Source organism: Populus trichocarpa, chromosome 12 (genome assembly GCF_000002775.5).
Source record: "Populus trichocarpa isolate Nisqually-1 chromosome 12, P.trichocarpa_v4.1, whole genome shotgun sequence".
In the NCBI taxonomy this organism is placed as follows: Eukaryota; Viridiplantae; Streptophyta; class Magnoliopsida; order Malpighiales; family Salicaceae; genus Populus; species Populus trichocarpa.
This window is the reverse complement of record NC_037296.2, coordinates 324,952-469,130: the sequence shown is the minus strand read 5'-3', so window position 1 is coordinate 469,130 and position 144,179 is coordinate 324,952. Positions and strand designations below refer to the sequence as shown.

General features: G+C 34.7%; 8 protein-coding genes and 1 long non-coding RNA gene across 11 annotated transcripts; 4 read left to right on the top strand and 5 right to left on the bottom strand.

The window, feature by feature from the left end:
- Positions 1-36,377: 36,377 nt before the first annotated feature.
- Positions 36,378-38,539, bottom strand: LOC127903930 (receptor-like protein 9DC3). Its single transcript, XM_052446042.1, has 2 exons — positions 36,569-38,539; positions 36,378-36,434 (listed from the first exon to the last, which is right to left on the bottom strand). Exons 1-2 carry the CDS (start codon positions 38,537-38,539, stop codon positions 36,378-36,380), a joined length of 2,028 nt encoding a protein of 675 aa, XP_052302002.1.
- Positions 38,540-61,401: 22,862 nt separating this feature from the next.
- Positions 61,402-62,138, top strand: LOC127904094 (uncharacterized). Its single transcript, XM_052445978.1, is given in 2 exon segments — positions 61,402-61,685; positions 61,892-62,138. Coding segments are annotated over 2 exon segments (474 nt in total). The 3' UTR covers positions 62,082-62,138.
- Positions 62,139-62,574: 436 nt separating this feature from the next.
- On the bottom strand, positions 62,575-91,532 carry LOC18108732 (receptor-like protein 9DC3). Of its 2 annotated transcripts, XM_052445969.1 has the most exons (3): positions 90,340-91,532; positions 62,860-64,448; positions 62,575-62,751 (listed from the first exon to the last, which is right to left on the bottom strand). In XM_052445969.1, the coding sequence occupies exons 1-2, from the start codon at positions 91,515-91,517 to the stop codon at positions 62,882-62,884; spliced, it is 2,745 nt and encodes a 914-aa protein (XP_052301929.1). In that variant the 5' UTR covers positions 91,518-91,532; the 3' UTR covers positions 62,575-62,751; positions 62,860-62,881. The 2 variants fall into 2 exon arrangements, with proteins under 2 accessions (XP_052301929.1, XP_052301928.1); XM_052445968.1 differs by lacking the exon at positions 90,340-91,532 and having other exon boundaries at positions 62,860-66,014.
- LOC127904096 (uncharacterized) lies at positions 84,654-88,065 on the top strand. The gene is made up of 3 exons (XR_008056966.1): positions 84,654-86,100; positions 86,702-87,297; positions 87,686-88,065. It is a non-coding gene; the product is annotated as an uncharacterized LOC127904096 (long non-coding RNA).
- Positions 88,258-90,332, bottom strand: LOC127904090 (receptor-like protein 9DC3). The gene is made up of 2 exons (XM_052445973.1): positions 88,613-90,332; positions 88,258-88,505 (listed from the first exon to the last, which is right to left on the bottom strand). Exon 1 carries the CDS (start codon positions 89,730-89,732, stop codon positions 88,635-88,637), a length of 1,098 nt encoding a protein of 365 aa, XP_052301933.1. The 5' UTR covers positions 89,733-90,332; the 3' UTR covers positions 88,258-88,505; positions 88,613-88,634.
- Positions 91,533-103,927: 12,395 nt separating the features above from the next.
- On the top strand, positions 103,928-108,748 carry LOC127904100 (uncharacterized). The gene is given in 5 exon segments (XM_052446041.1): positions 103,928-104,122; positions 104,441-104,539; positions 107,059-107,137; positions 107,915-108,211; positions 108,418-108,748. Coding segments are annotated over 5 exon segments (861 nt in total). The 3' UTR covers positions 108,609-108,748.
- Positions 108,749-109,107: 359 nt separating this feature from the next.
- LOC127904091 (receptor-like protein 9DC3) lies at positions 109,108-110,500 on the bottom strand. Its single transcript, XM_052445974.1, has 2 exons — positions 109,395-110,500; positions 109,108-109,286 (listed from the first exon to the last, which is right to left on the bottom strand). The coding sequence occupies exon 1, from the start codon at positions 110,488-110,490 to the stop codon at positions 109,417-109,419; it is 1,074 nt and encodes a 357-aa protein (XP_052301934.1). The 5' UTR covers positions 110,491-110,500; the 3' UTR covers positions 109,108-109,286; positions 109,395-109,416.
- Positions 110,501-114,972: 4,472 nt separating this feature from the next.
- Positions 114,973-117,318, bottom strand: LOC7496450 (receptor-like protein 9DC3). Its single transcript, XM_052445967.1, has one exon. It carries the CDS (start codon positions 117,193-117,195, stop codon positions 115,195-115,197), a length of 2,001 nt encoding a protein of 666 aa, XP_052301927.1. The 5' UTR covers positions 117,196-117,318; the 3' UTR covers positions 114,973-115,194.
- A 19,984-nt stretch (positions 117,319-137,302) lies between these two features.
- Positions 137,303-140,759, top strand: LOC7496451 (WAT1-related protein At1g43650). 2 transcript variants are annotated; one of them, XM_002317793.4, is made up of 7 exons: positions 137,303-137,877; positions 137,965-138,030; positions 139,062-139,178; positions 139,289-139,520; positions 139,629-139,787; positions 140,087-140,238; positions 140,341-140,759. In XM_002317793.4, exons 1-7 carry the CDS (start codon positions 137,678-137,680, stop codon positions 140,546-140,548), a joined length of 1,134 nt encoding a protein of 377 aa, XP_002317829.1. In that variant the 5' UTR covers positions 137,303-137,677; the 3' UTR covers positions 140,549-140,759. The 2 variants fall into 2 exon arrangements, with proteins under 2 accessions (XP_002317829.1, XP_052301926.1); XM_052445966.1 differs by having other exon boundaries at positions 137,303-138,030.
- The last annotated feature ends 3,420 nt before the right edge of the window (positions 140,760-144,179 follow it).

Below are 144,179 nucleotides of genomic sequence, written 5' to 3'. Positions count from 1 at the left end.
ATTAATACCAGTTAAAAACTATTTTTTAGTGTTATCAAAATTGATTTTTAACAGTTAAAACGAGATTAATAATAATGCATAAGTTTTTATTATAGTAGTTGGTGCAGGTGAAATTTTTTCTTCAAGAAAGCGTCGTGTCTCTTGCCGTGTTTCCTGGATATAAAGCAATTTACAACCGGCTATGAAAGCAATTCAGAAGAGAGAAGAAAAAGAAGAAAAAGAAGAAGTGAATACGAATGTTAATACTATTCATGTTTTTTTTGTAGTTTTTCTTCACACGAGTAAGAAATTTATTTTTTTTAAATAATTCAAAAAATACAAAAAATATCCTAACGGTTATATATAATAGTATTTTAGTTCTGAACCCTTGATTGGATCTAATCTAATATGACTTACCACACTTGATGAAAACCCAAATTCATCTCAACCCTTAAAAAAATTTGTCCTTCGATCTTATTTTACCACTTCACCATATGTACCAAAAATCTAATGCACTGTATCACAGTAGCCTGGAATCTCGTCGAAGAATTTCACCATTCCAACAGTGGCCGCGTGTGAGCTACACGTGCCACCAGGTGTATTTTTGTAATTTCCAGTGAAGTTCATGTCTATTTCAGTCCTTTTCCTATACATTGGTACTTAGGTAATTTTGGGGACTTCTAGGGTTATTTTTATTTTTTTATATACAAGTATTTGTAAAAATTTCTTTGTATTTTGTAAAACACCTGAAATAAATATATAAAAAAATAACAACGCGAGTCCAACACCCATTTTATCATATCATTATGCACGGATCCAGAACCCAATTCTCAAATAAGGGCTATGCCTATTTTTTTAGAAATTTCAACATAATCTTTCGTTTTAGGAATGAATTTTATTAGTCAACATGTCTCTTTTTTATAAAAGAACCGATGTCGAATGTTTAAAAACAAATATGAATTATGTCCATTGTTTCTTTTTGCAACTTGGACATAATTTTTCTTTTTAGAGATAAACGTCAACATTTAGACGAGTCTCCTAATTTTAGAAACTGATGTCATTTTCTTTACATGTCTCCTATTTTTAGGGATTGACGTTAACTCTTTTAAAAAATTTACAGGTAAGCTCAAAATATTATAACATTTGAATAAAATTAAAAAAAAAAGGCACAAGTAAAGGTAACCTTTTCACTTGAAAGAATAATTTAAAGGTGATATCTACCTTTCCTTAATCATAATTAACCCAGTACCTGAATATCTGGAAGTGTGTCTAATTTGGGATTTTTAGTTCCATCAAATTACTAGATGACGACTTCAATAAAATCTTCATTTCTCCAAAGTAATTAATCTTTTGTTAAATAATAAAAAAGAGTGGAGCCACCACGCAATGTCGTGTATCGACAACAGTGCCAAACAAGCACTTCATTAACAAGAATAAGAATAGGAACATGACAATATTGATTTTCTAAATGGATTAAAAATAGTTTTAGGGGTTGCTGTTTTTTAAAAAATTTATAAATCCTTTTACTATTAAAAATAATTAAAGAGTTATTTGACAAATTTTGATCATGCTTAATTTAGTAATATTTTTTTTTAAATAATTTTATTGCTTATCAATATTTCAATTTATATACTTTGATTTTTCCTTTTTTATATTTTAAATAAAAAAATATAAACTCTAATTTCACTATGATTTCCAACTCATTTTTCATATAAACAAGATTCATTGTATAAAAGAGGGTGAATGAAGGGCTTTTAATTTGAATTTTTCAGATTTTACACTCTTTTCTTCTCTTTCTTATTTTTAGTGTTTTTCTATTCCTTTTTATGCTTTGATTTTCCTCTTAAATCTAGTATTTAGGTTCATCTTGTTGAAAGATATTTGAGTCACATGATATTTGAATTAAATATCTTGTTTAGAAGTGCATGATCTAAACAAAAATAATGTTGTTGGAAACTTGGGAGGCATATTGTAAACATACATGTTGTATAAGTAAGGAGTAATAAAACTTTAAGGACAAATAACTCATCATTGACAATAAAATAAGATTCATCAATTTTTGGTGTTTCAGCAAGTATATATTCTTTTTATTTTAATTTAAGATAATTAATTTTAATATTAGTATGCATGTTAGGTTTTTTTTATATATATTAATTACAAATTCAAATATATACTAAATTAGTATGCATGCTATTCTATTATTTTTTTATTTTTTATGTTGAAAGCAGAACTACTTAATTATGGAAAAATAGGATTGTTTGAATTGAAGTAGAGAACTACTTTAATATTTAGTTATATATATTCTCTCCATATAGATGAAATGTCAACATTTGATATTCCCAACTTACTGTTGGATCCGAAAATGGAAAAAATGAAAATGAATAAAATAAAATAAAATAAAATAATGGCGAAGTAATAATGACGCAAAGCAATGGAGCCCTAATGCCTTTTCCATGAGCCAAAAGTCTTCATTGACGAGACTAAGTATAGAAACACGACAGTATTTGATTTCCGAACTGTTTACGGGTTGCTGATTTTTCTTAAAATTAATTAATTCTTGTAGTGTTAAAAATAATTCAATAGTTATTTGACAAATCTTGATCATGTTTTTTTTAGTAATATTTTGCTTTAAGAAAAAATACTTTTCTTTCATATAATCAATCTTTCAATTTATATACTTTGATTTTTCCTTTTTTTCTATTTTAAATTAAAAAAATATAATATGAAATAGATAAAAATTATAAGTTATAAATCCAATTAAAAATATGGAGATTAAATGTTGGAGTGACAAATAGTGGATTGGTATTTTAAAAGAATTAAATGCATTAATCGAGATTAAGTCTCATCCTTGAATGATCTCTGAGGATGCAATCTTCTTCTATGACCATGATCTCGGTCTCTATTGCAACCATGATCATGATTATTATTATATCTTGTAGTAATCATTTTAGAAAATGAAATTGAATTAATTGGTCATGAATCATGATTTTTCATTAAAAACTTATTATTTTATTTAATCACAAAAAAATATGAAATCAGTTTAAAATATTTTTTAAAACCTCATTCTCTATATTGTTACTCCAGGAGCATATTTGAGCCATGAAAAATAAATAATGTTTTTTTTGTAAGATATCATCATTAGTGATATTGTCTCCATATAGTTTCAATTTAAAACTGATATTAAACATTGCAGAATTATATATATTCAATAAATGATTTAAAATCCTTCAATCGTAAATATATCCAATCACAACGAGCTTTTGGAAGAATAACTATTTTTTTATGGTCATCTCTTTTTTTTAATTTTTGTTAAAGAATAAAAGGATCTTTGATTGTGAGATATTCTATCTTCAACTCGTCATGGAGATGACAATGTAAGAAAATCATGGCTTTTACCTTATTTTGACTAGATTTTTCATTATCATCTTTAATGATATCTCCAAGATCCATGACATCCAGGTGAATTTCAGCATCAAGAATTATGATAAATAATTCTTGTCTATAATATTAAGGGCCACGAGCTCAAGTTTGGCAAGGTTTGTAACTGTTATTTAAAAAAAAAAAATCAATATTTTTGCCTTAAGTTCTGGAAAACCTTGATGGGGTGTCCATTGTCGGGCCTTTGCCTGATAGAACATGATCAACAAATACAATGATATATATGGCTTTCCTAATTAGTTGGCGTTTGCTGGCTACTTCTTTGTATTTATTTTGGAGCAGGGGCTATTTTAATTTTGCCTATGAAGCAATCATGTAGGTCAGATACATCTATTTATTGATAAATCTTTTCCAAAAGATGCAGACGCCAACAATTTTTCAGAAACTACCTAATAATGCAGAGTAAAAAAAAACTCAGGAACAAGAAAGGGATTGAAAAAATAAATATATTTTTATTAAATATTTTTCTCTAAACTTTCTTAGCTATTCTCTCTCCTTTCGTCACTACCTACAAATGCTGAATTGCAAGGTTATAGCATATTCTTCTAGATAACCCTTGTGCCATGTACCCTGCCCTCTCCTCAGCATACCATTCATTGAATACCCATCTCAGCTCCGTGGGTCCTATTTTACTAAACCTTAATCTGAGCTATAGATAAAGTTAGATGCAGGGAAGTTTAATCCTAATCACACGAAAGAAAGTGTCAGGTGTGCAGTAAGAGCGAGACACCTTTTCTACAAATTTTCTGAATTCTAATGAAATCTACGGCAATTTGGAAAAAAACCAACTCTCTGGCAAGAGGGAGAAGAAAGAAGCGTGGAAAACAGGATCGTTCTCAGGTATCATTACGAATTGTTTCTAGGAGGAAAAAGTATAAGGTTAGGTTTCTTATTGCCAGAGGCAGTTTGATAGAGATGGATAAGGAGGTTGGTGACAACTCTATGGACTCCACTATTGCCAACGTCAATGGAAGGTTGGAAAAACTGGCAGCTGATACTGAACCCACAATAGTCTATAGCTCTGAACGTGAGGTGGCAGCTACACATCACCTTGGCAAGGTTTTAGGGATTCATAGAGATACTAATGATGGAAGCAGAATGATATGAAATACATAGAAGGAATGGTTGGACTCCCTCTGAGCTCTTGCTCTGGTGCCCAGGTTATGAGTTTTATTCTAATCTTAAGCAGATGCTACCATAGAATTACAGAGATTTACGCAGTCTTTGTAGAGGGGGGGGGGGGGGGGGGGGTGCCTGCACAAAAGTATGTTAGCTCCAATGATATTGAAGTTTTTTGTTTCTTGGAAACTAAAATTTCTAAGTATTTTGGAGTGGGTCTAATGTTAATTAGAATGGTATAGTTTCTTAGCAATTTTAACTATGTTATTGTAAGTGTGTTAAGCATTATTGCCTGCATCATTCATAAAGTATTCATAAAGAAATGATTAAAAATAGAAATTAAAAAAATCAAATGACCAAAGATAAAATCCAAAATAAATCCAATTAGAAATAATCAATGTAAATAAAACAATTGCAAATAAGAGAAGAGAGACTGAATCAAAAGAAGAAATAAAATGAAGAATTGGTATGAATTTTTTCATGACCAGCATGCACTTCGAGGAAAAAAAAAGGGAAAAGAAAGAAAGAAAAGAAAAGAAATTTCAAGTCAAATCACGTCGAAACACTATACACATGTCATCCAGAGAAGAAGAGGATACCAAGATAAATCAAATGATGTAGTGGAATCACGATTACAACTGCCCAAGCCAGCTGCACGTGCTGCTAGAAGGCAATGGAGCGTCTGACGCGTGCGAGACACATGTTAGCTGCCTTTTGTTTTATAATTTTAGTGCAAAAACTGAAAATGTCCTTTGGACTAAACAATATTAACAAACAAACATGATGAACTTACAACTAAGCTTTGTTATATTCCCAGCTAATTCTTCAAGGTATTTTTATTGATTTGTAATATTTGCATAGAAATCCCATGCATGCCTGTGGGTGTCATGGAAAAGTTTTGGTAATTGTTGCCCTGTAGTGTTCTATCCAAAACCAATGACTTCCATTGAAATGGATAGAAGATAGTACGGTTCCTCATGAGAACTAGAAGAAATTAAACAAAGTGTTTTTATGGACTACAAGGAATAGCTATTGGGGTCCAAAATATTATCTGGAGGATTTTATCTTTCCATTGTCTGAGCTTGCTGTGGATTTTTTAACCCTTTTTTGAGTTTCTTCGTTGTGATTCTTTATCAGGCACCAAGGCCATTGTCCCAGTCAGACTTGCAGAGAGTTCATGGCACACTAACTAAGACTAAGGTTGCTGTAAATGGGTACAGTAAGCCAATGCTAGAATAGTCTGTTACGTGATTTACCCAACTTGATTTTGTTGGATTTATTGTTACTGATTTGTTATAACTGCCTAGCTCTAGAATCTGTTCATAGCTGGTTTGTTTCCCCTTCTTTTGTAACCGTCTTCTAAGAAACAATATATATATATATATGATTTACTCTCTGACCTTAGAGATAAGGAGAACAGAGATTCACATTCTCAAATTCTATCTTTTTGAAATGATTGTCAGAGAGGTCGAGCTTTTGAAGATGATGCAGGGAGAAAAAGGGTGCTATTGGAATGGAGGGTGCCGAAAGGAATGCTGCAAGAGAGGTCCAGTCCAGTGACATGCCCGGTTTTCATGTCACAAGTGACCCCATCCCACGAGCAGCAGTCTGTACTATCTATCCATGACTCTGTTTTTGGAAAAGGATATTGACAGTACTCCAATGAGGCATATCTATTAATGGAGAAGGATTGTTTGAATTGAAGGAGAGAAAGAGATTGGTGATGAGCACACAAATGAGAAGAAGAGGAGGAGGAGGAGGAGGAGTGATTTGAGGAGAGTGGAGATGAAATTGTTGAATGGAAATGGAAGAGAAACAGAATGAAAGAGAGAGATTGAGAGAGGCACAGTTGTGAAAACCCCATGTTGGCTGGCCTTACAGGATTCAAGTATAATTGGGAGAGATGAGAAATAAAGAAGGGCATTATTAGTAGTATTTAATTATTAGTAGTGTTATCTTCAACACTATGAATCTGCCACTTTAGTGTTGTTCCAATGTCAACTCCAATCTTCAAATCTATGAAAGGCACAGCCTTTATTGAAATAATACTGCAATAAAAACAATATATATCTGTAGTTATGATTACTTAAAAAATCTGAAAGGAAACAGCCTACAGAACGAACTTTGAAGATACTGACTGCATTGTTTAGTTTCTTCTTGCACCATTTCTACTAGCATTCTTCTTTGTTCTGCTTGCATTAAGACTCCATTGATCTTCAACCATTTTCAGAAACCATGCAGGTCTTCTTGTTTTAAACACAACATATCCCATTATGAGTCCAAACATAAACCCACATCCATACCTAATTGCCACAGGTTTCCATCCAAACCCATCTTCAAACAATGTTGAATCATCTCCTGCAATAAAGTTTGATGGCGGTAATGGTGGTGCCTCGCCATTGCTACATTCTTCTGGCATTGGAAATCCATGTAAAACAGAGTAATATTGTGAGAATAATTCGTTACTTCTCTATTCTTCTCAACGTTAGGAGGCCATATATATATACAATTATACCTTCCAAGAAAGGAAACAACCTATTCTAGGAAACTAAATATTCCTAAACTAAATATTCCTATACAAGATTGTCGATCACTACCAGATTTCTAGGAATAATTGCAGATTCTAGAATCAGTCTAATATATTACACCTCACGTACAGCTCATGCAGACAATCCACACAAACCCGAGTTTCCTTCGAATGAGCGATGATCAAACGTGTTGAACTGCTTTCCTTTGGGTATGGGTCCTTCAAGCCGGTTATGTGAAAGGTCTAAGACTTGGAGAAATGTTAGATCTACCAACTGTACAGGAATCCTTCCGGTAAACAAATTTGAAGATAGATCTAATGATTCTAGATTGGTCAAAATTCCCAATGATGATTGGATATGACCAGTAAAGTAATTGTGAGAGAGGTTAAGTTGTTGGAGTCCTTTAAGCTTTCCGATCAATTTTGGAATCTCACTGGTGAAACTATTACTTGACAAATCAAGTACTCTGAGGATATTTGAATTTTTACAAACTCAAATTCCAATCCTTTCCACGTTATTTATACGGAAGAGGCATAAATATTGGCAAAGCCATAGTAAGCAAGTACTCTGAGGGATACTGTTGGGGAGTGGGTCTTTATGGAATTCACCAAAGAAGAAGCTAGTGAAGTAGTAGGTTATGTGGATTGCTGGAAAATAATGGGGTTTTCAAGAGGTTTCTATTAACAAGACAAATGGATAAGGACGCGTCAGCTAATTGATTGATAGCGAGTAACATCAAATCAAGAGCTGCTGCTTCTTCTTCTTGGGCTCTGTAAGGGCTTCATCTTGCCTTTTAATTAACATTCTCAAGATGATGGAATATAAAGTGCATTATCTGATATAAACATGAGGGAAACAGGATCGTTCTCAGGTATCATTACGAATTGTTTCTTGGAGGAAAAGTATAAGGTTAGGTTTCTTAACGCCAGAGGGAGTTTGACAGAGATGGATTAAGGAGGTTAGTGACAACTCTATGGACTCCACTATTGCCAACGTCAATGGAAGGTTGGAAAAACTGGCAGCTGATACTGAACCCACAATAGTCTATAGCTCTGAACGTGAGGTGGCTATTAGAATGGTATAGTTTCTTAGCAATTTTAGATGTTATTGCATGCATCATTTATAAACTGATTCTTCTGACTGGTAGGATTCTGTTTTGCTTTGCGATCGAATTCGGTTGAAATATAACCAGTGGGAGGCTGCTAGCGCGTGGGAGACGCCAGTGGACTTCGTTCAGACGCCTGCAACGGGGTGCTCATTGTATTTTATGTGTTGAAGTTCTTGATGTGTTCTGACAAATGGAAAACAAACTAATAAAGTTGTTTAATATATTCAAATTTTGAGATTAATATTAAAAAATATTATTAAATTACTTTGAATACATCAAATTGATTGTAATTGGATTATTATTATGATGAAATTAGGATTCGAAAAACCAACATTTCAATTATGAAACCTTCTGATTGCAAATGCTTTGTAACAATCAAGATTATCCTCTAAACACTATCCACTATGGCCATGTTCTCATGCTGAAAATATAATTGATTGGAATAGAGGCTTTAGAATTTATGGTCGGTTTAATGGTTTATCAATATGCTGCAATTGTGTATTTTTATTTTTGAATCAATTGGAGGATTGGAATCTACCAAGCAAGCTTAGTATGAACTGGTGATTCTTCCTCTGCGGAAACCTGAGCTCTTCTCAAATGGGAAACTTCTTGATCCACAAAAGTGGGTATTGTTATATGGACCTCCAGGCAACGGGAAGACCATGCTTGCAAAAGCTGTTTTTATAATTGTGAGGATCTCTAATTTGATGAGCAAGTGGTTCGGCGATGCACAAAAGCTCGGTGAGTATAGATTGAACAATGATGATATAGAATTATTGCCTTGTTATTCTAAAACTTGTTGTAACCCGCCATTTATGTTAAGTGAAATTTAGTTTCACTCTGATAATGAAAGCAAGGTAGTACTTCGTGAACATTTTTAACTAAGATTGAACATTCCTAACTTGTTCTTATTGAAGATCTTTATTAGCAGCAAGATTTTGTTGGATCTTACTTTAAAAAACAGGGCAGTGTAGCTTGCTTATCTAATTGATCTTACTCCAATGAATGACATTGCGAAATGATCAAAATATTGGTATTTTTGTTGTTGTGTGGTATTTCTATATATCCTGCATCAGGGATATAACAAACGTATCTGAATGGCATACATTCTTGCAATTGTGAAAGTGGTTATTAATGTGCAGCAACTGCATCTTTGTGTTGAAACCATCCTGTTGGGTTGGTTGCCATTAATGTGCAGCAATCATTAATAAACGGCACCATCCATTGACAAATGCAGCAACTCTCAAATGTCAAAGGTTGGCAGCCACCATTGTTGAAGAAGAGCTAGAGCTGGTGGCACCATTCTTGCCTATAAATAGGCACTGAGAGAGAGTAGCAAAGTTTACAAGAGAGTGGCTGCAATGGCTGCTGCCATTGCAGCAGCTGCAAGTATGGGAGTTGAGTAGAGTTGTCACGACCCGAATCCCGGATCCATGACCCGCACATAGGCAAGGTTCCCCTCCAAGGTTCCATACCTATGCGAACCCAAACTTACATACAAACTTCTCCTAACTCAATCAGAGTTCAACACAACATTAATAACAAAAATTTAACTTTATAATATAATTCGATTGACTTAATTCAAGAGTTAATATAAATTTAGAGTTTTGGAGCACTAACTAGACATAAAGGAAGGTACAAATTACTACCAAAAGATCAGGTTCTGAAAGTCCAATAAAAATGACCTGCTATCAAGCTATAAGCCTGAAAAGGATAAATAATGAGATGGTGAGTTCTGAAAGTCCGTTAAATTTTGGAAAAATTCCAGAATGGTCCCTGGAGCATAATTAGAGGTTCTGGACAGAAATGAGGATGAATTATGGACATAATTCCACTATATTCATGGATTTATGACAATTTTAGTTTGGTCCTCCAAATGGACAAAGTTACAATTTGACCCTTAAAAATATGATAAATTACATATTGGTCCCTAGCTGTAATGTTAGCTTTTGCAGATTGGTTTGATGAATAATTGAGGGTTATTTAGTGAATTATTATCAAGTTTTATTATTTGCTTTATTATGGATTAGATTTCGGGAAAACCGTTAATTTTGGGTTTTTGAGAAAATAACTAGATAATTCAAAAACATATAGGGTTATGGAATACACCCTTAGATAAGTGTATTAAATAGGTTATATTCTTTTGAGTCATTCTTGAATATGTCTCCTTTATATTCAGATAATCCTGATATTCTACCGGCGGTACGTCAGTAGGATTTTCTTCGGTGTCTGCTTTTGACTTCTGTTTGCTTTCGAGTCAGGTGAGTGGATAATTTTCCATATGCATGAAAATATTATAAATATTTGATTTGTTAATATGAATCGGATCATGCTTGTCGCACCCTCCCGAGAGCTCGACGTCGCGGCGACACTTCCTTCGTAGCGAGGATTTGATGTTGGGGTCTTTCTGTTGTGAAAAAGGGAGTCGCCACCTAGTATTATGGTCACTAGGAAACCTAACTGGTCTTTCAGAGATTCTAAGGCAAGGGACTGGTTGCGTAAAGGGAAGGTTTTAGCACCCCTAGTACGCCCTACCTAAGGTAAGCTGCTTGGTGTTTGATTTGCCTTATAAATGTTATGGTGTTGATGTTCTCTAATCCCATCAGTTTCCTAGGATAAGTCTGCTCTGATGAACGAAATCTAGGGTGCTTTAAAAACCTATTTTTCGTCTCGTAAACCGTGGAGTAAAAACATTGAAATGTCCTCGATTATAATCAAGGCTTCTTTCAAGGATTTGTGCGGATTTATTATTCCTAGAAAATTATTTTGGATATTTACCACTCTGGGTTTCTTTATCCAAATATTAACAGTGAATAATAACAAATTATTCCCAGTAATATTTTGGATATTCGTCCTTTAAGGATTTCTTTATCCAAACATTAGCGGTGAATAATAGATGAATTCCCCCAAAATAAGATTTTTATATTTTTTTGGAATATTGGCCAATACCCTTTGGAGTTTTACAAACATGTTGTAAAATCCAGAAATACAAGAAAAATGATTTTTGTTGTGTTTAAGAAATCCATGCAAAAACACATTTTCAAAACTTCAAATATTTGTTTTTTTTCATACAAAAAACGTAAAAAAAATGTTAGGGTATTGGCCGTATGCAGGAAAACAAAACATTTTTCATTTTATATTTTTTTTATGTCTCGATGAAAACCGGGTATTTTCATACTGGACTTGTATCTTTATAGTACAAAAATACAACCTTGCAGAAAATCACAGATTTTTTAAATACATCTTTGAAGAAAACTTTTTGAATGGGCCAGACCCGGCCCAAAAGAAAAATGGGCCAAAATCAGCCCAAAAATAAAATGGGCCTATTTTATACAGGGCTGGACTCAGCCCAGCCCAAACCACATGACTGGTTACTGGTTACTGTTCACTGTACAGTAACCGCGTTACTATTCCTCTGCACAGTAACATGTTAATTAATTTTACAGTTACTGTACATTTTACAGTTACTGTGCACATGCACAGTAACCGGGTAATTATTGTTTTCTCACGTTAACAAAGCAAACTGCATGCAAAAGACCACGTTACTGTTCAAGTGAATTAAATTTCACTTGGACAGTGCAAACACAAAGCAAGCTCACGGTGCGGGAGGTGAAGAGAACAGACCTGGGAACGAAAGGATAACGGTGGTGAAGGCTTGCTGGCTGGTCGATAAGTGCTGCCGTCCGCTTCAGCTTTCCCCCCTTTATTCTCTGTTGGCGTTCTTCTTCTGAGTTTCCTCCTCTACAATCTTTGGTCCTCTCTCTTTCTTCTAGTTTTCTGCACTTCTTCTTCCCTATTTCTGCAGGTTTTATATGCAAGAAAATGAAAGCAAAGACCGAAAGAGATGATGAGCTGGTGCGGTTGGTGGTGTTGCTGCGGCTGCCCTTCCTCCTCGTTTGTGCAGCTGCTGGTGCGGTTGGTGGTGTTGCTGCGGCTGCTCTGCGGAATGGATGTTCTTCCCTCTGTATTCTCTTGCTCTTTCTTCGTTTTCCTGTTGGCTGCTGCTTTGCCTAATACCTGCTCCTGGTCTGCTGGCGAAACCGGTTTTCTTCAGTCCTCACTGTCTGCGCTCGCCTTCTGCTCTCTTGCGTCTTTGTTTTGCTTCCGTTTCTCTTTTCTCCCTCTCCTCCATTCTGTTTTCCTTTCTCACAGTAACGAAAGGATGAAGGAGAAAAACTCACTATGTTCTCGTGTTGCTGGAAGGGAAGGAGGGCTTCTGCTGATTCTGCTACTGCGGTTGAGGCAAGGTGCAGCTTCGGCTGGTTCTGCTACTGCAGCTGAGGAGGGATATGGCTGCGGAGGAGGTTACAGCTGGGCGAGTGGCTTGGCTCGTTCCAAGTTGCTGTTGGTGCTGGCCATGGTTCAGCACAGGTGGTGCTGCTAGCTGCTCTTCCTCCTGGCGTTGCTGCGGCTGCTCTTCCTCCTGGTATGGCTGCTGGGCTGCAGGAGATGATGAGCTGACGATGGCGCTGCGGCTGCTGGCTGGTCCTTCTGTGATTTCTTCTGTTTATCTTCTCTCCTTCTGCTCGTCCCTGTTGTGTTCTTCCTCATCCATTTGGTCTCTGGTCTTCTTCCCCGTGCTTCCCGTCTTGGCTCTGCTGAGAAGAAAATGGTTGCTGCTGCTGTGGAGTTCGGGGAAGGCTGGTCTTAAGAGAAGCTGCTGGATCGTGGGGGAGAATCTGGTGGTGTTGGGAGGAAGCCGACGATGCCTCACGGTGGTCAGGAAGGTGGCGGTGTGCTTCCAAACGGTGGAGGGAGAGAGCAGAGAGAGAGGTTACAGTCCTTCTCTTCCCCTCTGTTTTCCTCCTGCCTTTTCTTTCGTTCAAAACTTTCCCCCTCCTTTTGTTTTCCAGCCCCCTCTCCCCTTTTCAAAAAACTCTTCCCCCTCTTTTCAAAAACTCTCCCTCCCCCTTTTGCAGCTGCGTCAAAGGGGAGCGGGGCAACAACATGCGCATGGGAGCAGGGGACACCAAGCCAGGGTAGCCTGCGCTGCTCCCATGCCTGCGCTGCTCCCCACTCCTGAGGGTCTCGGGCAGCGGCATGCACATGGGAGGAACGGTGTCTACACTATTTTGGTTTTTTTTCTTTTTTTCTTTTTATTTTTTTATTTTTGTGGGGATCCAAAAATGGGTTACAACAATGCTTCTTGATAATATATATGCTGATTATTATCCTTGTTATGATAAAGCATGATCAATTGTTGAATCTGAATTCTTGATATGAACCCGTATATATTTTGAATTGATAGCTCTTCATTTGATTGATGTCATGAGTTGAGCCTTGAGATATGAATATGTCTATTTGATTATGATTATGAACCTATGGTATACCAGTCAAAATACCTATGCTAACAGGGTAGTGTTAGTCTTTGTGTACATCGTATCTAAACCCTAGTTGGTCGGGGGAGTCACCAACCTGTGTGGACTGATCATCCCACAGTACGGAGCCTCATGCTCATTGCATTTTGATTTTCTGACGAGTTTTACCATATGATATCCTTGTTATGGCCTATTTGAGAAACCTTCCTATAAGAACCTAGAGCCATACTTGTATATATATTTTTCATTGTTGTATTACCTCGTGTGTGTATATTGAACGTTATCTACTCACTGAGTTGTTGAACTCACCATCTCATTATTTATCATTTTCAGGCTTATAGCTTAATAGCAGGTCATTTTGTTGGACCTTCAGAACCTTTCTACAACAACCTAAATCTTACCTTTAAACTTATTCCCTTCAACTCCTTTCTATTTCCCTTCTAATTTCCCTCTTTTTTCTTTTTCTTATTCTTTCTCCCTTCTCTCTCACGGTTTGCTACTCAAGAACTCAGCTCTCTCTTTTGTTTTTTTTTCCTTCTATTTATATTTATCATCTCTTTATACAATTACTACAATACCCCTCATTTAATTATACCCACTCTTTAAGCCTCCAAGGGCTCTATAGCCTTTTCCTATCTCTTTATATTCAAAACATTACAATCTCCCCACCTTATAAAAGTTTCGTCCTTGAAACTTATTAGAAAAGATTGAATACTTACCGAGATTATCGAAAAGATGAGGATACTCCTCACGCATCTTATCCTCGAGCTCCCAGGTCGCTTCCTCACATGAATGACCTTTCCATTTCACTTTCATTGAAGCTATATCCTTCGACCTAAGCTTCCTTACTTGTCAGTCGACTATAGCTTCCGGTTGCACCTCATAAACCATATCATCCCTCAATTCAACAGGATGAACTTCTAACACATGCGATGGATCTGTCATATACTTCCTTAGCATGGAAACATGAAATACCGGATGGATAGTAGACAAGTTTGGTGGTAATGCTAACCTATAAGCAACTGCCCCAACTCTCTCCAGAATCTCATACTGTCCAATGAATCGAGGACTCAACTTGCCTTTCTTCCCAAACCTGAATACTCCTTTTGTCGGTGATACTTTTAAGAACACACAATCACCCACTAAAAACTCTAAGTCACGCCTCCTTTTATTTGCGTAACTCTTTTGTCTACTCTGAGCTGTTTGAAGCTTCTTTCTAATTACCTCTATCTTCTCTGAGGTAATCTGAATCAACTCCGGTCCCATTAGCCTCTTCTCACCAACCTCAAACCAACAAACCGGTGATCTACACTTCCGACCATACAAAGCCTCATAAGGTGCCATCTCTATGCTAGCCTGATAACTGTTGTTGTAAGCAAATTCCACTAATGGTAGGAACTTACTCCAACCAACTCCAAAATCCATGACACAAGCCCTCAACATATCCTCCAAGATCTGAATAGTCCTCTCAGACTGACCATCAGTCTGAGGGTGAAAAGTTATACTCAACTGAACTTTAGTACCCATAGCTTCTTGGAATTTCACCCAAAACCGCAATGTAAACTGTGGACCTCTATCTGACACTATCAAGATTGGCACTCCATGTAACCATACAATCTCACTAATAAACAATTCCGCCAACTTTGCATATCCATAAGTAATCTTAACTGGCAGAAAATGGGCTGATTTTGTCAACCTATCAACAATCACCCATATTGAATCGTAACCCTCCTGACTCCTAGGCAATCCTGTCACAAAGTCCATTGTGATCCTTTCCCACTTCCATTTTGGAAGCAACAATGGTTGCAACAATCCAGGAGGTTTCTGGTGTTCACCCTTTACCCTCTGACAGGTCAAACACCTAGAAACAAAATCTGCTACATCAGCCTTCATCCTATTCCACCAATAACACACCTTAAGGTCTTTATACATCTTGGTGGAACTTGGATGCATTGTGTAAATTGTCTGATGTGCCTCTACCATCAATTCTCTCCTCATATCATCTACATCAGGTACACAGCCTATCCCTATATCTCAGCACATCATCATCACCTATCACAAAACCTGCAGCCTTACCCTGCTCAACCTCATTTCTGATCCTGAGTAGTGAATCATCTTTCTTCTGAGCTGCTTTTATCTTATCAAACAAATCTGACTTAACCTGAAAATGAGCAATCATTGCTCCAGCTTTACTAAGGTCAAATCTGACTCCTTCATCCACCAACTCATGCAGCTCCCTAATCAGAGGTCTTCGTACCTCCTGAATATGAGCTAAGCTCCCTGATGATTTTCTACTCAAAGCATCGGCAACTACATTTGCCTTACCCGGGTGGTACTGTATGGTACAATCATAATCCTTCAGCAGTTCCATCCATCTCCTCTGCCTCATGTTTAGATCCCTCTGCTGAAAGATATATTTCAAACTCTTGTGATATGTGAAGATCTCACAAGTTTCACCATACAAGTAGTGCCTCCAAATCTTCAAGGAAAAAATTACAGCCGCCATCTCTAAATCATGTGTAGGATAGTTCTGTTCATGCTTCTTCTGTTGTCGTGAAGCATAGGCAATAACCTTGCCATGCTGCATTAGAACACATCCTAACCCCACTCTCGAAGCATCACAATACACTGTGTAACCACCAGAACCTGATGGTACTGCTAGAATAGGCGTTGTAGTCAATCTCTCCTTCAACTCTAAGAAACTTTTCTCACAAGCTTCAAACCACTGAAACTTAACATTTTTCTGCGTTAACTTAGTCAATGGTGCAGAAATCCGAGAAAAGTTCTCCACAAACCTCCGATAATAGTCGGCCAAACCTAAGAAACTTCTAATCTCTGTCGCCGAAGTAGGCCTAAGCCACTGCTTAACTGCTTCAATCTTTTGAGGATCAACCTCAATCCCATTCCTTCACACTACATGCCCAAGAAATGCTACACTCTCCAACCAAAACTCACTTTTTGAGAACTTGCCATACAACTGATGATCTCGCAGAGTTTGAAGCACCATTCTCATGTGCTGCTCATGCTCCTCCCTTGACCTCGAATACACTAAAATATCATCAATAAAAACTATCACAAATCGATCAATAAACTAGCCAAACACTCTATTCATCAAGTCCATAAAAGCTGCTGGTGCATTTGTCAACCCAAAAGACATCACTAAGAACTCATAATGACCATACCGAGTTCTAAAAGCTGTCTTTGAAATGTCTGCCTCCCTAATCCTCAACTGATGATACCCAGATCGAAGATCGATCTTAGAAAAGAATTGAGCTCCCTGCAACTGGTCAAACAAATCATCTATGCGAGGGAGTGGGTATCTATTTCGAACAGTCACCCGATTCAGTTGCCTATAATCTATACACAACCTCAATGACCCATCTTTCTTCTTCACAAATAACACTGGGGCTCCCCAAGGGGACACACTCGGTCGAATAAACTTTTTATCCAACAAATCCTGCAGTTGCTCTTTTAGCTCCCTCAATTCTACTGGCGCCATTCTATATGGTGCCATTAATATTAGTTCGGTACCCGGAACCAAATTAATACAAAACTCAATCTCCCTATACGGAGGCAATCCAGGTAAGTCATCAGGAAAGACATCGATAAACTACCTAACTGTAGGGACTTGGTCTAATTGAGGAACTTCTTTCTCTACATCCACTATATATGCTAGGTAGCACTGTACTCCTTTTCGGGCCATTTTCCTCGAGATAGCCGACAACATAATTGATGGAGACCCAATCTTATCTCCTTAAAATACCAACCCAACTTCCTCATCTAGATCAAACATTATTTTCTTACCCGAATAATTTACCGAAGCCCTATGCTTTGCCAACCAATCTATTCCCAAAATCACATCAAAATCAACCATATCTAAAACATTTAAGTCTCCCCTAAAGATCTTATCTCCAATCTCTATTTCATAATCCAGATACACATACTTCACTAATATTAATTCATCTAAGGGAGTGGAGACTAAAATAAGGGATTTTAACAAAGTTGGTTGTCTATCTAACCTCATGGAAAAATATGGGGACACAAATGAATGAGTTGCACCCGTATCAAACAAAACTTTTGCTTTAAAAGATCAAACAATAAGAATATGTTGAGGTGCGGATGTGCTACCCCGCCTCCTATACCTTGCATTTCTAAACTGTACAATATGGACATCTTTATTGCCATTTACTCTAATAGTACCAAAGAAATATGTCAATTTGACGAGTTGTTTTCTAATAATTAATAACAAAAATTTATAAAAGAGATTAGCCTATTCCTCGAATTCACAATTCAATTAGACGCGAAATCTAACTTCCTCCCCTCGTACTTGTAGAATAATAGTTTTTTTTTGTTGAAATCCTTTTTTTTATATGTCTATTCCTCAGCATTTCCTATAAAAATAAGAGCACTTAAGTCATGTTAGAACAAATAGCATGATAATAATCACAGAATTATAGGAAAGCATATCTATCACAAGGAAAAAGACATGCTTGATGAGAATTCAGAATTTCAAAGACGACAAACAAGACAACACAAATCCTAAAGCTCCACTTATTACGAATTTAATTATATTATAGTTTCTTTAACCTAAAGCTCTGATACCAAGTTTGTCACGACCCGAATCCCGGATCCATGACCGACACATAGGCAAGGTTCCCCTCCAAGGTTCCATACCTATGCGAACCCAAACTTACATACAAACTTCTCCTAACTCAATCAGAGTTCAACGCAACATTAATAACAAAAATTTAACTTTATAATATAATTCGATTGACTTAATACAAGATGTTGCTACCCAATTTCTGACCCATGTTTTGATAAATTTTCAGAAAAATCCAAAAATAGCGAAAAACATTGAAATCCAAAAAATACATTTTTAATACATTTGCATCGTTTTTAGCATTTTTAGCATCGTCTCAAAAGAATTTAAATTTTCAAAGACATTTGGAACGCGTTCAACTTTTAACGCGTTATTTTTAAAAATCATTGATTTTCTTCATTGAGTCGATGTTGATATTTGCTCGCTTTCAAAAATACAAAAAAATAAGAAAAATCAAAATTTACAAAAAAAAAAGGGAAAGAGAAGGAAAGGAAAAGTTGAGGGACTAGTTTGAAAACCTAGCAAAACTTTTCCTATAAATACCAAGCTACACTGATTTTTTAAAGAGGGGGGGCATTTTACAATTTGGGGGGAGGCAATACAAAAGGGGGAAAACCCTAAAAAACTTAACTCTCATCTCCCTCACCCAAAACAGCAGCCGCCAGCCCCCCTACCCCTTTTTGCTGATTTTTCTCTTCTCCCTCAACCAGTGACAGCCGGCCATAGTCCAGCCCCCTCCCCCTTGATCACCGTTCCTTCCCCTCAGCCACAGCCCCCACACACCCAGACCAGCCTCCCCTTCACAGACAACACCCACCGTTTCCACATCTCCCAAGACCAGCACTCATTTTCCTTCCTTCTCCCACAGCCCGGTCATCAACAGACAGCCCTCATTTCCAGCTTCTTTTCCCAAACCAGAGCAGCCTCCTCTGCATTCCCCCATCTCCCTTTCACTCGCCCCTCTCTTTGACAGAACAGGATCCCCTCACTCTCTCATTTCCATCGCCAGGTCTCTCCTCCATTCGGCCCCAGCAGCGGCTGAACAGCAGCAGTGACGTCCCTCTCCATCCCAGCTGTTCCCTTCCATCGGCCTCCCACCCCGGCCAAATCACAGCAGCCCCATTTCCCTTCCAGCCGCCAGCCACACCTGGAGAACCCCATAACAGCAGCCGAGTTCCTCCACCACAGAGCCGTCCCCATCATCTCCTCAGCAGCGACAGCCTCCACAGAAGCAAGCCTCCGCCTTCCAGCTTCTTCACCGGCCAACAGCAGTCCTTCTTCCTCCAGCGGCGCCCACAGAAGCGGCCCCATTTCCAACCGAGAATCGACGGCCGGAGCTGCAACCAGCAGAGAACAACGAAGCAGAGAAGAAGGCGAAACCAAGAACAAAGCAGATCCAAAACAGAGAAAAAAAAAGTAGATCCGTGACCAAGAAGAAAAGCTAAAACCAACTGGATTGCATCTTTTTCTTCTTTGCAGGTGATGTTGCTCCTCACTGCCAGTGTAGGAGGGAAGAGGAGATGAAGTCGAGTCGGATCCACTAGTTTGTTCTGGTTTGACCCACGCGCCGTAAGTGGCCACACGAACCACTGTTTCCGCGCCCATAAACCCTGCTGAACACTGTTCCGGTTGGCAGATGGCAATCCCTGTAATCTCAGATTATTTTGAGGCTAATTTTTGTAATTTTAAATTGTTTAATGTTTTTTTGTTTAGTTTTGAATTTTTATAATTTGTAATATGGAGATAAAAAAGAAAAGAAAAAGAAAAAAGAGAAAGAAAAGAAAATATAGTGAAAGTGAATGTGTGTGTTTGTATTTGTTTTATGGATGTTTTATTTTTATTCAAGATAAAATTGCAAAGATTAAAGAAGAATTTAATATTTTGATTGGATCACGGTTAAGAATTATTAACTTACATGTAAGTTGTATTTCTAATATCCGATGAAAAGACAATTATTAAAACTTCTTTAACACATCAAAGTCACGAAGCAGCTTACCTCAGGTAGGGTGTGTTAGGGGTGCTAATACCTTTCCTAACCACAACCAGTCCCTTACCCGCGAATCTCTAACAAGACCAGTATATCCAGGTTTTCTAGGAACCTTTAATTAAATACTAGGTGGCGACTCCAACGAACCAATCAAATCAACGCATAACAGAAAAATTGCCAAGCCGACGCCGCGCGGATTTTTAGACGTGCGACAGAATGGCGACTCCACTGGGGAAGGTACTGTTTCTAACAATATTGGACTAAGCTTTGTGTATTTGATGTATTAGTTTTTGCAGTTTTATATTGTTTTATTTTTATTTTATCCATGCATTTTTAGAATCGTTTCATGCATCACCTGTATTTATTTTTGAAAGCACACACAAGCTTCTAAGCTAGGTGGTGAATTAGCGATCTGCCTTATGACTATTGGTCAGGGTTCAGATGCGTGAAAAACCAAACTCATATCTGAGTGCCTGCTTGGTAATGGTGGGTATACGTACCTTAACCATTTCCTGCAACGCCCCTATACTGTCTTTACGAAGAACATCACTGGGCAGATATGAGACCCGTTTGAGACCAGGTAGAAAACCTACCCATGTTCACATAATGAATAGAACATGTCCTTAGGTTGTATGTGCTATCGTTATTTGCATCAGAGCAAACCCTTCTTGAAGCATCTTGAACTCAAGACTTGTGGGTGACACAATGGCCGTCACTCAGAAAATTTTCATTGTAGAGTTTGGGCAAGAATCAAGATTCTTGTTTCATCATACAAGAGTTACGACCATATGTCACCCCTCGAAGGGCGAGTTCATCATATAGTTTACATGTTCATACATTTATCATGCATGTACCGGGAGGAAAAATAGGTTCCCCCATCCGAGCTTTGCTACACCTGATTGAACAAAGATGATGGGAAATGAAGAAAGGGGTCAAAGAGAAGCTCATTGTCAAAGGAAAGTTGAGAGCATCAAAGGTGAAGTAGCTAGACTCAGATCTCCCTGAACAAGTGTTGAACATCAAATGGAAAGAGAATGTCTGCATGATCTTCTGTGGGAACACTGTTTGTCCACGTCTGATGGAAGTTGCACCTCTTCTTTTCAGTCATGAATAACCGCAGCAATGCCTTCAGTCATCAACTAATGACAACTTTTGTTCTTGGTCAGTTGCCCTGTTAATTGTTCATCACCTCCATATCTTCTAAATGGCACCAAATAACTGCTAGCCTTCTGTGCATGGTGCATTAGCCTTATCTGAAGTTACCCCCACTGTGAGCTCAATTCCAGTTTAACATGATTAGACACTGAACTTTGACGTGGCAGAGCTCTCTCTGTAGAGATTTGTTTGTGGATCTGCAAGTGGGGAATGCAAGAGGGGATGCAGTACTTTCATACGCTACAAAAATTTGTCTCATCAGTTTCAGCACTGAAACACTGGAGTAGGCCGAAGAGTCAGACCTAGTCTGAAAACATGAACAGTCATCGAACTTTGACGAGGCAGAGCTCTCTCTATAAAAACTCGTTTGTGGCTCTGCAAGTGGGGAATGCAAGAGGGGATGTAAATGTTTCAGATGATATGAAAATTTACCCCACCAGTTTCAGCACCGAAACACTGTAGTAGGCAGAAAAGCCAGACCTGAGCTAGAAAACAGGAGCAGATATAGAACTTCATCGTGCAAAGAGCTCTCTCCACAGAAATCTGTTTGTTGCTCTGCAAGTGGAGAATCCAAGAAGGAATGAAGTAGTTTCAGATCACCTACAAGTTTCTCCTACCAGTGTCAGCATTAAAACGCGGAAGTAGGGAAAAGAGACAGACCTCGGCTGAAAAATAGGAAGAAGTTTGAAACTTCAACAGAGCAGAGCTCCCTCTATAGGTGTTTGTTTGCTGCACTGTCAGTGAGGGATCGAAGAGGAGACAAAGGAGTTTAATATTCAGCAGTTTCTCCTCCAATAAAAACAATGCATCATTTCACACATTGACAGTGACAATGCTACAAGTTTCTAGGCGCTGCCAAGATTACCTAGCTGGTGGAAGTTTTCCAACAACCCTCAACCAACCACAACAACATTGGAAGAATGACATGATGTTGTGAAGATCATCGAAAGAATTGAGCGAGCTATGAAGAAGTGAAGGATTGAAGGTTTTGCCACGGATTCCAAAACTGTGAAGAGAGTTGAATCAGAAGATGACTCTCAATTGAGAAACCTCAGTTATTTTGCCTAGTCAAGTCTCGCTCAAGCATCAACTACTCCAATGTCTTTGCCAAAGATAGACATTCCTTTGCCATGTGGGTTTATTTACCAGCATCTGCCAGATTCCAGACTTTTGCCTGACTCTGACAGATCCCATGCAACCACCGTTTTCTAGGTGGTATGATCCAGACAAGAGATGTGATGTCATGGTGGGGTCCTCAGCTATTTCAATTGAACAATTGCAAGAATCGAGTCCGGAAGTTGGTGAGCAAAAGACGAGAGGAATCTATGAAGGAGCTTGTCATCGATCATTTTGTCGCCAGAACATCCTCAGAATGACGAGTGATCGGAATTGCTTGGCAAAATAGAGATATTGCCAAAGAGGCTGATCTAAGAAGGGGTTAAACTGTCAATCATTTTTGTTATGGATTTTGCCATCTTGCATTTTGTTTTGGGGTCACATCTCATCCTTGAACGAAACATGGCTTTCCTTTGTCTTCCTGTTGTTTTGAAATCAAGAGATGCTTCTTTCAAAGGGTATTTTTACAAAATATTTTGATCAAACTCCAACATACAAAACTAAAGCTAATTAATCCTGAAGATTAAAAGTATTTTGATTGCAGAAATGACTCGATGCTTGAAAATGACATGAGGTGACCAAACACTTTTTGAACTCATACCTCCTGAAACTGAACCACACATCATGTAGCTAAATTTTAACAGTATGCATAATGACATGTAGTGGATTCAGTAGTTATGGACTCATGAATCATTGACTCTTACAAGTCCCAATCATTACACTGGATGAGGTCAAAATTTATCGGTTCTAACCGACCTTGCTTGAAATGAGAAAAGGCCATCTTTGTTATCCTTTCACATTTCTTGAAATATTATCCCTTGCAGTCCCATTTTGAGCCTGGTAAAGTATTTTCTTTCAAAAAGAAACCCTGACTAGGATCACACCCTACATTGGGGGAAAATGATAGATATTTTGAAGACACTGATTGGACTAATGGATAAAAAAAAGGCTTAGAACAAAAGTCAAATGATTGAGAAAGGGCTAGAAGAATAAAAGCCATAGATTGAGGGCCATCCAAGAAAACTTTGAGGAAGGCTGTGAGAAAGCAAAAAAAAAAAAGATTGAAAAAAGAAGATGATGAAATTGCCTTCACTTAAAGGCAAGTCAAAGATAGAGGAAGGAGAATGCCTATCAATTCTAAGAGTGGCAAAAGAGGTTTCAATTGAAGAAAGACACAACAAATGCCAAAAGTCAACACTAAAAAAATCAAGTTTCATGTCTTTTGGTGTGTCTAGGATAAAGCCTTTAGTGTCTTAAAAATTTTTTAGATTGATTATTCATCATAGAAAAAGTTGGATTTACATTATGACCTATGTTAAGAGAATTCTGATCTTTGAGATTAACAAGGTTATATGTCACTTTCTCCACAATGACAACAAGAAAGAGAGTTGATGAATAGTTAATGTTGATCCTAGGTCTTTGAAACCCTCAAACACCTTTTGAACTTGTGAAATCCTTTCTTTCATAGCCATGAACCATAGCCTGCATTACGTGCTTTTAAAAGCCCTTTTTGATCAAGTAAGCAATTTGAACCGATAAATGGCGCTCTCAAAACTTGAAGAGCTTTTCCATAAGGGTTGTGACTTCATGAATCAAGCTACGAGTTATTATGCATGCTGATAGAAGTGATGCTAAAAAAAAAGAAAACAATCTTTCTTGATGAATCCTCAAGTTTTGACTAGGGCCTTTTGTTTTCTGAAATTCACAGAAGGTCACCTCATCATAGACCATCAAAAGATATACCCGAAATCAGAGTCTAAAATGGATACAAAGAACCATGAAAAAAAAAACCATTTTAGTCTTACAACGGGTTAATTTCTGTTTTCAAAATACATGACAATCAAAGGACTGTATATTTCGAATAACGTGTTGGATCTTTGAAAAAAAGCTTGATTTTCAAAAGGTCTTTTCAAAAAAAGACATCTCTGATTTCATTTCAACAAACTAGACTTTGAATAGACATGATCTTTGAAATATGAGAGTTGATTCCAGAATAAGAAAGATTGTTAAACAGAAGAATATCGACCGAGTTTGCAAAATCCTTGACAAGAATGACATCAACACTTCTTGACACTCCTTGAAAAGTTGACCACCTAGGGGCAATACAGTGGACCTTGAGAAGGAAAACAAAAGGCATTCAGATCAGCTGGGGGCAAAGAAAGATGATCAAATGATGAATCAATGCACTAAGGACAATGGTGTTTAAAGAAAGCTAATCAGCAGAACAAGCATTCAGATCATTATTGGGGGCAATGTTGTTCAAAAACATTCCATGATCTAGTGAACTCTAGCAGCAATTGAAAACAACGCTGCAATTGAGGGACAACCTCGTATCTTCATATGACAAATGTTATCGCATCGTTGCATTGGAAAGAATGTCAGAAAGATGCACACCACCAAGATTGACTGTGGGACCATCTATTCTGAAGCTCAAATGCGCACTTCACCGTATGAATATGGGTGATAACATGAACATCATTGATGATGTCGAGACATTTCTTTCCACTATCTGATTTGACAAGCTGAGAGGAATCCATGAGAAAGAACATTGAGCATACAACGATGAGTCTTTCACTGCAAGCTATGAGATGCATGTCTGGATGATTGGATAGTTTCAATGAAGACTGATGATAACATATACTTGAAGAGTATTGTTTCAACTAGGGGCAAGTTCATGACTGATTGACAATCTAAAAGGAGGTTAAACACCAGAAAACCTCTTGAGGGGTGTTGGCAAAACACACGCACCAAATCAAAGGACAATTCTTGAGAGAATCTAGGAGATGGATGATTTGTTCAACTCCTTCACGATGAATCGAGCAACACCACACTTGGAAGCATGGTCAAGCTTGAGAACAACTGAGAGCAGTAATCGTCGTGGACAGCCCAGGATGGGCACTACACTTACAACTGAGTGGATGGCTAGCACATGAATGAGCCAATGCATCGAAAGAACCAATAAAGCTTTGGAATGCAAACAAAGGCACCCTATGACGATGGATCATCAAAGGGGGGGACCTATATTTCGAATCAGGTAAGGATGCATGCATGTCATCTAACGTTAAAACATTACACATATTTTTTATTTTGTTTTGTTGCAAGAAAAATCCTCAATGTAGTTCAACAAGATTGGGGACCAAAAAAAGAAAAAAAAGAGAAAAAAGAAGGGAGAATCATTGAGCTGATAATAACAGAGAATCATGGTTGTGACCTTGAAACGGGAAGAAGATGAGATAAACCTTACTGTTAGGAAAATCTCAAAGAAATGAAAAGATCAACCTTGCAATCAAGAAGCATCGAGTTTTCAAACCCTGCGATCAAGAATTATCAAGAAGCACCAAGTTTTCCGGCCCTTCTTCTATCATCCCTTCAAGACTTCGCCAGGTAAGTCCCATTTTTCACTTGTCACATCACATCCTCCATCTGGGTAGGTCACCCATAACAATGAGACCACTTCATATTTTTTCTATCCTCCATCTGGGTAGGTCACCCATTACAATGAGACCACTTTACATTTTTTCTATCTTCCACCTGGGTAGGTCACCCATAACAACGCGACCACTTCACATTTTTTCTATCTTCCACCTGGGTAGGTCACCCATTATAACGCGACCACTTCACATTTTTTCTATCTTCCACCTGGGTAGGTCACCCATTATAACGCGACCACTTCACATTTTTTGCTATCTTCCACCTGGGTAGGTCACCCATAACAATGAGACCACTTCACATTTTTCTCATCTTCCATCTGGGTAGGTCACCCATTATAATGAGACTGCACTTCACATTCTTTCCATTTGGGTTGGTCACCCATCATAATGAGACCGTTTTTCATATTCTTTCCACCTGGGTAGGTCACCCATTACAATGAGACCATTTTGTTACACATATTCTTTATTTTGGTTTAATGAGGTCGCCAGATGGGATCTCATGTAGCTTTGGTTAAAGGAAATCGCCAGATGGGATTTCAGGTTGACCGAGTTACGTAACATCTTTTAGTTTTGGTTTAATGAGGTCGCCAGATGGGATCTCATGTAGCTTTGGTTAAAGGGAATCGCCAGATGGGATTTCAGGTTGACCGAGCTACCACATATTTTTTTAAGTTCCAGTTGAATGAGGTCGCCATATGGGATCTCATGTAGCTTTGGTTAAAGGGAATCGCCAGATGGGATTTCAGGTTGACCGAGCTACCACACATTTTTTAGTTCCAGTTGAATGAGGTTGCCAGATGGAATCTCATGTAGCTTTGGTTAAAGGGAATCGCCAGATGGGATTTCAGGTTGACCGAGCTACACACATTTTTTAGTTCCACTTTAATGAGGTCGCCAGATGGGATCTCATGTAGCTTTGGTTAAAGGGAATCGCCAGATGGGATTTCAGGTTGACCGAGCTACACACATTTTTTAGTTCCACTTTAATGAGGTCGCCAGATGGGATCTCATGTTGGTTCTGGTTAAAGGGGATCGCCGGATGGGATCTCAGGTTAGCCCAACCACACAGATGTTGGTTCTGGTTAAAGGGGATCGCCGGACGGGATCTCAGGTTAGCCCAACCACACACAGGATATTGGTTCTGGTTAAAGGGGATCGCCGGACGGGATCTCAGGTTAGCCCAACCACACACAGGATATTGGTTCTGGTTAAAGGGGATCGCCGGACGAGATCTCAGGTTAGCCCAACCACGCAGATTTTGGTTTTGGTTTAAGAAGATCGCCTGATGGGATCTCAGGTAAAAAAAAAAAAAGGAAAGAAAAAAGAAAAGGAGAGAAAGAAAGAAGAAGAGAGAAAGAAGGAAAGAAGGAAAAAAAGAAAGAAACATTTAGAGTTTTTCTTTACAAAGCTTACTATGCGAAACATTGAGGAGTTTTGCTTCGTAAGCATTGTAAAGAGGGGGCATCTGTTGCTACCCAATTTCTGACCCATGTTTTGATAAATTTTCAGAAAAATCCAAAAATAGCGAAAAACATTGAAATCCAAAAAATACATTTTTAATACATTTGCATCGTTTTTAGCATCGTCTCAAAAGAATTTAAAGTTTCAAAGACATTTGGAACGCGTTCAACTTTTAACGCGTTATTTTTAAAAATCATTGATTTTCTTCATTGAGTCGATGTTGATATTTGCTCGCTTTCAAAAATACAAAAAAATAAGAAAACTCAAAATTTACAAAAAAAAAGAGGAAAAGAGAAGGAAAGGAAAAGTTGAGGGACTAGTTTGAAAACCTAGCAAAACTTTTCCTATAAATACCAAGCTACACTGATTTTTTAAAGAGGGGGGGCATTTTACAATTTGGGGGGAGGCAACACAAAAGGGGAAAACCCTAAAAAACTTAACTCTCATCTCCCTCACCCAAAACAGCCGCCGCCAGCCTCCCTACCCCTTTTTGCTGATTTTTCTCTTCTCCCTCAACCAGTGACAGCCGGCCATAGTCCAGCCCCCTCCCCCTTGATCACCGTTCCTTCCCCTCAGCCACAGCCCCCACACACCCAGACCAGCCTCCCCTTCACAGACAACACCCACCGTTTCCACATCTCCCAAGACCAGCACTCATTTTCCTTCCTTCTCCCACAGCCCGGTCATCAACAGACAGCCCTCATTTCCAGCTTCTTTTCCCAAACCAGAGCAGCCTCCTCTGCATTCCCCCATCTCCCTTTCACTCGCCCCTCTCTTTGACAGAACAGGATCCCCTCACTCTCTCATTTCCATCGCCAGGTCTCTCCTCCATTCGGCCCCAGCAGCGGCTGAACAGCAGCAGTGACGTCCCTCTCCATCCCAGCTGTTCCCTTCCATCGGCCTCCCACCCCGGCCAAATCACAGCAGCCCCATTTCCCTTCCAGCCGCCAGCCACACCTGGAGAACCCCATAACAGCAGCCGAGTTCCTCCACCACAGAGCCGTCCCCATCATCTCCTCAGCAGCGACAGCCTCCACAGAAGCAAGCCTCCGCCTTCCAGCTTCTTCACCGGCCAACAGCAGTCCTTCTTCCTCCAGCGGCGCCCACAGAAGCGGCCCCATTTCCAACCGAGAATCGACGGCCGGAGCTGCAACCAGCAGAGAACAACGAAGCAGAGAAGAAGGCGAAACCAAGAACAAAGCAGATCCAAAACAGAGAAAAAAAAAAGTAGATCCGTGACCAAGAAGAAAAGCTAAAACCAACTGGATTGCATCTTTTTCTTCTTTGCAGGTGATGTTGCTCCTCACTGCCAGTGTAGGAGGGAAGAGGAGATGAAGTCGAGTCGGATCCACTAGTTTGTTCTGGTTTGACCCACGCGCCGTAAGTGGCCACACGAACCACTGTTTCCGCGCCCATAAACCCTGCTGAACACTGTTCCGGTTGGCAGATGGCAATCCCTGTAATCTCAGATTATTTTGAGGCTAATTTTTGTAATTTTAAATTGTTTAATGTTTTTTTGTTTAGTTTTGAATTTTTATAATTTGTAATATGGAGATAAAAAAGAAAAGAAAAAGAAAAAAGAGAAAGAAAAGAAAATATAGTGAAAGTGAATGTGTGTGTTTGTATTTGTTTTATGGATGTTTTATTTTTATTTAAGATAAAATTGCAAAGATTAAAGAAGAATTTAATATTTTGATTGGATCACGGTTAAGAATTATTAACTTACATGTAAGTTGTATTTCTAATATCCGATGAAAAGACAATTATTAAAACTTCTTTAACACATCAAAGTCACGAAGCAGCTTACCTCAGGTAGGGTGTGTTAGGGGTGCTAATACCTTTCCTAACCACAACCAGTCCCTTACCCGCGAATCTCTAACAAGACCAGTATATCCAGGTTTCCTAGGAACCTTTAATTAAATACTAGGTGGCGACTCCAACGAACCAATCAAATCAACGCATAACAGAAAAATTGCCAAGCCGACGCCGCGCGGATTTTTAGACGTGCGACAGAATGGCGACTCCACTGGGGAAGGTACTGTTTCTAACAATATTGGACTAAGCTTTGTGTATTTGATGTATTTAAGTTTTTGCAGTTTTATATTGTTTTATTTTTATTTTATCCATGCATTTTTAGAATCGTTTCATGCATCACCTGTATTTATTTTTGAAAGCACACACAAGCTTCTAAGCTAGGTGGTGAATTAGCGATCTGCCTTATGACTATTGGTCAGGGTTCAGATGCGTGAAAAACCAAACTCATATCTGAGTGCCTGCTTGGTAATGGTGGGTATACGTACCTTAACCATTTCCTGCAACGCCCCTATACTGTCTTTACGAAGAACGTCACTGGGCAGATATGAGACCCGTTTGAGACCAGGTAGAAAACCTACCCATGTTCACATAATGAATAGAACATGTCCTTAGGTTGTATGTGCTATCGTTATTTGCATCAGAGCAAACCCTTCTTGAAGCATCTTGAACTCAAGACTTGTGGGTGACACAATGGCCGTCACTCAGAAAATTTTCATTGTAGAGTTTGGGCAAGAATCAAGATTCTTGTTTCATCATACAAGAGTTACGACCATATGTCACCCCTCGAAGGGCGAGTTCATCATATAGTTTACATGTTCATACATTTATCATGCATGTACCGGGAGGAAAAATAGGTTCCCCCATCCGAGCTTTGCTACACCTGATTGAACAAAGATGATGGGAAATGAAGAAAGGGGTCAAAGAGAAGCTCATTGTCAAAGGAAAGTTGAGAGCATCAAAGGTGAAGTAGCTAGACTCAGATCTCCCTGAACAAGTGTTGAGCATCAAATGGAAAGAGAATGTCTGCATGATCTTCTGTGGGAACATTGTTTGTCCACGTCTGATGGAAGTTGCACCTCTTCTTTTCAGTCATGAATAACCGCAGCAATGCCTTCAGTCATCAACTAATGACAACTTTTGTTCTTGGTCAGTTGCCCTGTTAATTGTTCATCACCTCCATATCTTCTAAATGGCACCAAATAACTGCTAGCCTTCTGTGCATGGTGCATTAGCCTTATCTGAAGTTACCCCCACTGTGAGCTCAATTCCAGTTTAACATGATTAGACACTGAACTTTGACGTGGCAGAGCTCTCTCTGTAGAGATTTGTTTGTGGATCTGCAAGTGGGGAATGCAAGAGGGGATGCAGTACTTTCATACGCTACAAAAATTTGTCTCATCAGTTTCAGCACTGAAACACTGGAGTAGGCCGAAGAGTCAGACCTAGTCTGAAAACATGAACAGTCATCGAACTTTGACGAGGCAGAGCTCTCTCTATAAAAACTCGTTTGTGGCTCTGCAAGTGGGGAATGCAAGAGGGGATGTAAATGTTTCAGATGATATGAAAATTTACCCCACCAGTTTCAGCACCGAAACACTGTAGTAGGCAGAAAAGCCAGACCTGAGCTAGAAAACAGGAGCAGATATAGAACTTCATCGTGCAAAGATTAAAGAAAAATTTAATATTTTGATTGGATCACGGTTAAGAATTATTAACTTACATGTAAGTTGTATTTCTAATATCCAATGAAAAGACAATTATTAAAACTTCTTTAACACATCAAAGTCACGAAGCAGCTTACCTCAGGTAGGGTGTGTTAGGGGTGCTAATACCTTTCATAACCACAACCAGTCCCTTACCCGCGAATCTCTAACAAGACCAGTATATCCAGGTTTCCTAGTAACCTTTAATTAAATACTAGGTGGCGACTCCAACGAACCAATCAAATTAACGCATAACAGAAAAATTGTCAAGCCGACGCCGCGCGGATTTTTAGACGTGCGACACAAGAGTTAATATAAATTCAGAGTTTTGGAGCACTAACTAGACATAAAGGAAGGTACAAATTACTACCAAAAGATCAGGTTCTGAAGGTCCAATAAAAGTGACCTGCTATCAAGCTATAAGCCTGAAAAGGATAAATAATGAGATGGTGAGTTCAACAACTCAGTGAGTAGATAACGTTCAATACACACACACGAGGTAATACAACAATGAGAAATATATATACAAGTATGGCTCTAGGTTCTTATAGGAAGGTTTCTCAAATAGGCCATAACAAGGATATCATATGGTAAAACTCGTCAGAAAATCAAAATGCAATGAGCATGAGGCTCCGTACTGTGGGATGATCAGTCCACACAGGTTGGTGACTCCCCCGACCAACTAGGGTTCAGATACGATGTGCACAAAGACTAACACTACCCTGTTAGCATGGGTATTTTGATTGGTATACCATAGGTTCATAATCATAATCAAATAGACATATTCATATCTCAAGGCTCAACTCATGACATCAATCAAATGAAGAGCTATCAATTCAGAAGTCAATTCAGAATATATATACTGGTGCATATCAATAATTTAGATTCAACAATTGATTATGCTTTATCAAAACAAGGATAATAATCAATATATATATTATCAAGAAGCATGATCCAATTCATATTAACAAATCAAATATTTATAATATTTCTCATGCATATGGAAAATTATCCACTCACCTGACTCGAAAGCAAACAGAAGTCAAAAGCAGACACCGAAGAAAATCCTACTGACGTCCCGCCGGTAGAATATCAGGATTATCTGAATATAAAGGAGACATATTCAAGAATGACTCAAAAGAATATATAACCTATTTAATACACTTATCTAAGGGTGTATTCCATAACCCTATATGTTTTTGAACTAACTAGTTATTTTTTCCCTAAAAACTCAACATTTAACGGTTTTCCCGAAATCTAATCCCTAATAAAACAAATAATAAAATTGGTAATAATTCACTAAATAACCCTCAATTATTCATCAAACCAATCTGAAAAAGTTAATATTACAGCTAGGGACCAATCTGTAATTTATCATATTTTTAAGGGTCAAATTGCAACTTTTGTCAAATTGAAGGACCAAACTGAAATTGTCATAAATCCATTACTATACTGAAATTCTGACCATAATTAATCCTCAATTCTGTCCAGAATATCTCACTATACTCCAGGGACCATTCTGGAAGTTTTCCAAAATTTTAGGGTCAAATTGTAATTTTTGTCAAATTGAGGACCAAACTAAAATTTGTCATAAATCCATGAATATACTGAAATTCTGACCATAATTAATCCTCAATTCTGTCCAGAATATCTCATTATGCTCCAGGGACCATTCTTGTGATGTTTTGAATAAATGAGTAGGAAAATACAATAAAGCCCTTGGAGGCTTAAAAGTTGGAATAAATGAATGAGGGGTAGTGTGGTAATTAGATAAACATAATAAATATAAATAGAAGAAAAAAAAAAGAGAGAAGAGGGATCTGAAAATTGAAGTAGCAAACCGTGAGAGAGAAGGGAGAAAGAAGAAGAAGAAGAGAAAAGAGGGAAATTAGAAGGGAAATAGAAAGGAGTTGGAGGAAATAAGTAAAAATTTGGTAAAATTCCAGAATGGTCCCTGGAGCATAATTAGAGGTTCTGGACAGAAATGAGGATGAATTATGGACATAATTCCACTATATTCATGGATTTATGACAATTTTAGTTTGGTCCTCCAAATGGACAAAGTTACAATATGACCCTTAAAAATATGATAAATTACATATTGGTCCCTAGCTGTAATATTAGCTTTTGCAGATTGGTTTGATGAATAATTGAGGGTTATTTAGTGAATTATTATCAAGTTTTATTATTTGCTTTATTATGGATTAGATTTCGGGAAAACCGTTAATTTTGGGTTTTTGAGAAAATAACTAGATAATTCAAAAACATATAGGGTTATGGAATACACCCTTAGATAAGTGTATTAAGTAGGTTATATTCTTTTGAGTCATTCTTGAATATGCCTCCTTTATATTCAGATAATCCTGATATTCTACCGGCAGGACATCAGTAGGATTTTCTTCGGTGTCTGCTTTTGACTTCTGTTTGCTTTCGAGTCAGGTGAGTGGATAATTTTCCATATGCATGAGAAATATTATAAATATTTGATTTGTTAATATGAATTGGATCATGCTTCTTGATAATATATATGCTGATTATTATCCTTGTTATGATAAAGCATGATCAATTGTTGAATCTGAATTCTTGATATGAACCCGTATATATTTTGAATTGATAGCTCCTCATTTGATTGATGTCATGAGTTGAGCATTGAGATATGAATATGTATGTTTGATTATGATTATGAACCTATGGTATGCCAGTCAGAATACCTATGCTAACAGGGTAGTGTTAGTCTTTGTGCACATCGTATCTGAACCCTAGTTGGTCGGGGGAGTCACCAACCTGTGTGGACTGATCATCCCACAGTACGGAGCCTCATGCTCATTGCATTTTGATTTTCTGACGAGTTTTACCATATGATATTCTTGTTATGGCCTATTTGAGAAACCTTTCTACAAGAACCTAGAGCCATACTTGTATATATATTTCTCATTGCTGTATTACCTCGTGTGTGTATATTGAACGTTATCTACTCACTGAGTTGTTGAACTCACCATCTCATTATTTATCATTTTCAGGCTTATAGCTTAATAACAGATCATTTTGTTGGACCTTCAGAACCTGCTCTTTGGTTGTACTTTGTACCTTTCCTTTATGTCTAGTTAGTGCTCCAAAACTCTGAATTTATATGAACTCTTGTATTAAGATAATCGAATTATATTATGAAGTTGATTTTGTTATTAATGCTGCGTTGAACTCTGATTGAGTTAGGATAAGTTTGTGTGTAAGTTTGGGTTCGCATAGGTATGGAACCTTGGAGGGGAACCTTGCCTATGTGCCGGTCATGGATCCGGGATTCGGGTCATGACAATTCTGGAATTTTACCAAATTTTTAGGGTCAAATTGTAATTTTTGTCAAATTGGAGGACTAAATTGAAAGTGTTAAATTTTCATATCTATACAGTAATTCTGCCCATAATTCATATGTTATTCTGTTCAGAATCTCGGAATATGCTCCAGGGACCAATCTGTAAATTTTCCAAAGTTTAGGGACTAAACTGTAATTTCCACAAATTGAGGGACCAAATTGAATTTTCATCATCTTCAACCTCCAACCCAGAATTTCAACAGAAAACCCACTGTTCTTTCCTAATTTCTAACACAAATTCATCATTCAAACAAAATCATAACTCAAAATCATCATCTTTCAATTCAATCTCTCAAAATCATCCAAATAATCAAATACCCACAACAATTAACTCTATAACATTCAAATTAAATCATCAATCAAACCCAAAACACAAACTTCATAACCCTAACATTTATCAAAACCAAAATTAAAAGCTCAATAATACACATTTATACATTTAACAACCTAAATCTTACCTTTAAACTTATTCCCTTCAACTCCTTTCTATTTCCCTTCTAATTTCCCTCTTTTCTCTTCTTCTTCTTCTTTCTCCCTTCTCTCTCACGGTTTGCTACTCAAGAACTCAGCTCCCTCTTTTGTTTTTTTTTTCCTTCTACTTATATTTATCATCTCTTTATACAATTACTACAATAAGAATAACAGAGATGGATTTAAGTGATCAAGAATAACAAAATGGACACATAAAAAAGGACCCAAAACATAAATGATTTTATAGTTAAAGAAAGACTTTGGTGAAGAGCACATAAATGAGATGAAGAAATTGCTGAATGGAAATGGAAGAGAAACAGAAAGAAAGAGAGAGATTGTGATTCTTTCTCAGGCACCAAGGCCATTGTCCCAGTCAGACATGCAGAGAGTTTCTTGGCACATCAACTAAGACTAGGGTTACTGTAAATGGGTACAGTAGGTCAAGCTCATATTCACCTGGGTGGCCAAGGCAGTCAGATGACTATCAGGTTCAAGCCACAACTAATGAGCTCTCTAAACTATTAGTATCTCAAATCTTAAATCTTCGGTTGGATAATCAGGACCCTTGAAATATTCATCTTTTTTTTTTCTTAATATAAGGCCAAGAGAAATTGTATTTTAAATTATTTTCCCTATTTTGAAATGTTCTAAGTAGAATATGTTATTTTTAAGCGACTCAGAATTGCAGACTTGTTGTAGCATAGAGCTCTTAACATGGTATTAATACACATCTTTTCTTTTGCTTTAGATATAAACTTACCAATCATCAATGTTGACTGATTTTGGCTCTGTGTAAGAGTTGCGGAACATTGTTTGTACCTGTTGAGATGGGTTTGTTACTCTTTTTAATAGTTATTTATGACTTCCAAGTTATCAGAATTACTCTATTTTGCTTGCAAATATTGCTGTTGTTATGAGAACTGAATCTATCAGTCAAGTGTTGTTCTTTTAAATTTATAAGAATTGTTTTAATTTGCTTGCACACTTGTAGGTTTGTAGAGCAATTTGTTCATAACTCTATAAATCTCAAAATACTCCCAGAAAGGGAGATTGATTTAAGTGATCAAGAATAAGGAAATGTTCATAACTCTATAAAACATAAATGATTTTATAGTTAACACAAACTATTGCTTGCTTGACCTATTACATACATAGAATCTTCTTCGTAGAAGTAACACCTAATTAACCTTGAAATGAAAAAAAAAGAGAGAAGAAAAAGTAAAATCCACTTGATACCTTGGATCCAATATCATGATCTGCCACTCTAGTGTTGTTTCAATGTCATATCCACTTGATATCCTAAAATACTTCAAATAAATTATATTAGGATATCATAACATAACATAAACTGTGAACATAAAATTTGAAAATTCAAATGCTCGCAAAACTTACTTGAAAATATCAATTGCATTATTTAGTTTCTTCTAGCACCATATCTGCCAACATTCTTCTTTGTTTTTTTGCTATTGAGATTCCATTTATCTTCAACCATCCTAAGAAACCATGAAGGTTTTTTTGTTCTAAACACAACGTATCCCGTAGCAACTCCAAACACAAACCCACATCCATACCCCATTGTCACAGCTTTCCATCCAAATCCTTCTCCAAACAATGTTGAATCATCTTCTTCATTAAAGCTTGATGGCGACAATGATAGTGCCTCATCATCGTAGCATTCTTTTAGGACTTGAAATCCACATAAACCCAAGTTTCCTTCAAATAAGTTTGCATTAAAGGTGTTGAATTGCTCTCCACTTGGTATGGGCCCCTCGAGTTGATTATGTGAAAGGTTTAGGATTGCAAGAAATGTTAAACCCTCCAATTGCATTGGAATCCTTCCAGTAAGCAAATTTGAAGATAGATCTAATGATTCCAAATTGGTCAAATTTCCTAATGATGATTGGATATGACCTGTAAGAGAATTATGAGAAAGGTTGAGTTGTTGGAGTGCTTTAAGTTTTTCGATCACCTTTGGAATCTCTCCAGTGAAATTGTTATTTGACAAATCGAGTACTCTGATGGTACTTTGGATCTTCATAAACTTCGTTTTTACACCTTTCCATATCATTTCTATGGAATACACATAACTAGAGTAATTTATTGCCCCCATGTAAATCATGTTTTGATCCAAGGTCATCATTGCTTCAAGACTATTAAAATAACCTGTTGGCAACGACTCACTAAAATTATTGTCAGAGATATCAAAAATCTGTAATTTAGAGAAGGAATTATATGTAGTCGGACCTTTCACAAAACCTTGGAGTTTATTGGATTTTAGGACAAGAATTTGGAGCTTTGGAAGCGTTTCTAGAAAGTAGGGAAATGTATCCTCAATCTTATTGTTGCCAAGATCAAGAACTTCCAACAATGTGCAGCTGATGATAGACGGTGGTATTTTCCCTTCTAATTCATTTCCATTGAGGTTGAGATATTCCAAGCTATTATTCTTTGAAAATATTGAAGGGATGGTGCCTTGAAGATTGTTCATGCCTAGATGCAATACGGAGAGCATGTTGCTGAAGTTCCCCAAACATAGTGGCGTAGAACCACTCAAGCTGTTGTTGGACAAGTCCAGGAGCCGAAGGAATCTCAGCTTGCAAATAGAAGAAGAAATCTCACCTGTCAATTTACTATTGGACGCAAGAATAAGGACTTCCAAGTTCTCTTGTTTGAAAATCGAACTTGGGATCGGACCATGCAAGTGGTTATTGCTCAAATCTAGGTATACCAATGAATCGTGTTGGAGTTCACTTATATTGCCTATGAGATTATTGTTATGAAGGTCAAGATATTGTAAAGAAGGAAGAGCAAACAAAAAGGATGGTATTGTTCCATTGAACAAGTTACCATATAAACTTAGAGTCCTTAGATTTAAAAGGCTACCCAAAGAATCTGGAATCTGACCCATAAATTTATTGGAATCGAGTTTCAGGTAACGGAGTTGTACAAGGTTTCCAAGTAATGATGGGATTTCACCTATAAAATTGTTACTTGAGAAGTCTAAAAGGATGAGCTGTGTGAGATTACCGAGCGGAGCTAAATCTGACCTTATAATGTTACTATTACGGAGATACATATATTCTAATGACTTTAGATTACTGATCAAGTCGTTTTCTAAATAAACTGAAATTCTTGTATTAGAAAGATCCAACGAAGAGAGGACATTACTCAAATTGGACGAAGGAAAAGAGCCAGTGAGGCGGTTGTTGTATGACATATCCAGTGATTCAAGCTTTGGGAGGAGAAAGATGTTACCTGGGAATTTCCCCTGCAATCCACAACCCCAAAGGGAAAGAGATGACAAAGAAGAGGACAAATTCGTCAAGGAATTGGGTGCAACCAATGACATGTTTACCCGACTCAAATCGAGTTCTCTAAGTTCGGTTAGATTTCGAACCAGCTTGGCCAAAGAAATTGGTTCTAGACTTGGATCGTAGTTTCCAGAGAGATCAAGTGAAACCAATTTGGAGAGATGAGAGATTTCCGACGGAACTTGACCTGCAAAGACTGAGGAATTTAGGTTAAGAAGTGCCAGATTGGAAAACTGGCCAAATCGAGGAGAAATATGGGAGTTATTGAAATCATTGTCAGAGAGGTCGAGCTTTTGAAGATGATGCAGGGAGAAGAGGGTGCTATTGGAATGGAGGGTGCCATAAAGCATGCTGCATGAGAGGTCCAGTGCAGTGACATGCCCTGTTTTCATGTCACAAGAGACCCCATCCCACAAGCAGCAGTCTGTACCCTCTTTCCAGGACTCTGTCTTGGGATGCTGGCAACGCCCTGAAGCAGAGCTATTAATGGAAAAGGATTCTTTGAATTGGAGCAAAGAAAGACTTTGGTCAGGAGCACAGAAATGAGATGAAGAAATTGTTGAATGGAAATGGAAGAGAAACATAATGAAAGAGAGAGATTGAGAGAGGGACAGTGGTGAAAACCCCATGTTTGGCTGGCCTTACAGGATTTAGTAGTATATTTGGGAGAGATGAGGGGTGAAGAAAGACAATGTTAGAAGTATTTATAGACAAACTAATCTTAGATTGTATACAGACAGATGTGTAAAACATGTAAAGACGAAATCAAATCTCAAGTACAAGAGTGAGTGAGTGAGTGTTGGAAACGCGGCAATATTAATAAATTTATGGAAAACATGGACACGTCGACGTCTTAACCATACTAATGCATACAATAATAAAAAGTTTGGATATCTTTCATGTAAATCACCTTCTTTTTCTCTCCGTCTCTGCCTTTCTTTTCAATTCACCTCTATTTTTTTTTTTAATTCAAATCCATCCTAACCCCGTAATTTTCCCAAAATCTAGGGGTTTTTTCTCCATCTGCTTTTCTCTCAAAGCTTGAAAATTTGCTAAGATTGTTGGAGGGCCGCTTGATCGAATAAATTTGCTAAGATTGTTGCAGTAAAACTCACTCTACTTTTGGTTTATAGTTAATTAGTAAGGATAAATAAAGGTCGTTTGTTCCTTCAACTTCTACTACTAAATCATCACATCACCATTAGCATTATGATCATCGATGTGTTGATTCGTAGAGAAGATATTAACATCAGTAGTATTTGAAGAATAAGGGGGTGTTTCATGCTCTTTCACTCCCAGAAAATTAATAAATACAAACAGAAATACTGAGGGAATATTTCCGTCGGTAAATTTCAGAGGAATTTTACCGACGGAAAAATTCCATCGGTATATACCGAGAAAATTACAGTGGGAAAAAAAATTAAAACAAAGCAAAAAAAAATGATGACGTGTCATTTTTATCGACGGAATTTATTTCGTCTATAAAATCCGTCGGTAAATTCGTTGGTAAACTGTGAACACTGTTCATCATGTCAGTTATAAAGGGAATCACCGACGGAATTGTTCGTCAGTATTTTCCAGAGAGCTCTAGAACTGTTCACTTTTCAATTGCAATGTTAATTGTTGTTCTTTACGGACAAAATCACCAGCGGATTGCAAAGTCATCGGTGTTATTTGGCGGTTTTCTGAAAAAAAATCAATTAATTTAAATTTTTCATTTAAATTTTACAAACGGAATCACCGACGGATTGAAAAATCATCGGTAATTGTTGGCGGTTTCTGAAAACTTTTTACGAAATTAAAAATTTAAATTAAATATTACTGATGGAATTACCGACGACATAATTAAAAAATATTAATATTCAATTATCCGTCGGTAAATCCGTCGCTAACGCGCCCCAATAAAAAGCCTGAATCCCCTTATTTCACAAGAGACAGACTCATTTCTTCTTCTTCTTCTTCACTATATGTAAAAAACATCAATATCTATTTCTTTCTCTTCTTTTCTCTCCTCATCTACTTCTCTTTTCCTCCATGCTCGGGTATGTCTTCTTCTTCTTTCTTCTTTTATCCTCTTAGTTTTTTTTTAATTAATATGCTTTACGAAATTTTTTTCTCTCCTTGGCTTCACTTGCAACTACATTAAGGTAAGATTTTTCTTTTTTCTTCTTTTTCATGATTTTTTTCACTATATTTATTTTTTTATTTTATTTTTAATTGTTTTTGTTCTTAATAATTGTATAAATGTTGTTGTGAGATTTTTTTTTCCATATGAGATCAATTTTTTGTTGATTTATTTATAGGATTTTTAAATTTTTAGCAATTGCAACTTTATTTTTTTCATATGAATTTTTTAGTTGAATTTATTTTTTCATTTTATTTATTTGTTGCAAATTGTTTTGAGTTGATTTTCTTATTCTTTTTTCCAAGCATTTTGAGTATATTATAGAGTGTTGATTTATGTTAATTTTATTATTTTATAATTTTATAAAATGAATTTTTTTAAAAAATGTTTTTAAATAATTACCGATGGAATTACCAATGGAAATTCCATCGGTATATCCATCGGTAAATCCGTTGGTAATAAAAAAATTATTATTATTGACGCGTCTGTTCCGTCGGTAATAATATTTTTTTTTACCGACGGAAAATTAATTACCGATGAAAGATTCACCGATAGAGCATTTTCGTCGGTGATTTCGTTGGTAAATTAATTACCGATGAAAGATTCACCGACAGAGCATTTTCGTCGGTGATTTCGTTGGTAAATTAATTACCGATGAAATATGTATCTTACGTCGATGGAAAAATTCTGTCGGTAAAACTATTAAATGTTGTAGTGTTTTAGCTTCTTTTTTTTTAAATATATTAAAATAATATATTTCTAAGATTTATTTTTAATATAAGCATGTCAAAATAAAAAAAAAAAAATTAAGTTTTAGCAAACCTCTATTCTGGTGGCAAAATTAAATGGGGGTTAAGATGGAGAATATATTATGAAGCAAAATCAATAGATTTGAGTTTTTTTTAAGGTTTCAAGAAAAACAAGAACAATTAATTTAAGTTAGTTTTCTTATTTAATGTATAAAGGTCATTTAGTCTTTTCATTATATTTGAAAATTTGTGTTGATCCAAAATGTAAATAGTAATTTTTTAAAGTATAGCGGGTAAGTGAAAAAAATGACCTAACTACATGATATTAAATATATTTTTTCTATTTTTTTATTTTCACTAAAACTAACTTGTTGTTTTATTTTTAAAATATTGGTTTCTTTTATTTACTTTGGAAAGTTATTTCTACTTTATTTTCAAAAAGATTATTTTATTATTATTTATGGTGGATTTTTTTTATCTTTTCAAAATCATTATTCTTTTTAGATAATTTTTTTATCTTTTTTTTTTAAAAAAAAAACTTATAAAAAATAATTTTTATGTAAAAAATAGAAAATTTTGAGCACATAAAATAAAAAATATCATAAAAATATATTTGAAAATCATCATGTAAAAAATTACATATTTACCGTCATCAAGGTATTTCCTCAACACAAATTTAAGTTATGGATTTTTTTGGTGATCGAAACTAGTATGCGTTAAATTTATATCAATTTGATGAATTTTGTTTTTTTTATGAGAGAAGACATTAATTTTGTGATGTGAGAATTAGGAGTATATTGTTTTGATATTGTCTACTAGTATTGTTAGTATATGTTTGATCTTTATCACTGGGAGAAGCATTAAACAAGTTTCCTTAGCTGGCTGACCGACCAAATTTCAAATACAAGACCATCAACTCATCAAGTAGCTAGGTCCCTTCGTTGACTAAAACAAGCTAGGGTGAGTCAGTGTTGGAAACGCGGCAATATTAATTAATTAATGGAAATTATATATATATAAAGAAAATGAAGTTATAGAATCAATTCTTCAGATAAAACCTTAATTAATGAAATTAAGTTACATCTTCTCCAAGGTGTAGCTACCGATTGAATTTTTTTTCGGGTGTGTTTGAAAATGCGGTGCAAACTATATTTTTTAAAATTTTATTTTTGCTTAAAATAATTTTTTTAATGTTTTTAAATCGTTTTAGCGTGTGATATTTAAAATAATTTTTCTAAAATAAAATAATTTTATTTTAATATATTTTTAAATAAAAATCACTTTGAACCATTATTATTAATAGAATTTCATAAACACCTGAATGTGCCTTTTCCTCAACTTTTGAGTCCGAGCAATGAAGGACTAATTTTTTCATGAGCACATAATTGAGAGTTGAAATTGTTAGTAGTTAGTATTAAAAATGCAACAAAAACATAATGAATAATACCTCATGTTTTATTCAAAATAAGTCCCAAATAGCATCTGTAATTTGTGAAAATATTCTAGTTTTTTAATTATTTTTTTAGCCGTGTTACTTTACCCTTTATTTTAATGTGTCAAAAAACAAAAAAGCTCCAATAATTGAACTTTAGTTTTCGTATAATGACCGGCTGTAATTTGGTCAAAAGAATATTTAAAGAAAACAGCCTTTTCCTCGACGTTTGAATTGGAGCCGAGAAGGACCGATGATTAAATTAATGTATTGAAGTGCAAGGGAAACAAAATGGAAATGAGAAATTGAGTGAGGGATAATGAATAAAAAATAAAGTAGTTTGTACAACTATTTGTTTTTGTATTTTAAAAATGTTTTTGAAAAAATTAATTTTTTTTATTTTTTTCTTTACTTCAAATTAATATTTTTTGGTATTTTTAAATTATTTTGATGAACTAATGTTAAAATTAATTTTTAAAAAATAAAAAATATTATTTTAATACATTTTTTTAGTAAAAAACACTTTAAAAAACAATCACAACTATACTCCTAAACCCACTATTAGCTTTCTTGACTCAAAATTCAGCAAGACCACAAATTTATATATATATATATATATATATATATATATATATATATAAATATAAAATAATGCAGCACTAATGACTTTGCCTATTATATCTATATTTTCATGATCCAAAAGTCTTCATTGACGAGACTAGGAATGGGAACACCACAGTATTGATTTGCATCATAGTTAATTGGTGTTTCTTATCATGAAGAAAATTAATTAATCATATAAATAATAATTATATATATAGTCATTTGACAAGTGTTGATTAATTAATCAAATGATCGAGAATATATAATTAAGTCACAAATACAATTAAAATTATAGAGATTAAATGTCATAACCATTTTACTTTTCTCATCGTGGCAGGCAAGAACAGAAAGTAGCCAAACAGCCAAGTTACAAAAAAACATCGTGGTAGGTTGCGACTGGCCAAGAGATGAGAAAACGAGAGAGGAGAGACGACATGGAATAGAACCCTAAACTCTCCATGTAGCTAATAACATGAACCAAAAGTCTTCATTGACGAGACTAAGTATAAGAACACGACAGTACTATTTGATTTCCTAACTGTTGAGTCCTAAATGGAATCAAGGGAGCATGATTGATGCATTAAACATTGAAAGGGGAATTATTCCTTTTCAGACATCAATTTTATCTTTCTCATTTTTATTACTATGGAGAATTTTGCCTGGAATTGTTTTTCATGCGATTGTTCATTCTAAAATGCAAAACTAAGAGTCTGTCGCTGAAGTTTCCTAAACATGCATGGTGGTGTAGAACCGCTCAAACTATTATTTTACAAGTTAGACTTGAAGGAATTTCAGCTTGCAAATTAAAGAAAATATTTAGTGAAAGTTCAATCTGAGGATGATCTCTGAGGATGCAAAACATTGTGATATGAGGAGTAGAGTTCATTTCATCAAATTATAAAGAATGGTGAAAATAATTGATTTAGGTTTTGTTATACATGGATTTATTTATACTCCTGTCTTGTAATTGATTCTAACGTCGCACCTGCTTCCTCTATAAAACAGCTTGATGTTAATATGGTAAAGATATTGCCTATTATTTTATTTCTATTATTATTTTCTCAAATGTTATTTTATTTCTATTATTATTTATAAAAATCCAAAAAAATTAAGAAAAAGGAAAATTCAAAAATATATTTTTCTCGAGTCAACCGCATCTTTCCATAAGAACCGATTCCACCGAGTCAATACGGGTCAAAACATGTCGACCAGGGTAAAAAATGAGTTTCAAGCCGTTTCGGGTCAAAACCGTCATTTTCGGTCAAAACCGAGTCCACCGAGTCAATACGGGTCAAAACATGTCGACCAGGGTAAAAAATGAGTTTCAAGCCGTTTCGGGTCAAAACCGTCATTTTCGGTCAAAACCGAGTCCACCGAGTCAATACGGGTCAAACCATGTCGACCAGGGTAAAAAATGAGTTTCAGGCCGTTTTCGGGTCAAAACCGAGTCCACCGAGTCAATACGGGTCCAACCATGTCGACCGGGGTAAAAAATGAGTTTCAGGTCATTTTAGGTCAAAACTATTATTTTCGGTCATTAAAATTAATTTTTAGCGGTTGAAACGAGGTTTTTCTAACACTGAATTGAGTTTTTAATTTTACCTATATAAATATATATTATTATACATAATAAAAAATAAAATAAAAAATTTTGTCAAACGGGCAGTTGCGCCGAAAGCAAACGGTGATTTAAAAATAAGATTTGTGGAAATTTAAGATTTGCATGTCCCCTGTCTATAAATAGCCAGTGATAGTTCGCCAGGAGGGGAGGGGGAAGAAGGAAAAAAAAAGAAAGAAAAGAATTGCAAACACTACTCACGTTTTTTTACTATTTCTTCATTCGGGTAAGATATTGATTTTTATTAAAAACAATATGGAAAATACAAAATATATCCTAACCATTAGATCTAATAGTGTTTAGATCTGAACCGTTGATTTAATAGGATACAATAGGGCTTACCACACCCAATTAAAACCCAAATCAATCTCAGCCCTTAAAACAATTTTCCCTTAGATCCAGTGGCGCCACGTCACCCCGTGTACCAAGCTCACGGTGTACCACGTCACACCCGATCAAACCTCCGTTCATCCGGACCGTCCGATCAACCTGCAGATCGGGCCAATCACAGCCGCATGATCTTTCCATCAGAGATCCAACGGATCACAGCCCTCAGCTGCACCGGTGTACCGTTCTAGCGTTCTCACCGTAGCGTAACCCAGAGCATCTCTCTCCTCTCGCCGGCGACTCCCTCTCTCTCTTCCGATCTCCCATCTCCGGCTATATCACGCTTCCAAACCACCACATAAAGGTCGCTATCCTCATATAAAGCGAAACCCCGGCTGGTTTCAGCTTTTTCGCCGCCCCATTTAGCCGGAAAAGGGCCGCGATCGTCGGCTGCCACCGAAGCTTCAAGTCGTCGATTCTCGCTCATCAGCCATCAACGACCGTCAAGACCACCACCATAAGAATCCTTGACATCAGATCTACCAGGATCGACCATCGGTTGGCCAGAAAGCGCGCCGGAAAATCTCCCCGCCGCCAACAGTAGCCGCGCGTGTGCCACACGCGCCGCCAGTGGCATTTTCGTAATTTTCAGAGAAATTCGAGGGTATTTCAGCATTTTACCTATACAGTGACACTCAAGTAATTTTTTGGGTTTTCTACTGGTATTTTTGATATTTGTTTTCATATATAAATGCTTGTAAATTTTCTTGCATGTTGTAAAAAAATACAAAAACCAAAGTCGACACGTCTCTTTTTTTAAAAGGACCGATGTCAAAAATGTAAATACCAAATATGGATTATGTCCATTATTTCTTTTGGTAACCCAGACGTAACTCTTCTTTTTAGGGTTAAAACGTCATATTTTAGACAAGTCTTCTAATTTTTAGGGACTGATGTCATTTTTAACGTGCCTCCTATTTTTAGGGACCGACGTTAACCATTTAAAAAAAAACAAATTACCAATAAACCCAAAATATAATGGATTATATCCATTATTTCTTTTGGTAACTCAGACGAGTCTCCTAATTTTTAGGGACTGATGTCATTTTTAACGTGTCTCCTATTTTTAGGGACCGACGTTAATCATTAAAAAAATTTACAAATAAGCCCAAAATATAATCGCATTTGAATCAAATAAAAACACACAAGTAAGGGTAACCTTTCTTTTGAAAGGAAGTTTTAAGGGTGGTGTCTACCTTCCCTTAATCATAACTAACCCCGTATCCAAATCTCTAGGACCAGTGTCTAATTTGAGATTTCTAGTTCCCTCAAATTACTAGATGGCGACTCCAATAAAATCTTTGTTTCCCCCTAATCAAAGAAAAAAACCCTTTTTGTTAAATAAACAAAAAAAGCGGGAGCCGCCGCCCGACGTCGTGTATCGACAGAATGGCGACTCCACTGGGGACTTTAGGGTTGAGCCAACTGCTTGTGTTTGCTTTTCATTTGCTCTTTCTTATTGCTATTTATTTTTGGGCATTTATTTTATTTGCATTATTTATTTTATGCAATATCTACTGTGATTCTTTTCAATTTTTCATATCGTCACATGCATACATGTTATTTATTTGTGTATTCACACACTTCACGGTGAACCCATAAAAGCTCTGGACCCGAGCTCGTCCTGTTTAAGGTTAGAAAAGAGAGATTCAAGTGGCAAGTGTGACTTATGTCCACTGATGCTCATTTGGACTTTCGCTTGGATTGTAACTCACCCTATGCAACTAGTATTGTGGAGTTTTTCTCCCCTACTCATGTTGTATAAGGTTAAGAGGCCGATTACTTCACGAGTAATTCGGGCAATCTAAGAACCAAAAAATATCTTTAAGGATAGACTAAACTGAGCCAAACCTTATGAGCTAGATCCTATCAAGTAGGATATACCCATTAGGACACGAACAAATGTCAATGCATGAACATACATGTTCATATACATTTCATATGCTCATTAAGTCTCCACCGATCCTTATAGGAAGTGTGAGATGGAAAAACCCATTACTATTGAGAATTTTTTGACCAGATCAGAATTGAGCCAACATGATGAAGGGATTTGTTTGCCATCATAATTTGAGTCTCATGAGAAATGTTTATTTTGATTCTGATTTATGGCATCAAATTTCTCCCCTAAATCGGTTCAAGTTCCTGTAGTTTGGAGTCCTCAGTGAGAACTTTCTTAAGAGAATCTGATCTGGTCTGTTCCTCGTCATAAGCTAAAGGAAAACTTGAAACAAATAACAAGCATGCATAAAACATATGACATTTTGCATCCATTTTTGCATTTACTTGAAGGGTTGAAACATAAGTTCCCCCACCTGCTGAGGTCTACTCGACTCATAAATTTATTTGAATAAGTGTTGAGCTTCAAGAATGGAAAGGGAACGTCTGCACAGTCTCTTGCGTGGAACACTACTTGTCCACGTTCCATTGAAGTTGCACCTCTCCTTTTTCATCATGAACAATGACAACAATGCCTTCAGTCACAATTAATGACGACAACCCTTGTTCTCATTCAACTGCACTGATAGTCGTTCAAAGCCTTCACATATTCCAAGAGCACATAATAGCTGCTAGCTTTCTGTTCCTGGTGCATTGGCCTTCTTTTCAGACATCTCTATTGTGAACACCATTCCGGTCCAGTAGTATCGGATGCTGCTCTGAGAAAAAACAAGAGCAGACATTGCAACTTTAACAAAGCAGAATTCCCACTATAGGTGTTTGTTTGTTGCACTGCCAGTGAGGAATCAAAGAGGAGACAAAAGGGTTTTCATATTCATCAGTTTCTCTTCCAGTTGAGACAACGCATGATTCCACACGTCGGCAGTGGTGGTGCTGCATGTTTCTATGCGCTACCAAGATTGCCTGGCTGTTGGAAAGTTTCTACCAATCCACAATTAACCACAACAACATTGGAAAGATTGATATGATGTTGTGAGGATTGTCGAAAGATTTGAACAAGCTATGAAGAGGGGAATGATTGAAGATTCTACCAATAATTCTAGAACAATAATGAGAGATGAATCAAAGGATGACTCTGACGATGGGAAGCCTTAATTATGTGGTCCAACCAGATCTCACTGTAGCATCAATTGCTCAAATGTCTTTGCCACGATTGACATACCTCAACCACTCGAGTTTGTCTACCAGCATCTGTTAGACTCTGGACTTATTGCCCTGACTCCGCCAATTTACCTCATTCTGAGTGCGCCTTTGAGCCCTCATCCCTTTGGTAGTGCGTTTTCTAACCCTACCTCCTTTTGAGTGCGCCTTTGAGCCCTCACCTCCATTTTGGGTGCGCCTTTGAGCCCTCATCCCTTTGGTAGTGCGTTTTCTAACCCTACCTCCTTTTGAGTGCGCCTTTGAGCCCTCACCTCCATTTTGGGTGCGCCTTTGAGCCCTCATCCCTTTGGTAGTGCGTTTTCTAACCCTACCTCCTTTTGAGTGCGCCTTTGAGCCCTCACCTCCATTTTGGGTGCGCCTTTGAGCCCTCATCCCTTTGGTAGTGCGTTTTCTAACTCTACCTCCTTTTGAGTGCGCCTTTGAGCCCTCACCTCCATTTTGGGTGCGCCTTTGAGCCCTCATCCCTTTGGTAGTGCGTTTTCTAACCCTACCTCCTTTTGAGTGCGCCTTTGAGCCCTCACCTCCATATTGAATGCGCCTTTGAGCCCTCATCCCTTAGGTAGTGCGTTTTCTAACCCTACCTCCTTTTAAGTGCGCCTTTGAGCCCTCAACTCCTTTTAAGTGCGCTTTTGAGCCCTCACCTCCATTTTGAGTATGCCTTTGAGCCCTCATCCCTTAGGTAGTGCGTTTTCTAACCCTACCTCCATTCTGAGTGCGCCTTTGAGCCCTCAACTCCTTTTGAGTGCGCCTTTGAGCCCTCATCCCTTAGTAAAAGATATTTGAACATCATTGGGGGATTTTGTGCCATTCAGTTGAACGGTTGCAAGAATTTCAAGAATCAAGTTGAGTTTGTGCAAAATGACGTCATCGACCATATTGTCACCTCAACATCCTCAGATTGACAAGTGATCGAAATGCTTGGCAAAACACAGATATTGCCAGAAAAGCTGATCCAAGAAGAGTGTTAAACTGTCGATCCTTTTTGTTATGAGTTTTGTCATTCTGCATTATATTTTGGGATCACATCTCATCTTTTAACGAAATGTGTCTTTTCTTTGTCCCTTTGTTGTTTTGAAAGCATGAGATGTTTCTTTCAAAGGTTATTTTGACAAAATATTTTGATCAAGCTCCAACATGCGTTTAAGATTAGTCAATCCTGAAGATCAAAATTATGTTGCTTGAATGACTCAATGCTTACTGAAATGACATGAGGTGACCAAGAAACTTTTGAGCTCACACATGAAATTGAACCACACACCATGTAGCTACGTTTTAGCAGTATGCATAATGACACGTAGTGGATTCATTAGTTATGGACTCATGAATTATGATTCGTACAAGTCTAAATCATTACATTGGATGAGGTCAAAATTTATCGGTTCTAACCGACCTTGCTTGAAATGAGAAAAGGCCATTTTTGTTTCATCCTTTCACAATTCTTGAAATATATATCCCTTGCAGTCCCATTTTGAGCTGATAGAATATTTCTTTCATAAAAAACCCTGACTAGGATCACACCCCACACTGGGGGCAATGAGAATCTTTTCCTAGAAAAGACAAAGACAATGTTAGAGTCGATGGATAAAGGGAAGGCTTAGAACAAAAGTCCAATGATTGAGAAAGGGCTAGAAGAAGAAAGCCAAAGATTGATAAAGACACAACAAATGCCAAAAGTTAACCCGAAAAATCAAGTGTGATGTCTTTTGGTGTGTCTATGATAAAGCCTTTATGATCTTCAAAAGATTAGATTGGCTATTCATCAAAGAAAAGTTGGATTTGCGTTATGACCTATGTTAAACAAATTTTGATTTTTAAGATTAACAAGGTTATATGTCACTGTCTCTACAAAGACAACGTGAGGAAAAGAGATTGATGAGTAATTGATGGTGATCCTAGGTTCTTGAAACCCTCAAACACCTTTTGAGCTTGTGAAATTCCTTTCTTTCATAGCCATGAACCATAGCTTACATTACGTGCTTTAGAAAGTCCTTTTTAATCAAGTAAGCAATCTGAACCGATAAATGGCGATCTCAAAAATTGAAGAGTTGTTCATACAGGTCGTGACTTCATGAATCAAGCTACTGATTATTATGCATGCTGATAAAATTGTTGCTAAGAAAAAGAAACAATCTTTCTTGATAAAGCCTCAAGTTTTGACTCGGGTACCTTGTTTTTCCACAAATTCATAAAAGGTCACCTCATTACAGACAATCAAAAGATATACCCAAAATTAGAGTTTAAAATGGATACAAAGAACCATGGAAAAACCATTTTAATCTTACAACGAGTCAATTTCTTTTCTCTCAAAATACAAGACAATCAAAAGACTATATTGAATAGCGTGTGTTGGATCTTTGACCAATAAAGCTTGATTTCCAAAAATACTTTCAAAAATTGACATCTCTCTGATTTCATTTCAACAATCAGACTTGAATAGACATGACCTTTGAAATGTGAGATTTGATTCCAAAATAAGAAAGATTTTCAAACAAGAAAAACATCGACCAAGTTTGCAAATTCCTGACAGAAATGACATCAATTCTCCTCGACACTCCTGGGGGCAATACAATGGACCTCTGAGAAGGAAAACAAACAGTGTTTAAATCAGCTGGGGGATAGAGATGATCAAATGATGAATCAATAAACTGAGGACAATATGGTTCAAAGAAAGATAATCAGTGAATGAGCACATTCAAATCAATTAAGGGCAATGATGTTCAAGAACAGTTTATGATCCAGTAAACCCCGACAACAATTGAGAGCAAAGATGTACCTGAAGGACATCTTCATATCTTCATCTTGGTTTATCATCTCCAATATAGCTATGACTATTGAAAGATGTTATCACAAGATTGCTTTGAATGAATGTTGGGAGGATGCACCGCACCCGCCTAGACTGACCGTGGGACCATCTGATTTGAAGCTCAAATGCGCACTGCACCACATGAGTATGGGTGATAAAAGCAACATCATTGATGAGGCCGAGACACTTCTTTTCACAATCTGGTTAGATGAGTTGAGAAGAACTTATTGAGAAAGAAACTGAGCATACAACGATGAGCTTTTTACTGCAAAGTATGAAATGCAGGTCTGAATGACATGACAGTTCCATTAAAGTGGATGACCGCATATACTTGAAGGGTATGTTTCAACTGGAGGTGAGTTCATAACTGATTGACAATCTTGATAGGTGTTGGCACGATGCGCACAATCAATCAAAGAACAATTCTTGAAAGAATCCAAGAGATGAATGATTTGTTAAACTTCTTAATGATAAATCAAGCAACATTACACCTGGAGGCATTGTCAAGCTTGATAAACAGTGAGAGCAGTAATTATCGCGGACAGCCCAAGATGGGCATTGCATTTACAGCTGAGCGGATGGCTAGCACATGAATGAGCCAATGCATCGAAAGAACAAAGAAGGCTTTGGAATGCAAACAAAGCCACCCTATGACGATGAAACATCAAAGAGGGGGGAACCTATATTTCAAAAACAGGTAAGATGCATTGCATATCATCTAACTTCACGGGCATTGCATATTTGTTTTGCAGATATTTCAAGAAACAAAATTCCCTCTAGGATCCAACGAGACTCACATGAATTGAAGTTCTTGTAAATCACATCAAATATGGCAATTCCACAAAAGCCAAATTCATAAATGAAGACAAGAAAGATAGATTTTTATTCATGGAAAAAGGGGTTTACAAATACAAATGTTAAACAGTGCGAGGACGATCAGGGATATTTTCATCTTGATGATTAATCATGCCTCGGAATTCCTCAAATTGCTTATGCATACGCTCCATCTCTTCCTCGAACTCGAGGTGTCGTGTGTTAACATAGTCCCGCCAAAAGTCCACACGTGTATTCAGCTCTTGATTTCTCCTCTCCAAGTTGTTTCTGTGACGTCTCTCATCATGGAGTCTATTCTTTAAATTCTCAATCTGATGATGGAGATCAAGAACCTGAGTATTCAACTCAAGTCTTCTAGCATGAAGACGCTCTTCAACGTTCACCAAAGACGAGGTAGCTCTGATACTGAGAGCAAGTGACTGATTCACTGCTTCAATATCGGTCCTGGCTGCCAACATTATTTCATCACGAGGAAGGATCATGTCTCTAGCCACAGCTACAACAATATCTTCATTGTCCATTACAGTATCCTCTATTGTAACTGGACGACCATTCACTTCAAAGGTAGTACGCCAAACTGCAGGCTCTACTGCAGGAACAGGGTTTGGGTTAGCATTGGAAGAAGAGGAAGACATGGTTAAAGCTTCAAAAGTTGAGAACTTTGAGAGTATTGAAAATGCAAGAAGTTGATGATGTCTTTTGCCAAATACTGCGTGATTTATAAGGAATTTACTCCTACCATCGTTTTGCTGGTATTTTTGATATTTGTTTTCATATATAAATGCTTGTAAATTTTCTTGCATGTTGTAAAAAAATACAAAAACCAAAGTCGACACGTCTCTTTTTTTAAAAGGACCGATGTCAAAAATGTAAATACCAAATATGGATTATGTCCATTATTTCTTTTGGTAACCCAGACGTAACTCTTCTTTTTAGGGTTAAAACGTCATATTTTAGACAAGTCTTCTAATTTTTAGGGACTGATGTCATTTTTAACGTGCCTCCTATTTTTAGGGACCGACGTTAACCATTTTAAAAAAAACAAATTACCAATAAACCCAAAATATAATGGATTATATCCATTATTTCTTTTGGTAACTCAGACGAGTCTCCTAATTTTTAGGGACTGATGTCATTTTTAACGTGTCTCCTATTTTTAGGGACCGACGTTAATCATTAAAAATTTTTACAAATAAGCCCAAAATATAATCGCATTTGAATCAAATAAAAACACACAAGTAAGGGTAACCTTTCTTTTGAAAGGAAGTTTTAAGGGTGGTGTCTACCTTCCCTTAATCATAACTAACCCCGTATCCAAATCTCTGGGACCAGTGTCTAATTTGGGATTTCTAGTTCCCTCAAATTACTAGATGGCGACTCCAATAAAATCTTTGTTTCCCCCTAATCAAAGAAAAAAACCCTTTTTGTTAAATAAACAAAAAAAGCGGGAGCCGCCGCCCGACGTCGTGTATCGACACGTTTATATATCTGATTTGCCTCTATGATTTCGAGATTTGTTCTATGTTTCTAGAGGCATTTCATAAAAGAAGAAATTTTACTTTCTTTTCAATTTTTTTATTTTCTAAACTTAAAAGCCTTATGTTGTGGAAAACCTTGATGGGGTGTCCATTTTCGGGCCTTTGCCTGATAGAACATGATCAACAAATACAATGATCTATTTGGCTTTCCTAATTAGTTGGCGTTTGCTGGTTGGCTACTTCTTTGTGTAAAAGTGTTTTTGGAATTGTGGTTGGAGTTATTTTTTAAAATGTGTTTTATTCGGAAATGTAATAAAATAATATTTTTTTATTTTAAAAAAATTATTTTTGATATCAGCACATAAAAATGATCTGAAAACACAAAATATTAATTTGAAATAAAAAAAAACAAAAAAAATATTTTTTTTTAAAATATTTTTAAAATACAAAAATAAACAGAATATCAAGACTATTTTTGCCTCTGGAAGCAATCATAGGTTAGATACATCCATTTATTGATAAATCTTTTCCAAAAGATGCAGACGCTAACAATCTTTCAGTACCAAATTCCAAATACAAGAGTGAGTGAGTGTTGGAAACGCGGCAATATTAATTAATTTATGGAAATTAAACATGGATATATATAGACTATGAAGTTAGAGAATCAACATAGGATCTTATAAATTATGATCTCTTATGAAAGTAAATTATCCATAGGTTCTTTTTACTGGAATAAGTGGTTATGGCATTTTAATGGCATCACTGTACTGCCTTTGACCTCACCATTCTCCACTAAGTAGAGTAGCTGATTTAGTTTTCAGTATTCTTTGTTTGACATTGTTATGGCTAAGTTGACACTGTTATCCTTTTTCTTTCTGTTTGTTTGGACTTGTGGTTTAGAACTGCATCCGACAGCGTGCTCCTCTGAAAGCTGTTAGGAAGTTAAAGATTGCTATAGCAGACACGCATTGAATTATCCTTTTTCTTTCTGCTTATTTGCTAACCTCTGTGTTCAAAATTTAATGAAGTTAGAGAATCAAAAATTTCAGATAAAGCCTTAATTAATGAAATTAAGTTAGATCTTCTCCGATGTACCTTTTAATCGGAGCAAAGAAAGACTAATTTGTTCATGAGCATGCACATAATTGTTAGTATTAAAAATGCAACAGAAACATAATATGAATAATAAAGTAAAAATAAAAAGTAAAGTAAAGTAAAATTGTGCAAAATAATGTCCCACTAAATTGTTGTTTCTACTTTCTAGACGGATGGAAACCAAGGCAAAGTAATAATTACGGCAGCACACATGTATCGTTTTTCACGACCCAAAAGTCGTTTTTAATTATCCAAAAGTTCCTATCAACTTTTCCTGTGTACTTGGTTGGTAATGTGTATGATCAGTGTATTTTTCTTAAAATATTTGTTTATTATAAATATATTAAAATGAACTGGTTTGATCTTTTGTCACTGGGAGAAGCATTAAACAGATTTCTTGGCTGGGTGCGGTGCTGACGGACCAAATCTCAAATGCAAGAGTACTGTAATTTGTGGAAAGATGGATATATATAAACAAATTAATGAATTTGTGAAAAGATTATAATTTGTATAAACAGTACGTAAAATGACAGCTTTCCAGAAATATATTCACTTGGACTTTGCTTTTAATCACCTACAAGGACATTGAGCCTGGAAACAAGTTAAATTCTGTGCTATTCCTTTGCAGCTCGTCTATAGGAACTGTATGTTCTTGGGGACTTTTACCCTTCTCTGCCTTGTTGGCTTATAATCTTAATACTAATAAGATCTTCCTTTGCATGCACTGATAAATTATGCTTGTTATTGTGAACAAGAACAAGCGGCTGCTTACTTGACGGGTTAAACAATTTATATGTTTCTAAGAAAAAAGGAGCATTTTATAGTTTAAAGGATAGTAATGCGTTGGGCACTCCGGGCCAGAATTCAGGCAGCTGCAAAAACGATTCATTGACAAATGAAACTTCCCGGGAAAACGAAGTTCTTAATTGTTAAATGCAATTCAGAATGATTTCCACTCCCTTCAAGTTACTTGTAACACCACTTCAAAAGTTTGGACAACTCACTTCATCAATGGGAGCGCATTGGTTTTATTTTATTAGATTCCAAGAAGCACAAGATCAGATGACATTTGAGTCTTAGAAGCAGCCATTCTCCGTAAACTGATGACGCCAACCTCTGGACTTGGAGGGAATGCTCTTAAAAATACTGGGAATGCTATTTGATTTGTGCTTATCCCCTGGGAACAAAGAAAGGAAAGTTCAGGGGATTCGGGAACTGAACTACCTCCCATTGTCGGAAATCAGTTTCCTGTTCTCCTTGAATGGCCATGTAGATGGATCAGACAGACTCAATATTCTTGAAACACTACCCTTTCTTGGCATTTGATCCCTGTTCCTCTATCAATAGGTATCTGCTACCAAATATTATTATTATTATATAAATCTGGTTGGCTATTCATCTTATCTTCTTGCCTGATGTTTGTTGCATTTGTGAAGGAACTGTATTTGATTCTGTCTACAATTGTTTAAGAAAGAATGATTTTGAAGAACTCTCCTCTTTCTATCTTCTTAACAATGATTAAGAATGTCTTTAATTATTTCCTCACTCTTGAGACTACGAATGGGAACACTACAGTATTGTTAGTTAATTGGTAATTTTTCTTATTATGCAAAAAAATCATTGATCTTTATATTATTAAAACTAATTAAACAGTCATTTGATAAGTGTTAATCATGTTTAATTTCATAATATTTTGTTTTGAAAATACTTTTTTCGATCCCCTATCAATCCTTCAACATATCTACTTATCTACTCTGGTGTTTTTTTTTAAATAAATTTAAAAAATGGCGAGTGTGGAGACAATAAAGGCACACATCAAGTTGTAAATTAAGCTCCAGGATTCAGCGCTACTAATTAGGCTAGAAGATTTCATAGTTGCAAAACAGGGGGGGAATTTTTTTTTTCACTCCAAATTAAGAAAGCTCGAAATGTTTATTCCTCGGGTGTTTACTTTCTTTTCTTTTTTTCTTTTAAGTTTTAATATTAACTAGAGAAACTTTAGAAAAAAAAATCATATAAAATAAAACCGTTTATCCAACACAATTGTGTCTGGATAGGTTTTTTAAGGAGAAAAATAATTTTAAAAAGCATGTTATTTCCTACTTTGTTATGAAAATAGTTGACATCCATTTATCGGATGAGCTTTCTATATTAATTAAATAAAATGACCTATCCAGACAATATATAGACTATGAAGTTAGAGAATCAAATTTTCAGATAAAGCCTTAATTAATGAAATTAAGTTTGATCTTCTCCGATGTGCCTTTTAATAGGAGCAAAGAAAGACTAATTAATTTGTTCATGAGCATGCACATAATTGTTAATTAGTATTAAAAATGCAACAGAAACATAATATGAATAATAAAAAATAAAGTAAAAATAAAATTGTGCAGAATAATGTCCCACTAATTAATTGTTGTTTCTAGACGGATGGAAACCAAGGCAAAGTAATAATTACGCCAAGCAATGGAGCAGCACTAATGACTTTGCACAATTAAATATTACGTAAGTCATGTAACCTCCATCAAAATATAGAAATTCTAAAGTTTAGTATTGATGGTTCCATCATAGTATGGTTAAATCAACTCACATGAAAGGCCCAATGATATATGGGCTCGGGGAAAAAAAAAAAAAACTATGCACACAAAAACTCAAAAGAAGTCAATCTAGGAAAGTATAGCAAAATGCTTCCCTAGCTTCGCTCTAGGTTTAAGAGTATATAAATTTAAGAAAATATCAGACCTAATTTTTTGGAAAAAAAAATCAGCGAATCTTTATTTATTAATTAGACGCAACTCAATATATACAAAGTGGAATTCTATTCATCCCTAATCTTACATCAAAATATTTTATGTCTTTTTAATACTCTATATTATCCTTTATCTTTAATATAATATGTAGTATTCTCATGAGTTCTTGAGTTTTTGCACAATCTTAAACCATGTTGTCAGCTCTGAGCTATAGATAAAGTTAGATGCAGGGTAGTTTAATCCTAATCACACGAAAGAAAGTGTCAGGTGTGCAGTAAGAGCGAGACACCTTTTCTACAAATTTTCTGAATTCTAGTGAAATCTACGGCAATTTGGAAAAAAAACCAACTCTCTGGCAGGAGGGAGAAGAAATAAGCGTGGAAAACAGGATGGTTCTCAGGTATCATTAGGAATTGTTTCTAGGAGGAAAAAGTATAAGGTTAGGTTTCTTAACGCCAGAGGGAGTTTGACAGAGATGGATTAAGGAGGTTAGTGACAACTCTATGGACTCCACTATTGCCAACGTCAATGGAAGGTTATTGCATTATACTGAACCCACAATAGTCTATAGCTCTGAACGTGAGGTGGCAGCTACACATCACCTTGGCAAGGTTTTAGGTATTCATAGAGATACTAATGATGGTTTGGATGCTGAACATATTCGGAGGCAGATTGATATGAAATATATAGAAGGAATGGTTGGACTCCCTCTGAGTTCTTGCTCTGGTGCCCCAAGGTTATGAGTTTTATTCTAATCTTAAGCAGATGCTACCATAGAATTACAGAGATTTAGGCAGTCTTTGTAGAAGGGGGGCTGCCTGCACAAAAGTATGTTAGCTCCAATGATATTGAAGTTTTTTGTTTCTTGGAAAGTAAAATTTCTAAGTATTTGGAGTGGGTGTGGGTCTAATGTTAATTAGAATGGTATAGTTTCTAAGCAATTTTAACTATGTTATTGTATGTGTGTTAAGCATTATTGCATGCATCATTTATAAGGTATTTTTATTTTTGAACAGGATGTCATAGCATGTGATGTTAGAAATCCTGATCACATAGATGTGGAATTTGAATCAATTGGAGGATTGGAATCTATCAAGCAAGCTTTGTATGAACTGGTGATTCTTCATCTGCGGAAACAATATTAGCAGCAAGATTTTGTTGGATGCTCTATTTACTTTAAAAATCAGGGCATTGTAGCTTCCTTATCTAATGGATCTCACTCCAATGAATTTGATAGAAATAGAAAGAATGAGAATAAAATTTGATAGAAAAAACCTAAAGAGGATTGTTTGAATTGGAGAGAAAGAGATTGGTGATGAGCACACAAATGAGAAGAAGAAGAGGAGGAGGAGGAGTGATTTGAGAAGAAGAAGAGAAAGAAATTGTTGAATGGAAATGGAAGAGAAACAGAATGAAAGAGAGAGATTGAGAGAGGCACAGTTGTGAAAACCCCATGTTGGCTGGCCTTACAGGATTCGAAGTATAATTGGGAGAGATTAGAAATAAAGAAAGGCATTATTAGTAGTATTTAATTATTAGTACTGTTATCTTCAACACTATGAATCTGCCACTTTAGTGTTGTTCCAATGTCAACTCCAATCTTCAACACTATGAAAGGCACAACCTTTATTGAAATAATACTGCAATAAAAACAATATATATCTGTAGTTATGATTACTTATAAAATCAGAAAGGAAACAACTTACAGAACGAACTTTGAAGATACTGACTGCATTGTTTAGTTTCTTCTTGCACCATTTCTACTAGCATTCTTCTTTGTTCTGCTTGCATTAAGACTCCATTGATCTTCAACCATTTTCAGAAACCATGCAGGTCTTCTTGTTTTAAACACAACAAATCCCATTATGACTCCAAACATAAACCCACATCCATACCCAATTGCCACAGGTTTCCATCCAAACCCATCTTCAAACAATGTTGAATCATCTCCTGCAATAAAGTTTGATGGCGGTAATGGTGGTGCCTCGCCATTGCTACATTCGTCTGGCATTGGAAATCCATGTAAAACAGAGTATTATTGTGAGAATAATTCGTTACTTCTCTATTCTTCTCAACGTTAGGAGGCCATATATATATATACAATTATACCTTCCAAGAAAGGAAACAACCTCTTCTAAGGAAAACTAAATATTCCTAAACTAAATATTCCTATACAAGATTGTCGATCACTACCAGATTTCTAGGAATAATTGCAGATTCTAGAATCAGTCTAATATATTACACCTCACGTATACAGCTCATGCAGACAATCCACACAAACCCGAGTTTCCTTCGAATGAGCGATGATCAAACGTGTTGAACTGCTTTCTTTTGGGTATGGGTCCTTCAAGCTGGTTATGTGAAAGGTCTAAGACTTGAAGAAATGTTAGATCTACCAACTGTATAGGAATCCTTCCAGTGAACAAATTGAAAGATAGATCTAATGATTCTAGACTGATCAAAATTCCTAATGATGATTGGATATGACAAGTAAGGTAATTGTGAGAGAGGTTAAGTTGTTGGAGTCCTTTAAGCTTTCCAATCAATTTTGGAATCTCACCGGTGAAACTATTACTCGACAGTTCAAGTACTGTGAGGATACCTTGAATTTTTACAAACTCAAATTCCGATCCTTTCCACGTCATAAATATTGGCAAAGCCATAGTAATCAAGTACTCTGAGGGATACTGATGGGGAGTGGGTCTTTATGGAATTCACCAAAGAAGAAGCTAGTGAAGTAGTAGGAACTGTTGATGATAATGGGACAAGTGGGTTATGAGGGATGTTTGGATTGCTGGAAACTGAAGGAAAATAATGGGGTTTTTCAAGAGGTTTCTATTAACAAGACAGATGGATAAGGACGCGTCAGCTAATTGATTGATAGCGAGTAACATCAAATCAAGAGCTGCTGCTGCTTCTTCTTGGGCTCTGTAAGGGCTTCGTCTTGCCTTTTAATTAACATTCTCAAGATGATGGAATATAAAGTGCATTATCTGATATAAACATGAGGGAAACAGGATGGTTCTCAGGTATCATTAGGAATTGTTTCTAGGAGGAAAAAGTATAAGGTTAGGTTTCTTAACGCCAGAGGGAGTTTGACAGAGATGGATTAAGGAGGTTAGTGACAACTCTATGGACTCCACTATTGCCAACGTCAATGGAAGGTTATTGCATTATACTGAACCCACAATAGTCTATAGCTCTGAACGTGAGGTGGCAGCTACACATCACCTTGGCAATGCTAATTAGAAAGGTATAGTTTCTTAGCGATTTTAGATATGTTATTGTATGCGTCATCATATATAAGAACGTGGGAGGCTGCTAGCGCGTGGGAGACGCCAGTGGACTTTGTTCAGACGCCTGCAACGGGGTTGCTCATTGTATTTTATGTGTTGAAGTTCTTGATGTGTTTTCTGACAAATGGAAAACAAACTAATAAAGTTGTTTAATATATTAAAATTTTGAGATTAATATTAAAAAATATCATTAAATTACTTTGAATACATCAAATCGATTGTAATTGGGTTTTATGATGAAATTAGGATTCGAAAACCAACTTTTCAATTATGAAACCTTAATTGCAAATGCTCTGTAACAATCAAGCCTATCCTCTAAACACTATTGAATATGGCAGTATCGTACTACAGATCATGAGGCATTAACCAATATGAAGACTGAGTTCATAGCATTATGGGATGGGTTTACTACAGATCGTGAGTTCTTACTCTTGAAACAAGTGCTGCATTTGTGTAGTCTTTTTATGCAGTGACTTGCTAGAATGTGTTTTTATGAAGGCTATGTTTGTTTCCTGAAAAATTATTTTTAAAAAATTATTTTTTAAATTTTTTTGTGTTTGTTTATTATTAGAAAAGTTGATCAATGGAAAATACTTTACAGTTAAAGGAAAATTTAACTTGGTTTTCAGGAAATTGTTTTCCTGAAAAATTTGGGCAGAAAACACTTTCCGGAAATTGTGAAAAATTTAGAAATGTCATATTATTTGCTGATTATATCAAATTTGGTCCTCAAACTTTTGATTTCTATATATATTTTGTTTTGAATATTTATTTTTCAATTTCATCTCTTAAAATTTAATTTTTATATTAACTTTGGTCCTTATTTTTATAATTGTTATTTGTTTTTCTCTTATCATTTTTTTATTGAAATTTTTTATGTATCAAATTTGATCTTCATTCTTTTGATTATTACTTATTTTATTTGAAATAATTTATGAAATATTAATTATTATTATTTTAATTTCTTCATCTTTTATTTTTTTATTTTTTAGATTTTATCTTTATTATTTTGATTATTATTTATTTTATGGTGATACTATTCTTAAGAGAACGCACAAGAGATGTTACTTGCTGCAACCAACTGACCTTAAGAACTCGATGAAGCAATCCTCTGGCGGCTTCCTCAGGCCTTTGAAATTTGGATACCTGATCAAAGAGAGAGGGCTGAGATCTTGAAGGCTGTTTTGAAGAGAACGCACAAGAGATGTTACTTGCTGCAACCAACTGACCTTAAGAACTCGATGAAGCAATCCTCCGGAGGCTTCCTCAGGCCTTTGAAATTGGGATACCTGATCAAAGAGAGAGGGCTGAGATCTTGAAGGTTGTTTTGAAAGGGGAGAAAATCAAAAGCAAAATTGACTTTGACTGTATAGCAATTTTGTGTAAGGGCTACACTGGTTCAGATCTTCTTGAACCTTGCAAGAAAGTAGCTTATTTTCCTATTAGGGACCTATTGGATGAGGAGAACAAAGGGGAAAAATCTAGTGTAAGTATATATTTATCATCGTGTTGTTCCATGCTTCCATCAGTTATTTTATAGTATATTGAACAATATAGTTCTCATTTGTGATTTGTTATATTCCCAGCTAATTTTTCAAGGTATTTTTATTGATTTGTAATATTTGCATAGAAATCCCATGCATGCCTGAGGGTGTCATGGAAAAGTTTTGGTAATTGTTGCCTGTTGTGCTCTATCCAAGGCCATTGTCCCAATCAGACTTGCAGAGAGTTCATGGCACACCAACCAAGACTAGGTCAAGCTCTCATTCACCTGGGTGGCCAAGGCAGTCAGATGACTATCAGGTTGAAGCCACAACTAATGAACTCTCTAAACTCGTAGTATCTCAAATCTTGAATCTTCAGTTGGATAATCAGGACCCTTGAAATATTCATCTGTTTTTTTCTTAATATGAGGCCAAGAGAAATTGTATTTTAAATTATTTTAATTTTTTTTTTCCAATTCTAAAATGTTCTAAGTAGAAAATGCTGTTTGTAGGCGACTCAGAATTGTAGATTTGTTGTAGCATAGAGCTCTTAACGTGGTATTAATTAATACCTATCTTGCTTTCTTTTGCTTTAGATATAAACTTGCCAATCACCAATGTTGACTGATTTGTTGTTGTCGAACATTGTTTGTACCTTTTGAGATGGGTTTGTTACACTTTTTAATAGTTATTTATGACTTACAAGTTATCAGAATTACTCTATTTTGCTTGCAAATATTGCTGCTGTTGTGATAACAGAATCTATCAGTCAAGTGTTCTTTTGAATTTACAAGAATTGCTTCTATCTGTTCATAACTCTTTAACTTTCAGAACACTCCCAGAAACAAAGATTGATTGAAGTGATAAAGAATAAGGAAATGGACACATAAAAATAGGACCCAAAACATAAATGATTTTATAGTTAACACAAACCTGTGTTACATACATGGATTCGTTTTCATAAAAGAAACACCCAATTAACCTTGAAACTAAAAAAAGAGAAAAAAGTAAAGGGAATATGCCACCCTGGTGTTGTTTCAATGCCAAATCCACTTGATATCTTGTTTGTACTGCAAAATTAGAAAGGTAAGACTGATCAAATGAAAGAGTAGAGAAAAGTTAGCCTAACATAAATTGTGAACATAAAATTTGAAAACTCAAATGCTTGCAAAACTTACTTGAAAATATCAATTGAATTATTTAGTTTCTTCTAGCACCATATCTGCGGAAATTCTTCTTCGTGTTTTTGCTGTTGAGATTCCATATATCTTCAACCATCCTAAGTAACCATGAAGGTTTATTTGTTCTAAACACAACGTATCCCGTTGCAACTCCAAACAGAAACCCGCATCCATACCCTATTGTCACAGCTTTCCATCCAAATCCTTCTCCAAACAATGTTGAATCATCTCCTTCATTAAAGCTTGATGGCGGCAATGATGGTGCCTCGTCACCGTAGCATTCTTTTAGTACTTGAAAGCCACATAAACCCGAGTTTCCTTCAAATGATCTTGCATCAAAGGTGTTGAATTGCTCTCCACTTGGTATGGGCCCCTCCAGCTGGTTATGTGAAAGGTTTAGGGTTGCAAGAAATGTTAGATGTGCCATCTGCATTGGAATCCTTCCGGTAAGCAAATTTGAAGATAGGTCTAATGATTCCAAATTGGTCAAATTTCCCAATGATGATTGGATATGACCTGTAAGGAAATTATGAGAGAGGTTGAGTTGTTGTAGTGCTTTAAGCTTTCCGATCACCTTTGGAATCTCTCCAGTAAAACTGTTATTTGACAAATCTAGTACTCTGATGGTACTTCGGATCTTCGGAAACTCAATTTCTACACCTTTCCATGTCATTTCTATGGAATGAACACAGACAATGTCATTTGTCGTGTTAAGGTAAATCATGTTTTGATCTGAGATCATCATTGCTTCAAGAGTATTAAAATACCCTGTTGGCAACGGCCCACTAAAATTATTGTCAGAGATGTCAAAAATCCATAATTTAAAGAAGGAATTATCTGCAGTCGGACCCTTCACAAAACCTTGGAGGTTATTGGATTTTAGAATTAGAATTTGCAGCTCCGGAAGCGTTTCTAGAAAATAAGGAAATGTATCCTCAATCTTATTGTTGCCAAGATCAAGAACTTCCAACATTGTGCAGTTGATGATAGATGGTGATATTTCCCCTTCTAATTCATTTCCATTGAGGTCGAGATATTCCAAGCTATTACCCTTTGAAAATGTTGAAGGGATAGTGCCTTGAAGATTGTTCATGCCTAGATGCAATACTGAGAGCTTGCTGCTGAAGTTCCCCAAACATAATGGTATAGAACCACTCAAGCTGTTGTCGGACAAGTCTAGGACCTCAAGGGATCTCAGCTTGCAAATAGAAGAAGAAATCTCACCTGTCAATTTACTATTGGACACAAGAATGAGGGCTTCCAAGTTCTCTTGTTTGAAAATTGAACTTGGGATTGTACCATGCAAGTGGTTACTGCTCAAATCAAGGTTTACCAATGAATGGTGTTGGAATTCACTTATATTGCCTATGAGATTATTGTTATGAAGGTTAAGAAATTGTAAAGAGGGAAGAGCAAACAAAAAGGATGGTATTGTTCCATTGAACAAGTTATCAAATAATAATAGATATTTTAAATTTGAAAAGGTATTGTTTCCAATTGATGATGGGATCTCACCTATAAAATTGTTACTTGAGAGATCTAAATAGGTGAGCTGTGTGAGATTACCAAGCAGAGCCAGATCTGACCTTATAATGTTACAATTACGAAGAGACATATATTCTAATGAGTTTAGATTACTGATTAAGTCGTTTTCTAAATAAACTGAAATTCTTGTATTAGAAAGACCCAACAGAAAGAGGACATTACTCAAATTGGACGAAGGAAAAGAGCCAGTGAGGCCTTTGTTTTGTGACAAATAGAGAAATTCAAGGTTTGGGAGGAGAAAGATGTTACCCGGGAATTTCCCCTGCAATCCACACTTACTGAGGGAGAGAGATGACAAAGAAGAGGACAGATTCGTCAAGGAATTAGGTGCAACCAAAGACATATTTACAGAAGCCAAATTGAGTTCTCTAAGCTTGGTTAAGTTTCGAACAAGCTTGTCAAAACAAATTGGTTCTGGACTTAGATAGAAGTTTTCAGAGAGATCAAGTGAAACCAACTCTATGAGTTGCTCAAAATCACATGGAATTGAACCAGTAAGATTGTTCCCTCGAAGACGCAAGTACTGGAGGTGCTTAAATTTCCCCATTAAGGATGGGAGTTTTCCTTGCAATCTACAGTCAATGAGTTTGAGTGACGACAGAGAAGAAGACAGATTCATCAAGGAATCGGGAACAAGTAGTGACATGTCTACCGAACTCAGATCGAGTTCTCTAAGCTTGGTTAGGTTTCGAACAAGCTTGTCAAAGGAAATTGGTTCTAGACTTAGATAGCCGTTTCCAGAGAGATCAAGTGAAACCATCTCAGTGAGTTGCTCAAAATCATATGGAATTGGACTAGTAAGATTGTTCCCTCCAAGATCCAAGTACTGAAGGTGCTTAAATTTCCCCATTGAGGATGGGAATTTTCCTCGCAATCCACAGTCATTGAGTTTGAGCGATGACAGAGAAGAAGACAGATTCATCAAGGAATCGGGAACAAGTAGTGACATGTCTACCGAACTCAAATCGAGTTCTCTAAGCTTGGTTAGGTTTCGAACAAGCTTGTCAAAAGAAATTGGTTCTAGACTTAGACCGTAGTTCAAAGAGAGATCAAGAGAAACCAATTTGGAGAGGTGAGCGACTTCTGATGGAACTTGGCCTTCAAGAATTGAACCACTGAGGTTAAGATGTGTTAGACTGGAGAACTGGCCAAATCGAGAAGAAATATGAGAGGAGTTGAAATCATTGAAAGAGAGGTCGAGGTTTTGAAGATGACGGAGAGAAAAGAGAGAATTATTGGGAAGGAGGGTGCCGTAAAGCATGCTGCAAGAGAGGTCCAGTCCAGTGACATGCCCGGTTTTCAGGTCACAAGTGACCCCATCCCACAAGCAGCAGTCTGTACCCTCTTTCCATGACTCTGTTTTTGGCAAGGGATATTGACAGTACTCTGATGAAGCAGAACTATCAATGGAGAAGGATTGTTTGAATTGAAGGAGAGAAAGAGATTGGTAATTCGAGGAGAGTGGAGATGAAATTGTTGAGTGGAAATGGAAGAGAAACAGAATGAAAAAGAGAGATTGAGAGAGGCACGGTGGCGTAAACCCCATATTGGCTGGCCTTACAGGATTCAAAGTATAACTGGGAATTAAAGATGAGAAGTAAAGAAAGGCATTATTAGTAGTATATATAGACAAACGCTACAGTCTTAGATTGTATACTGACGAAATCAAAGTCACTGGGAGAAGCATTAAAAAAAAAATTATTTCTTTCAATTGATATATACTTTGATTTTTCCTTTTTTCTATTTAAATAAAAAATAATCTAAACTATGAGATTTTTGTGTTAGAACGAAGAAAAATCTGAAGGAGTGCAGTGCTTAGCTGTTGTAGTGTACTAACCGATCATGCAGTAAAATTGGGACTCTCGTGAAGTGTCAATTTTATATCAAGGTCAGAAAGCAATAGGCAACGGTCCAGAAAAGTCTTCGGAACTTGGATATTTAGATATTGTCTGATCTTCATGTGGTGCTGAATATGGAACTGAGGGTTGAATTATTCAATTGCGAATATTTCCTTTAACATTTTGTTGAGATGAAGTCTGTGTTAATTAGAACTTTCTTTGTAGCTAGTCCAGCGTTAACTGAGCGTTATTTACTCCAATACATCAAAATAATATAAAAATATATTAAAAATATAAAAATATTAATTTTTTTCAAAAATAAATCTAAAAAACATAAAAATATTATTTTGATATATTTTCAAATAAAAAAATATTTTTAAAAGCAATCTCCACCGTACTAACATGTTTTAAGAATAGAAACACGTCGATATTGATTTCCTAAACGGATTAAATAGTGTTTTAGGGATTGCTAATTTTTATCAAATTAACCAATCCTTTTAATATTAAAAGTAATTAAATAGTTGTGACCAATTTTAACCATGCTTATTTCAATAGTACTTTTTTTAAAAAAAAAATACTTTTCTTGCTTATCAATCTTTCAATTTATATACTTTGATTTTTCATTTTTTCTTATTCTATTTTAAATAAAAAATAATTTAACTATTAGATTATGTAAACAAATAATTAAAAAATATGTATACAATAAATAATGAAGATTGTAAACCTTTTACCTTGATGATTTAATGAGTATTTATAGCTCTTGAACCTTATCATTTTGCTGGAGTGAATGGCCTGAAAAGTCATTTTCTTCTTATATCAATAATAAAAGATAAATAATTCTTACGTAACATTAAATGAGGAACAAATATCTCTTGTACGATATTAATAAGTGATAAATATCTGTTATAAAATATTAATGGTGATGGAAACATGTAAGCCTTTAGAAGACTTTTATACTCCTAGGAATATAGGAAGATGATACTTGAAACTGATGAATTAATCTCATCTATTGAACAAAATGATCATGATGTTGACATCAAAAGTTGATTTTTCAAATCTAAATTATCAATGATTTGAAATTTATCAAACATGAGATTGTGCCAAATATTTAGGAAGACTTTTATACCCTCGGGGACAAATATCACTTTTACAATACTATACCATTTTATATTAAAATTTATAAGAATAAACAAATAAAACTTTGTAGTCCAACACGAGGCCTATAATGCTAATTAGAATTTCTTTTTAGCTCGTTTAGTGGTAGCTGTAAAAGCATCAAATTGATATTTTTATATGGTTTTCAATGTTTTTAATATGTCGATGTCTTTTTTTAAAAAGACATGTTATTTTAATGTATTTTTAATTAAAGAATATTTTAAAAAGTTCTCTGCACCGTATTATCAAACACATACTTAGTGGTAGATTTTTGAACATGAAAGACTAAATTATAATCACATTCATAAATCAAGGAATAGACAATAATTTATTTATAAATCATCAAACATTACATTGGAATGAAAATTTGCTAAAAGAACAGCCATTCATATGGAGTTTAGACCCATTCAAGATTCCTTAAGCAGGAAGGAATGTTTCTTTTCAACTAGTCAATAGAATTTTTATAGTAGTGGTTTTAGCATTGGTCAACATTAGCAAATAGGACAAGGATCAAATTAAGATATAATGTATAGTGGAAGGATCAAAAAAGACAACATTAGCAAAAGACGTGTGGCCAAAACATGTCAAGATCAGTTAACCAGAGGAGAAAGGCAAGTTTTAAGGCCATTAGTATAGAAATATCATGTCAAAAAAAATGATTGATGTAAGAGAGAGAGAGAGATCATGTGGATGGTGGGGTGGGCCCAGGAAATGGTGGGGATGGTATTTGATGATTGATGATCTTATCATACTATAGGTGGGACCGCTGTTTTGGACCATTAATTTCTGGTTCATAGGATGATGCGATAAGAATCAAAATTGGTTGCTTCGTGCAAAGGGAATCCTCTCGTCATAGCACAATCGTCCTAGGAATCAAAAATGATTCCAAAACAAACACCACATATATACACCCTCCAAGAAGGAAACCATTTTGCTGAAAGGAATAGGGCAATAAATATCTCCGTTTAAATCACCTTAATTCAGTGGAAAATTATGTGCGCATTATTTGTACATTAAGCTATGAGCATGCATCAAAGTGTGGTTAATTTGATTTGATTAACTACTTGACATAAATAAAATGAAGAGAGTTCTTTTGCATTTTTTAGAGAGAAAAAAAGTTACTTTATTATGGGTAAGAAATGTTTATGATATTTGTTTTTCTCTAACCCAAGTTTTGTGGATATGAAGCAGAGAAGATGTTAAAATTACATCTAGATGGTAAAATCCAACTCTTTGATTATTAAAACTCAGATAAAAAATCTAGATCACAGGTTAAGCTCTATTAATTAAAATAATATTATTTTAATTTTTTTTAAAATTGTCTTAGATTTTGATAGTATCAACTAAATCATGATTAGGTCATTTAAATTATATTAGTTCAACTTCCACTTAATTTTTAAGAAAATCAACATGAACTAATCGAGTTTAATAGCTTGTTACAAATAAATTACATCAATTTACATTTACTTATTTTTTTGGGAGTAAGAACTCAATATTGAAAGGGACGGTGAGTTTCAATTTTGCACTTTCTTTTCGTCCAATATTGCACTTTATTTTTACCTTTTATTGGAACTCAATATTGAAAGGGACGGTGAGTTTTAGTTTTAATTCTAGGTGGGCTCGATTGGATTGCTTTGTTAAAAGAAATAATAACATGATCAATATCTTCAAATCAACATTAGTGATGTTCATATAACATTTTTTTGTACAATAGGATGTTTGGATCAATATCTTCAAAGCTGCTAAGTGCTTTTGATTGCACTAAAAAAATTACATCCATGTTCAGACTTATATATTTTTCAAGAAATTAATTATTTATATAAAAAAATGGAGGATACTTAATATTTTACAACAAAACTAAGCTTGTGAGAGTTTACTTTGCACGAATAGCTATCTATGTTGACAAATTATTTGCCTCTTGAGGTTGAAGATCATGTCGTTTAAAATGAAATTAACGCATTATAAGCTAATTATGTGGATTCCAACTCATAATTAGTTTCATGTTAAGAGCATGATTTCATGTTTTACTTAAGAAACATTGATTAGCACTTAGCAGCTTTAAAAAATATATATTATAAGCCTTTTCTTTAAATAAAAAAAAAAAAGAATGGTTGCGTCGAGTTAGAGTTGATATGAATTGACATATATGCCACTTGAAGCTGAAGGCCTTTGCATTTAAAATTAGGTTAATGCATCTGGTGAGTAAGCTATTTATTGTGGTTTCCAACTTCAAAATTGCAGAATCAATTATATTGTGGATTAGTGATAAAAATTGGTGATTTCTTTCATGTTAAAAGCATTAATTACATGCCCTGCTTTTAAAAAAATCATGATTAATTTGCTATACCATACTTGTTTTAACAAAAAAAAATAGAGTGAATCATGCATTGACTGAATAAATATAACTATACATTTCAAACCTCTATATTTCGTATCAATATGTTAAAGAGTGTGGATTATATCTCATTTGGTTTATAACTAGATATGTTGTCCGCGTGTTCTTGCAAGTCAAACAATTACTTTAATATAAAAAAATGATAAGTTAAAAAAAATCCAACAACAACAACAAATAAACTGACAAAAAAAACCCACATCTGAACCTATTTAGATTATCACACAACTCAATGTTAACCTAACTGGAAAAAAAAACAAAGAAAAAAAAAGAGTCAATCTTAAAAAAAAAAACAAATAACAAAAAATATTGGCTTAAAAAAAGGGATAAAAAAAATCAAGCAAACATATGCTAGAAATATCGCAATTATTCAAAACAAAAAAAATTTCAATTAAAAAAAATTAGTACCAAACTTGAAGATTAAAAAATCATAGGGGGTGAAATTAAAAATCATTTGTAATATGATAGAATATTTATAGATTTCAAAATGGTGGGCATGAAATATAAAAAAATTGTCGACGGCTAACCCAATATAATCAAATAAAAAATAAAATAAAAATAGAGAATTAAACAAAAAAATATAAAAAAAGTAAAAAAAAAAGGATAAAAAATAAGACAACATCAATTTAGAAAAATAAAAAAAATAGGATAAATCTCTTAAACCTGATTTAATATCTAAAAGCAGCATCTATTGAATTTTTTTACCTAGATTCAATCAAGAAGCATAATTTTCAACCAATTTAATTTTAAAGGATGAGATCGGAAAAAATTATAAAAATTAAGAAAAATCATAGGTGGTGAAATTGTAAACATCTGTAAAAACTACGTAAACCCGAATAACATCATAAACATGGTCAAATCTTAAAAAGCTTGCAACCTATAGAATCCTGAATCCGAATTCTATCAATAAGTTTATTACAAGGCAATTTAAAAATATAAATTTAAAAACCACAAAACTACGTAAACCCGAACAACATCATCAATATTTAAGGTTCCTATCAACTTGATTCCCTGTTGACTTCAAATTGTGCAAACTGAATTGTGGTTTCTTGGCACCAATGACTTCGCACTAATATATATATATATAACTTGTTTCTCATGATCCAAAGTCTTTTCATTCCTTGAATTGATATACTTTGATTTTTCCTTTTTCTATTCTAAAAAAAAATAATTTAAACTATGGAATTATGTATACATAATTGAAAAAAAATTGATAATCAAAGTCAGTGAATATTTCACGCGAGGAGAAGTCCCTTAATTCACTAGTACTAAGTTACTAGATGTTAATAAATTGAGTTGCCGGATATTCATGTTAATTAAAAAAATAAACTATTAATTAATAAAATAAAAATGGTTTGAAACTAGATAGGATGAATAAGAAAGAACTATTGATTAATAGAGAGGATAAATAGCATCATTAGACTCTTCCTCTAAGTCACCTACTACTAAGTTACTTCCACATGAAGTACTTTAAAGCTAAGTGATTAAATTGCACATTAGTGGGTTTTGTTTGTTTTTCGTTTCAAAAACGCTTTTTAAAACAATTGAATTTTTTTTTTGTTTCAAATTAATATTTCAAAAACTAAGTTATTAAGAGTCATTTCCTTCTTTTAGCAATAATAAATGAGAAACAAATATTTCTTGCAAAATATTAATGAGAGATAAATATTCGTTATAAAATATTAATAGTGATAGAAATATATTAGGTCCTTAAAAGATTTTTATACTACTAGGAATATAGAAAAATGTTACTTGAAACTAATGAATTAATCCCAATTATAGAACAAGATGATCATGATGTTGGCATCAAAAAGTTGATATTTCAAATCTAAATTATCAATGATTTGAAATTTATCAAACATGAGACTGTGTCAAATATTTAGGAAGAATTTTATACATCTAAGGATAAAATATCACTTACACAATATCATACCCTTTTATATTAAAATTCATAAGAATAAATAAATAAAAACTTGTAGCTCAACATATGGCTTATAATACTAATTAGAACTTTATTTTTAGCTTATCTAGTGGTAATCGTAAGAGTATCAAATTAATATTTTTTTATATGGTTTTCAATGTTTTTAAAAACATGTTATTTCGATATATTTGAATATTTTTTAGGATTTAATAATTAAAAAAATAAAGTAAGAATAAAAACCTTGGAAATATGTAAGGTTCCTTTCAAATTGCGCAAACTAAATTGTTGTCTATTGGCAAAGAAATAATTACGCAAAGCAATGGGGGCACTAACGACTTTGCACTTATGGATCATACTTTTTGTATGCGCTCGGTAATGTACGGCAGTTTAATTATTTTCCAAATGTATTCTTTATTTGAAAATATATTAATATGGCATTTTTAAAATTTATTTTTAATGTTTAATATAAATATATTAAAATCATAAAAAAACATAAAAAAATAAATATTGATTTCTTAAAAGGATTAGATAGTGTTTTAGAGGTTGCTAATATTTCTTAAATTAATTAATCCTTTTAGTATTAAAAATAACTAAATAGTTATTTGACAAATCTTGATTAGTAATATTTTGTTTTTTTTAAAATACTTTTCAGGCTTATCATTCCTTCAATTGATATACTTTGATTTTTCCTTTTTCTATTTTAAATAAAAAATAATTAAACTATGGGATTATGCATACGTAACTGAAATAAAAAAAAATTGATAAGCAAAGTCATGTTCACCTCCTTATGTCCAATCCAATCCAAGCAATGGAGCACTAATGACTTTGCACATATATCATTTCTCATTACCTAAAAGTCTTTCTGTGTGATTCATAATGTTGTGCAATATATTTTTTGAATGTATTTTTTAATTGAAAATATATTTAATTCTTTTTAATTTTAATATATATAAACACATCAAAAACATTAAAAAACACAAAATATTTAATTTAATGCTTTTTTAGGCAATATGTTTTTATAAAAAAAACAAAAGCTACCATAGTGTCAAAAAAACATTTCATTAATTAATGAGAATAAGAATAGGAACATGCATGACAATATTGATTTTCTGAATGGATTAAATATCTTTTCTGGGGATAGGTTGTTGGAAGAAAAAGGATAATTATTTTCCTTTCCCCTCTTTTCAGCTGAAATCAGTTGTGCTCAGAAAAAGGATAATTATTTTCAGGGATTGTTTTTCATGCGATTGTTCATTCTAAAATGCAAAACTAAGAGTCTGTCGCTGAAGTTTCCTAAATATGCATGGTGGTGTAGAACCGCTCAGACTATTATTTTACAAGTTAGACATGAAGGAATTTCAGAGCAGCGTACCGGAAATTAAAACAATATTTAGTGAAAGTTTAGGAATAACATTACTGAACCATTACCGGAAAACAGAGCAGCGTACTAAAACTGACAAAGATTGGAGTTCCAAGGTTCTTGCCCTCAAGATTACCGGAAAGATCTTCATCTGGGCTGTCCTTTTCCTCCTTGACCTCCAAGTCTTCGCAACCAGTAAGTGGTTCTGAATATGGAACTGCAGGTTGAATTATTCAATTGCAAATATTTCCATACAATCAAGACCCTTTGTTGACTATACAAGAGTGTTGGAAACGCGGCAAAATTAATTTCCAAGCTTACCAAGTGTGTGTAGGCCTAAAAGATCTTTCTATCTCAGCATCAACAAGGGAAAACCAATCTTCATTTTGGTCTGTCCTTTTCCTCCTTGACCTCCAAGTCTTCGCAGCCAGTAAGTGGTTCTGAATATGGAACTGCAGGTTGAATTAGTGATCAATTGCAAATATTTCCATTGTCGACTATGCAAGAATGTTGGAAACACGGCAATATTAATTTCCAAAATTATAAAAATTTGAAAATAATTTTTTTGTTTTAAATTAATATTTTTTAGAGTTTTTATATTATTTTAATATGCTGATATAAAAAATTATTTTAAAAAAATATAAAAAATACTATTTTAATATTTTTATAAATAAAAAAAAAATAACTACAACCACGTTACAAACAAAGACAACGATAGGAAATAGGAAAAAGAGTAATGAGTGTTGGAAATTAACATTGTTGTTAATTATAATATGAATATATAAATTTATAATTTATGTTGTTATCTATTTATTTTGGTCGTCACAAAAAAAACAATACATAAAATAAAAAAAAATTGTTGAAAAAAATTAAAATAATATATCAGTAAAAAAAAAATATAAATGCTCAAAAAATAGCAATCACTATTTACAGAAGGTAAGGTTCCTATCAACTTTCCTTGTGGACTCAAAATTGTGCAAAATCATGCCCCCACTAAGTAGTTGTTGCTAGACTAAAGGAAAGCAAGGCAAAGTAATAATTACGCCAAGCACTAATGACTTTGCACTTATATATCGTTTTTCACGACCCAAAAAAGAGTACTGAGCGTTGGAAACACGGCAATATTAATTAATTTCCGAAATTATTTAAACAAAGAAGAGAGAAAAAGACAATTCATAAAACTGAAAAAAAATTATTAGAAAAAAATCAAAAAAATATATTGGTGAAAAAAAAAATCAAAATGCCAAAAAAAATAAAATAGCCATCACTATTTACAGAAAGTGAGGTTCCTATCAACTTTCCTTGTTGACTCAAAATTACCATTTTTGTTGAGATCAAGTCTCTGTGAGTGATGTGCAGCAAGTCTGTGTGCTAATTAGAACTTCCTTTGTAGCTTGTTTTGTGGTAACTATACTTTTTATATTATCACATCAATCTTTCAATTATACTGACCGTAGTATTCCCTTAAATTACAGTGAAAAAAATAATTAAAACAAAGTGAAAAAAAACAATGACGTGTCATTTTTACAAACAAAATTACTTACGGAATGTATTCCGTCAGTAAAATCTATCGGTAAATTCGTTGGTAAACTGTAAACATTGTTCATCATGTCAATTACAAAGGGAATCACCAACGGAAAATTCTGTCATTATTTTCCACAGAGCTCTGGAACTGTTCACTTCCTAATTGCACTGTTAATTACTGTTCTTTACAGATAAAATCACCGACGGATTGAAAAGTTGTCGGTGTTATTTGGCGGTTTTCTGAAAAATTTCAATTAAATTAAAAATTTAAATTAAATATCACAGACGAAATCACTGATAGATTGAAAAGTCGTCGGTAATATTTGGCGGTTTCTGAAAATCTTTGATTAAATTGAAAATTTAAATTAAATATTACTGACGGAATCACCAATGAAATAATTAAAAATATTAATACTTAATTATTCATCGGTAAAACCATCGGTAAAACGCCCCAATAAAAAGCCTAGAATCCCTAATTTCACAACAGACGGAGCTCCTTTCTTCTTCTTCTTCTTCCCCATATGTAAAAAACATCAATATTCATTTCTTTCTCTCCACTTCTCTCCTCAACTCTTTCTCTTCTCCTCTATGCTCAGGTATGTATTCTTCTCATTTCTTCTTCTTTCTTCACATTTTTTTTAATTAATATACTTTACAAATTTGTTTTTGTTTATCTCTTCTTAGCTTCACTTGCAACCACATTAAGGTACAATTTTGTTTTCTTTTTTTTGTGTTTTTTTCACTATATTTGTTTTTTATTTTATTTTTAATTGTTTTTGTTCTTAATAATTGTATGAATATTGTTGTAGGATTTTTTTCATATGAGATCAATTTTTAGTTGATTTATTTATAGGATTTTTAAATTTTTAGCAATCACAACTTCATTTTTTTCATATGAAATTTTTTAGTTGAATTTATTTTTTCATGTTATTTATTTGTTGCAAATTTGTTTGAGTTGATTTTCTTCTTCTTTTTCCAATCGTTTTGAATATTATAGAGTGTTGATTTATATTAATTTAATTATTTTATAGTTTTGTAAAACGGATTTTTTTAAAATAATTACCGATGGAATTACATACGGTATTTTTTTGAGGGAAATACTGACGGAATGAAGCGGATAATTTTTTTTATATATATAAAGGGTGGATGATATATTATTTATTTATTTTGAAAAAGAAAAGAAAAGATATTGCATGTTGTTTGTCGCATAAAAATTAATAATGTTATCAGTGTAGCTCTCACCTGCGACCTTCAACTAAACCAATGTGCTGACCAATTCAACTACGAAACAAATATATTATTAATTGTTTAATTAATAATATATATCATTTTGTTTTTTTTTAATAATTTTGTTGTTGTTTTTTTCCCGGAAAGAATGTACCGAAATGGTGGGGATATTCCCAATCTATACTTTGTTACTATCACTCCTCATTTATTATAAGTCTTTTTAATACTCTATATTATCCTTTATCTTTAATATAACATGGAGTTTTCTATTTTGATAAAATCAAATTTATTGAAATAATATAACTTGAAATTGCTAGAAATCAAACTCTCCTTTTTTTAATTCAAACCTTATATTTCAATGCCAGATAGGTATGATATTTTAATATAAGATCTGCAATGAATTTAAAAAATTAAATCGATAATAAAATCTCAAGATTTTAGAAATCATATTTAAAACATATAAAGTTAATATAAATATGTATTAATTGGTGATTTCTTTCATGTTAAAAGCATTAATTACATGCCCTGCTTTTTAAAAAATCATGATTAATTTGCTATACCATACTTGTTCTAACAAAAAAAAAAAAAAATAGAGTGAATCATGCATTGCGTGAATAAATATAACTATACATTTCAAACCTCTGTATTTCGTATCAATATATTAAATAAAGAGTGTGGATTATATCTCATTAGTCTATAGCTGCATATGTTGTTCGTGCGTTGCTGCGGGTTGAATAATTTTTTTTAATATAAAAAAAGTGATAGGTTAAAAAATTTCCAAGTCTCAAGTCATTGGTTAAATTGATAATTTAAATATTTACAAAAAAACAACAACAACAAATAAACTGACAAAAAAAAAACCACACCTAAGCTTATTTGGATTATCAAACAACCCAATGCTAACCTAACTAAAAAAAAGGAAAAAAAAAATATTGGCTAAAAAAAAAGGGATAAAAAAATCAAGCAAACCTATGCTAGAATTATCACAATTATCGCAAACAAAAAAATTGATATTTGTTTTTTCCTTGTTTGTGATATTTGTTTTTTTCTGATCCAAGTTTTGTGGATATGAAGCAGAGAACATGTTGAAGTTACATCTAGACATCAAAATTCAACTTCTTGATTATTAAAACTCCTAAAAAATCTAGATCATGGGTTAAGCTCTATTAATTAAAATAGTATTATTTTATTTTTTTTAAAATTAACTCAGATTTTAATTGTATCAACGAGATTATGAACTAATTCATTATGTCATTTAAATTATATTGTTCAACTTTCACTTGATTTTAAAAAAAAAAAACCAACATGAACTAATCGAGTTTAATAGCTTGTTACTAATAAATTATGCCATTTTACATTTACTTATTTTTTGGGAGTAAGAACTCAATTTTGAAAGGGACGGTGAGTTTCAATTTGCACTTTCTTTTTACCTTTTATTGGAACTCAATTTTGAAAGGGACGGTGAGTTATAGTTTCAATTCTAGGTGGGCTCGATTGGATTGCTTTGTAGAAAAAAAATATAATAACATGATCAATATCTTCAAATCAACTTTAGTGATGTTCATATATATAACATTTTTGTGTACAATAGGATGTTTGGATAAGCTCTTGATTGCACTAAAAAAATTACATCCATGTTCGGACTTATATACTTTTCAAGAAATTAATTATTTTATCGGAACAATTCGAGCATTAAAATATATAAAAAATGAAGGATACTTAATATTTACCAACAAAATTAAGCCTGCGAGAGTTTACTTTGTACGAATAGATATCTATGTTGACAAATTATTTGCCACTTGATCAGGTTGAAGATCATGGCGTTTAAAATGAAATTAACGCATTATAAGCTAATTATAGTTAATTACGTGGATTCCAGCTCATAATTAGTTTCATGTTAAGAGCATGATTTCATGTTTTACTTAAGAAACATTGATTAGCACTTAGCAGCTTATATTTTAAAAAAATATTATAAGTTATTTTTTTTTTTTGAAATAAAGAATGGTTGAGTCCACTTCAAGTTGGGGAGGTAATGATTATATGGTTGCATGTAATGTAAAAAGTTAGGTTAATGCATGTGGTGAGTAAGCTATTAATTTATTGTGGTTTCCAACTTCAAAATTGGAGAATCAATTATATTGTGGATTAGTGATAAAATTTAAAAGAAGGAGCATTCTTGATTTCTTTCATGTTAAAAGCATTAATTACATGCCCTGCTTTAAAAACAAATCATGATTAATTTGCTATACCATACTTGTTTTAACAAAAAAAATAGAGTGAATCATGCATTGCCTGAATAAATATAACTATACATTTCAAACCTCTGTATTTCGTATCAATATATTAAATAAAGAGTGTGGATTATATCTCATTAATATATAACTGTACATGTTGTTCGTGCGTTGCTGCGGGTCGAATAATTTGATAGGTTAAAAAATTTCCAAGTCTCAAGTCATTGGTTAAATTGATAATTTAAATATTTACAAAAAAACAACAACAACAAATAAACTGACAAAAACAAAATCCACACCTAAGCTTATTTGGATTATCAAACAACCCAATGCTAACCTAACTGGAAAAAAAAAGAAAAAAAAGAGAGTCAATTTTTTAAAAAAAAAACAAAAAAAAATATTGGCTAAAAAAAAGGGATAAAAAAATCAAGCAAACGTATGCTAGAATTATCACAATTATCGCAAACAAAAAAATTTCAATTAAAAAAATTAGGACCAAACTTGAAAGATTAAAAAATTATAGGGGGTGAAATTAAAAATCATTTGTAATATAATAGAATATTTATAGATTTAAAAATAGTGGGGGTGAAATATAAAAACAATATTGAGGGCTAATCCAATAGAATCAAACAAAAATAAAATTAAAATAGAGAATTAAACCAAAAAAATATAAAAAAAAGTTAAAAAAAAGATAAAAAATAAGACAACATCAATATAGGAAAATGAAAAAAAAACATAGCAAATCTCTCAAACCTGGTTTAATCTCTAAAAGTCGCATCTCTTGAAATTTTTTACCTAAATTCAATCAAGAAGCATAATTTTCAACCAATTTAATTTCAAATGATGAGATCGGTAGAAAAGTATTAATAAAAAAACTTGCAAAAAAACATAAAGAATGAAGATAAAATTTGATAGAAAAAACCCAAGAATGATGCAATTTAATGAAAAAATAAAAAAATAATCCCAAATAAAATAAACATCGATTAAAATAATAAGGACCAAATTATAAAGATTAAAAAATCACAGGGGGTGAAAATGTAAACATCTGTAAAAACCAAGTAAACCTGGACAACATCCTTAACATGGTCAAATCTTAAAAATCTTGCAACCTATGAAACCCTAGATTCGGGTTCTATTAATAAGTTTATTACAAGTTAATTTAAAAATATAAATTTAAAAAACTTATCAAAGCAAAAAAAAATAACAAAAAAAGTCTCGAGCGAACTCCACAGCCAACTCGAGTCAACAAATCAAACACATGGTCTAGGACATGAAATTGAGATGACTCTATGAATATAAAAGCAAAAAAAAAAAAAAAAACACTAACAACAAATATATTAAATTTTTTTTTCAAATTGGGCTAATCCTCCAGAACTATTACCTGGATCATGAGACTCACATGACCTTATCAAAGGCATACTTGAAAAAAAAAAGCAAGATTCTTAATCAAACAAATATTGAAGGATGAAATTGAGAAAAAAACATCAATAAAAAAAACATTGCAAAACAAAAAAAAATAGCAATTAAAAAAATCAGAACTAAATTTGACATAAAAAATTAAATGAAATTAAATGTTTACGTAAAAATCAAATCAAATTAAATGTTTAGGGATGAAATTGAAAAAAAAAAACAAATCCATTAAGAAAATGATTTAAAAATAGCAATTAAAAAAATTAAGACCAAATTTGACATGAAAATTAAAGAAAAATAAATACTTAGGGGTGGGATTGGAAAAGAGTAAATCAATCAAGAAAATGATTAAAAACAAAACAAATAGAAATTAAAATAATGAGGACTAAATTTGAAAAAAAAATCAAAAAATCAAATGACCAGGGATAAAATCAAGAATAAAATCTAATTAGAAATAATAAATGTAAATAAAACAATTACAAATAAGAGAAGAGAGACTGAATCAAAAGAAGAAATAAAATGAAGGGCTGATATGAATTTTTTCATGGCCAGCACGCAATTTGAGAAAGAAAGAAAAGGAAAAGAAAGAAGAAAAATAAAAGTAATTTCAAGCCAAATCACGCTGAACCACCATACATGCGCCATCCAAAGAGGAAGAGGATGCCAGGATGAATCAAATGATACGGTGGAATCACGGTTACAATTACCTGAGCCAACCGCACGTGTCGCCAGAAGGTGGTGGAGCGACTAACTCGTACGAGGCACGTGTCAGTTGTTGTTTTATTTTATACGTTTTTTTTGTGAAAAAATTGAGAATGTCTTTTGGACTAAACAATATTAACAAACAAGTCATTGTGAAACTACAACCAAGTCCCTGAAACCAAGGTTAAAAAACTCAAATTGTAAGGGCAATGTATTAATTCAATTGTTCTATAAAATATAAAAAAACAAAAATATCCTTGTGCAGAAAGCATTGAATTATTTTATTCAAGAGTTGCATTAGTAATTTTTCTATGAATTAAAAAACACAATTACCAAAATAACCATGTACAATTCTTAAAAGACATTACATCATGGTAAAAAAACCACCTTACCTTTGAAGCAAAGACAAAAGATAAAATGATTAAGGGACAAAATAATAATTACACTATTATAATAAATAGTAATTTATATCTCGGGACATAATAATGTCGTTAAGGGGATTAATGTTTTGGGTAATTGTATAAATATTCAAATAAGCATATTATGCTTGTAAAAAAAATAGAGATAGCGGGGCCAAATGAAATATGTCTCCATATACCTTCTTGTTTTAAAATTACATAAATTCATTCTAGAATTATTCTAGAGATTGATTTCTTTTATATCTAAAAAACTATAATAAAATACTAACCAACATTGCCTTGTTTCCTTGTGTGAATATTAATAAACAAATGTTAGATGAATGATAAATGGGTCTAATACTTGTTTTTTTTTCTTGAGATCAAGTTGTTCAAAGAAAATAGAAAAGTGTGAGTTGATTCCCAAAACCTCTTGGAAAGTTAATTGTAATTTTTATTTTTTTATTATTTATAATCTGATTTCTATGGAATTCTAGAAAATTTTCTAGTACCATAAATAATATACATTTAATTGGATTTGGAAAATATAGCCTCTTTTATTAAAATTAAATTTCATATTATTATTATTGTTATTGTTATTATTATTTCATCACAGGGCTTTTAAAGAAACTTCATTAAACCTGGAAATAGAAAGAGGACTTAGCTTTAATAAGGCTTCACCCTAAAATCTAGCCTGTTCTTTTCCAGCCCAACCTTAACCACTAATTACAGCCCAAACCCTAACCACCACCACCAGGTCCACCAGCACATAAATTTGCAAAACCCCAACACGCCACCCAAAAATAGCACCAAGGAAAGGATATTATTGTACTTTAAACACAAATAAAAAATTAATGGGGGGTTCGTTAGAGACCAAGTTTTTGTAAGAACCAGTGCAGCTTTAAGTTGTTTGGTATTATTTGCTAGGCTCCGGAAACCTGACCCGAATCATGAAGCATCAAAGAAAGCCCTTGAACATAAGAAGGAAATCGATAAGCGTTTGGGTCATCCCTTTATCCAAACAAACCCTTATGAGGGGTGTGTGTGTGTCAAAGTTTCTGTTTCTGTTGAAAAGCTGTTGTATTAAACTCAATCAATCTAGAAGGTCAAGGAAGGCAACCACCGGCCAGTCAGCCACTAGCTGTGACCGACCAGCCGCCAGCCACCAGCCGCAGCTGCCAGCCGCCTTCACACTTGAAGGTTGAATTTTCTTGTTTTGAATTCGTGTATAAATAGCAAGCTGAGCTTATGCTATTATGTGTGGAGAGAGTAGAGAGAAACACTAGAGAGAAAGAGAGAGGGCGTGTATTGTTAAGCTTTTGTGTTAATTGTTTGTAAGCTTTTGTTCTTGAAATAAAACAGTGTGTTTTATCCCCTCCGAGTGTTTCAAAGCCACCACCAGTGGTTTCTCCCACCAACAATTGGTATCAGAGAAGAATGACAGAGAAGAAGCTGCATTTCTTGTCCAACAAGAACTTGGCGAGAAACAGGAAAATATATGGTATCTAGATACTGGAGCCAGCAATCACATGTGCGGCTACCGAGAGTTATTTAGTGATCTAGATGAGACCAAGCAAGGTCTAGTTACTTTTGGAGATACCACAAAGGTTCCATTCAAAGGTAAAGGCAGCATCCCAATCAAGTTGAAGAACGGCGATTCCAGCTACATCGCCAATGTCTATTATGTCCCAGCCATAAAGCAGAACCTGATCAGCTTAGGTCAACTTTTGGAGAGAGGATATACTTTTTACTCGAAGAATTGTCATCTGACAATTAGAGACAACAATTGGAGATTAATGGCCTATGTGAAAATGTCCAAGAATAGGATGTTTCCTTTGAACATCCAGTATGATGCAGCAAGGTGTTTGAGTGCCATCACCAACAGTGAAGAATGGCTCTGGCACCTGAGGCTTGGACATCTGAATTTCACGAGCTTGAAGATGCTAGCAAGCAAGAAGATGGTCAAAGGTATGCCTCATATTGATCATCCAGATGAAGTCTGTGAAAGTTGTGTCCTCAGCAAACATCACAGATCCAGTTTTGCCAAAGAAGTTAACTGGAAAGCAAAGAGGCCACTGGAGTTAGTACACACAGATGTGTGTGGCCCAATAACGCCTATGTCGACTGGACAAAATAGGTACTTCCTCACTTTTATTGATGATTTTAGTAGAAAGACGTGGATATACTTTCTGAAGAGGAAGTCAGAAGTATTCAATTGTTTTAAAGATTTTAAAGCAATTGTGGAAAAGCAAAGTGGCTATAAGATCAGAACAGTGAGATCTGATCAAGGTGGAGAATATACAGCAAATGACTTTGAAGTCTATTGTACACAACAAGGCATCAGACATCAGACAACACCAGCTTATACACCACAGCTGAATGGTGTAGCTGAAAGGAAGAATCGCACGATTCTTGACATGGCAAGAAGTCTGCTCAAAGCAAAGAAGTTGCCCAAGCAATACTGGGCTGAAGCTGTATCATGTGCAGTGTATCTACTGAATCGCTGCCCAACCAGAAGTTTGCAAGCTGTCACTCCAGAAGAAGCATGGAGTGGTCACAAACCAAGTGTTACTCATCTACGAGTCTTTGGTTGTGTGGCATATGCAAAGATCCCAGATGCAAGAAGGAGAAAACTCGATGATAAAAGCGAGAGATGCATCTTTGTGGGATATGGTGATACAAGCTGTATAATCCCATCACGAAGAAGGTAATTATGAGTAGAGATGTTATATTTGAAGAAGATAAATCTTGGCAATGGACTGATAATAAAGAAGCAGTCAAATGGATCAACATTGATTTGATCCTTGAAGGTGAAGAAGTACCAACAGTACTTGTCGAAGAACCGATTGTGCCAGCAGCTGAACCACAAAGTCCGGTGATTATACCAGCAGCTGAACCACAAAGTCCGATACACAGATTCCCTGTATTCAACAGGAGGAACACACCAGGAGCATCATCATCAACACCAGCAGCAGCATCCTCGTCAGAAGGACCAAAAAGGATGAGAAATCTTGACGAGTTGTACGATGCCACGCAAGTCATCGAAGATACAACTCTATTTTGTTTCTTTGCAGATAATGACCCACTTAGCTTCAACAAAGCTATCACAGAAGAGAAGATAGAAGCAATGGATGAAGAAATGCATGCCATTGAGAAGAATGATACCTGGAAGCTGACTTATCCACCAGAAAGCAAGAAAGCAATAGGTGTCAAATGGGTCTATAAGACAAAGAAGAATGCAAAAGAAAAAGTGCAAAAATACAAAGCCATTGAAGAGGGAAACATTTATCAGAATGAAGTTCATGCTTGGCATGACATCCCTCGATTGAGTTTAAAGGGGAGATTTGTTGTATTAAACTCAATCAATCTAGAAGGTCAAGGAAGGCAACCACCGGCCAGCCAGCCACCAGCTGTGACCGACCAGCCGCCAGCCGCCAGCCACCAGCCGCAGCCGCCAGCCGCCTTCACACCATTGGTCGCCAGCCGCCTTCACACCATTGGCCGCCAGCCGCCTTCACACTTGAAGGTTGAATTTTCTTGTTTTGAATTCGTGTATAAATAGCAAGCTGAGCTTATGCTATTATGTGTGGAGAGAGTAGAGAGAAACACTAGAGAGAAAGAGAGAGGGCGTGTATTGTTAAGCTTTTGTGTTAATTGTTTGTAAGCTTTTGTTCTTGAAATAAAACAGTGTGTTTTATCCCCTCCGAGTGTTTCAAAGCCACCACCAGTGGTTTCTCCCACCAATAAAAGCTTGGATTTATTTTTTTGCATTTTTTTTTGTGTTTTTTTTTTGGAGGTCTAGGAGGATTCTGTGAATCTTGGTTATAATGGAATATAGGGTTTGTTTTGGTTTATTGTTTTCTGGAGGATTTTGTGAATGTTGGTTATATGGTCAGATAATGGAACGAAGAATTTTGTGAATTTGGATCATAAGGTTAGTTAATGGCATATAGGCTTTGTTTTTGTTACGTGCTATTGGTTTTATTACATGCTTGAAATGTCATTTATCTACAAAATTTTGGGTTTTGTGTGTTATAGTGGGGTTGGGGTTGATATTGCAATGAGGGATGTGGGTGGCTTATTGTACGGAATATGGATTGGGGGGATTTGGTTGTTTTAGTGTAGACAGGTAATTTAAAAGTTTTTGGAACGTGGGGGAGTGACTTCTTGTGCTGAATAGGGAGTGTTTAAGTTTCTAGTTCTGTTGGGATGAATGAAGTTGTTTTGTGTTGGTGGAAACTAAGTTCATTTCTGATTGAGTTGTATATTAAGCTTTTGTACTGGAGCGCTAGAGTTTATGCCTCTGGGTTGATGTTATAGCATGCTTGAATTGTCATTTATTTGCAAAAAGTTTGAATTTTGTGTGATAATGGGATGAGGACTATGAGGTTAATACTGCAATGAGGGATGTGTGTGGTTTAGTGGGTTATTATAGGGAACAGTGATTGGGGAATCCGTGTGTTTTGGTGAAGATAGGTGCTTCAATCAGTTTTTGGGATGTTGAGGAGTGATTGCTCATGCCGAATGGGATATGATTAAATTTCAAGTTTTGTTGGATGGATGGAATTGTTTTGGGATGGTGGAAACTGGAGGCCAAGTTCATTTTTGATATATTGGAACTTTTGTACTGTTGTGTTGACCTCTGGGTTGGTGTTATAGTATTGTTGTCATTGTTTTTACAACCATAGACAATTATAATATTTTCTGGTGTCTTCAAACATGCCATTTGTTTTCTAGGCTGTCCATACTTTGTTGGCTGCTACCATGCAATAAATATCAGAGTTTCTAATGTCAACTAAATACATGAAAATATCCATCATACGGAGTAGATTTGAGTCTCTGCTATATCATAAACTAATGGCACATGATTAGTTACAGTTATGCGAGTCCACCTTTTTTGTTTGAAAATGAGACTATGTGAATGCTGATGGCTGCTATGTTCGGTAATAGACTTTTGCGTGACTGACTGGGACAGGTTCATAATTGGAAGAAATTAAATTTGAAGACTAGGCCTTGAACCAATATGATGGCTATATATATATATTAGTTCTTTCTATACCCGATGAAATTTGGATTTGAAAACCAACTTTTCAATTATGAAACCTTCTGATTGCGATTACTTTGTGGAAGATTTAAACTGCTTTGTAACAATCAAGCCTATCTTCTAAACACTATCCAATGTGGCCATGTTCTCATGTTGAAAATGTAATTGATTGGAATAGAGGCTTTAGAATTTATGGTCGGTTTAATGGTTTATCAATATGCTGCAATTGTGTATTTTTATTTTTGAGTCAATTGGAGGATTGGAATCTATCAAGCAAGCTTTGTATGAATTGGTGATTCTTCCTCTACGAAAACCTGAGCTCTTCTCACATGGGAAACTTCTTGGTCCATAAAAGGGGGTTTTGTTATATGGACCTCTAGGCACCGGGAAGACCATGCTTGCGAAAGCTATTGTCAGAGAGTCTGGAGTTATTTTTATAAATATGAGGATCTCCAATCTGATGAGCAAGTGGTTCGATGATGCACAAAAGCTCGGTGAGTATAGATTGAACAATGATGATTTAAAATGATTGCTTTGTTATTCTAAAACTTGCTGTCACCCACTGATTATGTTGAGTGAATTTAGTTTCACTCTAATAATGGAAGCAAGGAAGTACTTTGTGAACATTCTTAACTAAGATTGAACATTCCTAACTTGTCCTTATTGAAGATCTGTATTAGCAGCAAGATTTTTTTGGATGCTCTATTAACTTTAAAAAATTGGGCACTGTAGCTTGCTTATCTAATGGATCTTACTCTGATGAATGAGATTGCGAAATGATCAAAATATTGGTATTTTTGTTGCTGTCTGGTATTTCTATATATCTTGCATCAGGGATATAACCAAAGTAACTGAATGGCATACATTCTTGCAATTGTGAAAGTGATCATTACTGTATTTTGCAACTACGTCTTTGTGTTGAAACCATCCCTCATTACATTCTTTTCTGCATCTAAATCCATGCAAGTCTTGTTGGTTCTGTGCTGATTAGAAATAGACTTCGAAGTAATTAACTAAATTTGAGTAGTTGCTTTTTCGCTCCTATCGAAGCTTTCATAATCTGATTACTGTTGATTCTCTTCTATGCTGTTGCAGTGCTGTTGTTTTTAGCCTGGCTTATAAACTCCAGCCTGCTTTTATATTAATTGACGAGGTTGACAGTTTTCTGGGGCAGCGTCGTACTACAGACCATGAGGCATTAACCAATATGAAGACTAAGTTCATGGCATTATGGAATGGGTTTACTATAGATCGTTTGTTCTTACTCTTGAAACAAGTCCTATATTTGTGCAGTCTTTTTATACAGTGACTTGCTAGAATGTGTTTTATGTAAGATTTGTGAAAGTGATTTATTCATGGGCCTGGCCTGGGTGGACTCAGTGATAATATTCTTACAGAGAATGCACAAGAGATGGTACTTGCTGGAACCAGCCGACCTTGAGAACTCGATGAAGCAATCCTTCAGCATCTTCCTCAGCCTTTGAAATTGGGATACCTAATCAAAGAGAGAGGGCTGAGATCCTGAAGGTCGTTTTGAAAAGGGGAGAAAATCGAAAGCAAAATTGACTTTGACTACATAGCAAGTTTGTGTGAGAGCTATACTAGTTCAGATTTTCTTGAACCTTGCAAAGTAGCTTATTTTCCTATTAGGGACTTATTGGATAAGGAGAACAAGGGAAACAAAATCTAGAGTAAGTATATATTTATCATCGTGTTGTTCCATGCTTCCATCAGTTATTTTATAACATATTGAACAATATAATTCTCACCTATGATTTGTTATAATCGCAGCTAATTCTTCAAGGCATTTTTATTGATTTGTAATATTTGCATAGAAATCCCATGCATGCCTGAAGGTGTCATGGAAAAGTTTTGGTAATTGTTGCCTGTTGTGCTCTATCCAAAACCAATGACTTCCATTGCAATGGATAGAAGACTGTATGGTTCCTCATGAGAAGTAGAAGAAAGTAAACAAAGTGTTGTTATGAACTACAAGGGATAGCTATTGGTGTTAAAAAATATTAACTGGAGGATTTTTTTAACCCTTTATTGAGTTTCTTCATTGGGATTCTTTCTCAGGCACCAAGGCCATTGTCCCAGTCAGACTTGCAGAGAGTTCTTGGCACATCAACTAAGACCAGGGTTGCTGCAAATGAGTACAGTAGTTCAAGCTCACATTCACCTAGGTGGCCAGGTAGTCAGATGACTACCAGGTTCAAGCCATAACTAATAAGCTCTCTACACTCATAGTATCTCAAATTTTGAATCTTCAGTCGGATAATCAGGACCCTTGAAATATTCATTTGTTTTTTCTTAATATCAGGCCAAGACAAATTGTATTTTAAATTATTTTAATGTTTTTCCTATTCTGAAATGCTCTAAGTAGAATATGTTGTTTTTAGGCAACTCAGAATTGCAGATTTGCTGTAGCATAGAGCTCTTAACGTGGTATTAATATCTATCTTGCTTTTCTTTTGCTTTAGATATAAACTTGCCAATCACCGATGTTGACTGATTTTATTGATGATTTTGTCTGTGTCAGAGTTGTGGAACATTGTTTGTCCATGTTGATATGGGTTTCTTACACTTTTTAATAGTCATTTATGACTTACAAGTTATAGAATTACTCTATTTTGCTTGCAAATATTGCTGCTGTTGTGAGAACAGAATTGCTTTAATTCTTATAAAATTTAAAATACTCCAAGAAAGGAAATGAACACATAAAAAAGGACCTAAAACATAAATGATTTTATAGTTTACACAAACTATTGCTTGCATACTATGAAGTAACACCCAATTAACCTTGATGAAAAAAAAAGAAAGTAAAGGGAATCCAGTACTATGAATCTGCCACCCTAGTGTTGTTTCCGTGTCAAATCAACATGATATCTTGTTTGTACTGCAAAATTAGAATGGTAACACTGATCAAATAAATTGTAGAGAAAAGATAGCCTAACAAGAACTGTGAATATAAAATTTGAAAACTCAAATGCTTGCAAAACTTACTTGAAAATATCAATTGCATTATTTAGTTTCTTCTAGCACCATATCTGCCAGCATTCTTCTTTGTTTTTTTGCTCTGGAGATTCCATTTATCTTCAACCATCCTAAGAAACCATGAAGGCTTTTTTGTTCTAAACACAACGTATCCCGTTGCTACTCCAAACACAAACCCGCATCCATACCCCACTGTCACAGCTTTCCATCCAAATCCTTCTCCAAACAATGTTGAATCATCTCCTTCATCAAAGCTTGATGGCGGTAATGATCGTGCCTCATCACCGTAACATTTTTTTAGTACTTGAGATCCACATAAACCCAAGTTTCCTTCAAATGAGCTTGCATCAAAGGTGTTGAACTGCTCTCCACTTGGTATGGGCCCCTCGAGTTGGTTATGTGAAAGGTTTAGGATTGCAAGAAATGTTAGACCCCCCAGCTGCGTTGGGATCCTTCCGGTAAGCAAATTTGAAGATAGATCTAATGATTCCAAATTGATCAAAATTCCTAATGATGATTGGATATGACCTGTAAGGGAATTATGAGAGAGGTTGAGTTGTTGAAGTGCTATAAGCTTTCCGATCATCTTTGGAATCTCTCCGGTAAAATTATTACTTGACAAATCTAGTACTCTGATGGTACTTTGGATTTTTGAAAACTCAAATTCTACACCTTTCCATGTCATTTTTATGGAATAGACATAGCTAGTGTAATTTGTTGCATTAAGGTAAATCATGCTTTGATCCGAGACCATCATTGCTTCAAGATTATTGAAATACCTTGTTGGCAATGGCCCACTAAAATTGTTGTACGAGACGTCAAAAATTTGTAATTTAGAGAAGGAATTATATGCATTCGGACCCTTCACAAAACCTTGGAGTTTATTGGATTTTAGAATTAGAATTTGGAGCTTTGGAAGCGTTTCTAGAAAGTTGGGAAATGCATCCTCAATCTTATTGTTGCCAAGATCAAGAACTTCCAACTTTGTGCAGTTGATGATAGACGGTGATATTTTCCCTTCTAATTCATTTCCACTGAGGTTGAGATATTCCAAGCTATTATCCTTTGAAAATGTTGAAGGGATAGTGCCTTGAAGATTGTTCATGCCTAGATGCAATACTGAGAGCATGTTGTTGAAGTTCCCCAAACATAATGGTATAGAACCACTCAAGCTGTTGTTGGACAAGTCCAGGACCAGAAGGGATTTCAGCTTGCAAATAGAAGTAGAAATCTCACCTGTCAATTTACTATTGGACGCAAGAATAATTACGGTCAAGTTCTCTTGTTTGAAAATCGAACTTGGGATTGTACCATGCAAGTGGTTATTGCTCAAATCAAGGAATCTCAATGAATTGTGTTGGAGTTCACTTATATTACCTATGAGATTATTGTTATGAAGGTCAAGATAATATAAAGAAGGAAGAGCAAACAAAAAGGATGGTATTGTTCCATTGAACAAATTATCAGATAAAAATAGATATTTTAGATTTGAAAGAGTATTTAATTGAGAATGGAAAGGGCCTACTAGTTGATTATTGGATAAATCTAAATTTGAAAGATTAACTAGGCTACCCAAAAAATCTGGAACTTGACCCCTAAATTTATTGGAATAGAGATACAAGGAACGAAGCTGTAGAAGGTATCCAAGTGATGATGGGATCTCACCTGTAAAATTGTTACTTGAGAGGTCTAAAAGGGTGAGCTGTGTGAGATTACCCAGCAGGGTTAGATCTGACCTTATAATGTTACAATTACGAAGAGACATATATTCTAATGACTTTAGATTACTGATTAAGTCGTTTTCTAAATAAACTGAAATTCTTGTATTAGAAAGACGCAACAGAGAGAGGACATTACTCAAATTGGACGAAGGAAAAGAGCCAGTGAGGCCTTTGTTGTATGACAGATCCAGTGATTCAAGGTTTGGGAGGAGAAAGATGTTACCCGGGAACTTCCCCTGCAATCCACAACCACTGAGGGAAAGATATGACAAAGAAGAGGACAGATTCTTCAAGGAATTAGGTGCAACCAGAGACATATTTACATAATCCAAAGCGAGATGTCTTAGCTTGGTTAGGTTTTGAACAATCTTGTCAAAAGAAATCGGTTCTAGACTTAGATAGAAGTTTATAGAGAGATCCAAGTATTTGAGGTGCTTAAATCTTCCCATTGAGGATGGGAGTTTTCCTTCCAATCCACAGCCAAAGAGTTTGAGTAATGACAGAGAAGCAGAGAGATTCATCAAGGAACTAGGTACAACCAGTGACATGTTTACATTACTCAAATCGAGTTCTCTAAGCTTGGTTAGGCTTCGAACAAGCTTGTCAAAACAAATTGGTTCTAGACTTAGGTCGTAGTTTCTAGAGAGATCAAGTGAAACCAATTTGGAGAGATGAGAGATTTCCGACGGAACTTGACCTGCAAAGATTGAGTAATTTAGGTTAAGATGTGTCAGGTTGGAGAACTGGCCAAATCGAGAAGAAATATGGGAGAAGTTGAAATGATTGTCAGAGAGGTCGAGCTTTTGAAGATGATGCAGGGAGAAGAGGGTGCTATTGGAATGGAGGGTGCCGTAAAGCATGCTGCAAGAGAGGTCCAGTACAGTGACATGCCCGGTTTTCAGGTCACAAGTGATCCCATCCCACAAGCAGCAGTCTATACCCTCTTTCCACGACTCTGTCTTGGGATGCTGGCAAAGCACTGAAGCAGAGCTATTAATGGAAAAGGATTCTTTGAATCGGAGCAAAGAAAGACTTTGGTCAAGAGCACAGAAATCAGATGAAGAAATTGTTGAATGGAAATGGAAGAGAAACAGAAAGAAAGAGAGAGATGAAATAGGTGAAAACCCCATGTTTGGCTGGCCTTTACAGGATTCAGAGTATATTTGGGAGAGATGAGGAATGAAGAAAGACATTGTTAGCAGTATTTATAGACAAAGTAATCTTAGATTGTATACAGACTGACATAGGATGTGTAAAACATGTAAAGACGAAATCAAATCTCAAGAAACAACAAGAGTGAGTGAGTGAGTGAGTGTTGGAAACGCGGCAATATTAATTAATTAATGGAAACGCGGCAAAGTATATTAAACAAGATTCCTTGTTGACTTCAAATTGTGCAAACTGAATTGTTGTTTCTTGGCAAAGTAATAATTACGCAAAGCAATGACTTTGCACTAAATATCTCGATTCTCCTGACCCTAAAGTATAACAGTTTAAAAATCGTGAAAGCTTAATTTGAATGTTTCAGAGATGTTTTTCAATGAAATTTATGCTAAGATTGCTTTGCCCACTAAAATATAATTTCCAAGAAATTCGGAAGAAAATTGTGTATGGTTGTGCAAAGTGCTTTTTACTCGGAAATACATTAAAATAATATTTTTTTTATTTTTTAAAAATTATTTTTGATATTAAAGCATTAAAATGATCTGAAAACATAAAAAAATATATATTAATTTAAAACAAAAAAAAATAAAAAAATTTTAAAAATACTTTTAAAATACAAAATAAACATTACCTTAAAAGTCATCCTCACCTTCTTCTATCCATTCCAATCCAATCCAGTCAACACGTTCTGGCAATAGCTTTATTGAACAAAATTTGCTTCCTCTAATGTAATTAATTTAATTTAATTAAAAAATAAAATTTATTTTTAAAAAGCTAGATTCAACAAAGATTAAAATTAAAAAATCCAAGTTAATCTTTGTTACTTTCAAAACCACTAAAAAATCCTATAGAAAATAAATACAAAAAAATAACAAAATATCGGTGGATAAAACTAAAAAAATAAACTTAAAAAAATCATTATTAATTTCCTAAACAGATTATATAGTGTTTTAGGGGTTGCTAATATTTCTTAAATTAATTAATATTTGATAAATTTTAAATTGCAAAAGCTATAACAGTGCCAAACAAATATTTTATTGACAGAAAAGGAACGCGATAATATTGATTTCCTAAAAAGATTAAATAATAACTGTTTTAGATTGTGTTGGTGTCAAAAATAAATCTTAAAACATTGTGACATAATTGATTTAGGTTTTGTTATACATGGATTCATACTTCTGTCTTGTAATTGATTCTAAGATTCCTCGACGTTTGAATTGGAGCCGAGAAGGATCGATGATATTAAATTGTTGGATAGAAGTGCAAGGGAAACATAATGGAAATGAGAAATTGAGTGAGGGATAATGAATAAAAAATAAAGTAGTTCGTAGACTTAGCTTTCTTGACTCAAAACTCAGCAAGACCACAAATTATATGTATGCAAAATAATGCAGCCCTAATGACTTTGCCTATTATATCTATATTTTCATGGTCCAAAAGTCTTCATTGACTAGGATTGGGAACACCACTGTATTGATTGACATCATAGTTAATTGGTGTTTCTTATCATGAAGAAAATTAATTAATCATATTAAAAATAATTATATATATAGTCATTTGACAAGTGTTGATTAATTAATCAAATAATCGAGAATATATAATTAAGTCATAAATACAATTAAAATTATAGAGGAACAAAATATTAAGATTTTAGAAGAAAGAGTGAATTAAAAGAGAAGAATTAAATGCCAATAACAGTTCAATCCTTGGAACTAGGAGAGGATAATGCATTAATTGAGATTAAGCCTCGTCCTTGGATGCAAAACCCGTATTGGTCTGGTGTGTTTAGAGAAATTCAGACCGATAATGAATCTAATAAAATTAGAATTTGAAGATATAATTTACAAAAGGGTCTAAAACAAGAACTCTAATCATATTTTATTACTAATAAGTTACTCTTACATTGTTTAAAAAGGATTACAATCCTTTTTTTAGAATCTATTAGCAAAACTTGAGTGTTATCCAGCTATCAGTAAGGAAAAATAGTATTGTTGTTAATTAATATTGTTGGAAATTAATATTGTTGTTAATTATAATATGAATTATATAAAAATTATAATTTATGTTGTTTTCTAATTTTTTTTTATCCTAAAAAAAGAAACAAAATTTTTGAAAAAAAATAAAAATAATATATCAGTAAGGAAAAAATACGAATGCTCAAAAAATAGCAATCACTATTTAGAGAACGTAAGGTTCCTATCAACTTTCCTTGTTGACTCAAAAGGGTGCAAAATCATGCCCCCACTAATTACACCAAGCACTAATGACTTTGCACTTATATATCGTTTTTCATGACCCAAAAAAGAGTACTGAGTGTTGGAAACACGGCAATATTAATTAATTTCTGAAATTATTTAAATAAAAAAAACAGAAAAAGACAATTCATAAAACTAAAAAAAAATTATTAGAAAAAAATCTAAAAAATATATTAGTGAAAAAAAATATCAAATGCCAACAAAAAATAAAAATAGCCATCACTATTTACAGAAAGTGAGGTTCCTATCAACTTTCCTAGTTGATTCAAAATTGTGCAAAATCATGCCCCCACTAGTAATTGTTGCTAGATTAAACGTGTTTGGAAATATGATTGTAGTTGTTTTTTAAAGTATTTTTTATTTAGAAAAATATATTAATAATATTTTTTTATTTTTTAAAAATTATTTTTAAAATCAGTACATCAAAATAATTTTAAAAATAAAAAATATATTAATTTAAAATAAAAAAAATTTAATTTTTTTTAAAAATATTTTTAAAACAAAGTGTCAAAAAGACTCCAAAGACATGCAAGGCAAAGTAAAAATGACTATGCACTTGTATATCGTTTTTCACGACCGAAAAAAGAGTACTGAGCGTTGGAAACACGGCAATACTAATTAATTTCCGAAATTAACAAAGTCTATGTGAGTGATGTGCAGCAAGTCAATGTGCTCATTCGAACTTCCTTTGTAGCTTGTTTTGTGGTACCTATATTTTTTATATTATCACATTAAAATAATGTAAAAACAAGTTAGAAACATGACAATATTTATTTTTTTATTAAAAATAAATTTAAAAAAATAAAAAAATATATTTTTTAATTATCCAAAAGTTCCTAGCTATCAACCTTCCTTGTGTACTTGGTTGGTAATGTGTATCAGCCCAAAAAGTCTTTCTCAGCGTCAACAAGGAAAACCAATCTTCATTTTCTCAGAAAGTATGGAACTGAGGGTTGAGTTATTCATTTGCAAATATCTCCACGCAAGGAGAGCTCCCTTTGCTGATTACTAAACAAGAGTATAATATGTAAAAACTTGATTAAAAGGATGTATAAACATGCTAGGAACACGATAATATTGATTTCTTGTTAAAAATAAATTTTATAAAATAAAAAAATATAAAATATTATTTTAATATATTTTCAAACAAAAAATATTTTGAAAAATAACCTCCACCACACTAATATACTAATATGCTCTAAGAATAGAAACTAGACAATATTGATTTCCTAAATGAATTAAATAGTGTTTTAGGGGTTGCTAATTTTTCTTAAATTAACTATTCCTTTTAGTATTAAAAGTAATTAAATAGTTATTTGACAAATTTTAATCATGCTTAATTCAATAATATTTTTTAAAACAAAATACTTTTCTTACTTATCAATCTTTCAATTTATATACTTTGATTTTTCTTTTATCTATTTTAAATAAAAAAATAATTTAACAATGAGATTACGTAAATAAATAGTTAAAAAAATATATACACAATAAAAATAAAGATTGTAAACCCTTTACCTATATGGTTCAGGAAGTATTTATAACCCCTGAACCTCATTATTATAATGGAGTTGAGGGGCAAGAAATACATTTCTTTCTTATAGCATTAATAAAAAGTATATATCTTTTACAAAATATTAAGTGATGAACAAATATTTCTTACACAAAATTAATAAGGGATAAATATCCATTTGAGAACTTAAAATTAAAAATGAGTGGAGGCTAGTTTTTTAATTATTTGTTTTAGCTGTGTTACTTCATCCTTTATTTTAATGTGTCAAAAAACATAAAATCTCCAATAATTGAACTTTAGTTTTCGTATAATGACCGGCTGCAATTTGGTTAAAGAAAACAGCCTTTTCCTCGACGTTTGAATTGGAGCAGCGAAAGACTTCGTTCATGAGCTCATAATTGAGTTGAAGAGGAGAAAGTTGAAGAGAAGGATCGATGATATTAAAAATTGTTGGATAGAAGTGCAAGGGAAACATAATGGAAATGAGAAATTGAGTGAGGGATAATGAATAAAAAATAAAGTAGTTCGTAGACTTAGCTTTCTTGACTCAAAACTCAGCAAGACCACAGATTATATGTATGCAAAATAATGCAAAATAATGACTTTGCCTATTTATATCTATATTTTCATGGTCCAAAAGTCTTCATTGACTTGCATCATATATAGTTAAATGGTGTTTCTTATTATGAAGAAAATTAATTAATCATATTAAAAATAATTTTATATATATATATAGTCATTTGACCAAGTGTTGATTAATTAATCAAATAATCGAGAATAATTAAGTCATAAATACAATTAAAATTATAGAGATTAAATGTATAGTTTGCAAAACTACGTACTAGCTAGGATTAAGTTATAATGAACTCAAATAAAAAAGAAATTTATGCAAAGGCTCTGGTCCCCTAGCTAGGTTTCAAGGATGAAGAAGTGCTTCTTAGGACCCGTTGATAGAAAACTGTATAAAAGTGATTACAATTACAGAGAAACAAAATATTAAGATTTTAGAAGAAATTAAGAGTGAATTAAAAGAGAAGAAGGAGGAGTGAGAAATGGTGGATTGGTATTTTAGAAGAATTAAATGCCAATAACTGTTCAATCCTTGGAACTAAGTGAGGATATTGCATTAATCGAGATTAAGTCTGAGAATGGTTTTACAGTCTCCAACTTAGTGAACTTCCTTGTCCGTTTATATCTATTTACCCCTATCATTTCGAAATTTGTTCTATGTTTCTAGACCTTGATGGGGTGCATATAATAAAGAAGAAATTTTACTTTCTTTTCAATTTTTTTATTTTCTAAACTTAAAAGCCTTATGTTGTGGAAAACCTTGATGGGGTGTCCATTTTCGGGCCTTTGCCTGATAGAACATGATCAACAAATACAATGATCTATTTGGCTTTCCTAATTACTTGGCGTTTGCTGGTTGGCTACCTCTTAGTTTTGGAAGTGTTTGAAATTATATTCGTGTTGTTTTTAAAATTATTTTTTATGTATAAATATATTAAAATAATATTTTTAATTTTTAAAAAATTATTTTTGATATCAGTATATTAAAATAATATAAAAAAATAAAAAATTTAATTTAAAATAAAAAAATAAAAAATAATTTAAATCTTTTTGAAAAGACTTTTGAAAAGGATAGCAGGGCTATTTTTGCCTATCGAAGCAATCATGTATATATATCCATATAAATCTTTTCCAAAAGATGCAGACACTAACAATCTTTCAGTACCAAATTTCAAAAACAAGAGTGAGAGAGTGTTGGAAACGCGGCAATATTAATTAATTTATGGAAAACATGTATATATATAGACAACGAAGTTAGAGAATCAAATTTTCAGATAAAGCCTTAATTAATGAAGTTAAGTTAGATCTTCTCCGATGTGCCTTTAATTTAATCGGAGCAAAGAAAGACTAATCAAACATGGACTAGATATCATGCTCAACTCTATTAATAATTTCCTGAACCGAAACTTCTCTTAGTATTGTTAGTATATGTTTGATCTTTATCACTGGGAGAAGCATTAAACAAGTTTCCTTAGCTGGCTGACGGACCAAATTTCAAATACAAGACCATCAACTCATCAAGTAGCTAGGTCCCTTCGTTGACTAAAACAAGCTAGGGTGAGTCAGTGTTGGAAACGCGGCAATATTAATTAATTAATGGAAATTATATATATATAAAGAAAATGAAGTTATAGAATCAATTCTTCAGATAAAACCTTAATTAATGAAATTAAGTTACATCTTCTCCAAGGTGTAGCTACCGATTGAATTTTTTTTCGGGTGTGTTTGAAAATGCGGTGCAAACTATATTTTTTAAAATTTTATTTTTGCTTAAAATAATTTTTTTAATGTTTTTAAATCGTTTTAGCGTGTGATATTTAAAATAATTTTTCTAAAATAAAATAATTTTATTTTAATATATTTTTAAATAAAAATCACTTTGAACCATTATTATTACTAGAATTTCATAAACACCTGAATGTGCCTTTTCCTCAACTTTTGAGTCCGAGCAATGAAGGACTAATTTTTTCATGAGCACATAATTGAGAGTTGAAATTGTTAGTCGTTAGTATTAAAAATGCAACAAAAACATAATGAATAATACCTCATGTTTTTTTTTCAGGACTTAAAAATAAAAATTCAAAATAAGTCCCAAATAGCATCTGTAATTTGTGAAAATATTCTAGTTTTTTAATTATTATTTTAACTGTATTACTTTACCATTTATTTAACTTTGTTAAAAAACTAAAAAAGCTCCAATAATTGAACTTTAGTTTTCGTATAATGACCGGCTGTAATTTGGTCAAAAGAATATTTAAAGAAAACAGCCTTTTCCTCGACGTTTGAATTGGAGCCGAGAAGGACCGATGATTAAATTAATGTATTGAAGTGCAAGGGAAACAAAATGGAAATGAGAAATTGAGTGAGGGATAATGAATAAAAAATAAAGTAGTTTGTACAACTATTTGTTTTTGTATTTTAAAAATGTTTTTGAAAAAATTAATTTTTTTTATTTTTTTCTTTACTTCAAATTAATATTTTTTTGGTGTTTTTAAATTATTTTGATGAACTAATGTTAAAAATAATTTTTAAAAAATAAAAAATATTATTTTAATATATTTTTTTTAATAAAAAACACTTTAAAAAACAATCACAACTGTACTCCTAAACCCACTATTAGCTTTCTTGACTCAAAATTCAGCAAGACCACAAATTTATATATATATATATATATATATATATATATATATATATATATATAAAATAATGCAGCACTAATGACTTTGCCTATTATATCTATATTTTCATGATCCAAAAGTCTTCATTGACGAGACTAGGAATGGGAACACCACAGTATTGATTTGCATCATAGTTAATTGGTGTTTCTTATCATGAAGAAAATTAATTAATCATATAAATAATAATTATATATATAGTCATTTGACAAGTGTTGATTAATTAATCAAATGATCGAGAATATATAATTAAGTCACAAATACAATTAAAATTATAGAGATTAAATGTCATAACCATTTTACTTTTCTCATCGTGGCAGGCAAGAACAGAAAGTAGCCAAACAGCCAAGTTACAAAAAAACATCGTGGTAGGTTGCGACTGGCCAAGAGATGAGAAAACGGGAGAGGAGAGACGACATGGAATAGAACCCTAAACTCTCCATGTAGCTAATAACATGAACCAAAAGTCTTCATTGACGAGACTAAGTATAAGAACACGACAGTACTATTTGATTTCCTAACTGTTGAGTCCTAAATGGAATCAAGGGAGCATGATTGATGCATTAAACATTGAAAGGGGAATTATTCCTTTTCAGACATCAATTTTATCTTTCTCATTTTTATTACTATGGAGAATTTTGCCTGGAATTGTTTTTCATGCGATTGTTCATTCTAAAATGCAAAACTAAGAGTCTGTCGCTGAAGTTTCCTAAACATGCATGGTGGTGTAGAACCGCTCAAACTATTATTTTACAAGTTAGACTTGAAGGAATTTCAGCTTGCAAATTAAAGAAAATATTTAGTGAAAGTTCAATCTGAGGATGATCTCTGAGGATGCAAAACATTGTGATATGAGGAGTAGAGTTCATTTCATCAAATTATAAAGAATGGTGAAAATAATTGATTTAGGTTTTGTTATACATGGATTTATTTATACTCCTGTCTTGTAATTGATTCTAACGTCGCACCTGCTTCCTCTATAAAACAGCTTGATGTTGATATGGTAAAGATATTGCCTTTTATTTTATGCTTATATTTTCTGCAATGGTTTTACAGTCTCCAACTTACTGAACTTCCTTGTCCGTTTATATATCTGATTTGCCTCTATGATTTCGAGATTTGTTCTATGTTTCTAGAGGCATTTCATAAAAGAAGAAATTTTACTTTCTTTTCAATTTTTTTATTTTCTAAACTTAAAAGCCTTATGTTGTGGAAAACCTTGATGGGGTGTCCATTTTCGGGCCTTTGCCTGATAGAACATGATCAACAAATACAATGATCTATTTGGCTTTCCTAATTAGTTGGCGTTTGCTGGTTGGCTACCTCTTTGTGTAAAGGTGTTTTTGGAATTGTGGTTGCAGTTATATTTTAAAATGTGTTTTACTCGGAAATGTATTAAAATAATATTTTTTTATTTTAAAAAAATTATTTTTAATATCAGCATATTAAAATGATCTGAAAACACAAAATATTAATTTAAAATTAAAAAAAAACAAAAAAATTAATTTTTTTTAAAATATTTTTAAAATACAAAAATAAACAGAATATCAAGACTATTTTTGCCTCTGGAAGCAATCATAGGTTAGATACATCCATTTATTGATAGATCTTTTCCAAAAGATGCAGACGCTAACAATCTTTCAGTACCAAATTCCAAATACAAGAGTGAGTGAGTGTTGGAAACGCGGCAATATTAATTAATTTATGGAAAACATGGATATATATAGACTATGAAGTTAGAGAATCAGCATAGGATCTTATAAATTATGATCTCTTATGAAAGTAAATTATCCATAGGTTCTTTTTACTGGAATAAGTGGTTATGGCATTTTAATGGCATCACTGTACTGCCTTTGACCTCACCATTCTCCACTAAGTAGAGTAGCTGATTTAGTTTTCAGTATTCTTTGTTTGACATTGTTATGGCTAAGTTGACACTGTTATCCTTTTTCTTTCTGTTTGTTTGGACTTGTGGTTTAGAACTGCATCCGACAGCGTGCTCCTCTGAAAGCTGTTAGGAAGTTAAAGATTGCTATAGCAGACACGCATTGAATTATCCTTTTTCTTTCTGCTTATTTGCTAACCTCTGTGTTCAAAATTTAATGAAGTTAGAGAATCAAAAATTTCAGATAAAGCCTTAATTAATGAAATTAAGTTAGATCTTCTCCGATGTACCTTTTAATCGGAGCAAAGAAAGACTAATTTGTTCATGAGCATGCACATAATTGTTAGTATTAAAAATGCAACAGAAACATAATATGAATAATAAAGTAAAAATAAAAAGTAAAGTAAAATAAAATTGTGCAAAATAATGTCCCACTAAATTGTTGTTTCTACTTTCTAGACGGATGGAAACCAAGGCAAAGTAATAATGACGGCAGCACACATGTATCGTTTTTCACGACCCAAAAGTCGTTTTTAATTATCCAAAAGTTCCTATCAACTTTTCCTGTGTACTTGGTTGGTAATGTGTATGATCAGTGTATTTTTCTTAAAATATTTGTTTATTATAAATATATTAAAATGAACTGGTTTGATCTTTTGTCACTGGGAGAAGCATTAAACAGATTTCTTGGCTGGGTGCGGTGCTGACGGACCAAATCTCAAATGCAAGAGTACTGTAATTTGTGGAAAGCATGGATATATATAAACAAATTAATGAATTTGTGAAAAGATTATAATTTGTATAAACAGTACGTAAAATGACAGCTTTCCAGAAATATATTCACTTGGACTTTGCTTTTAATCACCTACAAGGACATTGAGCCTGGAAACAAGTTAAATTCTGTGCTATTCCTTTGCAGCTCGTCTATAGGAACTGTATGTTCTTGGGGACTTTTACCCTTCTCTGCCTTGTTGGCTTATAATCTTAATACTAATAAGATCTTCCTTTGCATGCACTGATAAATTATGCTTGTTATTGTGAACAAGAACAAGCGGCTGCTTACTTGACGGGTTAAACAATTTATATGTTTCTAAGAAAAAAGGAGCATTTTATAGTTTAAAGGATAGTAATGCGTTGGGCAATCCGGGCCAGAATTCAGGCAGCTGCAAAAACGATTCATTGACAAATGAAACTTCCCGGGAAAACGAAGTTCTTAATTGTTAAATGCAATTCAGAATGATTTCCACTCCCTTCAAGTTACTTGTAACACCACTTCAAAAGTTTGGACAACTCACTTCATCAATGGGAGCGCATTGGTTTTATTTTATTAGATTCCAAGAAGCACAAGATCAGATGACATTTGAGTCTTAGAAGCAGCCATTCTCCGTAAACTGATGACGCCAACCTCTGGACTTGGAGGGAATGCTCTTAAAAATACTGGGAATGCTATTTGATTTGTGCTTATCCCCTGGGAACAAAGAAAGGAAAGTTCAGGGGATTCGGGAACTGAACTACCTCCCATTGTCGGAAATCAGTTTCCTGTTCTCCTTGAATGGCCATGTAGATGGATCAGACAGACTCAATATTCTTGAAACACTACCCTTTCTTGGCATTTGATCCCTGTTCCTCTATCAATAGGTATCTGCTACCAAATATTATTATTATTATATAAATCTGGTTGGCTATTCATCTTATCTTCTTGCCTGATGTTTGTTGCATTTGTGAAGGAACTGTATTTGATTCTGTCTACAATTGTTTAAGAAAGAATGATTTTGAAGAACTCTCCTCTTTCTATCTTCTTAACAATGATTAAGAATGTCTTTAATTATTTCCTCACTCTTGAGACTACGAATGGGAACACTACAGTATTGTTAGTTAATTGGTAATTTTTCTTATTATGCAAAAAAATCATTGATCTTTATATTATTAAAACTAATTAAACAGTCATTTGATAAGTGTTAATCATGTTTAATTTCATAATATTTTGTTTTGAAAATACTTTTTTCGATCCCCTATCAATCCTTCAACATATCTACTTATCTACTCTGGTGTTTTTTTTTAAATAAATTTAAAAAATGGCGAGTGTGGAGACAATAAAGGCACACATCAAGTTGTAAATTAAGCTCCAGGATTCAGCGCTACTAATTAGGCTAGAAGATTTCATAGTTGCAAAACAGGGGGGGAATTTTTTTTTTCACTCCAAATTAAGAAAGCTCGAAATGTTTATTCCTCGGGTGTTTACTTTCTTTTCTTTTTTTCTTTTAAGTTTTAATATTAACTAGAGAAACTTTAGAAAAAAAAATCATATAAAATAAAACCGTTTATCCAACACAATTGTGTCTGGATAGGTTTTTTAAGGAGAAAAATAATTTTAAAAAGCATGTTATTTCCTACTTTGTTATGAAAATAGTTGACATCCATTTATCGGATGAGCTTTCTATATTAATTAAATAAAATGACCTATCCAGACAATATATAGACTATGAAGTTAGAGAATCAAATTTTCAGATAAAGCCTTAATTAATGAAATTAAGTTTGATCTTCTCCGATGTGCCTTTTAATAGGAGCAAAGAAAGACTAATTAATTTGTTCATGAGCATGCACATAATTGTTAATTAGTATTAAAAATGCAACAGAAACATAATATGAATAATAAAAAATAAAGTAAAAATAAAATTGTGCAGAATAATGTCCCACTAATTAATTGTTGTTTCTAGACGGATGGAAACCAAGGCAAAGTAATAATTACGCCAAGCAATGGAGCAGCACTAATGACTTTGCACAATTAAATATTACGTAAGTCATGTAACCTCCATCAAAATATAGAAATTCTAAAGTTTAGTATTGATGGTTCCATCATAGTATGGTTAAATCAACTCACATGAAAGGCCCAATGATATATGGGCTCGGGGAAAAAAAAAAAAAACTATGCACACAAAAACTCAAAAGAAGTCAATCTAGGAAAGTATAGCAAAATGCTTCCCTAGCTTCGCTCTAGGTTTAAGAGTATATAAATTTAAGAAAATATCAGACCTAATTTTTTGGAAAAAAAAATCAGCGAATCTTTATTTATTAATTAGACGCAACTCAATATATACAAAGTGGAATTCTATTCATCCCTAATCTTACATCAAAATATTTTATGTCTTTTTAATACTCTATATTATCCTTTATCTTTAATATAATATGTAGTATTCTCATGAGTTCTTGAGTTTTTGCACAATCTTAAACCATGTTGTCAGCTCTGAGCTATAGATAAAGTTAGATGCAGGGTAGTTTAATCCTAATCACACGAAAGAAAGTGTCAGGTGTGCAGTAAGAGCGAGACACCTTTTCTACAAATTTTCTGAATTCTAGTGAAATCTACGGCAATTTGGAAAAAAAACCAACTCTCTGGCAGGAGGGAGAAGAAATAAGCGTGGAAAACAGGATGGTTCTCAGGTATCATTAGGAATTGTTTCTAGGAGGAAAAAGTATAAGGTTAGGTTTCTTAACGCCAGAGGGAGTTTGACAGAGATGGATTAAGGAGGTTAGTGACAACTCTATGGACTCCACTATTGCCAACGTCAATGGAAGGTTATTGCATTATACTGAACCCACAATAGTCTATAGCTCTGAACGTGAGGTGGCAGCTACACATCACCTTGGCAAGGTTTTAGGTATTCATAGAGATACTAATGATGGTTTGGATGCTGAACATATTCGGAGGCAGATTGATATGAAATATATAGAAGGAATGGTTGGACTCCCTCTGAGTTCTTGCTCTGGTGCCCCAAGGTTATGAGTTTTATTCTAATCTTAAGCAGATGCTACCATAGAATTACAGAGATTTAGGCAGTCTTTGTAGAAGGGGGGCTGCCTGCACAAAAGTATGTTAGCTCCAATGATATTGAAGTTTTTTGTTTCTTGGAAAGTAAAATTTCTAAGTATTTGGAGTGGGTGTGGGTCTAATGTTAATTAGAATGGTATAGTTTCTAAGCAATTTTAACTATGTTATTGTATGTGTGTTAAGCATTATTGCATGCATCATTTATAAGGTATTTTTATTTTTGAACAGGATGTCATAGCATGTGATGTTAGAAATCCTGATCACATAGATGTGGAATTTGAATCAATTGGAGGATTGGAATCTATCAAGCAAGCTTTGTATGAACTGGTGATTCTTCATCTGCGGAAACAATATTAGCAGCAAGATTTTGTTGGATGCTCTATTTACTTTAAAAATCAGGGCATTGTAGCTTCCTTATCTAATGGATCTCACTCCAATGAATTTGATAGAAATAGAAAGAATGAGAATAAAATTTGATAGAAAAAACCTAAAGAGGATTGTTTGAATTGGAGAGAAAGAGATTGGTGATGAGCACACAAATGAGAAGAAGAAGAGGAGGAGGAGGAGTGATTTGAGAAGAAGAAGAGAAAGAAATTGTTGAATGGAAATGGAAGAGAAACAGAATGAAAGAGAGAGATTGAGAGAGGCACAGTTGTGAAAACCCCATGTTGGCTGGCCTTACAGGATTCGAAGTATAATTGGGAGAGATTAGAAATAAAGAAAGGCATTATTAGTAGTATTTAATTATTAGTACTGTTATCTTCAACACTATGAATCTGCCACTTTAGTGTTGTTCCAATGTCAACTCCAATCTTCAACACTATGAAAGGCACAACCTTTATTGAAATAATACTGCAATAAAAACAATATATATCTGTAGTTATGATTACTTATAAAATCAGAAAGGAAACAACTTACAGAACGAACTTTGAAGATACTGACTGCATTGTTTAGTTTCTTCTTGCACCATTTCTACTAGCATTCTTCTTTGTTCTGCTTGCATTAAGACTCCATTGATCTTCAACCATTTTCAGAAACCATGCAGGTCTTCTTGTTTTAAACACAACAAATCCCATTATGACTCCAAACATAAACCCACATCCATACCCAATTGCCACAGGTTTCCATCCAAACCCATCTTCAAACAATGTTGAATCATCTCCTGCAATAAAGTTTGATGGCGGTAATGGTGGTGCCTCGCCATTGCTACATTCGTCTGGCATTGGAAATCCATGTAAAACAGAGTATTATTGTGAGAATAATTCGTTACTTCTCTATTCTTCTCAACGTTAGGAGGCCATATATATATATACAATTATACCTTCCAAGAAAGGAAACAACCTCTTCTAAGGAAAACTAAATATTCCTAAACTAAATATTCCTATACAAGATTGTCGATCACTACCAGATTTCTAGGAATAATTGCAGATTCTAGAATCAGTCTAATATATTACACCTCACGTATACAGCTCATGCAGACAATCCACACAAACCCGAGTTTCCTTCGAATGAGCGATGATCAAACGTGTTGAACTGCTTTCTTTTGGGTATGGGTCCTACAAGCTGGTTATGTGAAAGGTCTAAGACTTGAAGAAATGTTAGATCTACCAACTGTATAGGAATCCTTCCAGTGAACAAATTGAAAGATAGATCTAATGATTCTAGACTGATCAAAATTCCTAATGATGATTGGATATGACAAGTAAGGTAATTGTGAGAGAGGTTAAGTTGTTGGAGTCCTTTAAGCTTTCCAATCAATTTTGGAATCTCACCGGTGAAACTATTACTCGACAGTTCAAGTACTGTGAGGATACCTTGAATTTTTACAAACTCAAATTCCGATCCTTTCCACGTCATAAATATTGGCAAAGCCATAGTAATCAAGTACTCTGAGGGATACTGATGGGGAGCGGGTCTTTATGGAATTCACCAAAGAAGAAGCTAGTGAAGTAGTAGGAACTGTTGATGATAATGGGACAAGTGGGTTATGAGGGATGTTTGGATTGCTGGAAACTGAAGGAAAATAATGGGGTTTTTCAAGAGGTTTCTATTAACAAGACAGATGGATAAGGACGCGTCAGCTAATTGATTGATAGCGAGTAACATCAAATCAAGAGCTGCTGCTGCTTCTTCTTGGGCTCTGTAAGGGCTTCGTCTTGCCTTTTAATTAACATTCTCAAGATGATGGAATATAAAGTGCATTATCTGATATAAACATGAGGGAAACAGGATGGTTCTCAGGTATCATTAGGAATTGTTTCTAGGAGGAAAAAGTATAAGGTTAGGTTTCTTAACGCCAGAGGGAGTTTGACAGAGATGGATTAAGGAGGTTAGTGACAACTCTATGGACTCCACTATTGCCAACGTCAATGGAAGGTTATTGCATTATACTGAACCCACAATAGTCTATAGCTCTGAACGTGAGGTGGCAGCTACACATCACCTTGGCAATGCTAATTAGAAAGGTATAGTTTCTTAGCGATTTTAGATATGTTATTGTATGCGTCATCATATATAAGAACGTGGGAGGCTGCTAGCGCGTGGGAGACGCCAGTGGACTTTGTTCAGACGCCTGCAACGGGGTTGCTCATTGTATTTTATGTGTTGAAGTTCTTGATGTGTTTTCTGACAAATGGAAAACAAACTAATAAAGTTGTTTAATATATTAAAATTTTGAGATTAATATTAAAAAATATCATTAAATTACTTTGAATACATCAAATCGATTGTAATTGGGTTTTATGATGAAATTAGGATTCGAAAACCAACTTTTCAATTATGAAACCTTAATTGCAAATGCTCTGTAACAATCAAGCCTATCCTCTAAACACTATTGAATATGGCAGTATCGTACTACAGATCATGAGGCATTAACCACTATGAAGACTGAGTTCATAGCATTATGGGATGGGTTTACTACAGATCGTGATCAGTTCTTACTCTTGAAACAAGTGCTGCATTTGTGTAGTCTTTTTATGCAGTGACTTGCTAGAATGTGTTTTTATGTAAGGCTATGTTTGTTTCCTGAAAAATAATTTTTAAAAAATCACTTTTCAAATTTTTATGTGTTTGTTTATTATTAGGAAAGTTGATCAATGGAAAACACTTTACAGTTAAAGGAAAATTTAGCTTGGTTTCCAGAAAAGTGTTTTCCTGAAAAATTTGGGCAGAAAACACTTTCCGGAAATTGTGAAAAATTTAGAAATGTCATATTATTTACTGATTATATCAAATTTGGTCCTCAAACTTTTGATTTCTATATATATTTTGTTTTGAATATTTATTTTTCAATTTCATCTCTTAAAATTTAATTTTTATATTAACTTTGGTCCTTATTTTTATAATTGTTATTTGTTTTTCTCTTATCATTTTTTTATTGAAATTTTTTATGTATCAAATTTGATCTTCATTCTTTTGATTATTACTTATTTTATTTGAAATAATTTATGAAATATTAATTATTATTATTTTAATTTCTTCATCTTTTATTTTTTTATTTTTTAGATTTTATCTTTATTATTTTGATTATTATTTATTTTATGGTGATACTATTCTTAAGAGAACGCACAAGAGATGTTACTTGCTGCAACCAACTGACCTTAAGAAATCGATGAAGCAATCCTCTGGCGGCTTCCTCAGGCCTTTGAAATTTGGATACCTGATCAAAGAGAGAGGGCTGAGATCTTGAAGGCTGTTTTGAAGAGAACGCACAAGAGATGTTACTTGCTGCAACCAACTGACCTTAAGAACTCGATGAAGCAATCCTCCGGAGGCTTCCTCAGGCCTTTGAAATTGGGATACCTGATCAAAGAGAGAGGGCTGAGATCTTGAAGGTTGTTTTGAAAGGGGAGAAAATCAAAAGCAAAATTGACTTTGACTGTATAGCAATTTTGTGTAAGGGCTACACTGGTTCAGATCTTCTTGAACCTTGCAAGAAAGTAGCTTATTTTCCTATTAGGGACCTATTGGATGAGGTGAACAAAGGGGAAAAATCTAGTGTAAGTATATATTTATCATCGTGTTGTTCCATGCTTCCATCAGTTATTTTATAGTATATTGAACAATATAGTTCTCATCTGTGATTTGTTATATTCCCAGCTAATTTTTCAAGGTATTTTTATTGATTTGTAATATTTGCATAGAAATCCCATGCATGCCTGAGGGTGTCATGGAAAAGTTTTGGTAATTGTTGCCTGTTGTGCTCTATCCAATGCCATTGTCCCAGTCAGACTTGCAGAGAGTTCATGGCACACCAACCAAGACTAGGTCAAGCTCTCATTCACCTGGGTGGCCAAGGCAGTCAGATGACTATCAGGTTGAATCCACAACTAATGAACTCTCTAAACTCGTAGTATCTCAAATCTTGAATCTTCAGTTGGATAATCAGGACCCTTGAAATATTCATCTGTTTTTTTCTTAATATGAGGCCAAGAGAAATTGTATTTTAAATTATTTTAATTTTTTTTCCAATTCTGAAATGTTCTAAGTAGAATATGTTGTTTTTAGGCGACTCAGAATTGTAGATTTATTGTAGCATAGAGCTCTTAACGTGGTATTAATACCTATCTTGCTTTCTTTTGCTTTAGATATAAACTTGCCAATCACCAATGTTGACTGATTTTGGATCTGTGTAAGAGTTGTCGAACATTGTTTGTACCTTTTGAGATGGGTTTGTTACACTTTTTAATAGTCATTTATGACTACCAAGTTATCAGAATTACTCTATTTTGCTTGCAAATATTGCTGCTGTTGTGATAACAGAATCTATCAGTCAAGTGTTCTTTTAAATTTACAAGAATTGCTTCTATCTGTTCATAACTCTGTAACTTTCAGAACACTCCCAGAAACAAAGATTAATTGAAGTTATAAAGAATAAGGAAGTGGACACATAAAAATAGGACCCAAAACATAAATGATTTTATAGTTAACACAAACCTGTGTTACATACATGGATTCGTTTTCATAAAAGAAACACCCAATTAACCTTGAAACTAAAAAAAGAGAGAAAAAAGTAAAGGGAATATGCCACCCTGGTGTTGTTTCAATGTCAAATCCACTTGATATCTTGTTTGTACTGCAAAATTAGAAAGGTAAGACTGATCAAATGAAAGAGTAGAGAAAAGTTAGCCTAACATAAATTGTGAACATAAAATTTGAAAACTCAAATGCTTGCAAAACTTACTTGAAAATATCAATTGAATTATTTAGTTTCTTCTAGCACCATATCTGCGGAAATTCTTCTTCGTGTTTTTGCTCTTGAGATTCCATATATCTTCAACCATCCTAAGTAACCATGAAGGTTTATTTGTTCTAAACACAACGTATCCCGTTGCAACTCCAAACAGAAACCCGCATCCATACCCTATTGTCACAGCTTTCCATCCAAATCCTTCTCCAAACAATGTTGAATCATCTCCTTCATTAAAGCTTGATGGCGGCAATGATGGTGCCTCGTCACCGTAGCATTCTTTTAGTACTTGAAAGCCACATAAACCCGAGTTTCCTTCAAATGATCTTGCATCAAAGGTGTTGAATTGCTCTCCACTTGGTATGGGCCCCTCCAGCTGGTTATGTGAAAGGTTTAGGGTTGCAAGAAATGTTAGATGTGCCATCTGCATTGGAATCCTTCCGGTAAGCAAATTTGAAGATAGGTCTAATGATTCCAAATTGGTCAAATTTCCCACTGATGATTGGATATGACCTGTAAGGAAATTATGAGAGAGGTTGAGTTGTTGTAGTGCTTTAAGCTTTCCGATCACCTTTGGAATCTCTCCAGTAAAACTGTTATTTGACAAATCTAGTACTCTGATGGTACTTCGGATCTTCGGAAACTCAATTTCTACACCTTTCCATGTCATTTCTATGGAATGAACACAGACAATGTCATTTGTCGTGTTAAGGTAAATCATGTTTTGATCTGAGATCATCATTGCTTCAAGAGTATTAAAATACCCTGTTGGCAACGGCCCACTAAAATTATTGTCAGAGATGTCAAAAATCCATAATTTAAAGAAGGAATTATCTGCAGTCGGACCCTTCACAAAACCTTGGAGGTTATTGGATTTTAGAATTAGAATTTGCAGCTCCGGAAGCGTTTCTAGAAAATAAGGAAATGTATCCTCAATCTTATTGTTGCCAAGATCAAGAACTTCCAACATTGTGCAGTTGATGATAGATGGTGATATTTCCCCTTCTAATTCATTTCCATTGAGGTCGAGATATTCCAAGCTATTACCCTTTGAAAATGTTGAAGGGATAGTGCCTTGAAGATTGTTCATGCCTAGATGCAATACTTGTTAGAAATATTTAGTTCTGGAAACTGTAGTTTAAGTATAAGAAAAACAGATTCAAGATAGCAGAGTTGAGTAGAAAGATCAATAATATCATTAATTTCAAATGTCTATATATAGACTTACATAGAACTTGTAATGGATTGAAACTCTCAACAAACTTGAGAGATTATTGGAATTGAAATAACAAACTTAGCAGAAAGTTCCTGCTGCAAATCCTGAAGAAGAAAAACGATTACATAAAATTCAAATAACATAACTGCACTTAACTCTATCTTACTCAAGGCAGAATCTCATAATTCTAACACTCCTCCTTGAGACTTGCCTTGGACAAACCAAGTTTCATCCTTAGAAATTCCAGCCTTGATCTAGGAAGAGCTTTAGTCATTATATCAGCAAGTTGAACATCTGTTGGACAATAGTGTAGCTTTATAAGCAGATTTTTCTCAGCTTCTCTTATAGAATGAAATTTCACATTGATATGCTTGGTTCTGCCATGTTGAACCGGATTTAGAGCAATAGCAATAGCAGATTTGTTGTCACAATAAAGCTCAGTTGGTGAGCTTTGATCTTGACCCAAATCAGCAAGCAACTTGTTCAACCAAATTGCTTGATTTGCAGCAGCTGCCATAGAGATATACTCTGCTTCTGCAGTTGATTGTGCCACCACATCTTGCTTCTTTGCATTCCAACAGATTGCACCTGAACCAATGTTAAAAACATATCCAGAGGTGCTTTTCATGTCATCAACACTCCCTGCCCAATCACTGTCTGCATAACCAATTAGTTTTACTCCTCCTGTCTTCAAGTACCAGATGCCAAGATCAGATGTTCCTCTAATGTACTTCAACACTCTTTTAGCAATTCCCATGTGAATATTGCTAGGTGAGCTCATGAACCTTGACAGCAAACCAGCTGGAAACATCAAGTCAGGTCTAGTTGCTGTCAAGTATAGTAAACTGCCCACTAAACTTCTAAATCCAGAGGGATCTTCAAGTTTCTCACCATCATTCTTTGAAATCTTCTCATTTTGTGCCAAAGGAGTTGCTACTTCTTTGCATGACTCAAGTTTGAACTTCTTGAGTATATCAACAGCATATTTCCTTTGTGAAACAAAAATACCCGAACTACATTGATGTATCTCCATTCCAAGAAAGTAGTTCATAATGCCAAGATCAGACATTTCAAACACATCTTGCATTTCTGTTTTGAACTCTTCCAGCAACTTTGCATTGCTTCCAGTAACTAGCATGTCGTCTACATAGAGTGATATCACCAGTTGTAGACCATCTTCATCTTGTTTCAGATACAAAGTAGCTTCATTTTCACTTCTCTTGAATCCCAGTTGAATCAAATGAGTGTCAATTCTGCTGTACCAGGCCCTTGGTGCTTGCTTCAAGCCATAAAGAGCCTTGTGTAGCTTGTATACTTTGTGTTCATTACCAGCAACTACAAAGCCTTCTGGTTGCTGAACATAAATTTCTTCAAGAAGTATTCCATTTAGAAAAGCAGACTTAACATCTAAATGATATACTCTCCATCCTTTTTGTCCTGCAAGAGCAAGTAGGAGTCTTATAGTGTCATGCCTAGCTACTGGTGCAAAAGTATCTCCATAATCCACTCCAGCAACTTGAGCAAAGCCTTTAACAACCAATCTAGCCTTGTGTTTGAAGATTGAACCATCTGGATTGAATTTGGTTCTGAAGACCCACTTCACTCCAATTTCCTTTTTATCTTCAGGAAGTTCAGTCAATCTCCAAGTCCCATTTCTTTCAATGGAATCAATTTCTGATTTCATTGCTTCAATCCAAGCTGGAACTCCTGCAGCTTCAGTATAGTTTGTAGGCTCAGCATGTACAAGATTACATCTTTCGTACACATCAGACAATGGCCTAACTTTAAGTACTGCTGTGTCTGAAGTTGCTCCAATGTCTTGTTGAACTTCAACACCAATACTTCTTACTGTTGGTTCAAGTGCAGCTGTTATATTCTGATCAACTCCTTTTAAGTCCCAATTCCAGCAAGAATTCTCATCAAAATGCACATCTCTGCTGACCTGAATTTTAGTTGCATTCAGATTGAAAATTCTGTAGCCTTTTGATTCTGTCGCATATCCCACCAGAATTCCTTTCTCTGCTCTTTCATCCAGTTTCCCTCTTTTGGCAGATGGTACAAGAAAGTAGCACAATGATCCAAACACTTTGAGATGTTTGGCAGTAGGCCGGACACCAGACCATGCTTCCAATGGTGTTTGGCTTTGAACAGACTTAGTTGGAAGTCTATTAAGCAAATATACTGAAGTATTTACTGCTTCAGCCCAAAGAAACCTTGGCAACTTCTTTTCAAACAAGATACATCTGGACATCTCCATCACAGTTCTGTTCTTCCTTTCAGAAACTCCATTCTGCTGTGGAGAGTATGGAATTGTCAGTTGGTGTACAATCCCAGCTTCTAAACAAAAGGCATTGAACTCCTTCGAAATATACTCTCCTCCATTATCAGTTCTCAACACCTTGATCTTCTGTCCACTTTGAGTTTCAGCCATGCTCTTGAAATTTTTGAACATTAATAGTGCTTGTGACTTGGTTTTCAGAAAATAAACCCAAGTCATTCTACTGAAGTCATCAATGAACAATATAAAGTACATATTATTGCTCAAGGAGGCTGTGCTCATTGGTCCACATATGTCTGAGTGGACTAACTCCAGCTTGTGAGTTGCTCTTTTAGATATACCTTTGGGAAATGGTTGTCGGTGTTGCTTTCCCAGTTCACAGCTTCCACATGTATGAGCAGTAACATGAATTTCAGACATGTTTTCTACCATTCCAGCATCATACAACAACTTTAATGAATTGAGATTGTAATGACCAAATCTTTTATGCCAAAGAATGCTTTCATCAATCTTAGCACTAAACACATGTCCTTTAACAGCATCAAGCTTCAAATAGAAGCTATTACCATCCATTTTGATTTTTGCTATCTCTGAATTATGTGAATCAGTGATAAAGCAAAATTTCTCTTTAAAAGAGACTTCATAACCATTCCTAAGCATCTGTGCAACACTAAGGAGATTTTGATCTAGTTCTGGAATGTAAAGAACATTTGTGATGGTTTTAGTACCTCTATTTGTGCTGACCGCAACAGTACCTTTTCCCTTAGCCTGCACAATATCTCCATTTCCCAGCTTGATTTTTGGTTGAACTGATCTGTCAATAGAAGAAAAGATTGACAGAAACTTAGACATGTGACTAGTGCAGCCACTGTCTATAAGCCATGTATTTAGCTCAGAAGTATTGCTAGCTTGTGATGCCATAAACAGATGCTCCTCATCATCTTTGCCTTCTTCAGAAACATTTGCTTGTTGTTGTATTTGTTGCTGAGATTGTTTCTTCTTGATTCTGCAAAATTTCTCACTATGACCAAGATTATTACAGAACATACACTGGAGAGAAGGTTTACCCTTAAACCAGCAATCTTTCTCAGCATGATTAGTTCTTCTGCAATAAGGACATGGTAAGAAAATCTGTCTTCTTGAAGGTATACTTGTTTTTCCTTTAGAAAACTTGACAAGTTTTTTTCTTGGCAGGTTACCAGCACTCCTTCCCTTGTTGTTTGCTTGGAAAGCCCCTTCAACAGCCTCATCATCTCTCATATGAACCCTTTGCTCCTGTACGTGTAGTTTGCTAATTAACTCTGCAATAGTAAGATTTTGCAAATCACAAGATTCTTCTATTGCAGAGATTTTAGCTTCAAACTTTTGTGGGACTGACATCATAAGTTTTTCTACTACCTTATGATCTTCAAATGTATTTCCAAGAAGTCTCATTTGATTTACAACATCCATTAATCTGCCAGAATAATCTTTGACAGATTCATTGTCTTTCATCTTCATCAACTCAAATTCCCTTTTAAATGCAAGAAGCTTAACTGCTTTGACTCTGTTGCTCCCTTCAAATTCAATTTGGAGCTTATCCCATACTTGTTTTGGTGTTTCCAGATTCATTATTTTGGTGAAAATATGATCTGCAAGTCCAGAATGTAGGCAGGTAATGGCTTTGTCCTTCTTGAGTTTTTCTTCTTCATGTGCTTTCATTTGAGCGATTGTGGGATTTGCATTCAATGGTGGTGGATCAGAATCAGTCACCACAACATTCCACAAGCCTTGAGATCTTAGATAAAATCTCATTTTGACAGCCCAAATATGATAGAGTTCACCACTAAACATTGGAATTGCAGATGCTATATTACTTGAAGTAGACATTGAAATAGAAGGAAAATAACTCACTAGTATTTCTGCTCACCCTCTCTGTGTTTAGCACTCACAATACTTGCCTCACCCTCTCTGTGTTTGTCACTCACAATACTTGCCTCACAGCCCGAAGGATATTTAGCTCTGATACCACTGTTAGAAATATTTAGTTCTGGAAACTGTAGTTTAAGTATAAGAAAAACAGATTCAAGATAGCAGAGTTGAGTAGAAAGATCAATAATATCATTAATTTCAAATGTCTATATATAGACTTACATAGAACTTGTAATGGATTGAAACTCTCAACAAACTTGAGAGATTATTGGAATTGAAATAACAAACTTAGCAGAAAGTTCCTGCTGCAAATCCTGAAGAAGAAAAACGATTACATAAAATTCAAATAACATAACTGCACTTAACTCTATCTTACTCAAGGCAGAATCTCATAATTCTAACAATACTGAGAGCTTGCTGCTGAAGTTCCCCAAACATAATGGTATAGAACCACTCAAGCTGTTGTCGGACAAGTCTAGGACCTCAAGGGATCTCAGCTTGCAAATAGAAGAAGAAATCTCACCTGTCAATTTACTATTGGACACAAGAATGAGGGCTTCCAAGTTCTCTTGTTTGAAAATTGAACTTGGGATTGTACCATGCAAGTGGTTACTGCTCAAATCAAGGTTTACCAATGAATGGTGTTGGAATTCACTTATATTGCCTATGAGATTATTGTTATGAAGGTTAAGAAATTGTAAAGAGGGAAGAGCAAACAAAAAGGATGGTATTGTTCCATTGAACAAGTTATCAAATAATAATAGATATTTTAAATTTGAAAAGGTATTGTTTCCAATTGATGATGGGATCTCACCTATAAAATTGTTACTTGAGAGATCTAAATAGGTGAGCTGTGTGAGATTACCAAGCAGAGCCAGATCTGACCTTATAATGTTACAATTACGAAGAGACATATATTCTAATGACTTTAGATTACTGATTAAGTCGTTTTCTAAATAAACTGAAATTCTTGTATTAGAAAGACCCAACAGAAAGAGGACATTACTCAAATTGGACGAAGGAAAAGAGCCAGTAAGGCCTTCGTTGTTTGACAAATAGAGAAATTCAAGGTTTGGGAGGAGAAAGATGTTACCCGGGAATTTCCCCTGCAATCCACACTTACCGAGGGAGAGAGATGACAAAGAAGAGGACAGATTGGTCAAGGAATTAGGTGCAACCAAAGACATATTTACAGAAGCCAAATTGAGTTCTCTAAGCTTGGTTAAGTTTCGAACAAGCTTGTCAAAACAAATTGGTTCTGGACTTAGATAGAAGTTTTCAGAGAGATCAAGTGAAACCAACTCTATGAGTTGCTCAAAATCACATGGAATTGAACCAGTAAGATTGTTCCCTCGAAGACGCAAGTACTGGAGGTGCTTAAATTTCCCCATTAAGGATGGGAGTTTTCCTTGCAATCTACAGTCAATGAGTTTGAGTGATGACAGAGAAGAAGACAGATTCATCAAGGAATCGGGAACAAGTAGTGACATGTCTACCGAACTCAGATCGAGTTCTCTAAGCTTGGTTAGGTTTCGAACAAGCTTGTCAAAGGAAATTGGTTCTAGACTTAGATAGCCGTTTCCAGAGAGATCAAGTGAAACCAACTCAGTGAGTTGCTCAAAATCATATGGAATTGGACTAGTAAGATTGTTCCCTCCAAGATCCAAGTACTGGAGGTGCTTAAATTTCCCCATTGAGGATGGGAGTTTTCCTTGCAATCCACAGTCGAGGACTTCAAGTGATGACAGAGAAGAAGACAGATTCATCAAGGAATCAGGAACAACTAGTGACATGTTTACCCAACTCAGATGGAGTTCTCTAAGCTTGGTTAGGTTTCGAACAAGCTTGTCAAAACAAAGTGGTTCTAGACTTAGATCGTAGTTCCAAGAGAGATCAAGTGAAACCATTTTGGAGAGGTGAGAGATTTCTGACGGAACTTGGCCTGCAAGATCTGAACCACTTAGGTTAAGATGTGTTAGATTGGAGAACTGGCCAAATCGAGAAGAAATATGGGAGGTGTTGAAATCATTGAAAGAGAGGTCGAGCTGTTGAAGATGATGGAGAGAGAAGAGAGAATTATTGGGAAGGAGGGTGCCGTAAAGCATGCTGCAAGAGAGGTCCAGTCCAGTGACATGCCCGGTTTTCAGGTCACAAGTGACCCCATCCCACAAGCAGCAGTCTGTACCCTCTTTCCATGACTCTGTTTTTGGCAAGGGATATTGACAGTACTCTGATGAAGCAGAACTATCAATGGAGAAGGATTGTTTGAATTGAAGGAGAGAAAGAGATTGGTAATTCGAGGAGAGTGGAGATGAAATTGTTGAGTGGAAATGGAAGAGAAACAGAATGAAAAAGAGAGATTGAGAGAGGCACGGTGGTGTAAACCCCATGTTGGCTGGCCTTACAGGATTCAAAGTATAACTGGGAATTTAAGATGAGAAGTAAAGAAAGGCATTATTAGTAGTATATATAGACAAACGCTACAGTCTTAGATTGTATACTGACGAAATCAAAGTCACTGGGAGAAGCATTAAAAAAAAATTTCTTTCTTTCAATTGATATATACTTTGATTTTTCCTTTTTTCTATTTAAATAAAAAATAATCTAAACTATGAGATTTTTGTGTTAGAACGAAGAAAAATCTGAAGGAGTGCAGTGCTTAGCTGTTGTAGTGTACTAACCGATCATGCAGTAAAATTGGGACCCTCGTGAAGTGTCAATTTTATATCAAGGTCAGAAAGCAATAGGCAATGGTCCAGAAAAGTCTTCACATGGTGCTGAGTATGGAACTGAGGGTTGAATTATTCAATTGCTAACTGGACCCCCCTTCGCATGTACTAATAGATTATTCTTGCTATTATTAACAAGAATACGTGACTGTTTACTTGAAGGGTTAAGCAATTTATATGTTTCCCAGAAGAAGAAGCAGCATTTCATAGCTTAGAAAATAGCAATGAATATGTGCTAATAGATACAGTCTTATGGATCATACTTTTTGAAGTTCCATGCCAACAAAAGACAACAATGCAACCCTTGGTACAGATTTTTGCTGGATAAATCTGCGGTTACATACAACATCCACCTTCGTTTTGTTTTTTGTGTTAGAACGAAGAAAAATCTGAAGGAGTGCAGTGCTTAGCTGTTGTAGTGTACTAACCGATCATGCAGTAAAATTGGGACCCTCGTGAAGTGTCAATTTTATATCAAGGTCAGAAAGCAATAGGCAATGGTCCAGAAAAGTCTTCGGAACTTGGATATATAGATATTGTCTGATCTTCTTGTGGTGCTGAATATGGAACTGAGGGTTGAATTATTTAATTAGAACTTTCTTTGTAGCTAGTCCAGCGTTAACTGAGCGTTATTTACTCCAATACATCAAAATAATATAAAAATATATTAAAAATATAAAAATATTAATTTTTTTCAAAAGTAAATCTAAAAAACATAAAAATATTATTTTGATATATTTTCAAATAAAAAAATATTTTTAAAAGCAATCTCCACCGTACTAACATGTTTTAAGAATAGAAACACGACGATATTGATTTCCTAAATGGATTAAATAGTGTTTTAGGGATTGCTAATTTTTATCAAATTAACCAATCCTTTTAATATTAAAAGTAATTAAATAGTTGTGACCAATTTTAACCATGCTTATTTCAATAGTACTTTTTTTAAAAAAAATACTTTTCTTGCTTATCAATCTTTCAATTTATATACTTTGATTTTTCATTTTTTCTTATTCTATTTTAAATAAAAAATAATTTAACTATTAGATTATGTAAACAAATAATTAAAAAATATGTATACAGTAAATAATGAAGATTGTAAACCTTTTACCTTGATGATTTAATGAGTATTTATAGCTCCTGAACCTTGTCATTTTGCTGGAGTGAATGGCCTGAAAAGTCATTTTCTTCTTATATCAATAATAAAAGATAAATAATTCTTACGTAACATTAAATGAGAAAAAAATATCTCTTGTACGATATTAATAAGTGATAAATATCTGTTATAAAATATTAATGGTGATGGAAACATGTAAGCCTTTAGAAGACTTTTATACTCCTAGGAATATAGGAAGATGATACTTGAAACTGAAGAATTAATCTCATCTATTGAACAAAATGATCATGATGTTGACATCAAAAGTTGATTTTTCAAATCTAAATTATCAATGATTTGAAATTTATCAAACATGAGATTGTGCCAAATATTTAGGAAGACTTTTATACCCTCGGGGACAAATATCACTTTTACAATACTATACCATTTTATATTAAAATTAATAAGAATAAACAAATAAAACTTTGTAGTCCAACACGAGGCCTATAATGCTAATTAGAACTTTCTTTTTAGCTCGTTTAGTGGTAGCTGTAAAAGCATCAAATTGATATTTTTATATGGTTTTCAATGTTTTTAATATGTCGATGTCTTTTTTTAAAAAAACATGTTATTTTAATGTATTTTTAATTAAAGAATATTTTAAAAAGTTCTCTGCACCGTATTATCAAACACATACTTAGTGGTAGATTTTTGAACATGAAAGACTAAATTATAATCACATTCATAAATCAAGGAATAGACAATAATTTATTTATAAATCATCAAACATTACATTGGAATGAAAATTTGCTAAAAGAACAGCCATTCATATGGAGTTTAGACCCATTCAAGATTCCTTAAGCAGGAAGGAATGTTTCTTTTCAACTAGTCAATAGAATTTTTATAGTAGTGGTTTTAGCATTGGTCAACATTAGCAAATAGGACAAGGATCAAATTAAGATAGAATGTATAGTGGAAGGATCAAAAAAGACAACATTAGCAAAAGGCGTGTGGCCAAAACATGTCAAGATCAGTTAACCAGAGGAGAAAGGCAAGTTTTGAGGCCATTAGTATAGAAATATCATGTCAAAAAAAATGATTGATGTAAGAGAGAGAGAGATCATGTGGATGGTGGGGTGGGCCCAGGAAATGGTGGGGATGGTATTTGATGATTGCTGATCTTATCATACTATAGGTGGGACCGCTGTTTTGGACCATTAATTTCTGGTTCATAGGATGATGCGATAAGAATCAAAATTGGTTGCTTCGTGCAAAGCAGTGTTTTAAAACCCGGATCGGCCCGGCTGGTCGACTCGGGATCCGGCCGACCCGGGCCTGGGACCGGTCCGGGTGAAGGCAAAAACCCGTTCGGGAATTGGCCCGGCGAAACCTGATCTACCCGGAGAGTCGACCCGGGATCCGGTCCATCCGGTCAAACCCGGGTGAGACCCGACCAATTTTTTTGATTAGGCTGGAAGATGGGAGTATTGAGGGAAAGATGGTGTTTTCGTTTGAGTGAAGCGAGAGAGATAGAACATTGAAAAAAGTGGAAGTCACTTTCGAAAGGTGTGATGATGTGTTGGCTAATCTCTCAAAGCATCAGAGAGAGTCTCACCACTTTTGAACTACAGCCGACGGTTCTAACTTATAAACAAGTTAAAAGAACCGAATGAGAGAGAGAGACATACAAAGACTTAAGAAGAGGTTAGAGAGGGAGGGAGGGGGGAGGAGCGGGAGGAGCGGGAGGAGTCAAGTTGAAGGCTGGAACCTTGATTGAATGATTCCCTCTGGGTTGGTGTTTTTGGGCGCTTTGTGTATCAGTACAAAGAAGTGAAGAACAGTAGCAGACTCAGTGATGAGGTCACAGGGATCTTTAATCTCATTTCTGACCAAACTCTGCCACACTTACCTCTAACTAAAGTTTTAAAAAAGGATTTTCAAAAGAACACGGCACCATGCCATGCCAAGCCAAAAAACAATGGTAGTCTTAATATGAATCCCCCACTGATTTCTTCAATGCAGACTAGTCATATTAATTATTAATCCACGTAACTAAATGTTTAATTAGTGAATAAATATGGTATAGGTTCAAGATATGCCATATTGTTCACTGCAATTTTTCTAATTATATAGTGTTTATCTTCACTTTTAATATATAGGAATTATTGAAAAGGATGAAATTATAATCCAATTAATGTTGAGATAATTTGTTTTAATTTTTTTTTTTTGTTGACCCGGGTCAACCCATCTGACCCGTGACCCGATCACTCAACCGGGTCGATGACCAGGTCGGGTTTCAAAACTATGGTGCAAAGGAAATCCTCTCGTCATAGCACAATCGTCCTAGGAATCAAAAATGATTCCAAAACAAACACCACATATATACACCCTCCAAGAAGGAAACTGTCACGGGGTTAAATTTTTCGCAACTAAACTTAACCCAATGCGGCAGTCTAGCCCCAACTAGACTCAGCCTTGCCTCACCCTTTCACTCGTGTTTTCCTACCACTATGTGTTTCGCTCACTCAAGGAGGTTCTCACACTCGCCTCGTCGTAGACAACAAATAAACACAAGCAACACAAGCACACTAGAGTTTTACAAGAATCCCTCTCAACCTTTATTTATCTCATCAACAAAGGAATACACAAAAATGGTGTGTGCTATGCACAAATCGCATGCTACACAGCAGAGGCTTGACAGCCTATTTATAGCCAAATGTGAGATTCCATCCTCACCCATAATCCCCTAATTTCGGGGCATAGTGGAGCATTATCTCCCCCATGATCACCCTTTACATGGACTAGTGGAGCACTACCTTCCCCATTATCCTTAGTGGGTTGGTGAAGCACTTTGTCCTCCATTATCTGGCCCCTCCACCCATGATTCTGCCTGCCCTCATAGCAGCCCCAATTGTCTGCCTTGTTGTGTCAGCTGCTGACTTAGAAAGTCCATTGTCTAAGCCCCACGTCCATGCCAAGTCGCCAGCTCAAAGACTTGCACAGACCCTTGCACGCTGCCTGCCGAATTCGTTTCTGCCGCAGTCCATCGCTGCCGAATTCTAGGCAATGTGCCTTCGTTGGCGCGCCCCGCGCCTAGACCTCTAACAAACCACCCCCACTAGAAGAGTCCGACGTCCTCGTCGGAATAGACGTGAGGTAGTCTTGTATTTGATCCTCAAATTGCCACAAGTCAGTATCTTTCTCCCATGAAACCTCCTCATTTTTCTTCCATTTTACTAAGAATTCTGTCCGCCGATTCTTTTTATGTTGGCCAAGACGACGATGGTCCATGATCTTGACGATCCCATCATCAAATTGCTTATGAATGGTAGGAGGAGCTCGTTGTGACTTGCTTCTTTTTGGATCCTCGTTGTCTTCATAAAAAGGTCGTAAGTAACTTACGTGAAACGTAGGATGAAGTTTCAGCCGTTCAGGCAGCTTCAGCCTATAGGCAACAGCGCCTACCTTTTCGATGACTTCGAAAGGTCCATCGTACCTTGGCACCAGCCCTCGGTGCTTCGTCCCCACAATTTTCTTCCAAATCTGCGGAGTTAACTTGAGCAACACCTTGTCGCCCACACTGAATTCCAGCAATCTTCGCTTTTGATTGGCATATTTGAGCATTCTTTTCCTTGCCTTGCGCAAGCTATCTTGCGCTTGCTCAAATAGCTCCTGCCGCTCCATCGCAAACCTGTATGCTGCTGGACTTTTCCCACCCGATATCTGCACTGCAATCTCCGCAGGAGTTTGGGGTTGAGCTCCCAAAACTAGCTCAAACGGACTTGCTTCCGTTGCCGAGGATTTTTGAAGATTGTAGCAAAACTGCGCACTATCTAGCAACTCCAACCAATTTCGTTGCATTGCTGTCATGTAGTGTCTCAAATATTCCTCTAGCAAAGCATTTATCCTTTCCGTCTGCCCATCGGTTTGCGGATGGTTCGCAGTTGAAAACTTCAGCCTTGTTCCCATCATGTTGAACAATGCTGTCCAGAATCTGCCCGTGAATCGCACATCGCGATCGCTCACAATGTCTGAAGGCACTCCAAAGTACTTCACCACGTTGCGGTAGAATAATTCGGCGGCCACTTCGGCTGTACACACCGTCGGGGCAGCGACAAACACCGCATACTTGGTGAATCTGTCCACAACAACCATGATTGTGTTCATGCCATCCACCTTTGGAAAACCAACAATAAAATCCATTGAAACCGACACCCAAGGCTTTTCTGGAATCGGCAGCGGCTGTAACAAGCCTGCCTCTTGTTGCCGCAAAGTCTTGTCTTGTTGACACACTAGACAAGTCCTTACGTAAAGTTCCACATCATCCTCCATCTTCGGCCAATAATAAGTTTGCGACAAGAGAGCAAGCATCCTTTCCCGGCCAGGATGTCCAGCCCACTGCGGATCATGCGTCTCCGTCATTAAGTATTTTCGCAGCTCTCCCTTTGGCACGAAGATTCGACCCCCTTTTTCATAGAGTAGGTCCTGCTCTAACCAATACCTCCATATTGTCCCTTCTCGTACAAGTTCCACCATTTTCTTGTACGCTGCATCCTCCGTAGCAGCTTGGCGAAGTCGATCCAGCATATCTGACTCCACCTGAACAATAGCAAGAATAGTAGCTATTACCTCGCGTCTGCTGAGTGCATCCGCAACCTGATTGTGGCTCCCCGGTTTGTGCTCCCATACGAAATCATATTCGGCCAGAAATTCCTGCCACCGAGGTTGTCGTTGCGACAATTTCTTTTGCGTCTTGAAGAATGTATTAGCAACATTGTCGGTCTTGACAATGAATTTTGGCCCCAGCAGATATACTCTCCATATGCCAAGGCAGTGCACAACTGCCGTCATTTCCTTCTCGTGTGTTGAGTAATTCCGCTCCGCATCACTTAGCTTCCTACTCTCGAAAGCAATCGGATGTCCCTCTTGAATGAGCACTCCACCAATAGCCCTATCCGAAGCATCAGTATTCACTTCAAATGGCTTCTCAAAATCAGGCAGCCCCAAAACTGGAGCTGACGCTACCGCTGTCTTCAGCTTCTCAAAAGCTTGCTCGCAGTCAACTGTCCATTCCCATCTCCGATCCTTCTTGAGAAGATCTGAGAGAGGAGTTGTCTTCTTGCTATATCCCTCAATGAACCGTCTATAGTAGTTTGCAAGCCCAAAAAATGACCTCAATTCCGGGACTGATTTTGGTGCTGTCCATTCAACGATGGCTTGGATCTTCCGTGGATCCATCTTCACCTGTCCTTCTCCAATTAAATGGCCTAAGAACATAATTTCAGATTTTGCAAACTCACATTTTTCCTTCTTTACATACAGTTCATGTTCTCTCAATCTACCTAAGACTTTAGAAAGATGAGTTACATGTTCTTCAATTCCTCTACTATAGATTACAATGTCATCTAAGTAGACTACAACAAAATTGTCTAAGAAATCATATAACACATCATTCATTAAATTACAAAACGTTGCTGGAGCATTTGTTAGGCCAAACGGCATAACTAGAAACTCGTACGAGCCATACCTCGTCACACAAGTAGTCTTATGCTCATCTCCGTCAGCAACTCTCACTTGCCAATACCCCGATCGCAAGTCCAACTTCGTAAAGATTGAGGCGCCACACAATCTGTCCATCAAATCCTGAATCAAAGGAATAGGATATTTGTTTTTGATTGTTACCTTGTTGAGTGCTCGGTAGTCCACACACATGCGAAGGCTCCCATCCGCCTTCTTTTGGAACAAAACCGGAGCACCATATGGAGCCTTGGAAGGTCGGACAAATCCTGAATCAATCAGCTCTTCCAACTGCTTCCTCAATTCGGCCAATTCTTTTGGCGACATTCGGTAGGGAGCTTGAGAAGGTGGCTTTGTCCCCGGCACCAGCTCAATTCGATGGTCGATGGCCCTCCTAGGCGGGAGTTTCTTTGGCAGCTGAGGCGACATCACCTCTTCGAATTGCTGCAGCACGCTAGCAATCTCTTTCGGCACCTCCTCACAATAGTCGGCTTTCTCCTCCACTATTGTTGCTAGAAAAACTTCCCCTCCTTTCCGCAATGCCTTCTCAATAGCAATTGCCGATATCAAGCTCTTCTTTCCTTTCACAATGTTCGCAATTGCGACGTTTATACATGGGATGAAACATGGGCATCCCTCACTCGCAACCATGATTCCATTGAGATATGGCATTAATACAATCTTGGCTTTCCGTAAGAAATCAAGGCCAAGAATAATGTCGTAATCATCAAGAGTTACGACCAACACATCTTGCTTACCTCTCCACCGATCCAGCACTATCGGCACATCGTAAGACATCCCAGCAATCCTTTGCGCCTTCGAGTTCACTGCCTTCATGGATGTCTGGCTATCACTCAGCCGCAAGCCAAGTTCCTTCACCAGCCGATCTGCCACAAACGTGTGGGTTGCGCCTGAATCCAGCATAACATTTATGTCTTTGCCATTTATCCCGATCTTCACATACATCAGGTTGTCTGAAGCCCCTGGCTTCCCTTTTCTCAATGTATCAATTCTCGCCAAGTCTTTCTCAACATGGCAGGTTTCGGCAGCCGCATCCCCTGATTCAGCTACCAGGCAGTTCAACACACGCATAGGATTGACGCGTGTGACTACCTCCTCTTCCTCATCGCTATTCCCAGCCCGAATAGCATTCAACTTCTCCCTCTTTGGGCATTCCCTCGCAAAGTGAGGACCATCACAAATGAAGCATGTAAGGTTCGGTTTAGTACCATTACCTGGTGTGCTCGTAAATTTTGACTTGCCTTTCTCCGCGGCAGTAGCCTTTCCAGCACCCCCACCAAACTTCTTCTTTGGCCATTCCTCCTTGCTCTTTCCCTTTGACTTGAAGGAGGCTGATTTATGGCTCTCTCTCATAGGAGCTTTATAGTCCACCAAGTTGTCCGCGGCAGCAATAGCAGAAGACAGATCCTTCACATTCTGTCGTCGTAGTTCCGCTTGCACCCAAGGTTGTAATCCGGACATAAAATTGAACAACCTGTCCTCCTCGGACATATTCTCGATATCGAGAATTAAAGAACTGAAAGACTTCACATAATCACGAACTGACCTGTCTTGTTTGAGTCTTTTCAATTCGTCTCGTGCAATCCACGATGTGTTGTTCGGGAGGAACTGCTCCTTCAGCTCCTTCTTGGGACGCTCCCATGTCTCAATCTTTGGACGTCCCGCACTTAGATCGTCTTTGGTTCTCATCCTCCACCAAAGCTTTGCATCACCCGTGAGATACATCACGGTGAGATCAACTTGTTCTGCTGCGCCTATCCTCGCAACACTGAAGTATTGCTCCATGTCCCATAAGAAATTTTCCAGCTCTTTGGAACTTCTTGCTCCACCAAAACATTTTGGTTCGGGCAACTTAGGCTTAGAAGAACTTACCCCAAGAGGAGTGTTTGTGACTGCCCTCTTTAGAACAGCAATCATCTCTTCAGCAGCAGCCAATCGCTCACTCGATTCTGCCGCAAGCGAGATGTACAAGCTCTCAGCCCGTTCAGCGCTTTCCATCGCTTCCTTCAAGCGATCCATTATAGAGCGATCTTCCTCTTCCTCGTCTGGCCCTATCAAATTCTCCAGACGTGTAATCCGTTCCCGAATGGCTTCCATGGCTTCGGGTTGCACGTTGTTGAATCAACCGTGCTCTGATACCAATTGTCACGGGGTTAAATTTTTCGCAACTAAACTTAACCCAATGCGGCAGTCTAGCCCCAACTAGACTCAGCCTTGCCTCACCCTTTCACTCGTGTTTTCCTACCACTATGTGTTTCGCTCACTCAAGGAGGTTCTCACACTCGCCTCGTCGTAGACAACAAATAAACACAAGCAACACAAGCACACTAGAGTTTTACAAGAATCCCTCTCAACCTTTATTTATCTCATCAACAAAGGAATACACAAAAATGGTGTGTGCTATGCACAAATCGCATGCTACACAGCAGAGGCTTGGCAACCTATTTATAGCCAAATGTGAGATTCCATCCTCACCCATAATCCCCTAATTTCGGGGCATAGTGGAGCATTATCTCCCCCATGATCACCCTTTACATGGACTAGTGGAGCACTACCTTCCCCATTATCCTTAGTGGGTTGGTGAAGCACTTTGTCCTCCATTATCTGGCCCCTCCACCCATGATTCTGCCTGCCCTCATAGCAGCCCCAATTGTCTGCCTTGCTGTGTCAGCTGCTGACTTAGAAAGTCCATTGTCTAAGCCCCACGTCCATGCCAAGTCGCCAGCTCAAAGACTTGCACAGACCCTTGCACGCTGCGTGCCGAATTCGTTTCTGCCGCAGTCCATCGCTGCCGAATTCTAGGCAATGTGCCTTCGTTGGCGCGCCCCGCGCCTAGACCTCTAACAGAAACCATTTTGCTGAAAGGAATAGGGCAATAAATATCTCCGTTTAATTCAGTGGAAAATTATGTGCGCATTATTTGTACATTAAGCTATGAGCATGCATCAAAGTGTGGTTAATTTGATTTGATTAACTACTTGACATAAATAAAATGAAGAGAGTTCTTTTGCATTTTTTAGAGAGAAAAAAAGTTACTTTGTTATGGGTCAGAAATGTTTATGATATTTGTTTTTCTCCAACCCAAGTTTTGTGGATATGAAGCAGAGAAGATGTTGAAATTACATCTAGATAATAAAATCCAACTCTTTGATTATTAAAACTCAGATAAAAAATCTAGATCACAGTTTAAGCTCTATTAATTAAAATAATATTATTTTAATTTTTTAAAAAATTATCTCAGATTTTGACTGTATCAACTAAATCATAATTAGGTCATTTAAATTATATTAGTTCAACTTTCACTTAATTTTTAAGAAAATCAACATGAACTAATCGAGTTTAATAGCTTGTTACAAATAAATTACATCAATTTACATTTACTTATTTTTTTGGGAGTAAGAACTCAATATTGAAAGGGACGGTGAGTTTCAATTTTGCACTTTCTTTTCGTCCAATATTGCACTTTATTTTTACCTTTTATTGGAACTCAATATTGAAAGGGACGGTGAGTTTTAGTTTTAATTCTAGGTGGGCTCGATTGGATTGCTTTGTTAAAAGAAATAATAACATGATCAATATCTTCAAATCAACATTAGTGATGTTCATATAACATTTTTTTGTACAATAGGATGTTTGGATCAATATCTTCAAAGCTGCTAAGTGCTTTTGATTGCACTAAAAAAATTACATCCATGTTCAGACTTATATATTTTTCAAGAAATTAATTATTTATATAAAAAAATGGAGGATACTTAATATTTTACAACAAAACTAAGCCTGTGAGAGTTTACTTTGCACGAATAGATATCTATGTTGACAAATTATTTGCCTCTTGAGGTTGAAGATCATGTCGTTTAAAATGAAATTAACGCATTATAAGCTAATTATGTGGATTCCAACTCATAATTAGTTTCATGTTAAGAGCATGATTTCATGTTTTACTTAAGAAACATTGATTAGCACTTAGCAGCTTTAAAAAATATATATTATAAGCCTTTTCTTTTTTTAAAAAAAAAAAAACAAAGAATGGTTGCGTCGAGTTAGAGTTGATATGAATTGACATATATGCCACTTGAAGCTGAAGGCCTTTGCATTTAAAATTAGGTTAATCCATCTGGTGAGTAAGCTATTTATTGTGGTTTCCAACTTCAAAATTGGAGAATCAATTATATTGTGGATTAGTGATAAAATTTAAAAGAAGGAGCATTCTTGATTTCTTTCATGTTAAAAGCATTAATTACATGCCCTGCTTTAAAAAAAATCATGATTAATTTGCTATACCATACTTGTTTTAACAAAAAAAAATAGAGTGAATCATGCATTGACTGAATAAATATAACTATACATTTCAAACCTCTGTATTTCGTATCAATATGTTAAAGAGTGTGGATTATATCTCATTTGGTTTATAACTAGATATCTTGTCCGCGTGTTCTTGCAAGTCAAACAATTACTTTAATATAAGTTAAAAAAAATCCAACAACAACAACAAATAAACTGACAAAAAAAACCCACATCTGAACCTATTTAGATTATCACACAACCCAATGTTAACCTAACTGAAAAAAAAAAAAAGAGTCAATCTTAAAAAAAAAACAAATAACAAAAAATATTGACTTAAAAAAAGGGATAAAAAAAATCAAGCAAACATATGCTAGAAATATCGCAATTATTCAAAACAAAAAAAATTTCAATTCAAAAAAAATTAGTACCAAACTTGAAGATTAAAAAATCATAGGGGGTGAAATTAAAAATCATTTGTAATATGATAGAATATTTATAGATTTCAAAATGGAGGGCGTGAAATATAAAAAAATTGTCGACGGCTAACCCAATATAATCAAATAAAAAATAAAATAAAAATAGAGAATTAAACAAAAAAAAAAAAGTAAAAAAAAAGGATAAAAAATAAGACAACATCAATTTAGAAAAATAAAAAAAATAGGATAAATCTCTTAAACCTGATTTAATATCTAAAAGCCGCATCTATTGAAATTTTTTACCTAGATTCAATCAAGAAGCATAATTTTCAACCAATTTAATTCTAAAGGATGAGATCGGAAAAAATTATAAAAATTAAGAAAAATCATAGGTGGTGAAATTGTAAACATCTGTAAAAACTATGTAAACCCGAACAACATCATAAACATGGTCAAATCTTAAAAAGCTTGCAACCTATAGAATCCTGAATCCGAATTCTATCAATAAGTTTATTACAAGGCAATTTAAAAATATAAATTTAAAAACCACAAAACTACGTAAACCCGAACAACATCATCAATATGTAAGGTTCCTATCAACTTGATTCCCTGTTGACTTTAAATTGTGCAAACTGAATTGTGTTTTCTTGGCACCAATGACTTCGCACTAATATATATATATATATATAACTTGTTTCTCATGATCCAAAGTCTTTTCATTCCTTGAATTGATATACTTTGATTTTTCCTTTTTCTATTCTAAAAAAAATAATTTAAACTATGGAATTATGTATACATAATTGAAAAAAAATTGATAATCAAAGTCAGTGAATATTTCACGCGAGGAGAAGTCCCTTAATTCACTAATACTAAGTTACTAGATGTTAATAAATTGAGTTGCCGGATATTCATGTTAATTAATAAAATAAACTATTAATTAATAAAATAAAAATGGTTTGAAACTAGATAGGATGAATAAGAAAGAACTATTGATTAATAGAGAGGATAAATAACATCATTAGACTCTTCCTCTAAGTCACCTACTACTAAGTTACTTCCACATGAAGTACTTTAAAGCTAAGTGATTAAATTGCACATTAGTGGGTTTTGTTTGTTTTTCGTTTCAAAAACGCTTTTTAAAAAAATTGATTTTTTTTTTGTTTCAAATTAATATTTCAAAAACTAAGTTATTAAGAGTCATTTCCTTCTTTTAGCAATAATAAATGAGAAACAAATATTTCTTGCAAAATATTAATGAGAGATAAATATTCGTTATAAAATATTAATAGTGATAGAAATATATTAGGTCCTTAAAAGATTTTTATACTACTAGGAATATAGAAAAATGTTACTTGAAACTAATGAATTAATCCCAATTATAGAACAAGATGATCATGATGTTGGCATCAAAAAGTTGATATTTCAAATCTAAATTATCAATGATTTGAAATTTATCAAACATGAGACTGTGTCAAATATTTAGGAAGAATTTTATACATCTAAGGATAAAATATCACTTACACAATATCATACCCTTTTATATTAAAATTCATAAGAATAAATAAATAAAAACTTGTAGCTCAACATATGGCTTATAATACTAATTAGAACTTTATTTTTAGCTTATCTAGTGGTAATCGTAAGAGTATCAAATTAATATTTTTTTATATGGTTTTCAATGTTTTTAAAAACATGTTATTTCGATATATTTGAATATTTTTTAGGATTTAATAATTAAAAAAATAAAGTAAGAATAAAAACCTTGGAAATATGTAAGGTTCCTTTCAAATTGCGCAAACTAAATTGTTGTCTATTGGCAAAGAAATAATTACGCAAAGCAATGGGGGCACTAACGACTTTGCACTTATGGATCATACTTTTTGTATGCGCTCGGTAATGTACGGCAGTTTAATTATTTTCCAAATGTATTCTTTATTTGAAAATATATTAATATGGCATTTTTAAAATTTATTTTTAATGTTTAATATAAATATATTAAAATCATAAAAAAACATAAAAAAATAAATATTGATTTCTTAAAAGGATTAGATAGTGTTTTAGAGGTTGCTAATATTTCTTAAATTAATTAATCCTTTTAGTATTAAAAATAACTAAATAGTTATTTGACAAATCTTGATTAGTAATATTTTGTTTTTTTTAAAATACTTTTCAGGCTTATCATTCCTTCAATTGATATACTTTGATTTTTCCTTTTTCTATTTTAAATAAAAAATAATTAAACTATGGGATTATGCATACGTAACTGAAATAAAAAAAAATTGATAAGCAAAGTCATGTTCACCTCCTTATGTCCAATCCAATCCAAGCAATGGAGCACTAATGACTTTGCACATATATCATTTCTCATTACCTAAAAGTCTTTCTGTGTGATTCATAATGTTGTGCAATATATTTTTTGAATGTATTTTTTAATTGAAAATATATTTAATTCTTTTTAATTTTAATATATATAAACACATCAAAAACATTAAAAAACACAAAATATTTAATTTAATGCTTTTTTAGGCAATATGTTTTTATAAAAAAAACAAAAGCTACCATAGTGTCAAAAAAACATTTCATTAATTAATGAGAATAAGAATAGGAACATGCATGACAATATTGATTTTCTGAATGGATTAAATATCTTTTCTGGGGATAGGTTGTTGGAAGAAAAAGGATAATTATTTTCCTTTCCCCTCTTTTCAGCTGAAATCAGTTGTGCTCAGAAAAAGGATAATTATTTTCAGGGATTGTTTTTCATGCGATTGTTCATTCTAAAATGCAAAACTAAGAGTCTGTCGCTGAAGTTTCCTAAATATGCATGGTGGTGTAGAACCGCTCAGACTATTATTTTACAAGTTAGACATGAAGGAATTTCAGAGCAGCGTACCGGAAATTAAAACAATATTTAGTGAAAGTTTAGGAATAACATTACTGAACCATTACCGGAAAACAGAGCAGCGTACTAAAACTGACAAAGATTGGAGTTCCAAGGTTCTTGCCCTCAAGATTACCGGAAAGATCTTCATCTGGGCTGTCCTTTTCCTCCTTGACCTCCAAGTCTTCGCAACCAGTAAGTGGTTCTGAATATGGAACTGCAGGTTGAATTATTCAATTGCAAATATTTCCATACAATCAAGACCCTTTGTTGACTATACAAGAGTGTTGGAAACACGGCAAAATTAATTTCCAAGCTAGTGGAGGCCTAAAAGATCTTTCTATCTCAGCATCAACAAGGGAAAACCAATCTTCATTTTGGTCTGTCCTTTTCCTCCTTGACCTCCAAGTCTTCGCAGCCAGTAAGTGGTTCTGAATATGGAACTGCAGGTTGAATTACTGATCAATTGCAAATATTTCCATTGTCGACTATAGCAATCACTATTTACAGAAGGTAAGGTTCCTATCAACTTTCCTTGTGGACTCAAAATTGTGCAAAATCATGCCCCCACTAAGTAGTTGTTGCTAGACTAAAGGAAAGCAAGGCAAAGTAATAATTACGCCAAGCACTAATGACTTTGCACTTATATATCGTTTTTCACGACCCAAAAAAGAGTACTGAGCGTTGGAAACACGGCAATATTAATTAATTTCCGAAATTACCATTTTTGTTGAGATAAAGTCTATGTGAGTGATGTGCAGCAAGTCTGCGTGCTAATTAGAACTTCCTTTGTAGCTTGTTTTGTGGTAACTATACTTTTTATATTATCACATCAATCTTTCAATTATACTGACCGTAGTATTCCCTTAAATTACCGTGAAAAAAATAATTAAAACAAAGTAATAAAAACGATGACGTGTCATTTTTACAAACAAAATTACTTACGGAATGTATTCCGTCAGTAAAATCTATCGGTAAATTCGTTGGTAAACTGTAAACATTGTTCATCATGTCAATTACAAAGGGAATTACCAACAGAAAATTCTGTCATTATTTTCCACAGAGCTCTAGAACTGTTCACTTCCTAATTGCACTGTTAATTACTGTTCTTTACAGATAAAATCACCGACGGATTGAAAAGTTGTCGGTGTTATTTGGCGGTTTTCTGAAAAATTTCGATTAAATTAAAAATTTAAATTAAATATCACAGACGAAATCACCGATAGATTGAAAAGTCGTCGGTAATATTTGGCGGTTTCTAAAAATCTTTGATTAAATTGAAAATTTAAATTAAATATTACTGACGGAATCACCAATGAAATGATTAAAAATATTAATATTTAATTATTCATCGGTAAAACCATCGGTAAAACGCCCCAATAAAAAGCCTAGAATCCCTAATTTCACAACAGACGGAGCTCCTTTCTTCTTCTTCTTCTTCCCCATATGTAAAAAACATCAATATTCATTTCTTTCTCTCCCCTTCTCTCCTCAACTATTTCTCTTCTCCTCTATGCTCAGGTATGTATTCTTCTCATTTCTTCTTCTTTCTTCACATTTTTTTTAATTAATATACTTTACAAATTTGTTTTTGTTTTTCTCTTCTTAGCTTCACTTGCAACCACATTAAGGTACAATTTTTCTTTTTCTTTTTTTTTGTGTTTTTTTCACTATATTTGTTATTTTATTTTATTTTTAATTGTTTTTGTTCTTAATAATTGTATGAATATTGTTGTAGGATTTTTTTCATATGAGATCAATTTTTAGTTGATTTATTTATAGGATTTTTAAATTTTTAGCAATCATAACATCATTTTTTTCATATGAAATTTTTTAGTTGAATTTATTTTTTCATGTTATTTATTTGTTGCAAATTTGTTTGAGTTGATTTTCGTCTTTTTTTTTCCAATCGTTTTGAATATTATAGAGTGTTGATTTATATTAATTTAATTATTTTATAGTTTTGTAAAACGGATTTTTTTAAAATAATTACCGACGGAATTATATACGGTATTTTTTCGAGGGAAATACTGGCGGAATGAAGCGGGTAATTTTTTTTGCGCGCTTTTTCCGTCAGCAAATCCATCGGTAATAATATTTTTTTATTACCAACGGACTTATCGACAAAAAAATTACCGATGAAAGATTCACCGACGGAGCATTTCTGTCAGTGATTTTGTTAGTAAATTACTTACCAACAGAATGATAGTACAAATACCGACGGAAAATTCCGTCGGTAAATATAAAGATTGTGGTAGTGGGTCTGACAACTCGCCAGAGGCTCAGCAAGTAGCTAAACTCGAGAGTGTTGGGCTAGCAGCTCGTCAGACCCACGTCCACTTGGGCTCATCGAATATCTGAATCCAAGAATGTTGGGTTTGGAAGCTTGCCAAACTTATGTCCACTTGGACATAAGCGCGTAGTTGAACCTAAGAATAATGAGACTGACAGCTTGTCAGATCCATGTTAATTGAGGCTCAACGCATAGCTTAACTCAATGATATTGGGTTTAGCGGCTCACAAAATCCATGTTTGTTTGGGTTCAGTGCATAGCTGAACGAAGAATATTGGGTTTGACATATCGCCAGATTTATTTTTGCTTGGGCTCACCGTGTAGCTGAGCCCAAGAACATTAGGTCAGGCAACTCTTTAGATCCATATCTGTTTGGAAGCTTGTCAGACCTATGCTCACTTGGGCTCTACTCTTAACCACGCCGAAGGGCGTTGAGCTTGAAAACAAACTAGACCCATGTCATCTAGACCTGATATTCTATCAAGCATTGGGCACTCCGAGCCAGAATTCTGGCAACAGCAAAAACAATTCATTGATAAATGAAAATTCCGGCAACAGCAAAAAAATTTGAGAAATGCAATTCGGAATGTTTTCCACTCCCTTCAAGTTACTTGTAACACCACTTCTAGAGTTTCGACAAGTCACTTCCTCAATGGAAACACAGTGGTTTTTTTATATTGAAGAAACATCTAGTCTAGGTAATGAAAAGATTAGCTGGTTAAAGTTAAGGGAACTTGTGAAGGAAAAAATAAAACACATACAGTACTCAAAAGTTGCACTAAATTCCATGGAGCACAAGATCAGAAGAAAAAGATCATTGATGGATGATATGTGAATCTTAGAAGCAGGCATTTCCCTCAACTGATTAAGCCCACCTCTGGATTTCGAGAAAGAGCTCTTAAAAAAATGGGAATGCTATTTGACTTATGTTCGATCCCTTGGGAAACATCAATGGCCAGAAACAATGAAAGGAAAGTTCAGCAGAGTCAGGAACTTTATAGAAATCGGTTTCCTGTCCTCCTAGAATGGTTGTGTAGATGGATCAGATAGACTGGGTATTCTTGAAACACTATCCTTCCCTTTCTTGGCATTTGATCCCCAACTCCTCTATCATGTATTTCCAACCATCAATAGGTCTAAATATGCGAGTCTTGATAAAGCTAGCTATCTGCAAGTAGTCAAAGAAAATTGTTAGTTTAACTGGAAAGAGTCGAAAGACATGATGACTAGGCTGGATAGTATATTCATTGCTTCATTATTTATCTTCTAATTTTTTACACTTCATAGAGGACCTATATCATGAGACTACCTGAATAAGCTAGCAGAAAACATTGTATCACACTGACTACAAACAAAACGCACCTTAATTCTTAGTCCATACAAATTCAAAATAGCTTTTAGGGAGCTTCGTTGGATTCTGTAATGTAGAAGAAAGGTAGCATTATTGCTTCATAATGATAAAGTGAATCACCTCCATTTTTATTTCTATCACCAGGAGAAGAATCAACTCCATTATAATGCTTTTTTTATTGCTTCAATCGTTCTCATCAGGAGAAGAATACCCCAACATAGCATTCATAGCCTCCTCCTGCTGCTTCTCAATCTCCATGGTCCATCATCCACGATGAATTCTTTGCTTCTTCAATTTGTAATCCTTTTCCATATTCTCCAAACTATAAAGTGAATCACCTCCATTTTTATTTCTATCACCTTGTGGCTGCGGCTGGATTTTCCGCCGCTCGATCACTGCTGCAGGTTAACTCACTAAGCTGTTTGAAGGAAAGTGGCCTTTTTCAATTGATTTTGAAGTAAGGAAAGCAATGTTCCAACTGAAAATAAATTAGGAGCACAGTGCACGAACCAAAGCTAGCATCCTTGCAGATGATCCTGAGTTCCCTTATAATGCTTTAGACTTGTTAGTATCTGCTGATCGAGGGATTAGTTAATTGGACTAATCACAGAAAAACTAGAATAAACATTATGCGGTCCACGCCTGCCATTGAAGAACTAAAACGGAATGTGGATTGTTCAGCCTTTGGAAAACCTGGTAGAGCTAGAATTGGTGGGGTACTGAGGGATCATAAAGGTGTGGTGTTGTGTCTTTTCTCGGCTTTTGTTGGAATCAAGGAGTCAAATGAAACTGAATTACTTGCAGTTTTGAAAGCTTTGGAATTAGCAGCTTCAAGAGACGAGTTATGTGGAAAAAGATTTATGATTGAATCAGATTCAGCAAACGTGGTTAACTGGATGAGAGATAAGTCGAAACGTCCATGGAAATTTCATGATATCTTCATAAGAGCTGCTAGATTTATGGCAGTGTTGAAACTGGTGCATTATGCTCCTTGTAGCATGGCTCTAACAAATATTTTAATCTATCTTCTGTCTTTCTTTCTCAGAAATGAATTGGGTGATTGGTGGTCTTGGTTGTTATATTGCAGAAGACACCATCAGAGGTCGTGGTTGCTAATATTACGTGTGTTATTTTGTTTTGGTGAAGTCATGATGGGATGTGAAGAGATGGAATTGGGTGATTCTGAAGAATGTTTGAATTTTAGCTTGGTGTGATGATTTGCAGGATGAATATAGCTAGATCAGGAGTTGGGGGTTATATTGTGATGTATTCATTAGTTTTTCTGGTTTGTTCTTGCTGGGGTTTTCTTGCTCTCTCATATCAGTTATCTTATATGGTGGCTATTGTTTGTATCTGTGATATGGGAGCAATCTGGAAGTGTATTTAAAGAAGAGAAGTTGATACTCTGTTATTCAACGCTGCGGATAAGGGAAAGGTCAACGATGAAGATCTTGTGTGGCTGGTGTTCAATTGAAGAACAATACTGATAGTAGTAACCAACCATCTTGTTTTTTCTTTGCTTGTCTACAAATTTGATGATGCTGATTTTGCAGCCTAAAAATTCATTACTTTCACTTGAAAGGAGCACAGGAATAGCCAGTTCAAAGACCAGCAGTGGCACTGCTGCTGGGGTAAAGAGCAACTCAGGAATCTGCCTATTGTATATAGATTTTTTCAATTCGATATCTAGTTCCTTCATTTTTTTTATGGGTAGGTCCTTCATTTTTTTAGTATGATGGAAAAAAATAATAATTTTATTAATGATAGAAGCCTAGTAAAACTATAACACTTTCCCTAGCTATATATACAATGCAAGAACCATGAAGCACTCGATTTTTCGGTCTGCTACTATGTGATGCCGTCATTTGTTTAGCGTGATTTACAAAAATAATAATTTTATTAGTGATGGTAACCTAGTTAAACTACAACACTTTCCCTAGCTTAATTAGCCAAAAAACAAGGCCAGCCAAGCATGCGTGGATGCCACAGTGACCATCTTCCACGGGCAGATAGTTTTATGACTTCCGCCGGCACCTGTACATGTCATGTTTTCTCAGCCCTCTTCACCAACTTTCCTTATAATGCCCTAATGCAATTAATCAAGCCCTTTATTTAGCTTACTTTTTTCCTACACCATCTCAAAAGGATTTGATGCAAAAAAAAATAAAAACAGTGCCATTTATATAGAATCTAAAACAAAAACAAAAGGGATTTGACCAATCCTCTCTACTATAAATCTAACATAGAGAGGAGAGGCAGAGGCAGAGGCAGAGCTAGAGAATAGATGGAGGGAGGGAGGGTAAAGAAATGTTTTGTCTCATCACAAGCAGTGATGGGCATGTTGATGGTTCAAGTGATGGCAACAGGAATGCAATTGCTTTCCAAAATCATATTGAATAATGGAACATTTGTGCTTGCACTTATGACCTATAGGCATATAGTTGCTGCCGTTTGCATGGCTCCCTTTGCTTTCTACTTTGAAAGGTATGTCATCTTGTCATCAATCAATTTCGTCTCTTTGTCTTTGACACCATTTTTCTCAATTTCTTTTTATTACTGCTGTGGTTGCAGAGGCATGATCAAAAGTAAGATGAATTGGTCTGTTTTTTTCTGGCTTTTTGTTAATTCCTTGTGTGGGTAAGTAATTTTCCTTTCTAGTATGAACATTTTTGCTGTGTTTTGAATGATATCGCATTCAAATTAATTTAAATTCACACTTATTGGACTGAATAGAACTAAATCATATGATATTTGAATTTAATTTCAATAAATCAATAAATTTCAAAAGAGAAAAACATAACCCAATTAAAAGGATAACGATTGATTTAACAAATAATCAAGAGAATAAGGAATTAAACACAGAAAAAAAAAAGATTTTTATATCATACAACACTATCATTTACTTGCATTTGTGTGTTTTATTATACAATCAAAGAAAATATTTTTTTTCTTGAAATTTTTTCTTCTTATATTTCTTAACATGGCATTACTTTAATTATACTACGGCAAAAAAAAAATTTCACATTGCATCACATTTATTATTTCCTCATTAATGTTCATTTCTTTTACCATTTTTGGAGTCATCATTTAAATGTGTATGGCTGCAATTGAATCACAATTAATAGCATGCATTTCAGACTAAACAACTTAGTCTTGTTGTCTTTTGACTTAGGTAGAATATATAGTGTTAACAAAGTATTTTATTTAATGCTATTTTCAAAAGAATGCTGATATCGTGAGTAAAATTAGTGATATATGAATATTTATTGAACCTTTATTTGTAGTATTTGATGTATAAAATCATATAAAACAATATTTATTTATTTAACCTTTCTTAACACACCTTAAAAAGTATTATCATATAAAACAATATTTATTAATTTAACCTTTCTTAACACACCTTAAAAAGTATTGTAAGAATTAGAATTGATTTAAAATGTGGCCCCTTTTTAATGTGATTAAATAACTACAAAAAATATGCAAATGACTCGATTAAATTACTTTTTATACTTCAAGCAAATTCATGAATTAATTAACCTTTTGAAATTGTATCTTGCGACTCAAGATTGGCGATTCTAATCTTAATATATACAAATGGAAGAAGATGCATCCTATATGTCCACGTTATAAGAAGATATATATAACACAAATGTAAGCATATGACGCAGGATATTGTTTGCTATGGGATTGTTCTATTACGGTCTCAAAGATACCTCAGCTACATATGCTGTCAACTTCCTCAACTTGGTCCCAATAGTAACCTTTGTTTTCTCCATCATCTTGAGGTACTTTGATTTATTTTAATCCCAAATTCACTACATAGATTCAAATATATGTACCATACATTTTGGTAGCTTTATATAATTCCGAATATTAAAACTAACCAAGTGGTTAGACTTGAGAAATTAGGACTGAGTACTCGAGCGGGGAAAATCAAGATATCAGGAGCCATATTATGCGTTTCAGGAGCTATGATAGCTTGTCTTTACAAGGGAAGAACATTCCACCTTATTCATAAAACTCTTCAACATCATGTTCAAGTCAAGTCATCTGTGCTTCATAAGACTCGTGGTACAATCTTGCTCATTGGCAGTTGCTTGTCTTATTCTTCATGGTATATATTGCAGGTTTGTATCAATGTATTATTAGCACTTTCAATATCTATCCTTAATCAGCCATGACCAAGTCATTTTGAATGGCTATGTGATTCAGCTACTTGCTTGTGACTTTGATAGGCCAAATTGCTCAAGGTTTTCCCATTCAAATATCATACAACCATGATCACTTGTATCTTCGCTTCCATCCAATCAGCAGCAATAGGTCTATGCATTGATAGAAGTAACGCTGCTTGGAAGCTAGAGTGGAATCTGCAGCTACTTACCATCATCTACTCAGTAAGTCTATTGACCAATTTACTAGATATAAGTAACTATACCCAGAAATTAATTCTTGGAGATAATTAATTATGAATGATGATATCTGATGTTCCACTAGGAAAGTACTGCTTATAATCTCAAGGTATCAAGTCTCTCCTCGATAAATATTTTTACAAGATTAACCCATCACAAAGTTCTAAGCTAGTTAAAGGTGGGATAGCGTATCTCATAAGGAACCAGTCATATAATTATGGATATGGACTTGTATCGTCAATGATGTTTCTCACAAGTTAACACATGGGATTTAATCTTTGCAGGGATCCTTAGCCTCAGCTGCAACATTTTGCTTGATTAGTTGGGCTGTTGTTAGAAGAGGCCCTTCTTATCCTCCTATGTTCAACCCATTGACACTAATTTTTGTGGCAGTTTTGGAAGCTCTCATAATTGGTGCGGAAATCACTGCTGGCCAGTATGTTCTTTCCTTCTTTTTTTTTTTAACAATTAATTTATTGTTTCCAAAATCCAACCTCACATCTTATTGCTAATTAAATGGAAATTACTATGATTGCAGATTGCTGGGCATGGTTTTGATAATAATCGGTTTGTACTCCTTTTTGTTGGGAAAAACCAAGGAGATGAAAAACATGCCCAAGTCGAATATAGAAGCTGCAGAAGCTGCCACGACAGTAGAATCTACAAAGGTTCAGCCAGCTTCTCCTCTTACTACCACTAATGAAGACATAGAATCTGGTTCTGTCAAGGATGTTGTAAATCCTTGAAGAGTGAACACAATGTACGTATATCTCTGCATTTCGTTAGGATCTAAATTAATTTGAGAATAAATCCTTTGATTACAAGTTTAGAAACAACTCAATGGTTTTATTAAGGATGCATTGTAAATCCTTGAAGAGTGAACAGAACGTATATCTTTGCCTTTTCTTTGGGATCCAAATTTGAGAATAAATCCTTCGATTACAAATTTAGAAATAACTCGGTGGATTTTATTTGGGAGGCAATATTCGCACTCCTAAAAAGCTTAGATCAAGTCGATTTACATGAGCTCATGAATCCATCATTATAATATAATATAGTTTCACCACCACTTCAATGTATAAATTAACTTCTTAGTAGAAAGATTTCTATTCTTCTGGAAAGAATTTTTTCTCATCTTAGAGTTATGATTCTATGTATGTTTTTTTTTTTTTTTTTTGATAATCATCGAGAGTGATTCTATGTATGTTTTGTTAATTGAGTTATTAGAAATTCAAGTTCATGAATGATAATATGGGTATTGGATTTTGAATTTGTCCCGTCATGAACAACTTAATCTCAGACAATAAGTTTAGTTTTCCAAAAAAAAAAAGTCTTTTTTCATAAATAAAAAAAAAACTTGAAGATTATTTTTACTTTTTCAAGAAACAATAATTTATAATAGTCGTCTTTATTTTTTGTGTGTGTAATAATCTAACTATAAAATTTATTCTTATTTCATTCAAATTAAAAATTATCATAAAAAAATCACATTTATTAGATCTTAAATAAGGAATTTTTTATATTATGTTTTACAAATAAAAATTAAACTTGGTGACACAACAAATATGGTTGCAGAAATATGAGGCAGGTTGTAGAAATATAATTACTGAATTTGATTCTCAAGAAGCTAGTAGGTTTCCTGAGCATGGGATTAAATGCTATTTTTATCCCCATTTTCCCTTGATTTCTGAGCTCGGAGACTTAAAGAAGGAAAATTGGTTATGCTCTTTCAAGCATTTCGTGAAGCTAATGCGTGTTCTGATTTTTTTAGATAAACAAGGGTTACTCTTCCTTGGTTCCTCTTCATATTCCACAATCCCTCAAAAAGTAATTTAAAAATAATAATAAGGATTAACCACAACAATCGAAACTCCATGCACTTAGTTTCGAAACCTCTCTGTGTTTTCTACAAATAGGAAGCTTCTGGTTCTCTTTTAACACGTGTTACTATGTACAATTTACCAAGACTGCCTGAAAGTTGGAGTGGAATCTACTCCGTTAGCTTTTTGACCAATTTACATGCTATTAATTGCTATAAGAACACAAATTATGTGTATAATTAATTCAATGCTGGGGACAAATTAATGATGGGCTGGTGATATAAATGATTAATTTAATTTAAAAAAATTTAAAATGTTTTAAATTTTTTTTATTTTTAAATATTTTTATATACTTATATTAAAAAAAATTAAAAAATTAAAAAATATATTATATTAATATATTTATAAATAAAAATACTTTAAAAAATAACTACAACCAACATTTTATATACTCGTACTCGTAAAAATGTAGCTGATTGATTAAGAGGTGGGATAAGAACTTGCTAGACGGTGAATTATGCCACGTTTCCTACAAATGTGCATTGACCTCTTCCCTGCTCTTGTGGACAATATATAGATCTAGTTTCAACCGACAATTTATTTATGCATCTGTCTAATATTTCTGAGCCACACTCAAAAAACATGAGTTTGAGTAGAACTATAACATTAGAGCCTGATAACCCTAATTTATATTTATATTTAATCTTTTAAAATTACCAAACAACTCCTAACCTAGAAAAGGATAAAAATACCCTTGAAATCATACTTATTCTTTGAATTTAAGGGCAATTCCATAATGTTATTGTTTAAAAATAAAAATACAAAAAAACCTTTCTAATTTTTTACTTTTAAAGGTATTATCATAATTTTATTATTCAAATCATTGTTAAAAAACAAAAGAACCCCTTAAAACAAAATTAATTTTTTTTCTCTTTAAAAACAACAAAGTAGTAAAAAAATATATATGGATCAATTTATCTCGTAATCTCTAATGGATTTCTTTGAAAAAATAATTTTACCTGCAAAAACATCATCATTATACTATTTCAATAAACGATGTAATGTGTTTAGGAAGTGTAAAGTATCATAATAAAACACTAATAACTTTTATTTTTTAATTAAAATCAAACTTAATTAATCAAATCCAGTAAATTTAACCGATTCAAACAATGGATCTGATTAATAAGGAAAAAAAATTATAACTCTTATACATGAACTTGTTACCTTCGTTTTCTACATTTATGCACTTGCAAGTCATCCTTTTTATTTTATGTTTTATATGCTGTAAAATATATCTACATATATTATTATGGACTCGATAGTTGGATCACTAATTGAACCAATGATCCATTGATTAATAGTTTTGGCCTAATAGTTGTTCGGTTTGGATTTAATAACATTGTTAGGATCGAGAGGCCTGGTCTTGATATAGGCTTACTGTCGAAGGTAATACCTACTGAAATGTGAGAAAATATTTCGTGGGCCAGATTAGATTGAAATTGAAGTAAAGTCATGCTGGACCAGAAACATGGACAGACAGCAGACAGAAATAATATGAGACAAGTGGTTAGAAGCAAGAACATGAAACTTAAAAAGCACACTAACAAGAACGCTAATCCTGCTCAAGTTCTTGAGGATCTAAAGTCCAAGAATTATACCAACTTGTAGGAAGAAGAAGGGGTCAAGGGACACACGGGGCTTGTAGCTCAGTGGCCTTGGCAGGCTTTGCCCTGCCTGAGTGCCCTGGTTCGAGCTCTGCTGTGTACCCAGCACTTGAGGGTCTAGCTGCTGTGGTCCATCGTGGACTTGTTCCGCCCCCCTCCCGGGTTCGACCCTCTATGTGCACGTCTGTCACCCCCGCGGTGCCTTACCTGCTCCTGGGCTTGCAGGATGTCCAGTGGGCCGTGGGGAATAGTCGTGGTGCGCGTAAGCTGGCCCGGACACCCCACGTGAATAAAAAAAAAAAAAAAGGGGTCAAGGGTCAAGGGCCAAGGGGAGATGAACAAGAAGCCGGCCATTGGCTTTACGTGCAGCTCAAAAGTAAACACCAACCACCACCTATCACATCACGCATGGGCCGAAAGCTAACAAAGAAATGCTACCTGCACGTCTTGTTCATCACACATTATAATTATTAATAAAATTAATTACTAATCTTCTCTTCACTTGGACTCCTTCCTAATTAACCTTTTGTCATGTGTTCTTCAAATGTTAATTTCTTTTATAATTAATTTATTTGATAGTGTCTTGAAACTAATTGACTTTCAAATAATCATAATAATTGATGGAAGTATAGCTTTTGTGATGCATCATTGTCCTATCTTAAATTATATCATCCTGGTCTCCTACCTTTTTTTTCTTTTCTCATAGTCTTTCCCCATATCCTAAGCCGCCGTCCCTTCTTCTCTTTCTTTATCTTTTTTTTTTCTCCTTAATCTTAGTGTTCATGACCCTCCTTAAATCATAATATATATATATATATATATAGTGTTGAACTGGTAATTAAATTTCATCATCCAGTGATAATTAGAATTCAAATCCCAAACCAAGCAATAAC

Coding starts and splice junctions, on each gene's coding strand:
- LOC127904090 (XM_052445973.1), bottom strand. CDS start 89,732: ATGCTCTCAGTATTGCATCTAGGCATGAACAATCTTCAAGGCACTATC.
- LOC7496451 (XM_052445966.1), top strand. CDS start 137,678: ATGGAGGGAGGGAGGGTAAAGAAATGTTTTGTCTCATCACAAGCAGTG. Junction 138,031..139,061: donor TTTGTTAATTCCTTGTGTGG/GTAAGTAATTTT, acceptor CATATGACGCAG/GATATTGTTTGCTATGGGAT. Junction 139,179..139,288: donor GTTTTCTCCATCATCTTGAG/GTACTTTGATTT, acceptor CCAAGTGGTTAG/ACTTGAGAAATTAGGACTGA.
- LOC127903930 (XM_052446042.1), bottom strand. CDS start 38,539: ATGGGGTTTTCACCACTGTCCCTCTCTCAATCTCTCTCTTTCATTATG. Junction 36,435..36,568: donor TCACTGGAGAGATTCCAAAG/GTGATCGAAAAA, acceptor GCTTACTGGAAG/GATTCCAATGCAATTGGAGG.
- LOC18108732 (XM_052445968.1), bottom strand. CDS start 65,953: ATGGGGTTTACGCCACCGTGCCTCTCTCAATCTCTCTTTTTCATTCTG.
- LOC7496450 (XM_052445967.1), bottom strand. CDS start 117,195: ATGGGGTTTACACCACCGTGCCTCTCTCAATCTCTCTTTTTCATTCTG.
- LOC127904091 (XM_052445974.1), bottom strand. CDS start 110,490: ATGAACAATCTTCAAGGCACTATCCCTTCAACATTTTCAAAGGGTAAT.